Source organism: Ascaphus truei, chromosome 6 (assembly GCF_040206685.1).
Source record: "Ascaphus truei isolate aAscTru1 chromosome 6, aAscTru1.hap1, whole genome shotgun sequence".
Classification (NCBI taxonomy): domain Eukaryota; kingdom Metazoa; phylum Chordata; class Amphibia; order Anura; family Ascaphidae; genus Ascaphus; species Ascaphus truei.
The window spans coordinates 119103029-119247207 of NC_134488.1; the positions used below are offsets into that span (position 1 = coordinate 119103029).

General features: G+C 46.8%; 6 protein-coding genes across 12 annotated transcripts in view; 3 read left to right on the plus strand and 3 right to left on the minus strand.

Moving 5' to 3' along the window:
* Positions 1-2103: 2103 nt before the first annotated feature.
* EMC1 (ER membrane protein complex subunit 1) lies at positions 2104-18393 on the minus strand. The gene is made up of 23 exons (XM_075606022.1): positions 18236-18393; positions 17307-17431; positions 16171-16236; positions 15984-16077; positions 15773-15901; positions 14370-14496; positions 14133-14282; positions 13785-13955; positions 13545-13616; positions 12108-12173; positions 11754-11876; positions 11578-11674; positions 11383-11499; positions 9543-9742; positions 8837-8986; positions 8510-8671; positions 8200-8319; positions 7957-8094; positions 7427-7600; positions 7133-7343; positions 6853-6937; positions 5888-6017; positions 2104-4478 (listed from the first exon to the last, which is right to left on the minus strand). The coding sequence occupies exons 1-23, from the start codon at positions 18376-18378 to the stop codon at positions 4299-4301; spliced, it is 3030 nt and encodes a 1009-aa protein (XP_075462137.1). The 5' UTR covers positions 18379-18393; the 3' UTR covers positions 2104-4298.
* Positions 18394-18618: 225 nt separating this feature from the next.
* Positions 18619-24914, plus strand: MRTO4 (MRT4 homolog, ribosome maturation factor). The gene is made up of 8 exons (XM_075606029.1): positions 18619-18767; positions 19084-19142; positions 20006-20109; positions 21102-21183; positions 21273-21340; positions 22893-23044; positions 23424-23500; positions 24110-24914. Exons 1-8 carry the CDS (start codon positions 18740-18742, stop codon positions 24269-24271), a joined length of 732 nt encoding a protein of 243 aa, XP_075462144.1. The 5' UTR covers positions 18619-18739; the 3' UTR covers positions 24272-24914.
* A 250-nt stretch (positions 24915-25164) lies between these two features.
* On the minus strand, positions 25165-34717 carry AKR7A2 (aldo-keto reductase family 7 member A2). Its single transcript, XM_075606023.1, has 7 exons — positions 34419-34717; positions 30866-31053; positions 29217-29321; positions 28301-28397; positions 27756-27861; positions 27466-27595; positions 25165-25617 (listed from the first exon to the last, which is right to left on the minus strand). The coding sequence occupies exons 1-7, from the start codon at positions 34693-34695 to the stop codon at positions 25456-25458; spliced, it is 1065 nt and encodes a 354-aa protein (XP_075462138.1). The 5' UTR covers positions 34696-34717; the 3' UTR covers positions 25165-25455.
* Positions 34400-68720, plus strand: SLC66A1 (solute carrier family 66 member 1). Of its 4 annotated transcripts, XM_075606027.1 has the most exons (9): positions 36885-37373; positions 38028-38108; positions 44628-44834; positions 58263-58392; positions 58494-58581; positions 60767-60921; positions 65639-65731; positions 65903-66088; positions 66464-68720. In XM_075606027.1, exons 3-9 carry the CDS (start codon positions 44650-44652, stop codon positions 66566-66568), a joined length of 942 nt encoding a protein of 313 aa, XP_075462142.1. In that variant the 5' UTR covers positions 36885-37373; positions 38028-38108; positions 44628-44649; the 3' UTR covers positions 66569-68720. The 4 variants fall into 4 exon arrangements, with proteins under 4 accessions (XP_075462140.1, XP_075462142.1, XP_075462141.1 ...); XM_075606025.1 differs by lacking the exons at positions 36885-37373; positions 38028-38108 and adding an exon at positions 34400-34701; XM_075606026.1 differs by lacking the exon at positions 38028-38108.
* A 10063-nt stretch (positions 68721-78783) lies between these two features.
* Positions 78784-130167, minus strand: CAPZB (capping actin protein of muscle Z-line subunit beta). Of its 2 annotated transcripts, XM_075606030.1 has the most exons (10): positions 129997-130167; positions 100912-101001; positions 93831-93952; positions 92011-92124; positions 84548-84689; positions 83979-84095; positions 83650-83715; positions 82935-83011; positions 82398-82502; positions 78784-79055 (listed from the first exon to the last, which is right to left on the minus strand). In XM_075606030.1, the coding sequence occupies exons 1-9, from the start codon at positions 129997-129999 to the stop codon at positions 82403-82405; spliced, it is 831 nt and encodes a 276-aa protein (XP_075462145.1). In that variant the 5' UTR covers positions 130000-130167; the 3' UTR covers positions 78784-79055; positions 82398-82402. The 2 variants fall into 2 exon arrangements, with proteins under 2 accessions (XP_075462145.1, XP_075462146.1); XM_075606031.1 differs by lacking the exon at positions 82398-82502.
* Positions 130168-136132: 5965 nt separating this feature from the next.
* MICOS10 (mitochondrial contact site and cristae organizing system subunit 10) overlaps positions 136133-144179 on the plus strand; it is a 43255-nt gene continuing 35208 nt past the window's right edge. The window contains exon 1 of one of the 3 annotated variants that reach the window (XM_075606033.1): positions 136133-136288. In XM_075606033.1, the coding sequence (XP_075462148.1) occupies positions 136225-136288 (64 nt within the window). In that variant the 5' untranslated portion in view covers positions 136133-136224. The remainder of the gene's footprint in view (positions 136289-144179) is intronic. The other 2 variants (XM_075606034.1, XR_012802315.1) reach the window with 2 other exon arrangements.

Consider the following 144179-nt stretch of genomic DNA (forward strand, 5'->3'; position numbering starts at 1 on the left):
CCGATCACGGGTTTATCTGTGTACGCGCCGCCAGGTGCGTGTTCAGCAGTAAATTCTGGGGCCGTAGCCTAACAGAGCCCTGCGAGACTTGTGCTTTTTCCACGACCCATATTTCACCATAGATATTTAGCAGTGGATATTTGTCTGTTATACATATGTAGACATTCCCTGCAGCGTGGGCCATTTGGTGTACAGTACTTCCCAACCGTTTCACTGAGAACCACACAAGGATACTGTTTATTTTGGGATGATATGTATAGGATTATTTGACAACCATTGTTTGTGGGTAGCTATCATTAGGAGCAGACATCCATTATATAGTGACTCCCTACCTTTTGACATCATGATGTCTGGACCCTAACACTACCCACCCACTACTGCAAACATTGATACATATCACAGATCATATGATCCCCACCTAGTTTTGGGCAGCCCCTCCCCCCCCTGCCAAAGAGGATTTTTTTAAAACACCGTCTCTGTATATATTGCACACATTTTGTAGTTAATAAAATGTTATTGTTTTTCGTATCGTCGGTATTCTGCCAATCCTTACAGGAGGTTGTTATAGAGTTGGTGACAATCCAGGATATATCCACCTGAGAGTGGTAGAGATGCATTATGCCACTTGGACTCATATAGATACTTAACTTTATATCCACAGCGAGTGCAATCCGTAGGACCTTTTTAGAGGTGGGGTCTTACCAGTTAATACATGTTTTTCCTACTTGCACCCTGAATCAAGTATCTTGAAATTATTCTATATACATTTTATTGTGTATTCAGTTGAGCGGTGATGGTCACCTCTATTGTTTTAATTATGAATTCGCACAAATATCAGCTAAAATTACAATTACATTGAATCCAGATTATTTTTTCACTGTAAAACAGATTAAATTACTTTAATGGATGTGCGTGATGAGTGAGGGCTTCTGGATGACTGTGTGATGAGTGAGGAGGGCTTCTGGATGAGTGTGTGGGGGCTTCTGGATGAGTGTGTGATGAGTGGGGGCTTCTGGATGAGTGTGTGATGAGTAGGGGCTTCTGGATGAGTGTGTGATGAGTGAGGGCTTCTGGATGAGTGTGTGATGAGTGAGGGCTTCTGGATGAGTGTGTGATGAGTGGGGGCCTATTTTAATGCATCATCCAGGACTCTCCATCGCTTCCCCCATGTTATTCTGTATCCCCTACTATTCCTCTTTTCTGACTGATCACTCACTCAGTGTAATATATATTATACATATATATTTTTTTTTTATTGTGAAAAATTGCCACACTGGTATGGTCAAAACATGCACTTAGTGATGTCTTTTAGCTCCACTAAAGCAGAATTTACTTGCATTTACTCAATACTATGCATGGAGTTTCCTATTACAAGTATATGGATCATTTTACAAAGAGCCCTCGATTTGTGCCGATGAAGATCTTTAAAATTGGAATTGAAAGGTAAAGTACCCTTGGAACTTTCCATTCATTCAACACATCGCCAAGTCATACAGCGGGTTAATGCAGCAAAACGTGTAGCACGTGTAACGTGTTCTAATGACAGGATTGAAGCAAGGGGTCTCCGGCGCTGAACCGCATTCATTTCAGCTACGGGGCCCCCATGCTTCCGGAGAGATACTTACCTACATACGGGGTGCTGGTGTTTCTATGGAGTTTAAATGTCCAGGTCACGCGGGCAACTATGGAGTTGAGATGGATGACGTCACGGCTTCCTATTGGCCCACGCGATGCGGGACATTTAAACGCTGCCATTTTGTTAGGCACACAAGTTTCCCGAATGCTGCTACCGGCACCCCCTACAGAGGTATCTTGGGAAGCAAGGTGGTTCCCTGAAGCTGAAATTAATGCAATTCAGCTCCGGAGACCCCCTGCTTCCAGCCTGTATTAATTAATTAATTTATTTAAAATCGCGCAGTGCTATACAGTATGTTTTGCTGCTAGTTACAGCTTGGGATTCTGGATAGTGAACGGGTATATAATTGGTGTACGGCTGCAGAACCGTGTTTGTGCATCGTATATATTAGTGTAAATCCCATTTTTTTTCCCTTACACATGAAAAGCAACTCACATTCTGAAAAAAGTTGCAATTTAACCAGTACGGGTTTTTAAAAATCAATTTTGTTTATTTCATACCCTCAATAAACAGACAGAACTCACATTTTACATTAGTTAGCAGCCGAGGCAAACATTTTAACCCTGTTGCTGCCAGACGCATTGCTCGACCCCTCTGGCAACGAGAGGGTTAAGTTACAAATCATATCCATTTCTCCCATGAATGTGGAATTGCTCACATGAAAATGCAAAACTAACACAGCCCGACCTGGAAGAGGCATCAAGGAGAGAGAGCCCACGATGCCCAAACAAGAGAGAATTACAAGTTACAATAATACCCAAATAAATAAGATTCATTTAATACATTCTATAATCATTTAACAAAGATGGCAGAATGACAGTGTGTTGTTTTTAACCGGTTTCCCTGTTATGCAAAGTACTGCAGACCCTTCCTGCAGCAAGAGGGTATAAAAGCAGCAGTACTTACTAACATGCTAGTATTAAAAGGGGGCAGTAAGAACGCGCTACAGAACAAAAACAAGATTCTGGCATTACAACCCCTCAGGAAATAATGCTTCGGACCCCAGATGGCAATGTGTTAAAGACTGTGTTGGGGGGGAGGAGGAGAGGGGGGGGGGGGGGAGATGAGGAGAGGGGGGGGAGGGGGGCCTTGGGGATGTTTTACTGCAATTTTTTTTTCTTTTAAAGGTAAAACCTGCAATTTTGTAAATTCTTTACATTTTCCTTTGCGCTATAAATCTTCATGATACACCTGGCATGGAGGGAGGCCTTGGTTGCCAATGACTGCTCTAAGCCTAAGGTATCACTCTGTACACAACATGTCCAATGCAATTATGCCCTAGTTCAGCAGTTCCCAACTCTATCCTCAAGAACCCCCCAAACCGGTCACATGTTATGGATATCCCTGCTTCAGCACTGGTGGCTCAGTCAATGACTGAGGCCCCTGTGCTGAAGCAGGGATATCCATAACATGTGACCTGCTGGTGGCCCTTGAGGACCGAGTTCTCAAGAAACCCCAACAGGTCACATTTTAAAGAAATATCCCTGGTGGCTCAATCATTTTGACAACCACCTGTGCTGAAGCATGGTTATCCTTAAAACATCACCTGTTTGGGGGTTCTTTAAGACTGGAGTTGGTAACCGCTTCCCTAGAGGCGTGTGTGCAAGAGAGGGGACTAGGCCCAGATGATTAAACATTAATGACAGGAGGGTGTCAACACGATCCTGTAATAATGTACTTCGATAACTACAAGCTAAGAAAAGGGGCGCTTTATATTTTATTCTGTCATTTCACCACTTGCTTTCAAAACACAAAAGTTGTTTTTGCTTAACCCCCCCCCAAATAACACATTCACTGCGTTGGGGAACTGTCTGTCAGACGGATGTCCTTCTGGTGAGAAACGTGACTCAGTAACCGTGATACACAATGTAGTACTTTGTTCCAAAATGGTTGGCGCTGGATACTTCATTCACAGTGAACCAAAATAATAATTTATTTTTTTTTGCTTTTAAATTAAGCGTATTTTAAATGAGGGACATTAACGCCTTCATCAGGACACAGGACAGATTTGCACTGCACACAGAATACATGCATGTCACATACTTCGCTGCCAGAGCAATGCAGCAGTAGTACGACAGAGTTTAGGGTACAAGGACTTGTTTGGGTCACTCTCCTGAAAAATCAGCTATCGTGAGTACAAATACACAGCCCTAAATCCACATACCGACCACGGCCAACGCCCACAAGCTAAGAATAACATCGTTTGTTAAAGGCGCTGTGGACAGAAGTAAATGTGACGATGTACTCAGTATGGCTACGCAGTGTGGCACGTTTATATTTGGAAAGAAGGGGAAGGAATGTGACCCTCCAAACAAGCAATGTAGAGTTAGTGCCAAAAGATAATCAAAAAGGTTAAAAAGGACAGCATTTCATTAACCTACTTGGCTACTGAACATAAACCTAAGCTCTTGACATTGATTCTCTGTGTTGCAGGCCTGTCCTGTAATTACATGACTACAGGCTGTGATTTGATAGAAATTCATGTTAATCCGTCATTTCCCCCCACCCCCCCATACCCCAGGTGTGCATAAGGACGTTTCTTTCTGTGACCAACAAATTGGTTATTCCCTGCAGATCAGCAGGACGAGGCCTGCTCCCCACAGCACATGGAGGTTCTGCAGAGACATGGTAAAAAGGCATCGTCTCCTTCCTCGACATCACATTAGCGCCAAGCCCGGTTCAGCAGCTTAACCTGTGCCAGTCTCTTTGTGATCATGGTGGCAAACACCAGGCCGATCAGCACGCTGCTAATCAGGATGTAATCATAATCGTCCTTCAGCACATCAAACTGCTTGGAAGGGTAAACTCGCGTCTGGTAAATGTCTAGTCCGTAGGCAACAACCTGCCAGCAAAGAGAATCAGGTGAGTGACGGGCACAGCACACATTTCTATACGCAGAATGACACAATGCGAATAGGAAAAATAGCACAGTCCGTAGCACTCAAAAAGAACACACGAAAACAGAACATGGTTGTTGCTAATGTTAGATCCTATTAGAAATAGATTAGTGCAGGGGTTCTCCACTCCATTCCTCAAAATCCCCCCCTACAGGTCAGGTTTTCAAGATATACCAGCTTCAGCAAAGGTGACTGTGAAGATTGAGATAATGTGTGTGGCTATCATCATCTCCATTTTGGCCTAACCGTATGCTTGTATGTATGCCAATTTGTTTCATTCATGAATGAACTGTGAATGTTTGATTCTGCAGAGTATCGCTTCTAGATCTAACCCACCCTTGTGTAATTCCTACGAGTCATGTAATAAATTGAAATAGCATTCGTAAGCGATTTCTCCTGCATTAGATATTTCTGCTGACCGTAGAATTTCTTATCTAACAGCTACATTGCATACAGGGCTGGACAGAGTAACTCCCTTATGTCACAAGGTTAAGAGCCCCACATTATGGTAAATTATCGATAAGAATATAGCGTATGCAGCATATTTAGGTATCAACCAATATGTAATTTTGCATGTCATCATATTATCATTTATCTCTAAGCCAGCCCCCTTAAGGGGTGTATTACTCATTTTGAAATGTATAAAAATGTGATCCAAGCAATATGTTTTCAGAGGCTTGAGTTCTTTCTGAATTCTTGTCTCCCAATTGTGCCTTGGTACAGAAACTCATGTTGTTACTTTTTTGAACCCTTGACTCATTGATTTTATTTCTACGCTTTCACATGACTCAATCAGTGGCACAGTTGGAGGGGGGGGGGGGGGGTTCTTGAGAGCTGGAGTTGAGAACCCCTGCATTAGTGTATAAAAGCTACAATATCTCTATAGAACAACTACACACAATCCATATCATATGTACAGATCTCACAGCAGTTATAGGGCAATAATAACACAATTCTGTCCAGCAAGTTGAAATAAATAATACTTATGCACTGGTAAATCATGTGTGGAGGAATTACTAATGGAGCATATGCAAAGGGTTTCTGTCCAGAAATCCAGAGTTACTACACCTTTAATATTCCCTTAAGAAAATACTGAACACGGGTTGTAGTGGTATATTCAAACGCCCCAAGAAGAGGACTGTAGGTAATCAATAACAAGGGGGGCAACATTTGGGGACTTACCCCTTCTTCTGGCCCGTACCCACACAAAATAAAATGTGGTACTTCCCTCTCTCTCATTACCAACTACTTGCTATAATACAGAAAAAAAAAACAAGGGTGATTTTTTTTACAAACGGTTCCTCTGTACTTTACACACTGCTAATGTCCCACTCCCACTCCCACTCCCACTTACCAGACACGTGGATTCCAGGCCAGAGGGGGCAGTGTAAATTCCACGCATTCGGGAAACACTCTGGTTGTAGTTTATGAAACGTTCAGCGTGAATCTGAATGTCGGGTGTATAAGGGATCAAGTTCTCCTCCCTGCAAAAAAGGACAGACAAATGGAAATATCTTGGAGAGGGATGTAGGGGGGAGGGGGATAAAAAAATAGATGTAAAAATGTTCAGGGGTAAAACCCATCAGATCTAAATTTCTTATTAGTAGGGTGCACTTCTTCCTACAGGATATCTGCAAGGATGTTACAGAACCAGGACTCGCTGGTGATCTAGAGCAGCGGTGCTCAACTCCAATTCTCAAGACCCACCCCCCAACAGGTCAGGTGTTAAGGATATCCCTGCTTCAGCATAGGCTATCACAAGACTGAGCCACCTGTGCTGAAGCCGAGATATCCTTAAATCTGCAGTTTAAGCTGCCGTTTTTAAAAATATATATTTTGTTCCCATTCAATATGTGCACCAATACAATCTGCACACTGACAAGTGATTAGCTAAGCTGCAGATCGATCCGTTCTCCTGTAATCGATCGCTTGCTCGGGTTATTTAATTCAGTTCTTGCACAGCATTGTGGGCAATGTAGTCCAGCAATATTATGTAACTGGGTAGTTACTAGATACAATTGGTTCACTGCTAGAGAGAGGACGGGGCTCAAAAGCAAGATCCCATCAGAAGGGGAAGGGGCTTTCACTTTGGAAATGCTTCCTACATTCGAAACATTAAAAATGTCTTTAAAACATTTTTTTATTTTTTTTAATGCTACAAGTATTTTCTCATTGTACAGAACTGATTCATTAAATAAAAAAAAAAACCCACATGTAGGATATTGCTTGACCTGCTGCTTTAACACCTGACCTGTTGGGGGGAGTTGAGCATCCCTGACCTAAAGCACTCTGGTCTCACTAATTCAGTGGAGGTCTCACCTGGTATATTCTGTAGGAATCTCTGGCCGCCGGGGGTCCAGTAATGCTTTGGGGAGGGAAAGGATAGCACCAGACGGAAGTCCAACTGCAGGGATGGAAGAGGCATAGACATCGTTAGGCTCGGCTGATACAGGAATCCTGATCTAGGTGTCCCTATTCTCAGACACGTATTGAAGAGAGCTGAGTTAAGGCACGTTTCAGACATTTTGTTTTCTCCAATAACAGCCCTCAATTCCCTGCACGTTCTTCCCCGCCCACGGCTTCTGACCACGGTACTCACTGAGGATGTGCCGGCTGGTGATACCACGCTCGGTGATTGTCGCCTGCATGGCACGGATGGCCGAGGGGAAGATGTAGGATTGCTGCAAGACATGTGGAAGATGCGGCCTATCCAGGGAGCTGAAGTTAGTGCTATTATACTGCTCCGTTCCTTCATACAGCTCTAAGACAGACAGCTCATTGCGGCGAGACTTGCTGTTCCAGTACTGGTACTGTGGGGACAGGACGGGTGAGAGGGCAGCAGAAAGGAAGGAGAACGGAACATAGGAAGGGAAGAGGGGCCTTCAGATCTTACCACCACCCAGTTCTCGGAGTGCACAATCTGGACGGGTCCCCGGGCTCGTCTCTGCACAGAAGAGTGAATGATGCGCCCAGTGACGCCATCGATGAGATAGATCCCTATGAAGCAGCGCTCGGGGTGTGTGTCTGTGCTCTCTGTCACCACTACCAGCAGGTTGGGATTCAAGTACTAAAATGAGAGGGGAAGGGCAGTGAGAAAGAAGGTCCTTAAACATAACTCTTCTTCACACCTCCGTTTACAACAATGGTCTCCAACTTGTTAGTATAGAACACTGAGCCCTCCCTAATCTGTAGCAATGAGCTGTGCTTGACGATCTCTCCTCGCTTCATACACTGTGCCGCTCCTGTAATCCCCACTTGTCTTAAACAGAACTCCCTCATTACTGCCGCTGACCTTGTACAAAGTGATGCGACTATCCCCAATTATTTCATAGTTATCTGCGCTCTGAACTCCAGTTCTGTTATACTGGCCCTGGGCATCCTGACTGTTGGTACAGGACACTGCAGTCCTTGCCCCATGCGTACCTTGTACAGGACACTGCGGTCGCCCATCACACGTCCTTGGGAGTGGACATGCTCGTTGGAGCGCTTCCCCTCCACAACTGTGATCCGCTGGAGGTCGGGGGGGAGCAGAAGTTCCCAGATTTGCTCTGTGTTAAGGTCCTGTGGCGAGAGAAGGCAGTGAGGGACAAGCACACGCCTAATGCCAAGCTAACAACTCATAAGAGCATCGGGACATGGCCCCTCACATCACCCCCGGACTTGTACCTTATGGAGTCGCAGCCCAGTCAGTTTGCCTTTCTCAGCATCTACCAGGTAGAAGAAGACGGTAGGTGCCAAGTCCTGCAATTGCTGCAGCACGTACTTTGTAGATGGGAAAGTCATGATCTGCGGAGATTGAATGCGTCATGATACACTGTTCCGACATACAGTATCACACAGCTACCACCTCTCCTGTCCCAGACACACAACCCCGTTCTAAACACCCAGCTCTCCTCCATCATCTCCTGCACAACCCCCCCCACTTTCCAAACAGTTCTCCCAGCTCTACTCTTCCTTCCCGACAGCTCCCCCTCACCTTCTGCTGATCGTCCAGCAGCAGCAGCACCTTGGCATAGTCGTGGTCCATGACAGGGAGCAGCAGGGATTGCAGGATGGGGCGTTGCAGAGGTGGAGGAGCCAACTGACTCAACTTCCCAAATATTGGGTTGAACACATACAGAGTGCTCAGCCCTGTCACCTGAGAATAAACAGGAGCTGAGAACAAATGCAATACAAGTACACTGCCATTATATTCCCTTATACCTGCTTTAATGTTATTCTGCAACATCCTTCCAACCAATACATGGACTTGCAGTCATCACAACAGCTAGAAGTGGGGGAAAAAGTCACGTGGAATACCCACCTTATCTTTAACCAGCAAAGTGCACTGCGGCGGGTGTGGAAAATGAGCCGTTGTTCTCTGAACGAGCAGTTTGAAAGAAGCCCCTGGATGCACACCTTGCAGGTAAAACTTCCACACGATGCTGCCTGAGCTGCTCTCTATGCCAAAGAGCTGCACACAAACAAGAAAATAGCATGTGAAGGCAGATAAAGACTCTTCATCCCATGTTATCAAAGTATTCGAATGCCATAGACCCTATATAGGCTTGTCCTGTCTATAACTGTTCATCTCCTGCATTCCCGGGATGGCTGTTCTATGCAAGCAATAGCCCAGGGAAACTCCAGTCCTCAAGGGCCACCAACAAGTCAGGTTTTAAGGATATCCCTGCTTCAGCACAGGAGACTCAATCAGTGGCTCAGTCCATGACAGCCACCTCTGCTGAAGCAGGGATATCCTTACAACCTGACCTGTTGGTGGCCCTTGAGGACTGGAGTTGGCCACTCCTGCAATAGCCTGTCTGTAAATCACTTCCTGAGCTTGACCACTCTCCATTGTTTGGTCATTGTAGGGCTCTTCTGTTACACAACCTATTCTGAACATGACTTCCTGGGGCTCCGGATCTGTATAGGTAACACAGACACGGATGCACGTACAGAAAGGAGAAACAGGGCATGAAATGCCTCTTCCTCCTGATCTTTCCCCTCCACCCACCCACCCCATCTCTCACCTTCCCAGAAGAGGTCACTACGACCATCATTTTTTGCAGGTTGAAGTCGTCCCTCGCCAGCGTGTCGATGTTGATCTCGCTGCGGATCTGACTGCGCGGCTTCCGGGCGTCGCAGAACATTTTCCAGAGGTGAGCGCTCCAGGACTGCAGCAAGATGAGCTGTGATGACAGACGCTTGAACACCATCCCCAGCAGCCCATCTAAAGTGGGGGAATAAGATGCTTAATAGGCCCGTCCCTTCTAGGACCAAAAGAAAACTTATGGCCGTGGCATGTCCAATAAAATAGAGTTGATTGACATCTTCACCAAAACAACAAGAGAGAGAATCTAAATACTTTAATTTCTTCATAGTAACCAAATGGTACGTTTTTACTTTCTTTACCCAATCTCTTATGTGCCTGTTCGTAAACTGTGTATGCAGGCAACTTGTTATCCACTATTTTATTGTTTTGTTATCTTGTGCAAACTAATTTTGCGGCCATCATTAGGCAACTATATAAAAGTGGAAGAACAATTACATTTCAGATAAAATTAGACTTGCACAAACGCAAAAATAAAATCTTATTAAGGTTTCCAAAGGAAACACAGAAATACTTTCTTTAAGGGCGATGTAGTCGCCTTCCTGAGCACGATTCCATGTATACGTTGTCTAAAAGAAAACGTATTCTTTTTTTGCCTAAAACCTATGAATCAATGTGCTTTTACACACTCCTTACTTAGTATTTGCCTCCACATATAGAACTGTCAAGGTGCAAAGTATACATTTTCAGTCTAAATAAGTCACTGCGCCCAACAGCTTCCAGTCTAATTGCTTTTAGCATCGCATAAGGTGGGAAGCCCAAGGTCACGATGAGCAGGCACATGGTTTTGAGTGAGTTTCCCGATCATAGGAGGAGAGCCCAGAAGTAAAAGTCGCAGCCTGACATCGCGGAGAAGCCGCCAGCGCACCGGCTGCTCTGCAACAGCTGACTGGGTCACCACACTCCACTACTGGACACTTCCCCGAGACTGTCGTACAATGCCCTTGCATGGCGCTTCCCTGCAAGTTGCCATTGCCTACTACTTTTATTGTATACAATTGTGTATCTCAATATATTCGCACTACCACCTCTATTTTCATCTAAGTGGTTTATTTGCATTTGGCGTCTACTTTTCCTGACCACCTACACCAGTCACTTATAGACTGCATGTGGGACTGATTCTTTACCGGCACTTGTGTGACTATACACACACTGGAAATTGCACTCGTGATTGATATTGCACATACAGAGTTGCACTAATTTTTTCTGTGTTTTTTGTGTTTTACCGGTGTGCTGCGCTCCCTGATTCTCCTACCAAGACTATACACAGGCAATGTATACTTCAGTACCTCCAAGACTGAATGGGATAACACAGGATTTGTTCTTTGGGTGACACTTCCAAAAGGAGAAGTTTATGCTCAAAAAAAATAAATAAAAAGTATTAATGTTCCTTAAGATACAGGACAGAGGAAGAGACGTAGTCACAGATTTCCATGCATATCAGCTGAAGAGAACGGGTCATTGGAAGTAAAAACAGGGAGAGAGTAATGGGAAAAAATAATAAAGGTCTTGAGTTTTTCTCTGAGGAGTGTTAGAAAATGCTGCAGATCTCAGAGAGGGGAAGATAGATTAGTAGAAGATGTAAGAGACACACAGGTCATGCAGTGCAGTGTTACCTTGTATAGCTGGGTCCAGGCAGCAGAGAGGGGGGAAAAATAGAAGGAAAACAGAACTGAGTGAGAAAGGTGATTAGAAAATGTCCATTAAGGGATCTCACAACCACCCGCAGCCCTCTTCTTTCCCGCAGACAGGCCTTGTACCTGCTTTCTTGCCGAACTCCCCCTCCAGTTCTGCCTGGGCTCCTGTTAGAGGTAAATCCACCATTTCGATGGTGAACACATCCGCCAGGGACTCCTCCCGCAGCCAAAGCAACTTCCCTGGGAAAGGCACAGGAGGGTGAGAGAAAGACACACGCACATTGGAGCAATTGCAGAGCGTTTGGTGTCAGTAGTGACCTGGCTGCTGCAGGAACTGGAGCTGGTTGTCCTCAGTCTGCACCAGGGCTCGATACCCCACGGAGTCATCCTTCTTCAGGAAGAGCTGGAGGAAGAGCTGGAAACGAGGGATAAGCAAGGGAATTAAGAAGGTGAAACGGAGTGAAGGAAAGACAGCGATTCACCACTCCACTTACTGCATCAGGTCGCACACAGCTCTGTTCCAGCGTGAAGCTCAGGGAGGTGTCCAGCAGGCGCCGTCCGCTCTCTGCCGAGTACAGGCTGATGGTGTATGTCTGACCAGGACAGAACCAGGGTTCCTACATCATCCCAATGGATACAACAGATGTAATACCAGGTCCCAATGTCAACATTGTTATACAGTTATCACATACCATCATAGGGACATCCCTGCTTCCAAACTGTCAGCCAAACAGGTCAATGATATAAACTAGTTCAATGTCCCCATCACTTCGGGCAACACCATGCTGCAATATTGTCATGTATACAATCCTATTGTCCCACTCCCCAGAGCGCTGATCTGGCTTTACCTGTGAACAAGTCCGTTCTGTTGAGCTCTCTGTCTCACTTGAAGTTGTAGGTCCAGATTTCTGGTTCTGAAAAATGAAAAGATGCAAATGATATCAATAAGAGAAGAGCTGCCACTTTTGGAACGGTGTGCACTGGTATTCACCATGTACTGCTACTATGACATTCAGAGACCGGGTTATTCATTAAAGTGCCAGTTAACAGCTGCATTATCAGTTTCATTAATAACACACCAACTTCCAAAAAAATAAGGTCACGTTCACAGTATTAAGACAACAAGTACATACATCTCCACTTATTTATGTATGCTCTATACCAGGGCTGCACAAACTGGGGGGCGCAAGAGATTTTCTGGGGGGAGAGGGTGTGGAGGGGGAGTTTCCGCAGTTACGAAGGCCCCCGCACTTCCCTGAAGCATTTAAATTAAATGCTGGGGATCACGAGGCCTCTGCAACTTTACTTACCTTAAATTTCCAGCGTTGCGTCGCCATGGCAGCGTCATTTGACGCCGGAGCCGAGCAGAAGGGGGGACGCGAGAAGGCAGGGGGGTGCAGGGAGAAGAGTTTGCGCACCCTTGCGCTATACAATGAACATAAAGTGAATGTTTTTTTTATTTATTATTTCTTTATTAGTGCAACAAGGAAAGAAAGGGATCGACATGCATAGTAACGTAAAGTCACAGAACAAAATGTTACATGATCGACAAAGTCAGCTCGGGTTAACATCAGCCCAAACTAGCACCTTCATCATTTCTTAATTACAAGAGACCGAAACTACACTGGCATCAAAGGTGTGAGGACCTTTTCCAAGGCTCCCTGCATTTAAAATGTCTTTTTAATGCTCAAGCTATTTCTGCAGCTTGCACTTATTTACTCAAATATAATAATCTTAAAAGGAAAAAAAAAACCTGTGAACTAAAGTAGGATTTTAACGGATGGTTAGTAAATCTTCTCACAGCATATATATTATCTTGGCAGACCAACCATAGAGGCAGGTTAGGTCAGACTAACTATCACACCTCTTATGTATAAGAACACACGGGACATTCTTATCAAGACTCGTGGACAGCTTCCGCATGGGAAGGGGAGTGAAGCCAGGTGGAGATGTTTTAAGAAATAAGTTCCAGTCTTAATATTAAATGGAGTGTGCAAAATGGTTGACATGACCCCCTTAAGGAATCAGTGTCCATAACCATTGCTTATATTCAGAGAGCGTAGACATACGTCCATGTTCTACTAGCCCAGGAGTGGCCAACGCCAGTCCTCAAGGGCCAGCAACAGGTCAGGATTTCATGATAGCCCTGCCTCAGCACAGGTGGTGCATTCGAAGACTGAGCCACTGATTGAGACACCTGTGCTGAAGCAGAGATATCCTGAAAACCTGACCTGTTGGTGCCCCTTGAGGACTGGAGTTGGCCACCTCTGCACTAGTGTACTCACCGTTTCAATCTTGCACTGCATTACAGCAGCCACCGTCTTATCTCCTGTTGAAGCAAAAGTCACAAGAGTCGTCTGTAAAAGAATGGAAAGGGAATTGACATTAGAGAACATACCATCAACCTCCTAATACCAAAGTGAACTGACAGCAGTGAACACCACCTCAGTTATTCCAATTCAACAAACTTCCTAGATTGTAACCACCAACTCAGTTAAAGCCTCTCCCCACCCACAGATCTGTACCTGGGAGAAGTCACGCAGTGGGGTGAGAACTCCATCATTGTGCTGCATCAGCACGAAGCGTCGGGGGGAGATCTGAAGGAAGAACTGGGACAGCGCCCCCCCTGTAGCACCGCGAGGTGCAGTGATAACACTCAGCTGTGTAATGTCTTCAACCAGCTCCATGACCAGAGACTACGAGAGAAAAAACAGCGTTACTAGTGCACGCACAGCATTGAGGAGACGTTCACACTTCACAGACACAAAAGCATGGATAGGTCCCGTAGTTGGAGCGCAAAGCATCCTAAAGGCTGATGCTGCTCATGCTCTTGCCACAAAGAAACAACTCTGAATCCACCCACAATGACTCACCTGCAGGGGGTGCCGTGTGGTCTCCTCTCCAGACAGTAGAGAGAGAGTGTGGAGGGAGCTCGTCTCTCCATCCGCACAAACCAGAACAGCGTCCCCCACCACCCCACATGCCCCATGCAGCGTGTGAAGCCAAGGAGCGGAGATCTGAATCTGCAGAGACAGACACATGTGAATCGTTAGGACTACTTCAGATCTGTCCCTTCTCTCCGGTGACTCCAACCAGCCTCTCTAGCTTACCTGACGGCTGACGGATCCGTCTTCCACACTGAATGTGAGGATGCTGAGGTGACTCTGGGGAAGGATTCCAACCACATGGACTGACCCCTTCCATGGGGAATAGAGAAGCTGGTACCGCACAGAATCGCTTGGGGAAAGAGGAGAGATGGGGCTAAGAACACTCTGAAAATGATGAGTACAAGAGCAAACATATAATGCATACGATCCCAAGCTTCAAATCTTCGTTGAAGATCTATACCCTTTATGAAGAGTTTCTGCAGTGTATCCATGGCCGCGCTTATAGTGCCTGCGACGTCGCCACTAGCAAAAGTTGTAATTCAATTTGCAGCGACGTCGCGAGCGACAGGGTCATTGATTGGTTTACAGACAGTCACGTGGCGACAGTCTGTAAAAAAATCAAATTTAACCCGCTTCCAAATTTTTGGTTGCGACGTTGCTCCGTCGCGCTTACTATAAGCGCTGGCGACGGAGTCAATTGTTTTGTTTTGGAGCAACGTCGCCGTCATGGGCACTATAAGCGCAGCCTTATGCACCACACACTGTACAAAGTAGACTAGTACTGACCCCACCGATTCCATGGCAGTTCTCCTATACCACATTTTCTTGCACTTATTCCCATTATCTTTTCTGAACCTCCACTGCTTGTTAAACTGATGCACCCCATGCCCTGTGTGTAATACTAATTTCTGCAATGTGCTCAGCTCACATAACAAGGAGGTTGGATTTTATATTATCAGAACAATACGAGAATACAATTCAATGCTTATATGAATTCAAACAGAACTGACTCTACCGCTCCAGCAATAGCCGGCTTCCCGCTGCTCCGCAATGCGCCAAGGACTCCAGCAGCTATGGGGTAAGAAACAACCTGCAGACCACTGGGAGTGAAGTAATAACAGAACCGCTCCATCATGGGAAATGACCACCTCTTTACCTGATGTTACCCGAAGCACAGCATACATTGGGTCAAATCAGAGAACTCCAATCTAGGAAGTGACATTTCCACAGTGTTCAAAAGTTCATAAGAACCATCAGAGACCAAAGCCCCCTGGCACCAAAGGGGTTAAAATGGACCACCAAAAAAGTCAAACTGAATCTTTTGAGTGACGACAAAAAAAAAACGAACATGTTAGGGAATTCTACTCAATGTCAATATTAGGCAGCTGAACTTCTAACACAAACTAATCAAGAGTTGAGATGGGTATGGCTATCTATACTTAAGTGGAACATACAGGGGAATGGAGCGGCCGGAAGCCCTACAAATGTTTAAGTCAGGTGACAGAATGTGCAACAGTAAACACTAAACTGATAACACTTCAACACATTCTTATCAGTTGGGATATGCAGAGTTACATGTGCCGGGTTGTACTAATGATGTAGGTGGAGGGTACACTGTGACTCACCTGTCTGGGAGAGCTTCAAACCATTTCTGGTGCCCGTTGGACAGATAGTGAAGTGACAGAATAGAGTTCTTCAACACAGCCACATATCGTGCTACATCCTGACTCCCAGCAAAACTCGCTGTCTGAAAACTGAGACAAGGAGACAGGTCGAACCAGGAGAAAGGGAAGCGCCACATTTCTCAATACTGAAATCCCTGTGACGTTCTCTCACCTGCCAGGCTCTAAAACAGCCTCCCAGTTCAGTCCCCCAATGTTTGTCTCCCAGGAACGTAGCAGATGACTTCCCCCCGATACGGTGATGGCATCTGAGGAAGAGAAACATGGACTGTAGCAAAACTGCAGACAAGGGGATCATTGCAATTTTGACTCAGAGCAAGGTTTAAGAGCACAGCACTTACCCTGACCAAGCATCAGCAAAGCATCCACTGCCCCCTCAGCAGAGTCCTTATCCACATGACGCCACACTGCAAGAGACACTTTATAAGACAGCGAACAGTCCTATAGGGACACAACATCAACACAGAGCACAAATATTAAATAGAACAGCGGTGCACAAACTGGGGGGCGCGACCCGACTGCCTGCGGGGGGCGCGCGCGGTTTACAGAGGGCCCGCGCTTCCCGAGGGCACTTAAATTAAGTGCTGGGGGAGCTGCAGGGCCTCTGTAAACCTTTAATTACCTTGGCTCCACACGTGTCACCATGGCAACGCACCGTTAAATGACGCCACGTTGTCATGACACTGGAGCTGACGCCGGAGCCGAGGTAAGTGGGGGTGAGGGGGGGCGCGGGGTGAGGTGACCGCCGGCAGGGGGCGCAGGGAAAAAAGTTTGCGCCCCCCTGAAATAGAACATATATCACTAAACAATGGCTCAGAGACCTCCTTTAATTCGCCTGTTCATGTCGCGTAGTGACACTCATAGATCCCTGTAACAATTTGTTCACAAACATATCTTTACACATAATATAAAAAATACAGAGAACCCCTTAAAACGATAACACCTAAACAGATCCCCCACCTAACCATACTGCTATATTGTACATTTAAGTGAGCAATACTACCTGAACTAAGTAATATTACAATTCTCTTTAAATGATCTGAATTTCAGGAATGCTACCATCTTCCACTCTCCAGCTTTTGCTTGAAGAGACATTAACCTCTGGTGCGCTGTTACTTTTGGGAAACTCACAGGAAGCAGATAATGAGGTAATCTGTTACAGAGACCGTTGATTAACTCACTAGCAGGAGTCTGACTTAGCAGTCCTCCAAAATGTCTCTCTAACCAGTAGGTGTTCTCCCTGTATGGTCTTATATCGCTCTATTTTGGAGTGCTCTTTAGATATAGGGAGAAATATAAATGGAGATGTATTAACACAGGAACTAATGGCTATTTTTACTCCTTTGCCAAAGACAAGCATGTCAGCTTCCCTGTGAACACACAGCATCCCTGGTATTATAACAGAACACATCCCATCATCTCTCTTGCCCTGTGTCCACACCCCCCACTCCCTCTGGAATAGCAGCAGGTCACTCACAAAGATCCCCTGTCCTGGAGTTCAAAGAAACAATGACGTTTTTCTCTGTGACCGCGATCAGTTTCTTGGCTCCCTGTCCAGACTCTAGTGAGGCAAACTTCAGCCTTCCCACATACTGCTGCCGCCTGCAAACAAAACACAGGGAGGCACCGGTTAGAATAATGCATGGGAACTCGAGGACAGTCTCCCTTCATGTAAGAACAAGAGAAAGGGGAAAGGTTCTGTGAACGTCGCAAAAGATCAGAAATTGTCAGCACAATGACTTCATAACCTATATACTTGACATGTATCTCCCCGTTAGGGACCTTCAACCTATCGCTGCCACAGGGGTAATAAAAGCATTATACGTGCACTGCCCATCCGGCAGCGAACGGGTTACTCAGTCCCACTAAGCAGAAGGCGACTCTGCAAAACGTCACAAAGGCGCTCAGCCCATCATCCCCCTATTTAATAGAATTAGGACCCGAGGCTAACACACAGTTTATGCAACCTCCCTTCAGTTGAATGGAAGCGGATGCACAAATCACTCTACACTTTATAGGGACCAATGCGAGGTGACTCGCTCATCCCCAGACTCAGTGTCCTCCATGGCTTGGGAGTCGTCCCAATTAGAGGTATTTCTCTTCACTCATAATAACCCCGAGATCACCCACTGACCTGCAGGTGCCTCATTGCCCTCCCTGGGAAGTGGATACCACAATGACGTCTCATAACACCAGAATGACGTCTCATACCTCCACCTGACGTGTCATGTTTCGTCACCCCGCGGGCAGTGCCGTAATCGGTGACGTTTTTCACGTCACATTATTCCTCTCGCGTGCTCCTTTCCAGTTCCCGGGTGATATCGCGACTCTCTCCCTCCCTCTACTCTCTCTCTCCCTCTACTCTCCAGTCCGCGGGTGATATCGCGACTCTCTCCCTCCACTCACCAGTCAAACTTTCCCACTTGGTCTTCATACACCGCGCCGCTCAATGTCAGGGAGAACAGCAGCAAGACTGCAGGCAACGCCGCCATGACAGCTCCAGCCCGGTATGCACTGCGCCGGCAGCACAGCCAGGACACCATAGACATTCCACTGAGGGAGCCAGAGCGCCTCCCTGTACCATAGAGATGTGACTTGCCGGGCTAGACGTGATCTGTAAAGCCCCTACACAGGTCTGTCATAGGAGTGCCTGCAAAATGCTGCTCCTTACCGTCTACAATCAGAAAATCTGGGACTGTCTCCCTAACCGGGTGCTTTCAGGTATCCATAAAACCGGGTGCTAACTTGCCGTGGCTCCGTTCAGGCAATGCGAGGAACGCCCGTGTATCCCAGGATGCATCGCGGCAGCGGGGTCCTAAATGGCATGCTTGCTGCTGGCACCACGTGAGTGAGAAGAGGGAGTCAGCAGCGTACAGACCACCGCACATACAGCACGGGAGAGCTGCAGCCATGCCCAAATCCAAGCGGGACAAGAAGGGTGAGAGCCGCCTGCACCCCGGGCCCTGAGTACAGGGGGAGTGCACCCGGGGCGCGTAGGGCAGGGACATGTCTCATGGGGGCTGATTGGCCTTCGTGTTTAAACTCCTCACGATGTGCGGCTAATGATCTCGACACCAAGACACATTATTTATTCGTGTAACTTGTTCACGTAGCTTTGTTTGCACAGTAATTGGAGTGACGGTGCCATATAGCTACATTCCAAGGGGATCAGAGAGACATTATTAATTATTACATGCCTGAGAGATGTAACAGCCACATTAATACACACCTAATGCTGTTCTCTTTTCTTCCAGTTTCATTAACCAAGACAGCAAAGAAAGGTCTGCAGGTGAAACAGAATCTCATAGAAGAGGTGAGAACATGGGGTGATTTTGTTATTCATTTAACTCCTGCACACCCTACATGGTGTTTCTGACCTTTATTTATATACCGCCAGTAATATACATAGCGCTTCACAGCCGTAATACATGTACCAATCATATAAATAACACATAACGGGGAGAAATGCTTCACACATAAAAGTAACATTGAGGAAAAGGAGTCCCTGCTCCAAAGAGCTTACAATCTAATTGGATTGGTAGGAAGAATGTACAGACAGTTGGAGGGCGTTCTGGTAAGTGCATCTGCAAGGAGCCAAGGTTTATGTATGAGGTGTAAATTATCAGCCATGCAGCTGCTCGTATGCTTCATTAAGCAGGTGGGTCTTAAAGGTGGATAGAGAAGGTGCTAGTTTGATATTGAGGGGAAGGGCATTCCAGGGGTGTGGGGCAGTCGTTGGGAGAGGGCTTTAGATACAAAAGGGGTAGAGAGAAGACATCCTTGAGCAGAACGCAAGTGTCGGGATGGTGCATAGCGAGAAATTAGGGCTGAGATGTAAGGAGGGGCAGAAAAGTGTAAAGCTTTAAAAGTGAGGAGGATAATTGAGTGCGAGATGCAGGATTTGATAGGAAGCCAGGAGAGGGATTTCAGCAGGGGAGACGCTGAGGCAGATTTAGGAAAGAGCAGAGTGATTCTGGCAGCAACATTTAGGATAGATTGTAGGGGAGACGGGGGTTAATCTCTGGGTTTGCCCCCCATGGCTGCGGGAGCTAGCAAGGCAGAGCAGTGTGTTGGTTGCTCATGCTTAAACTGGAATGTCAGACTGGTCTCAGTTCTGTCTGAACCATGACATTGTGAAGCCAGCTCCATGCTGACCTGTACACCTCGTTCTTCCAGTTGCGGAAATGTGTGGACACCTACAAGTACCTCTTTGTGTTGTCAATTGATAACATAAGGAACAACAAGCTGAAGGATGTGAGAAATGCTTGGAAGCACAGCAGGTATTCTTTACATTACTTAGTACTTAATAATAGTAATTTGCAAGACTATACCAACGGTGAATTGATTATTACGAAGAATCACTAACTGTGACATATTTACTTGAAGATAAAAACATACATTGTGTTCACTCACCCGGCAGATAACTGTAGGTGCTGTAGACACTGATTTTGCATTATTTATCTCACTCAGTGGCCAAAGATACAAGGTAACCAGGAGTTAAAGCGAACCCCAACATTAATTTAAAACTGCTGCTGTGCATTGTCACACTATACCTAAATATAGTTGTAAATATCACTGTCAACCTTGCACAAAATATGAACATTGTAATTTCTAGGCAGTGAAGCATATACTATGGAGCACCAATGTAGCCTCAAGTGCAGCACAATGTAGGTGGATAGTGACATGCAATAGAGCCCACACAAGTTGTCATGTCATGTACATGCTCAGTAGGTGCGGATATCTGCAGAACTAGATCGCAATCACTGAGATTTATGTCAGTGGCACAGTTATTGTCTGAAAGAGGCACGATTCAGATATACTTTATTAAAGATGGGATACCTTATGTTCCTTTTTATAAATGGGTAGACATTTATGGGGCTGTAATAAAGGGCAGTTGGATGGTCTCGAAGAAGATAATGGGCACATATAAAACAAAGACAAGGACCATTAGTTTTTTGTTTAATGTAGACACAATAAGTTATGGTGAGTGAAAAAAGTGACACAAACCCTCCTCGGTACACTGTACAGTAAATAAAAAGTACCACTAGTGAGCACATTCACATGTCCACAAACTTGTTTTTACCCATTGTCACTCTGCCTACAGTGCTAACACACCAGCCAGGGATTCTGGGTAATGATATGCAAACGAGCACACAGTGTGTCCAAATACTGGACATCTCATTGTAAATGGAGCTACGGAGACCCATTTAGCACTGGAAGTGTAATTAAGAGATCATCGTCATATAACTTCCTTTTATCTTTTGCCTTTCAGGATATTTTTTGGCAAGAATAAAGTGATGACGGTGGCTTTAGGGAAAGGCCCATGCGATGAATACAAGGATAACTTGCACAAGGTGAGGCTCGGTGTGCATGTCCTCTTCCAGCGGAGAGACCGCGAACTTTCCTTCGCCATAACATTTCTGTCTGTTTTATCTCCCTGCAGATGAGCAAGTGTCTGAGGGGAGAGGTCGGACTCCTGTTCACCAATCGCCCAAAGGAAGAAGTGAACGAGTAAGACCATGGAACATAGTTCTGTCTCGCGTAGCCTACACCACCCAGATTCCCCCCCTAGGAACGTGTTCAGATTGGGCAGGGGAAGAAGGAAGCAAATGCAGTCCTGTTTAAAAATGGATTTATTGTTATTTCACCTCGCTTTGCATTTAGAAATGTAACTAATGTATGAAAAGTGTTTCATGCGTCTTCGTTATCAACACTCTATGAAAACCGTGAATGGTGGGTACAGTGGAACCCAGCAGGCAGGGTTCAGGGTGTTGATCCACAATACATTCTTGTTAAGGGCCCAGAAACTGCCTAATACAACCTCAAGCAAAAGCTCACTCTGAAATATTAATGCTATTGCTGGAGAAAAATAACTACATATCCTAGACCTCCCTCCCACAGTCTGCTAACCCCTAATTATAGACTCGTGATCGTGTCCTTTCTGTTACGTTCAGTCTGCACCACCTGCCCTTATTGTAATGACATATTAAACACATTTATGTAGTACAGATTGCTTTAACTAGTCAACTATTAAATATGAGTGCCTAATGTATCTTGCAACTCAGCCAGATACTTCATGGAAGAAGGTGCTCTATCCAATGGATAAATAAATAAGAATTTTTTTTTTTATTATTGGATTCACGATGGTGACAGTATTTGGACTGTACTGTGAGATACTATCACCCTTGCGAATCACTTGCTCACCGATCGGTCACTCTAACCAGAGCTTGTCTTCCACGTTCTTATTACTGTGATTTGTGTTCTTCGGCTGCTCTCCTTTACACTACATGCGTCGCTAAAACAGGACGACGTCACAGCTGCCCATATGCCTTCAGATATAACGTATCAAAGAAACATGGCAAGAAGGGGGATCAGTGTCGGGGTGCTCTCTAATGCAGGGATGTGCCCCCCTGAATGCTCCCTTAACTGCTCGCGCCTCCCATACCTCTTTGGTCGGCGTCAAATGACATTGCAGTGTCATGTGACCCCAGCGTTGCCATGGTGATGTTGTGCCGTCACGTTGCCATAGCGACGCGTCACACCAGCCATCAGAATCACGGTAAGTAGAGTTGCAGAGGCCTCACGCGATCCCCCCCCCGGCATTTAATTTTATTGCCGTGGAGACGATTGCGGGGCCTCTGCAACCGCTGCTCGCCCCTGCTCTAATGGACCATCTTGAAGTTTATGCACTGTTATACATATCAACAACTGTAAAACTTTGTAACATCTCTGTGCCTCAACCCCGTCCAGGAAAGCTGATCCACAATATATCTGATATAAAGATATTGTGGATATGTGTTATCTATATTCTTAATAAAATGCCTACTAATGGCATTCTACCACCAACTAGTACCATTTTAATACAACTAGTACCATTTTAATATACTCTGGTAAAATGTTATATTTTTGTTTAATAGTGGTGAAATAGAAGTTTTTTTTTCATAGTTGGGCATCCAAAAATGGAAACTAGGACTATCTCCGTTTCTCTCTTTTGATTGTCATATTAAATACATTTTGTATCCAGCCCACAGATGGGTTACTTTATGGTGTCATGTTTTTGCAGATGGTTCGGTCAGTTTAAGGAAACAGATTACGCTCGGGCTGGGAACAAAGCCACATACAGTGTGATCCTCGATGCCGGGCCTCTTGAGCAGTTCCCACATTCAATGGAACCCCAGTTACGTCAACTGGGACTTCCCACTGCACTGAAGAAAGGCGAGTATCGGGGGGATTGTTGGGGTTCATTAAACCTGTTTCAGCTGCAAGATCCCTGTGGTTCCTTGCAAAATCCAGCAGAGAAGTGCAGATAATTCACATGTATTCCGTCTGAATAATATTTCTGAGTATGAACACGCCGTTTTAATCGTTAGACCTACAGTAATTATGTATTTGTGCTCAACTGCCTGATCTTTGGGTCTCGTGGCCTCATCCAAATAGCAGTAATGAGGGAGGCCTTTTGCAGCTTGTTAATGTGGATTTCGGGGCCGTATTTTTGAATAGACAATCCTCAAAGGTTAATGTCACAGCCCTGATTTCTAATGGGGAGTTATGTATTGAGAGTTAATACGTGAGCCCTTCTCTCCCCCCCCCCCAGGAGTCATCACGCTGCTCTCAGACTATGAAGTCTGTAAGGATGGGGCTGTGCTAACACCTGAACAGGCTCGGGTTTTGGTAAGTCATCATTAAGAGATTATTATTATTATTAGCAAGGGTTTGTTGCAAGCCAATTGGGCATACAGCACATAACTGCATGGAAGGGGTGAAAGCAGCGAGGCAAAGTGGACCGTAGATGGCTCTGCATAGGTGCATATCGGGATGTACTGAGGTGCATCACCTGATAACCAGGACTTGTTCAGCTTGCTAAACCCAAACGAAGAGAAGCTTGTGCAATACAATGAATGCATTCAATATGTTATTGGGTTTATCCAGCATCAGGATACAAGTCACATTTATATAGCATCTATGGGTAGGGGGAATGGAAGTACTGGCTATAGAAATACACCCAAAAGTCGAAGCAGGGTAGCTGTAGGTGAGCCCAATGCCAACTGCTTTATGCCATGGATGCCGTAATACTTAAGTTTGCAGTGAAGGGTTTAGGAAGCCATATAACAAACTGCCGCAGCAAAGCTTTTATGCATTGGTTTGCGTAAGCAATGTATACGTAAAAGCTAAAGATTTGGGGTGTACAGAAGATTGGGAATTGGTGTTTTTTGTTAATGTATCACGTTACTTCCTATGTAATCGTACAAGGTGCAGTTCTAAATGTCTCTCGGTTTGCAGAAAATGTTTGGATTTGAAATGGCAGAGTTCAAAGTCACCATTAAATCCCTGTGGATCTCGGAGACGGGCGAATTCCAGCAATTTGTGGACGAAAAAGATGAGAAGAGCAGTGAGGAGGAGATGGATGATGATGATGAGGAGGAGGAGAATAAGGTGGCATAAACAGTCACGGGTGCACAACAGAAGACATCCGGGAGTGAGATGGGAGCAGCGCTGAGCAGACAAAACAGACTCGGCCAACCCGAGTCTCAGCCCTGCGGCTGTTTCTGTAGACAGTGGGTGAATATTTACCTCCCTGTCTTGAGGGTTGTTTTATTAACCTTTCCTATGGCGTACAGGGACACAACAAGATGATACTGTGTTTTAACAGAACCCATTTTGTACCAAAGTATATTTATAATAACCCCACTGACCAACACCAGTCTTTATCTTGACCTCTGGCCCTTTGTGTTACAAGGTCATAGCAACTTTGTATAGAAAAGTAATTTGCTCCTCATGCGGCATTTTGCAGCCGCTTTAGAGCTGTGTGTAACGAGGTGTAATTACCGTGCTTAATACAGGGTGTAGTGTTGGTGTTTTAATCCATGCCAGCAGCATAGGTTACATACTGAGGGAGTGCTCATCATTACATGATCTCTGTACATGTAAGTTCCTCATTTACTCATAATTGATGATTATGTAGAAGGAAAGTGGTATATTTTATGCCAGGCTGGTAAACTGCAAAAAAAACTTTTTTTGTTTAACTTTTCCATATTTGTTTTTAAAATGCAATAAAATCATGTGGATGCATGCAATTGAACACGAAGTGGATGACTGTTTGAGTTTTGGGTGTCAATGTGCATTTTACAATTGGGATACATAGAAAAGAATTTCCACTTGGGTACCACACTCTCTCTTCTCCTCCCCCTCCCCCCTTGAATGAGGGTTGTGGCAGGCTACCAGAAAACTAGTGTTTTAATACATCACCTTCCACATCTCCGTACCTGCTCTGTTCACAAAAGGGATTGTCTTTTTTTTTTTTTTTGCTTTGCATTAAATATCAGCAAACAAGATAATGATTTATCAATGGTTTATTCTGAAACTAGATTCCCAGCATTTAACATGTACTGAACCTTACAACCGCCCGACGTGGCCTGCAACGCATGGGTTTAGGAAGGCCTTGTCCTACTCCACTCCAGCAAGACACACTCGCTGTTCCGTGTCCGTCATCCAACCAAGGCCGGCTCTGGACAGAATCACGGGCTGCTTTCATTTTGCTGACCCGTAATAATCTCTTAATCACGGTGTGGAATTAGCACACCCCGCGGTGACTCCGGTGTGATCGGCATTCCGTTCTCAGACCGGTGCTAGCGGAAGTAGTTGGGACAGTCGTGAGCCACCAGGTCCCATGCCTCATTAAAAGCCGTCAGCACGGGAGGGAGCAGCGGCCCCTGCTCAGCCCCAGCCAGATTCTGTAGGAGCTGCTCCATGCTGGACATGCCCAGGATCACGGCGTCTCCACGGCTGCCCTGCCATGGCAAGAGGGATATTGTGATTATACAGTGCGGTACGGGTGGGACACGTTCACCTCCCAGCACCGCTGAGCTACATGTTAAAAAAAAAACAAATCATTGTCTGCTCTGTGTGGGGTTTCTACGTAGGGGCAGAGGGATTTCTTTTTGTAATCCCCGCATGATGAAAGTGGGGAAGTCGGCACAAATCCCCTCTGAGCTCTAGGACTCGGACACTGATGGCTGGTGCCCACCTCGTCCGCACTTTTTCCTATCTTGGTGTAAGACCTCATACTGTATTTGGGCCTTTGCTTTATTTCATACTTGGGATAGCCTCGTCCCGTCCTCTGTTAGGAAACGACACCGCCTTTTTCATGCATTTGTACTTTCTCACCATTCCTCTTTGCATGGGGAGGAAGATGAATTCTGTTTCATAGGACTGACTTATACATCACTCCATAGGAAAAGGAAGGAGGTTGTATTGTGACTGGAAGCCTACACCCGCTGAACCACCCCTACCCCCCCGTTACAGGGCTTTTCCACTGGTGACCTGTGGGCAAAGCATTGCCCTTGGCCTCTCTGCTTCTGCTAACTAGTTACTTAAACAGCCACCTGCAATTTATTTTACACAAACTCACTTATTAGTTTAAGCTTTTTATTTTTTTTTTAAATCAGTTCTGTACAATGAGAGAATACTTGCAGCATTTTTTTTTTAAACTGAATGAATTTTTTAATGTATTATAATGTAACAAGCCTTTTGTTTCTATAGCAACCATTTACAAAGTCACACTGCCTGCATAATACTCCTCTGCAGTCATTTAGTGAACCCCGAGCTGAATCTTTGCCGATCGAACGGCAGCTGGGCTAATTACTTATTGTGTGGGTTGTATTGATGCACATATTAAAGGGAATAATTTAACGAGCAGCTTGGACGGCTGCTTTAAGATAATGTAAATGCACATGGTACAGATGTTATAAATGCTTGCATAATGTTTCTAAAACTACATTACAAGAAGCTGGTGGCCATTTCTACTCCAAAATGTTTTCTGGCCTGGCCCCTTTGGTGAATCCACAGAAGAGCTCTGACGTACGGAGAGGCCACTATGACAAGGCTAATTGGGTTTGTGGTACAAAATGACGGCGTACATTCCGGCATTGCTTCTACATGCGAGACTCGGGACATGGAAGAACCAACATCTACATACATTTCGACAAAAGCTTCTGTACGACCCGCTCGGGCCGGCACTGTTAATTATTGGGTTACATAAAGAATCTTCAGAGCTAAGGCTGTGAGAGGAGAGGAGGTATCCAGCTAGGAAAATGAACATGAGAGACACCCTCCATCACCTCCGGTGTCCCCGCTGGGTAAAGCAGGCAATGGGAGGTACAGAAGAAAAACAACTAACAGCTACCAGACCGTTATGGTGAAAAAGTGGTGGATTTGAGAGGAGACAGTGAGTGAAAAACAACTATACAACCTTCCTTCTGAGTATAGTCAGAGCTCACACAGTAGATTGCGCGCAGACGGCTTACGGAAGCTGTTCATATACAGGCTGTCCTCGTTTATCCAACGGAATGTGTCCCACAAACCGCAGTCTTAACGGACCGTCGGATTGCGGGTCCATGCTAATCGGTGACCGTCGGATAATGCGTCCGGTGGACTGCATTATGCGGCGTCGGTAAGCGAGGAGCACCTGTACTCTGCTTGTATGAGTGCATTGTATTCTGTATACCGGTAACCAATTCTCATGACATTATTGGAGGGCTCCTGGTTTCCTTTGGGACAGTTGCCTTCTTATCCCCATTGGCAATGTTTTGACACTTAATGACACGGATACGATAAGGACAACAGGTGAACTAGTATACCTGCAGCTGAGAGTGATGGTACATCCAGCGGAGAGCAGCTGATGTCAGGCTGGGTTTCTCAGCGCCATACGCCTCCTCCAGCGCCTGCTGCACCAGATCAATAGCCTGAAAGTGATGCTGCTTCCAGTATCTGCATGAGGAGGCAACACAGTAATCCAGTCAGATCACCCCTTGCAGGCACATCAACACCAAGCCCTATCCATTGGCAAACAGCAAGCCCTGCCCTGCATCCATAACCAAGTCACCCCTTCCCAGGCCAGGCAAACCTGAGATGTGCAGCTAAAACGCACCTGTTCCTGTAGGTTTCAGCCCAGTTGTTCCCAAAGAATCTGCTGGGAGCTTGTTCCTTATCCTTCTCCTTATCTTCATATTTGTATTTTCCAGTGAGAAGGCCCCCTGTACGTAAGAGAATCAGGTACATATATACTCGGGCACATATATATATATTAACGCACATTATGTCGTTCTGTCATTTGCCACTTCATTTAAATGAGAATCAGAAGAGGCTTTTGAAGACACACATGATAATCTATGTGATGTAAAATAATATTAGTGGTCTCCGTCGAATATCGCATCTTGGAATCTTGAATTTGGGGACAACCTGTTAAACACAGTTTTTGCCATAAGCATTACAGTTTTTACTTGAAAACATTGGTTGTCGGCCACAAAATTTATCCGTCTAATGTCCCCGTATTTGGGAAAATAGAACCCCCCCCCCCTCCTTGAGCCCACCCAGAAGTGCTAGGATCTTTATATTGGGGTGATAGGAGTTATAGAAGGGCAGTAGGAAAACCCTGCGCAGAGCATCTGACAAGCTACTTGATTTCTCTCTTACCGGCCAGGGGGTTGTAGGCATAAAACCTTATTCCCAGCTGTCTCAGGCAGGGCAGCAGTTCTGTCTCCACTTGTCGCGTGGTTGCATTGTACATGCCCTGGGAAGAGGGGGAGAAAACAAAAATCATAAAGGGTTCAAAAACACCCAGGCCAGTTTATTGCATGATCCTTGACCTTGGTAGCGTTAAACTCACATACATCAGCACAATATGTGGGAATTGGTGGAGATACAAGGAGCAGCTACTGAATACGCATATGCTGGATGTCACAGAGCTCTGATAAGAGGTATCGGAGATCAACCCGGTGTGAAGGTGGGAAGCAGGGGGTCCCAGCATTAATTGCAGCTCAGAGATCCTCTCCCATGGTACCACTATATGCGCTGCCGAAATTCCGGGGTTCTTAAACCTCCCGTGGCATGCGGGCTGATAGGAAGTCGCAATGGATTTTGTTTCCCGCATCAGGGAATGGTACTGGGGGACCAAGTATCTTGGGAAGCAGGGGATCTCCGTGGCGGACCCGCTTTATTTTCAGCTACGGAGACCCCCTGCTTCCCTTGATACTTGGCCCCCAGTACCATACCCTGATGGAAAAACAGAATCCATTGCGGTTTCCTATGTAATACCCTAAGAACCCGTCGTTTCGGCAGCGCATATACAGGTATCACGAGAAGCAGGGGGCCTTGGAGCTGAAATGAATGCGGTTCAGCACGGGGGACCCCGTTTCCCACCTATGCTAAAAAAAAAAGGGGGGGGGGGCATTCACCTATCTTAACACATTTGCTGCCAGAGGGGCCAGTAATGCTTTGCAGTGGTAGCAGAGGGGTTAAACTCTTGGATTCTCCCATGAGCACTGTGAATCCAAACATCCCACAAAATGGCCGCCGCAGCCAGTTCCTTTGGCATGTGGAGAGCCGTTACCTGGTACACAGTGGGCAGCACCCAGTTCCTGTGTTTGCAGATGCAGTAAACCTCCATCACCTCCCAGGCCGCGTAGTTTGACAGGCCCAGCTCCTTAAACTTGCCCTGAAAAAAGCCAGTGAACGTGTGACTTGGCAGTTTAAAATACATGGCATGTTACATACTGAACCAAAGCATGCTAGTAATATTCTATAAACCCAATATTTAGGGTCCAGTAGCAGCCACATCAATATGGCACTGAAAATTGGATATATTTCCAATCTTACAATAAAAAATTACTTAGGCTAAGGCCCCGCTCCCAGAGTCAGCGCACCCGCACTGCTGACAGGCGGTGCGCTGAGATACACAGACCGCGATATGCGGTCTGTAGGGAGCGGGAGCCGGAGCGGGAGGTGGGCGGTTTGACAGGGAGGGGGGGCGTGGCTTGAGCGGAGGGACCCGCTACTCTCCCCCTCCCCCTCCCTCCACGGACTCGGGCTGGAGCTGGAAAGTAAGTTTAAACACACACACGCAGGCACTCATTCACACACACACACACACACACACACACACACACACACACACACGCAGGCACTCACGCACTCGGGCACACACATACACACACAGACAGGCACGCACGCACTCAGACACACACACAGACAGGCACGCACTCAGACACACACACAGACAGGCACACACACAGAGAAAGGCACTCACCTGCTTTCACTCCACACTCCTCCCCGCTCCCCGAAGCCTCTCCTCCTCCCGAAGCCTCCCCTCCCCATTGGCTCACAGCCACACACGTCACGCGTCGAAGCTAGGAAACACCATTCTGTGGTGTCTCCAGCGGCTGACGCGCGACAGCGTGTAGTCAGCTGTGCAGCCAGGGGGGACCGGGACCGGCTCGCGAGGATTCCCCTGCTGGTGGGGAACTCGCTACATTGCCGCCCGCGCCAACGAGCGCAGCGGGACCGAGGCCTTATAGTTTGTCAGGGCTAGCCAGCTCCAGTCCTCAAGGGCCACCAACAGGTTAGGTTTTATGGATATCCCTGCTTCAGCACAGTTGGCTCAATCAGTGGCTCAGTCGAAGACAGTCAAGTCTTCGACTGAGCCACTGATTGTCAACTGTGCTGAAGCAGGGATATCCCGAATACCTGGCCTGTTGGTGGCCCTTGAGGACTGGAGTTGGCTAGCCCTGGTTTAAGCATTTGGAGCACTGATACCTTATGGAATTTGCTTGCTTTATCCAGGCCAGTTTCCAAACATAATACACGTGCAATTACTCAGGCACACATTGAAGCAGCGATAGCCTTGTCAGTGCTACCTACAGGAATATGCAAAGCAGAGTCTGAGACACACTACACAACAGAGAATAATCGAGACACAAGAGCCGGGTCATCTTTTCAGTGCCAATGGTGTCTGCCAAGCAGGGTCCGAGAGATTACAAAGACAGAGAATGAAGCAGAGCCAGGTTAGCATTACACAGAGGCCGAGAATGAAGCTATTTGAGTGGCAGGTCTGCAAAGCAGGTGCTTCAAGCACATTACCCAAAGGCAGAACGTTAAGAAGACAATGTAGGGTCAGGCCCCTGACTGACACAGGAGAGGTTAGAGGAATGAACTCCTTCTGGGAGGTACCACAGAAGAGGTAGGTAGTGCACAGTGTCTAACCTCCTTATACAGCTCCTGGCAGGCAGCGAGAGTCTCTTCAACAGGGGTCTGGTGGTCGGGTGCGTGCAGGTAGAACAGGTGAACGCTGGAGGTCTTCATGCGTTTCAAAGATGTCTCCAGCTGCAGACGCACACTCTCTGCTCTCAGGGTCATCCCCTCCCAGGGGTTTGCTTTAGTGGCCAATTTTACTGCCGAAAGAATGAGGGACTCAGCAGGGGGCTTCCAGCACCCGCAACCATTGACTAACACCAACCCTTTTATCTCCTTCACTGCCACAGGGGCCTGCAACACAATGATTTGCCACCTACCTTTATTCATTGGAGCAGCAATAAAGCAAAAGAACTCACAAATCTAACACTTTCCCTGACAGGAACTCAGTTTCAGCAGCTTTCTTTTAGAGATCATGTCATACAGTGAATATGAAATGATTAGACTGGAATTGGATTCATTTTTTTTCCCCTTTTTAAATCTGTTTCCCCCCCCCCTATTTAAATCTGGGTTATTCGTTATAGTCTAGATATAAATTAACTGGAGACTGTAATGGTTTGAGCATCTTTTTCCCTAGAAACATCACTGTATAGTGCTTTAGGAGTAATTGCTACAGGACAGGCATACATACCCTAGTACAGCAGTACAGGGCTATAAGATTGCAGAGCTGTCACTGCCATAAACCAGGCCTGCACAACTCCAGTCCTTGAGGTACCGCAAACAGGCCAGGTTTCCAGGATATCCCTACGTCAGCACAGCTGGCTCAGTTTGACTGAGCCACTAATTGAGCCAGCTGTGCTGAAGTAGGGATATCTTGAAAATCTGGCCTGTTTGCGACCCTTGAGGACTGGAGTTGTGCAGGCCTGCCATAAACAGTTACAATTTGTAGACCAAAAACTGTTAGTTTAATGAATTAATAGTGTCTCCAGTGAGTGAGATTTAATTCAAGCCTATCAGTGCAGTAATGCTGGAAGGCAGACTGACAAATAAGTGAGTGACATTATCTTCAGGTGATGAGCCATAGCAGGCCTGAGTGTCACATTCTGCTCCCGAATGGCTTGGCTGCTCCTGGAGGCTTCTTGGCTAAGCCATGGAGGCTCTTGCACTTGAGCTCATTAAGGTTGGCAAAAAGCACAAAATCAGTGTGACTGCAATACATATGTATGGAATGGCCCAATTCAAAGCAGGTGTGACAGCACAATGTCCCATCCTTGCCTTCTTAGGACGGATTGCATTCGCTTTCAATGGAGTCTCTGCTTTACTGGTCTCATCTCACTGATCCCCCCTGGATAGGAGATGCACAGAGGGAGGAATGAGAAGAGTGGTGATGACAGAAAACAGTGGACAGTTGACACCTATCAGTACAAAACAAATGCTGCATTACAGTGGGTATAATGCCTTCTTCCCTTCAAACCATCTATGTGGTAACAAATTAGTTCATTTCACGAGTGGGGGCTGAAAGATTGTGTGTCCTTTTTGGAAGTTTACTAGAGTTGGCTGGGGCGTGGGGAAGCTATGTAAACAACCCTATAAAGTATGCATGAGTTGTAAGTTTTAGGGCAGACAAGTGTAAAACCAAACCTGGAAAAAATACTGCAGATCTACTGAAGCATTTTGGAATGGAAAAAAAAGCAAGCAATACAGAGCAGTTGTAATGCTCAGTAAGGCACGACTTCAAAACTGGGCAACCTAAGGTTGGTATGTGTTTGCAGAGCAGACATCCCTCTTAATCCCATGTGGAGTTTGTACCTATGGCATGCAGGGCTGTTAAAAGAAGTATGAGTGAATGAGAAGGAACGGACTTCAGCCCTGACACAGGCAGCCACATGATGAGAGAGCAAAGTACATGGAATTCTTACAAACAAGACCAAAATAGGCGCTGAGATAATTACGCAACTGTAATATCAGGGCTGGGACCAAGGAGGGTAAAGGTTAAAACACTAAACAGAGGTCTCCTATTTGCTTGTTGCACTTATTGTATTATAATTTCTTGTACCGTATTGTCTCTTTTGTAAAGCACACAGAACAGCTGTAGGAGCTATATAAATAAAGATATACATACATACTGAGAATCAGTGTCAGGCTTCTCCTGTGTATGTATGTTTTTATTAACTTATGTACTCAGAGCTATACAGACATAGGGGAAAAATTGTATACTATGGGAAAAAAAACAAAAATGCAATCACTGAACGTGTCTGTCCTGAAGAGTTTACCGTATAGATGATATTTAGGGAGATTAACTGAGACATTGGGGGTTTAATCTACAGTTTCTGTATATGGACATGCAAACGATTACACATAGTGTCACTTCTTACCCTAAATATTCCTTTTTAGCAGGGGAATCCTTAAACGTTCTGCCTGCTGCTTATACAAATCCAGGATTTGTAAAAGCAGTACAAAAAACTATGAGATAGGTAGCAAAGATAAGGAATGCCAAATCCACAAACTTTCACAGCTATTGGAGAAGGGGAAAAATGAAGGGTAATTAGAACACTGCAAAACTATGGATGGGATAACTAACAAAAAAGCCGAGGATATATATACAAACTGTAAATATGAGGGGGGGGGGGGGGAGAAGATAAGGCAAAAAAGAGAATGTAGGAATAAAGCAAAAGGAAAAACAAGAGGGCAACGCTTTGCGGAAACCCTCTTCAATAGGCTCATTACCACAGATCCCTAGTGGATCATGGTACTTCCTTTTTTAATGTCCTTTAAAGAAGTAAAGGTTGCTACAAAAGCCCTCAGTGCCTTCCCCAATCAATAGATGCAATTTGCATCAACGTATGGCACCTACTTTGCCTTATCCTCTTCCCCCCTGATTACAGTTAGTATATAACCTTTGCTTTTTTTTTTGTAACTCTTCCCATGAGTGGTTTTGCTATATTCTAATAATTATCCTCTGCTTTTGCCCTTCTCTGATAGCTGTGATATTTTATGGATTAGCATTCCTTATCTTTGCTCTCTGTCTCTTAGTTTTTTTTGTACTTATCTTGTTGCGCCTCTATTTCTACCTGTGCGAGATTTAGTTTGGGATATTTTTATATTGCATTTTGGATTAAAATGTAAATTTTGGTGCATACACACTTGTTATTTTTCATTAGTGACCTTGATCGGTTTGTGTATACCGAAACTCGCTGTGTTTTGAGTGCGGAGGATTTATTTAGCTTATTTGTGATTGTCTTTAGGAATTGAGGATTCCTTTTTGCACCTATCTTTCGTTTAAGTATTTTGCTGTACAATCTGTACTTCCATAGTGTATGTGTTTTATTATTAATCCTTTATAAAAGTATTGTGATAATAGAACAAATGCCTGAACACAGCATTAAATAACAGGTGTCACAGCTCTCTGTGGCAGAACAGTCATGGGAGGTGAACACATGTTGAACTGAAGTCACGCTGTCACTCAGTCAGCACCTGCCTGCGTATCAAACCTCGATCTAGCCCTTAGTCACGCCCATTAGAGGAAGAGGACCGTTGCTGATTGGTGGTTATAGTGCCATGGGCTGACGCTCCAACCCAGAGAGAGGCGTGAAACGCAACACCCCGGAAGTCCCCTCCCCCTCACCTTCGGGGCCGAGGCCCATGCCCCCCAGCAGGATCTCCGTCTCGCCGCCACCGTACATGAACGCGGAGTCCAGCTCCTCGTGCCCGCGCCTCGAGAACTCGCGCACCACTTCCCTGCTGGCGCGCGCGTCCATCCGCCGCCCGAACTCCATGGTGCCCAGGACAGTGCGTGGGAGCCCCGGTCCCGGCGCGGGGGGAGGAGGTGGACGTGACATGGCGAGACCTCGGAGAGATACGGACAGCGGCAGCAGCGGGGCTGTGCGGGAGATCTTCAACATAACGGGGTGCGCATGCGCGATGGCTGCGTCACGTGATCATCCGGGCACAGAGCCAGAGCACAAAGTATTATCAGCATAATGTAGAATAGCTAGCAGTATATAGTATGTGTGCTATTACCTATGTGTGCTATTACCTATACTGTATGTGCTTTTATAGTATGAAATATATCCACATACTAGTAATAATTATATGTGCTATTATAGTATGAGGTATATCCACATACTAATAATTATGTGTGCTATTATAGTATGAGGTATATCCACATAGCACATATAATTATTAGTACCAGCACTCTCTGTCTCACAGCTACAGATATAAGCGAATACCAGTGTAGGGCAAATGAATAATTTAATGACACTAATAATAAACCTCTTCCTGGTGCCTTGTCAAGAACTTAACAAGGCACCAGGAAGAGGTTTATTATTAGTGTCATTAAATTATTCATTTGCCCTACACTGGTATTCGCTTATATCTGTAGCTGTGAGACAGAGAGTGCTGGTACTATCTTTTGGTTTGTTAGTACTTCTGAAGGGAATTAGGGTCCCTTCCTGTTCCGTGCACCCTGCAACCTTGCTGAGTCATTGTGTCAGAGTGCTGTCTATCACCCCCCCCCCCTTTCTACCATATAATTATTAGTATGTGGATATACCTCATAATATAATAGCACATATAATTATTAGTATGTGTATATATATCCATACTATAATAGCAAATATAATTATTAGTATTATAGTATGAGATATATCCACATACTAATAATTATATGTGCTATTATAGTATGAGATAATTATTAGTATGTGTGTATATATATATATATATATATATATATATATATATATATATATATATAGTACTATAATAGCACATATAATTATTAGTATGTGGATACACCTCATACTATAATACTAATAATTATATGTGCTATTATAGTATGATATGTGTATATATATATATATATATATACACACACATACTAATAAATATATGTGCTATTATTGCTATAACCAAATGGAACGGCAAATTTTAAAATCATATCTGGGAGGCTGGCGCATGCGCGGCAGGTTGGAGATGGAAGTGTAACTGCACAGCTCCTCCAACCGCCGGCAAATAATAGCGAATAAACAACATTAAAACCAAACCTGGACATTCTAAAACTAGCGCCAGAAACATCTAACACACCCCAGATCATTATCGGAAACCGGAGGAGGGATGGCAGCGACTAGGCAAAAAACCCGGCACAAATCCGATGTGAGGGCCTACTTCACCGGCCAGGGCAAGACCAGAGCAGCCGAAATGTCAGCAATGTCGGACTCAGACTCGGCACAAGATATGGACGGAGCCGCGGCTGCGGCGGGCCAGTCCCGCATAATAAAAAAAGAGATCTCCCGCTTACTTGTGGACCTGAAAACATTTTTTAGGGGAGAAGTAGAGGGGCTACGAAAAGACATTCTCCAAATTGGTACAAGAACGCAGGAACTGGAGGAACAGATGGAGGATAGCTCCAAGCGGCACCAGGAGACGCACTTGCGGGTCCAGGCCCTGGAGGACAGAATAACAGACATGGAGTCCCGCCAAGAGGATAGTGAAAATAGGGACAGGAGGAATAATCTGAGGGTCCGGGGCATCCCAGAGGAAATTCTGTTGACCCGATGGATGGCATCTATTCTCCCAGGCAAGTCAGAGTCTGACCTGAGGATGGATAGGTGCCATAGGGCGCTACGATCACGTCCGCTGCCAACGAACCCCCCTAGAGACGTTATTCTGAGGCTTCATTACTTTTCAATAAAGGAGGAGGTGAGCAGGATCGCCCGGGCCACCCCACACCACATTTGAAGGCATTACACTCACAGTGTGCCAAGATATATCCCCCCTCACATTGGCAAGGAGGAGAGCGGTGGGCCACATAACTAAAGAACTCAGGGATCGGGAGATCCGATACCGGTGGGCATTCCCATTTGTCCTAGTAGCCATAAAAAATGGCCGGCCACATGTACTAAAGCACCCGTCGGAGGGGGTGAGCTTCTTGAAGAAGCTGGGGGTCAGAGGGACCTCAGACTCCTCTTCTCGGGGAGCCCAAGAGGAGCAACCAAAGGAGGTACCACCGAGACGTTCGGGATCCTCCTCCCCAAAAGAAAAAAGACAAGAGAAGGCAGGGGGGCAGGGGGGGGGGGGGGGTGGCAAAAGCCCCTGAACGTTCAAAGTTGCTAAAGTTAAGAAAGTTCTGAAAGTTTTAAGGCGCTGTAGTTTTCCCAGTTTATCCCCCTGAAACCGTCACTCAGTGTGGGCAGCATTGGAGGACAATAGAGCAAGACAAGGAGGCTCAGGAGATTGAAACTAGCCCAAAGGTCTTTTGCCACGTTTTTGCTTTGTCACCAAAAGGGCTACCCCAGGCTTACCTGCAGCAGAAGGAGCCGAAGCGCGGGGACTCCAATGGCGGCCAAGTTCTCGGTGGGAACAAATGCTCCGGGAGAGGGACCCGCCCTGGGACCCGCCTGTGGATACACCTTCCCGCGAGGAGCTGCCTCTAAGTGCGACTGCCTCGCCCAGTCTGACGACATCACTGATCTGGATCTCGCGAGAGTGGGAGCTCGTTCGGGCAGACCGGAAATAGCGGAAGTGAGGTGGAAAGGCCGGATGTCTCGTGGACCCGGAAGTGAATTAGTCCTCCCTGGCAGGGGTACGTGAATTCCGCCGCTGGGGAGAGACACGGGTTGGGGCAGCGGTCGGAAGTGGTCGGAGCACAGGACACATGGAGAGCGGTAGATATCGACATAAGAGGAGAATGGCATTGGGGAAGAGAGCAGAGGAAAGCCGGCCGATAGAGGGATATAGACGGAGCAAATATGCTAGCGCCCATACAAAGGGGAGGGGGTCCTGGCTAAGGGACTCATAGATCTAAATGAGGAGGGAGGAGGGGCGAGGACCGTAAGGGGCACTTTGAGTAGGATTAGCAGGGGTAGTTTGGGGGGGGGAGGGAGGGAGGGAGGGTGGAGATAGTCATAGATAAAGTTGGGGATAGTTTAAAAGATAGTAGTTAGGTTTTGGTTACCTTTAAATGCCGGCGGGGGGGGGCAGGTTGCCACTCTACCTGCAGGCATGTACATCGACACCAGGGAAGGGGACTTGGACTGTTTCCCTGGCAAAAACCCGGTTATTCATGGCAGAGATGGTGGGCCATGGAACTGGACCGGGAGGGAGGGAGGTCCAGAGAGAGAAGATCTTTACCGGGCAATGAACCCGAGGTCCAAAGAGACCAACACGTTTCTTTTTGTGTTTATGTGTGTTATGTATATGTGTTTTTTCCTCATGTTTTATCCCTTCCTCACCCTAGCCCCAAAAGGTGAAAGACAAGAGAAGTTCTACAGGTGCCAGCACTACGGCTCACAAGTCCGTCAAGGGATTCTAGATCTGGGTAAGCGTAAGAATGATTATAAATTACGACTCTGCACACACCACAGTATGCGATGGCGGTAACTTTTTTATCACAAAATGCCAAGGGGCTCAATAGTCCACATAAGAGGAGGGTCGCATTTGCGGAGTTTAAAAGGAGAAGAGCCGACGTGGTCTTCTTGCAGGAGACCCACTTTAGTTCTAGAAACAGTCCAAAATTCCTAGACTCACACTTTCGACAGATATACTTATCCTCAGGTGAGGGGGAAAAAAAAGGAGTAGCTATTCTGATACATAACAAGACCCCATTCCAGGTTGAAAAGATCAAACGAGATCCTAAGGGACGATTCATTGTCCTGGTGGGACTCCTCAAGCAGTCTAGAATTACACTGGCCTGTATATACGCACCCAGTGAAGGGCAACAGTACTTCTATGACACATTTTTCCAGAAGCTACAGCAGTGGGCAGAGGGACACATAGTCTTGGGGGGAGACTTCAATACAGTCATGGACCCGAGAGTTGATCGCTCATCGTCCCAGCATCTCCAGAGGAGAGAGGGCAATATCCCCTTAGTGAAGGGTCTAAAACAACTTGGGTTGGTTGGGTTGACATATGGAGAGAGCAACACCAAGGAGACCGTAGTTACTCCTTTTATTCCCATCCCCATGACAGCTACAGTAGGATTGACCACTTCTTTGTATCTGGTAGAATGGTCCCACAAATAGCCGACACAAGTATACATGATATTACATGGTCGGATCATGCATCAATAGAGCTAAGATGCAGCCAAATTGGATTTGTTAAGCCGGGAGCAAACTGGAAGCTAAACGAATCTATAATTAAAATACCGGATATACAGAAACAAGTCAAAGCCGAAATTTCAAACTATTTTCGGACAAACAAAGGCAGTGTGGAATCCCATTCTATGTTATGGGAGGCTCACAAGGCCACAATACGAGGGGTACTAATTGGTATAGCTGCGGGTAGAAAAAAAAAAAAGGAAGCCAAATTAACTCAGCTATATCAAAGGTTACACGAGCTCTCTATACTACATAACCGGACAGGTAGAGATGACACATTGAAGGAGTTGAAGGATGTTAGGATTGAACTAAATCCCCTCCTTACCTCCAGAGCTGAGAAAGACATGAGTTGGACACAGAGGAAGTTTTATGAGAAAGCTAATAAACCGGATACTATGCTAGCCACCAGACTCCGCAATCGGAAACCAAATTTTAATATTCATTCTATTAAGACAGCAGAGGGACAGATCTCCTCTAACCCTAAAGTTATTGTGGGGGAGTTTGCGAAATTCTACGCACAGCTATACAATGGGGAGAAGGTGGTTCATAACGCTAAGACAAGTAGTAAACTGCGGAAATTCTTAGCGAATGCAGCCCTACCACAATTGACCAGATTAGAGCGAGAGGCAATTCAAAGCGACTTCACAGGGGAGGAATTGGCAGCGGTAGTAAAAAACCTAAAGGCGTCAAAAGCCCCAGTCCCAGACAGGTTCTCCAATCTGTATTATAAAAAAATTATCGGAGTCTTAGCTCCGCACATGCTCCAGCTGTTTAATGGAGTACTAGCAGGAGAGCCGTTCACGGAACAGATGCTCCAGGCGTCGATCTCGGTAATTCATAAAGGGGATAAAGATCCCACAAATTGCCAGAGCTATCGGCCAATATCACTAATTAATACAGATGTTAAAATCTACTCTAAATTACTGGCCAACAGATTGAGTGTCATCCTGCTGAGGCTAATCCATCCGGATCAAGTTGGCTTCATTACTAATAGACAAGCGGCCGACAATACTAGGAGGATTTTGGACATAATAGACTTTATAGGAACCAACGAGATCCGAAGCGTAGCCTTAAGCCTAGATGCGGAGAAGGCCTTTGACAGGATTGACTGGCCATACCTAGAGTCCACGCTTGGAGCATTTGGGTTTGGAGGCATATTTCGGCAGGCAGTCAAAGCATTATATTCCGCACCAGCAGCTAAGGTGGTCCACCAGGGGTTCCCCTCGGATTTATTCCCAATTAAAAGTGGCACGAGACAGGGGTGCCCGCTTTCGCCCCTGTTATTCGCCCTATGCATCGAGCCACTTGCAGCACAAATCCGGAACAACGCTGATATCTCTGGAGTACAAATTCACTCCCAGGAACACAAAGTGGCTTTGTACGCAGATGACATAATTCTAACTCTTACTAAGCCGCTCATCTCGCTACCTAATCTGTTCGAGCTTCTAGAGCGTTTTGCCCAGATCTCTGGATTTAAAATAAACCAGACTAAATCAGAGGCTTTAAGCTTTAACTTACCCAGAGAGATGGAGAAGCTGATAGAACTCAATTTTGAGTTTAAGTGGCGTCCTACATCCATGAAATACTTAGGAGTGCACATCACGAAAAAAGTAGGCTCTCTATATCAGGCTAATTATCCCAGTCTGCTGAGGACTCTCAAAAAAGAGCTGCAGGAGTGGATGGCATATGGTATTTCTTGGTTGGGGAGAATATACAGCGTCAAGATGAATATCCTTCCCCGAATTCTATATCTGTTCCAAACTCTCCCGATAGCCGTGGTACGAGCGGACATTACAGGGCTTCAAAAATCAATCTCACATTTTATTTGGAATGGTAAAAAAACACGGATTAAGGTAAAATTGCTGCAGAAAGCTAAGGAAGCTGGTGGTCTGGCGGTTCCGAGCGTCATATCCTACTACAAAGCGGCGCAGTTGTGCCAGCTTACGCAGTGGCATGGAGATCCGGAGCTCAGGCGGTGGGTGGCGCTGGAGAGGGAGATGTGTGCCCCGCTTGAGCTCAAGGACCTGATCTGGTACCCGAGGACACGGGTGAGGGATGTTCTCGTTCCACTGACCTCTGTTCTCAACTCACTCTCGGTTTGGGAGGCTACTAAAGGTAATCGCTCGATAACCTCCAAATACACACTTATGGCTCCCTTATATGGCAATCCAGATTTTGCTCCAGGTTTGGCAAACAAGAGCTTTCTGAAATGGCGCAAATTGGGGATTAGACGATTGAAGGACCTGGAGGGTAGTGGCAAGATTAAATCCTTTGAGCAATTACAGTCGGAAACAGACATACCTAATACTGAATTTTTGAGATACCTCCAGGTTCGGGCATACTACAACACACACCCCGTGAGACCACCGTTAACGAATTTTGAACAGCTCTGCGTGCGCGGTGCAGACATGCGGGGACTGATCTCTGCCTTATACAGAGGGGTGGTTAGTACTGACTCGAACAGGACAGACAAACCCCGTTTTATGGTACAGTGGGAGTAGGATTTGCAGGACACATTAGAGGACGAGGACTGGTCTGCAGTGTTTAAAGCTGCAGCTAGTTGCTCCATTTGTACGACATTAAAGGAGAACTCATATAAGGTATTGTTACGTTGGTACCTCACCCCAGTTAGATTAGCAAAATTCATCCCGGGCTCTTCCCCGTTCTGCCCTAGGCAGTGCGGGGAACAGGGGGATTTGGTTCACATGCTGTGGTTTTGCCCGAAAATAGTGCCTGTCTGGACCCAGATCCGTGATTGGCTGCAGCGGATCTTTTTGGGGCTCAAAATTCAGCTGGACCCGTGGCTATTTCTATTAGGCAAACCAACAAATGATGTATCTAGATCGGGTAACAAGCTGATAGCACACTTTGCCACAGCTATGACGTGTGAGACCGCAGCATTGTGGAATCAGAATGCGATTCCTTCTATAGATAAAATCAGAAACAGAATTTGGTTCATATGCCGAATGGAGAAGTTAACGAGTTTAGTTAACGATTCGGGCGATAAATTCGAAAAGGTCTGGTCATTATGGTTGGCCCAGACTGATATTCAGGGGGTGAATGGTGCCACAATATGGCTTTAATAGATTTAGGTGAGTTCTCCTTGGATGGGTGGCTGGGAGCTAGTTATGACGGACAGACGGAAGGGACCCCCCCGGGGCTGTGTGATACACTAAATAAATCCGAACAGGATGTGGCAGTGGAGTTATCCCGAAGACCTTTGTAAGGTAGAGACGGGCAAAGCGCTAGCAGCAAAGATGCATAGCACCCGAAGACAAGCTAAGGGTGGTTATTCTTCACCGATCCCTTCCCTCCCTGCCCACCCTCCTCGCCTTCCCCCCCCCCCCCTTTTTTTTCTCCCGTGTCGTCATTGGTATGTTGTTGTCTTGTCCTGTTGTCTCCCCATCGTGTGTTTGTTTTATGTAGTTTGTCCTAGACAGTTTGGTGTATACTACGAATAATTTACAACATCCTGTACGTCCATGCTTGTATGCACAAAAAATTAATAAAGACAAAGTTGAAAAAAAAAAAATTATATCTGGGAAAGAGCATGGGAACATTGGATTACAATGAAAAAGATTACATTTTAAAATTCTTCACAAATATTATCCAACCAATCACCGGCACAATACATATTTGGATGGTGTTTCCCCTGTACGCAGTTTTTATCATTTTTAAAATCGAGCTTATTGACAAAAGTTGTGGGGTTTTTTTGTGTGTAATTTAGTTCAGATGTTTTGTATTGATATCTCTAAAATGTTTAACTAACTGGCAGTGATGTAACTACAGCGTAAGGGGCTCCCCGGGTATTTCACTTAGCTGCCGGCGTCATGATGTCACTGCCTCATGTGAGGGCGCGTTGTCATGGTAACATGCCACCACAACGTCACAAAGGAGGTCTGCTCTGTTACAGTGGCCCCACACCCGGCTATCCATTTCGTTGCTGTGGGGGAGAGAGTGGGGTCTCTGTAACCGCTTGGGGGGTGGGTTCATCACAAGTCGGGATGGAGGGTCCTGACTCCCTTTGGGGGCCCTCCCCTGATCTGGGGCCCCTGGACATGCCCGGGCATCCAGGGCGGTAGTTACACCGCTGCTAACCTGAAATGGCATGCTATTGAAGTTAGTTTAAATGATGTTGTTTGAGATTACCTATGATAAACTCCTGCATATTGTAATCAAGCTGTCTATTTTGCTGGTTAATTGCAAATTGGGCAACCATAAAGCTTTACTTAAACTCTACATTGCGGAGATCGTGGATCACATGAAATAGTGAAACCTCTTAAAGAAGCAATCCAAGCAGCTTAAAGAAAAGGGAAAAAAATGTGTTTTTGTTTTAATATATGCAGCAATCCTCATTCCCAGGGTTCACTAAATGGCTGCCTTTCCGTTTCAAATCAATCCTTCAGTTAGTGTAACTCAGCAGCTACAATGTATCCTTATAGTACTACCGTAACATTATCTATTGTTACAGTTTGCAGCTCAAACTGCTGGGAACATTGGCAACAAATTATAACAAACAGGGAAGTGTTGCAAAGCTCTTACACTGCTGGGGACATGGGCTAAAACCTGCTATAGAAATAAAAAGATGCTCAGTATATTAAAACTCATAAAAAATGGCATTGAATAAAATAAGGTAGTGTTATCTAATTCTACAGAACTGATTTATTTAAAAAAATAACACGTAGGATATTGCTGGGATTGGTACGTTAAAAAAAGAAGAAAGTGTGACACAACATCCACTGCCCAGCCTTAGTCAGGAGTCACATGACATGCTGAGTCACATGTTAGTCTGTCATGTGACCTGACAGTAGCAGTGAGGAAGAGAGGAGCGCAGGGGAAAGAGAGACACAGAGAGAGAGAGAGAGAGACACACACTCACACACACACAGAGAGAGAAAGAGACATAGATACAGATACTAATGCAGGGAGGGACATACAAACATACTCATATACATATATATGCTGCTCTCTGAATGATGCATAGACCCTAACACAGTGGGAGATCTAAAGGGACATATACAGATGTAAATAGATAATGGCACAGAAGCAAATCTAAAGGGACACATACAAAGACGCTAGAAAAGAAGCCGTACAGATACATATGAAGGGATTCAATCAAATAGGAAACTGTAAATTAAAAGAGAGGCCCTGACGACTAAGACAAAGTGACCGGTGAGGAGAGGCAGGCGCAGAAACCCGAGCCCCTGACCTCCAGCTTCAGATCGTCAGAGAGGTAAGACCCTCTGGTGCCTGGCACAGAGGGGGACGTGGCAGCGGACAGCCTGAGATTGGGGTGTGTGGGGGAAGGAGTTTGTATGAAATGATGAACGAACCCCTCGTCCACATTTAGCAATGAGCTGGGTTTAAACCTAAAGCTGCTTGCCTTTCTAGGAGTCTCACCGCGGACGGACAGGTTTGTGCGAGCCCGCCACCAATCGGAGAAAGAGAAGGGAAGCTTTTCCAAAAATATCGTGTCAGATGCTTTTATTTAACCCTATAGGGGTTTAAAACAGCATTTTGCAAAGCCGGGACATGGGTGTATGTTTATTTTAACCTCTTCACCACCAGAGATCCCAGAACCTATTTGATAGCAATGCATTGCTGGCACCTCTTGCCAAAGGGTTCAACGTGGGCATCTTCCCTTTGCGGAATGGGGGGGAACACTGTGACCCCGTCTGACCTGTGATCTTCTACTGAGCACTAAACCCTGACCTGTCTCTTTACCCCCCTCCCCCCCCCAGAGTTTCGTAGGGCACAAGCAGTATGGACGTCCGGCTCTCCCGCTGGACTGCGGACTCAGCGTCTCGTCCATGGAATTTCTCAGACTGTCCCAATGGATCAAAGTGGATCTGGAATGTGTTTAACGAGTGTGCGGAGGACGGCCGGGACGTGGCCAGCGTGGCTCTGGCGCTCTTCTCCATCCTTTGCTTTGTAGCTGCTTCTTTCCCGTGAGTATTTGTGGATCTTTCACTAGGACATGCGAGTCATCTGCCTCTTCAACTAAAGCTGCCTTAAGAACTTGAAGTGATGGATCAGTTCCGGGCTGCAAAATGAGGCCAGCATTTACCTGTGACATATATGTGACAGGAGTCAAGCCTCTTAGCACTGCCACTGCCCAGAACATTTTAATTGGATCCCTTTTATTGAATCACCACGACATACATTTAGACACTTGTTCAGTCTCCAGGACGCGGCTCTAAATTACGAGGCTAGGTTATTTGTGTCTGGTAGGGGCCGAGTTACTTTGTTCGTGCTGCTGTCTGTAGGGGTGTCATGATCTGCGAAACAACCGAGTGTCCCCTCTACGTTTGACAGAAATCTGTGGGGATTCCTTCTGTTCTTGGTGCCTCTTCCTCTTGTCTCGTGTGTAAGTTAGGCTAAGTCCCCGCTGGCGCTGAGCGCGCTCATGCTTGGAGAGCGCTCCAAGCATGATCGCCGGGTGTCCTGCTTGTACGCGCTCACGGGGGATGGTGGCATTGCGGGTAGTTGAGCGCGCGGTTAAGAATAGTTTTTTTGTTTACCTAATCGCCGATCGCGGATGAGTGTGTGTGCACGCGAACGAGCACCGCATGGACTTACATATAGCTATATATGTAAGTCCGCGCCGAAGCGCCGCCCTCTCAGCCCGATCAGCGCTAGCAGGGACTTAGCCTTATGTATCATTTATTTATTTATTTTTTATTTATAAAATATTTTACCAGGAAGTAATACATTGAGAGTTACCTCTCGTTTTCAAGTATGTCCTGGGCACAGAGTAAAACAAATAATACATGGTTACAAATACAGTTACATAAATGAACAAGGTATACATTTATATACAAGACATTGCATGCACAGTTAAAGAAAATATATATTATGAGCTTATGAAACAGTTACAGACCAGATTAAAGTGTGAGACAGCCTTAGATTTGAAAGAACTTAAGCTGGTGGTGGATATGAGAGTCTCTGGTAGGTTGTTCCAGTTTTGGGGTGCACGGAAGGAGAAGGAGGAACGTCCGGATACTTTGTTGAGTCTTGGGACCATGAATAGTCTTTTGGAGTCTGATCTCAGGTGATAGGTACTGCATGTGGTAGGGGTGAGGAGCTTGTTCAGGTAGCTGGGTAGCTTGCCCAGAAAGTATTTGAGGGTGAGACAGGAAAGGTGAACTTTGCGCCTAGACTCTAGTGATGACCAATCTAGTTCTTTGAGCATTTCGCAGTGATGTGTGTTGTAGTTGCATTGGAGAACAAAACGACAAATTGAATTGTAGAGGGTGTCAAGTTTGCTAAGGTGGGTTTGAGGAGCCGAGCCATATACTATGTCTCCATAGTCAATAATTGGCATTAGCATCTGCTGTGCAATACGCTTTCTGACCAGGAGACTTAGGGAGGATTTGTTCCTGTAAAGTACCCCTAGTTTGGCATAGGTCTTGGTTGTCAGGGTATCAATGTGCATCCCGAATGTTAAGTGGGAGTCAAACCATAAGCCCAGGTATTTAAAACTAGTGACAGGTGTTAGGGTGGTTTTAGCGTTGGTTCTAATCAGGAGCTCAGTCACTGGAAGCTTTACAAATTTAGTCTTGGTCCCAAATACCATTGTTACAGTCTTGTCAGTGTTTAAAAACAGTTTGTTTTGGGAAATCCAGTTTTCGAGTCTCAAAAAGTCAGACTGAAGTATGTGTTGAAGGTCAGAGAGGCTATGGCTGTGTGCATACAGGATTGTGTCATCTGCATACATGTGTATTGAGGCTTCCGTACAAGCTGTGGGAAGATCATTAATGAACACTGAGAAGAGTAGGGGCCCCAGAACAGAGCCTTGCGGGACACCACAGGTAATATCCAGGGGGTTGGAGTTAGAGCCTGAGATGGACACATGTTGGGATCTTCCTGATAGGTAGGACTGAAACCAGTTTAAAGCATGTTTCCCTATTCCAGAGCTCTGGAGTTTGTTAAGCAGGATAGCATGATCAACTGTGTCAAAAGCCTTTGCAAAATCTAGGAATACTGCACCAGTGAGTTGTCCCCGTTCCATTCCACACTGGATTTCATTGCAAACTTTTAGCAGGGTAGTTACGGTGGAGTGTTTGGGACGAAACCCAGACTGGAATTGGCTAGGGAAATTTGTCTTGGTGTAGAACTCGCTTAATTGGGAGTGGACACATTTTTCCATAACTTTGGATAGAATTGGGAGAAGTGAGATTGGCCTGTAGTTTGAGACAGTGTTTTTGTCCCCACTTTTGAAGATTGGGACAACTCTGGCAGTTTTCCAGGTCTTAGGGATATGGCCTGCAGACAGGATAGAGTTGACTATGGACGCAATTGGTTTGGCAATGGCTGGGGCACCAAGTCGTAGGAACCTAGATTGTAGTAAGTCGGGTCCACATTGGCTGCTTAGTTTTAGTTTGAGGAGCGCTTGTGTAATCTCCTCTTCAGATACTGGGCTAAATTGAAAATTGTGGGCAGTGTTGGGAGGGGGTGGGACTATAGGGGTACTCCCAGGATGAGATTCAGGTTTGGGGTTTGTGCTGCGTTTCGCTAATAGGTTAGTGGCACACCCCACAAAGTAATCATTGAATGCATTTGCAATGTCAGTGGGGTTTGTCAGAGTAATATCCCCCTTAGTGATATTACTTGGTTGTTGATGGTTAGGAGGCTGGAATATATTGTTGATAACCTTCCAGAAATTAGCTGGGTTTGATGTATTCTGGAGGAGATTGTCAGAGTAATATTGTGCTTTTGCATGCCTTGTTTGCCTTGTGCACACGTTCCGCAGGCATCTGTAGTGATTGAGATCCTTGGTAGTGCCAGTTACTTTGTAGCTTTTCCACAAGGCATCCCTGAACTGGTAGAGTGCTATAAGGTCAGGTGTAACCCATGGAAGGTGGGCCCCCCGTACCCTTATTTTGCGTAGTGGAGCATGGGTATCGCAGAGTTTTAAGAACTCGGATTGGAAATAGTCGAGCGCAGAATCAGGGTCGGGAATTAAATCGATTCTGTGCCATGGGCAGTTGGTAAGGTCATCCAGAAACTGTTGTGGGTTAAAGTTTTTAAATGTTCTAGTGAGGAGAACTATAGGGCTTGAATGGGGCGGTTTAATTTTCCTTACACAGTACACTATTGCATGGTCACTGAAAATGTCAGGAAGGATGCCAGAGGATTGGATTCTGCTGGGGTTTGAGGAGAGAATCCAGTCTAGCAAGGAATGGTTATGCGACTTCAGGTTTATTCGTGTGGGTTGGGAAATGAGTTGCGATAGGTTAAGTGACTTGAGTTGTATCTGGATTTTGTGGTTTTTAGGGTCAAGCCAATTGAAGTTGAAATCCCCAAGAACTAGCAGCTCACTCTTCTCATTCAGAGAGGAAATGGAGGCAAGAAATTGGGTGATATCAGTCAAGGATTGTAGAAGGGCTTTAGGGGGGCGGTAGATGCCAGCAAGCAAGATGGGCTTAGAAAAGGGGAGGCAGATTTTGCCAACTAGAGTTTCAAAAGAGGGTGGACTTGGTGGGCAATGTAGCAGTGTAAATTGTAAGGTGTCTGCAATATAAAATAACACCCCTCCTCCTCTCTTTGACCTATCTCTCCTAAAAATGGAGTATCCCTGAATGGCGATATTTGCATCAGGGGTTTTAGGGGATAGCCATGTTTCTGTAAGAACGATGGCTTTGGGTTTATGCATAAGGCACCATGCCCTTAGTTCGTCTAGTTTGGGCAGCAGGCTCCGGATGTTTATATGGGCGACAGATAGCCCTTTTTGGAATTTAAAGGTGGAATTCTCAGGGGCATGGGACAGAGCTGAAATGGGAGGACCTGGGTTAGTTTCAATATCACCTGCTAGAGAGAGTAATAGTATGAGAAGAAATTTGGGTATTTGTTTGCAAGTTGTAAATTTGAGGTGTTTTCCATTAGAGTGAGCAGTGGTTGGTGTGCTGGTTTTTAGAGTTCTCCACCAACATTCAGTAGATAGTGCAAGGCTTTTGAGTAGTCCAGGGTGTATGGTGATGTTGGGTGTGGGCAAGGATGGAGGAGTTTGTAGTGGATAGAGGGAGTAACATCTCCATGAGGCCAGGAGAAAGAAAAAAGTTAGAAGACATAGCAGGTTCATGATGCCAGAGGTAGGCAGTGTTGCATGGAGCTGTTATGAGCAGAGTGAGTGTGTGCAGACTAAACAGCAGGGGTGGGCCTGTACCTTTTCAAGTGTTTTGCTGCATTGCAATGCTAGGGTCAATTCAGGGTTTCAGTGTTTTGTGCAGTCAGTTTTGGGAGAGGCTGCAGTGAAAGAAGTTGTAAAGGGGTGGGGGGTTAAACTATGCAGGCTAACAAGCATGGGATCATAGTGTGATCTGAATAGCTTACCATTTGTTGTCTTGAGTGAAAGAGTTTGCAGAAAGAAGCAGTCCCCAGTCACCTCTAGTCAAACTGTAGTCTAACTGTATCACTTAAAAACCTCACTTTAAATGCCTCACTGCCTAATGCAGTTCCTGCCCAATGCAGCTGAGCTGTTAGTATTATACACAAAAAAAAAGGTCACATGACCCTCCCCCTCCCCAATCAGTCACCTTGTTCCATTTGTTCAATTAACAGCACAGAGTTAAGAGGAAAAAAAAAAAAAACTTTTTACATTCAAACATACTAACTTATATATCAATTCAACAAGGCCAGATTCAGTCTTATACAGAGAGTTTCAACATCAGGAACATACTTATATATCAATTCAACAAGGCCAGATTCAGTCTTATACAGAGAGTTTCAACATCAGGAACATACTTATATATCAATTCAACAAGGCCAGATTCAGTCTTATACAGAGAGTTTCAACATCAGGAACATACTTATATATCAATTCAACAAGGCCAGATTCAGTCTTATACAGAGAGTTTCAACATCAGGAACATACCTGTGAAGAGAATGCAATTAGATCCATGTCATATCAGCTGAGGTTATTGGTTATTGGTCTTGCATGAAGAAGGTGAGTATATTAACTATATATATATATTAACTGTAGTCTAACTGTATCACTTAAAAACCTCACTTTAAATGCCTCACTGCCTAATGCATCAGTGTGGCAGATGCACAGAGCTTGTGGTGGGGTTGTCTGTCCGTGAAATGAATATTTGGTTTCTTCCGCCACTAGTCTTTTTCTCCTCTCTTGTGATAGGGAGCTTTCCCAGCTCTGTGCAGCAGTTCCAGGACTGGTGGTCATTTTCTGCTTCCTCACTGAGAAACTCGCTGAAACGGCAAATCTAGTCCTGTTTCTGCTGTGTGGGGTAGAAATGCTGTGGTAACGGGGATGTGTCACTGTATGACGGGGAAAAGTGTCTATGAAGCACTTCTCTTGCATGCTGACATATGAGCCTGATTCTGATCTTTGTAGGCCAAGGAGCAAATGGATACCATGTAATAGACCTCTAGAGGCTTAACCTGATGTATAATAGCAGGAAACCTGCAGATGTAGAATAGAATAAATAGATCGTTGATCAGTCTCTTCACTGCCAGCAACACATTGCCGAGCCCTCTCCTAACACATTGCCGGGCCCTCTCCTAACACATTGCAGGGCCCTCTCCTCCTAACACATTGCAGGGCCCTCTCCTAACACATTGCAGAGCCCTCTCCTAACACATTGCCGGGCCCTCTCCTAACACATTGCCGGGCCCTCTCCTAACACATTGCCGGGCCCTCTCCTAACACATTGCAGAGCCCTCTCCTAACACATTGCCGGGCCCTCTCCTAACACATTGCCGGGCCCTCTCCTAACACATTGCCGGGCCCTCTCCTAACACATTGCCAGGCCCTCTCCTAACACATTGCAGAGCCCTCTCCTCCTAACACATTGCAGGGCCCTCTCCTAACACATTGCAGAGCCCTCTCCTAACACATTGCCGGGCCCTCTCCTAACACATTGCAGAGCCCTCTCCTAACACATTGCCGGGCCCTCTCCTAACACATTGCCGGGCCCTCTCCTAACACATTGCAGGGCCCTCTCCTCCTAACACATTGCCGGGCCCTCTCCTAACACATTGCAGAGCCCTCTCCTCCTAACACATTGCCGGGCCCTCTCCTAACACATTGCCGGGCCCTCTCCTAACACATTGCCGGGCCCTCTCCTCCTAACACATTGCCGGGCCCTCTCCTCCTAACACATTGCAGGGCCCTCTCCTCCTAACACATTGCAGGGCCCTCTCCTAACACATTGCAGAGCCCTCTCCTAACACATTGCAGAGCCCTCTCCTAACACATTGCAGAGCCCTCTCCTAACACATTGCAGAGCCCTCTCCTAACACATTGCCGGGCCCTCTCCTAACACATTGCCGGGCCCTCTCCTCCTAACACATTGCAGGGCCCTCTCCTAACACATTGCAGAGCCCTCTCCTAACACATTGCAGAGCCCTCTCCTAACACATTGCAGAGCCCTCTCCTAACACATTGCCAGGCCCTCTCCTAACACATTGCAGGGCCCTCTCCTAACACATTGCAGAGCCCTCTCCTAACACATTGCCGGGCCCTCTCCTAACACATTGCCGGGCCCTCTCCTAACACATTGCCGGGCCCTCTCCTAACACATTGCCGGGCCCTCTCCTAACACATTGCCGGGCCCTCTCCTAACACATTGCCGGGCCCTCTCCTAACACATTGCCAGGCCCTCTCCTAACACATTGCCGGGCCCTCTCCTAACACATTGCAGAGCCCTCTCCTCCTAACACATTGCAGGGCCCTCTCCTAACACATTGCAGAGCCCTCTCCTAACACATTGCCGGGCCCTCTCCTAACACATTGCAGAGCCCTCTCCTAACACATTGCCGGGCCCTCTCCTAACACATTGCCGGGCCCTCTCCTAACACATTGCAGGGCCCTCTCCTCCTAACACATTGCCGGGCCCTCTCCTAACACATTGCAGAGCCCTCTCCTCCTAACACATTGCCGGGCCCTCTCCTAACACATTGCCGGGCCCTCTCCTAACACATTGCCGGGCCCTCTCCTCCTAACACATTGCCGGGCCCTCTCCTCCTAACACATTGCAGGGCCCTCTCCTCCTAACACATTGCAGGGCCCTCTCCTAACACATTGCAGAGCCCTCTCCTAACACATTGCAGAGCCCTCTCCTAACACATTGCAGAGCCCTCTCCTAACACATTGCAGAGCCCTCTCCTAACACATTGCCGGGCCCTCTCCTAACACATTGCCGGGCCCTCTCCTCCTAACACATTGCAGGGCCCTCTCCTAACACATTGCAGAGCCCTCTCCTAACACATTGCAGAGCCCTCTCCTAACACATTGCAGAGCCCTCTCCTAACACATTGCCGGGCCCTCTCCTAACACATTGCCGAGCCCTCTCCTCCTAACACATCGCCGAGCCCTCTCCTCCTAACACATCGCAGGGCCCTCTCTTCCTAACACATTGCCGGGCCCTCTCCTCCTAACACATTGCAGGGCCCTCTCCTCCTAACACATTGCAGGGCCCTCTCCTCCTAACACATTGCAGCGCCCTCTCCTCCTAACACAATGCAGCGCCCTCTCCTCCTAACCCAATGCAGCGCCCTCTCCTCCTAACACATTGCCGGGCCCTCTCCTAACACATTGCAGGGCCCTCTCCTCCTAACACATTGCAGTGCCCTCTCCTCCTAACACAATGCAGCGCCCTCTCCTCCTAACCCAATGCAGCGCCCTCTCCTCCTAACACAATGCAGCGCCCTCTCCTCCTAACACAATGCAGCGCCCTCTCCTCCTAACACATTGCAGCGCCCTCTCCTCCTAACACATTGCAGGGCCCTCTCCTCCTAACACATTGCAGCGCCCTCTCCTCCTAACACATTGCAGCGCCCTCTCCTCCTAACACATTGCAGCGCCCTCTCCTCCTAACACATTGCAGTGCCCTCTCCTCCTAACACATTGCAGCGCCCTCTCCTCCTAACATATTTCAGAGCAATGTTATGATGGCCCCTCTGGCCATGGAGGGGGAATATCAGACAGAAGATGGGAGGGGGGGGGCATTGAAATAGGAGGAAGCCCCTCATGAGTAAGAGACCTGCCAGATATATGTGATATAGTGACTGACCACCCCCAGAGGGCATGTTATTTGGGGAGTGCGCTTTTCTGCTCGGGGTGCCAAAGAGCACTTATATTCCCCCTACAAGGGATTTCTAATGGTAACTCTTGAAAATGGTCAGATGTCCCCGTGAGAGCCAAGCGTCTATACACACAAACACACAAACACACACACACACACACACACACACACACCTTCTGATTTGGGTCCTTTAGAAGTTGACATGTCTGCTTCCTGCTGGCTTTATCCTAAACCCATTCAGTGCTGAAGGGCAGAAAAGTGCACATTACTGCGTTGCGGACCCCTCCAGCACTGCAGGTAAAAAACAAATGTAAGCGTATTTTGATTGACTGAACGAAGCCTAGAAATTCCTTTCTGTTGCTGTAAACGTGACGCTTTTTCAAGATCAAAAAAACAAAACCACATGGAGATGTACAGTACAACCTGGTAATGTTTGTCCCGGATCACATTACTTAGACAAACATCTCAAATCGACAATAACAATGACTGCCCTGCTACGTGCGATGAGTCCCCTTCTCTTAGTAGAAAGTGGAACTATAGTCATATACTGAGCACCCCTTTCATATGCCACCATCCCCACCAGTCCTGCTGCTCGCTGCCCGTCGGGTCAAATCCAACTCACCCACAGTGCTAGGACCCACTTTTCTGGCAGAGGGCCCTGCTTGTCTGCAGGGATTAGTGCTAAAGCAGGGGTGGGCAATTCCAGTCCTCAAGGGCCACCCATGGGTCAAGTTTTAAGGATATCCCTGCTTCAGCATAAGTGGCTCAGTCGAAGATTGAAGCAGGGATGCCCTTAAAACGTGGCCCTTGAGGACTGGAGTTGCCCACCCCTGCGCTAAAGCAACATGGCAGATACAGGTAAAAGGAATACTGCCGTCTCTAACGTGAAAGCGAGAGATAACGCTGTTCTCCAGTAACACTGGAGTCCAACAGGTAATGTGATCTCTCTTTGTAGTTTTAAATGAAATGGGGATTTCCTTCATATGATCTTGGTGCCTGTTTGTCCGGCTAAGTCACAATTCTACATCAAAGGTCACACACCCTGCTAGCATTCCTATGAAAAGTGAGGCGGGGTGGCAGACCTGTCGGGGACATGTTGATGAGCTGATAAGTGGTATTTTTATTTGATGTACAGTGGGAGGGGGTTTGGTCACTTTTTTAAAGTTAATTTGTCTTTGGTTTTGTCCGCTACAGCATTGTAGTCACATTGCATAGCCAGCAACTAACCTCACACAGGTCAAAGAAGCGCTCTGTGAGCAGGGTTCTTGGCCATGCACGTGCACCCAGGCTGTGCTGTAAAAGCTGTGTGATACGGCAGGCATACGCTTATAGGGATCCACGTTAAAATGGACAGGAAGCAACAAGTGACGCACTGCGAGTGCTCCTTTACCTGTCCTTACCCAGAATCCCTTGCTGCAGTGGAAGCATTAAGAGGTAATGGGGAAAGACAGGGTTGCAGACCTCTCTGAGACGCGGGAATGTGCTGTATTTTGTATTTGCTGTACACTGTACAGTGGAGGGTTTTTGTCACTTTTTTTTTACTATATATTTACTGGTGCTTTATGCTCCCCTCTGGGTATCCTCCGTTTCTAATAAAAACAATATCCCATAACACATTATATACAGTTGCAACTCACAATAAACAAGGAAGCTGCGCAATTGTCCGTTTTATTATCCGTATCGGACACTGTTACTGCCTTTAAGCTAATATTATTGTCCGCACTGCGTGTGAACTCTTATCTCACTTATCGGCGTGTAGTAGCGTAGCAGGCCTGTTGAGGGTTAAATATTTGTGAGGTGCGTGTGTAATTGGTAAAGGATACTCCAGTGGCAGGAAAATGGCCTCCGGACTCGCTCTTATCCCGTCGCTCTTTAATAGCCCAGCAAGTGTCTGGATCTCTCTTACTGTGGACTCTTCTCTTTATAACACACTTGTCTTTGTGTGTAGGAGATGTTTCTGCAGCTGTGTCTCTTTCTCTCTCCGTGGCTAGCAGTCATGTATAAACCTCTTTCATCTTCGAGTGTCAGGCTGTCTCTTAAGCCCTTGTCACTGTCGCCTGGGCTGTCTCTGTGTGTGTGTGTGTGTGTGTGTGTGTGTGTGACGCTCCCTATCTCTGTGTTTGGTCTCAGACCGGCAGTTGGACTCTCTGTGTCTCTCAAATTTACAATTTTTTTCAACATTCTATATGGTTTTCTTGTTATACAATCCCATCTGTCCTGTCGTGTGTTGCCAGGCAGATCAGGGACAGTGTCTCTTATTCCTTATCCCATCAAGTTGAGGATTACCCACAAAGTTCTCCCCCTTACCTTCAAGGCTCTCCACTCATCTGTTCCTCCGTGCATCTCCGCTCTGATTGTCGTGCCCTTGTTCGTCTCCTGCACTCTGCCCACAACTGTCTCCTTCCCACCCCTTTCACCTCTACTGCTCTCTCTCGCCTTGAACCTTTCTCCCTCGCTGCCCCTTACCCGTGGAGCTCGCTCACACTCAGTATACACCAAGCACCTTCTCTACGCACCTTTAAGACTAATCTTAAAACTCGCCTCTTAAATGAAGCTTTTCACCAGTCACTCCTTCCAGTGACCTGCCATCTACTGCACTTCTTCCCTCGTCTGCTGTCTCTGTAAGTCTCCCATCATACCACTTAGATTGTAAGCTCTCCGGGGCAGGGATTTCCTTTCCTATTGTCTGATATTATTTGTTGAACTTATGGTATTATAATTCCCTGTACTGTATCGTCTCTTGTAAAGAACCGAGTACAGCTGTGGGCGCTGTATAAATAAAGACACCACACACACACACACACACACACACACGATTAATGCTGTATTGTTCACCGTATACATATATATATGTAACCAGGGATATCTAATATCTATCCCCTCTATTTCCAGTCTATACTAACCTGGCGACCTATACACTTAAAGATAACACAAATAACACACTATACTTGATGTACAATAATATATATACATGTACATAAACAATAATAGAGACGTATGGAATTCTGGAACTGCCAATCCCACAGGAAATGAGACCGGAGCAGCTGCATTCTTGGGACAGAATTGCGGTTTGTAGCTCCCCCTGAGGTTTTTGTGGCATTACAGGGAGAGCTGAGCTCTGAGATCATCTAATAGCCGGGTTCATGCATCTTCCTAATAAGTGATCAGAGGCAACAAGCACCAGTTATTCAAAGGCCTATTACTTAAATGGTGATTGTCTTGTATAAAGGCCAAGATTTCCGCCAGGCCTCTGAGGAAGGCCCCTCCTAGGGACCTGAAACATTGTCCTTTTATATCTATCTATCTATCCTATCTATCCTATCCTATCTATCCTATCTAATCTATCCTATCTAATCTATCCTATCTAATCTATCCGATCTAATCTATCCTATCTAATCTATCGATCTAATCTATCTAATCTATCTATCTAATCTATCTATCCATCCATTGCATTGTGGAATAATGACGTGGGCTTGTGATATGGACACGTTTCTGTTCTGCATACAAGTGCCTCTGTCGCTAGCATTATATGACATAGTAATATGGAGGATGTCACTGCGCGGTGACAGTGGGGAAGCTGCAGGACACCTCTCTGTCTGAGCTATGGGAATACGGTCTCGCCCAGGGTGAGAGCGCGCTCGAGCGCCGTGATGTCGGGTGCTCATGTTGCCTGGGCGATTCCTGGCCAGCGCGTTGGGGGGGGGAGGTGCCAGGGCGTGCCCGTGATGTCACGTGAGCGGTTTTCCCTCATTGGCTGATCCGTGCATGTGACCAGGGCAAGCGCAACAAATACAAAAATATTGTCTTTGCCAGCAGCTGAGCGCTCACGGGCGCACGCACTCTGGGCCAACACATTGTCGCAATGTGTTTGATCGCGCAGAGCACGGGCACACGCGCTCAGCTTCACCAAGTTTGTGGCCTTAGGGAAACAGAATTTGCCGGCAGATAAGAAGCACTCGGCCCACCGCGTCTGCCCATTCACCTGTCGGCTGTATTCATGTCCTGTAGTCTTTCCTGGTCAGTTTCATGCTGCAGACCCCGCACCTTCTTAGTAATCCCCTTTTGTTGCACAATCTTCAATTTATTTACGTCCTTCCGGAGATCTGGTCTCCAGAGTGGAACACCGCGCTCTAGATGAGGTCTCGCCAGTGATCTATAAAGTGTCGTCATCCCCAAATCTCTTTCTGCTGCTAATACCTCTCCCTACACAACCTAACATCCTGCCGGCCTTCCCCAGGGCTTCGTTACATAGTTCGCCTACTTTTAAGTCTGCTGAAATAATGACTCTCAGGTCCCTTTCCCCTGTAGTAGTCTTGTGGATAAAGTCGCATTGATTCGTAGTTGTAGGAGACCTGTCTTACATTGTGATGCTCTTCCAGTTGTCGGGGGTTTCCTGAGGTAGGGCTGTTAGTGGTTCACTTTATTTATTTCAATCATACCCCATATTTTTCGTTCTGGTTGCATGTCTGTTCCTGACCTTGCATTGGGATTGCTTGCTAGGAGATGGTGTCTCTCTGTCCTGGCATGCTGCTCTTGGATGTGTTTGTGCAAGTTTGGAGTCACCTGGCACGCGACATGTTACCATAGCTAAGAAATAAAACACCAGCGCTTGCATCAAGATTGACTTACAACCGTGGGAAACCAGTGGAAGATCTCCCCTTCCTTCCGGGTGCTCTGAGTCACGGCTAAAGATCCATGTAATATCACTGTCCCCTAGAACAGGGGGGCTCAACTCCAGTCCTCAAGACCCCCCCCCCCCCAACAGGTCGGCTTTTAAGGATATTTGACTCAATCTGATTGAGCCACCTGTGCTGAAGCTGCGATATCCTTAAAACCTGCCCTTTTGGAAGGACTGGAGTTGAGCACCATTGGGGCACCTCTGCCCTAGAAGGATATGAACGGCACATGGCTCTCGGACCTCCGTCTACTAAATATTCATTCAACGGCTCAGCTCGTAGAAGGGTCATGGCTCAAATAGGTGATTGTGGTGCCATATTCGGGGCAGTTCGACCGGATTCAGCATCTGAGTACAAAGGAAAGCTATTAACCGCACTCACACATACATTAACGCCACTATGTTCTCTAACATCGGGGTGGAGTCGCCAGCTTCATATACGGCTTCGCGCACCGCCATATCGTTTTTAATTAAGTCAATTGTGGGTCAACGTGGGCACATGGTGTGGTAACACGCATCGGAGGCTGGTGAACCCCGGAGACTGAAAGGTGTGAGAGGAGCTAACCCAACCATCCATTTGTCACTTTAGTCCTAAACTGCATAGCCAATATGTAGAGCATTATATGTCATCTTCACTAATCCCATGGCTCTCTTCTTAGACAGTACTATAAGTCCTGTAAGACTGGCAATATGGACAAGGCTATATCCATCTGGTTTCTGCTGGGATGGATGTGCGGAGACTCCTGTAATTGTGTGGGGGCTTTCCTTGCCCACCAACTTCCCCTGCAGGTACGGCTTTCCTTAAACTTCCCCCCACCCCACGCTCATGTAACCGTGGGAGAGCTGGGAGTCCCACCTCTCACTGCCCTGTCTCCATCTCGTTCCTCCAGACATACACCGCTGTCTATTATGTGCTGGCGGATCTGGTGATGCTGTCACTGTATTTTTATTACAAGTGTCGGAACCAAGAACGTAGCCGTGAGTATTTATATCCTCTGTGTCTCTGTGTGTGTATTGATAGACATGTCGTCTCTACCCTCAATATAATCACTAAATGGAGGGGTTAATTGAAACGGCCCGGTATGCAATTAAACCCCCTTTAGTATATTGGTTACAATGTAATCAACTAGAAAAGTAAACTTAAGCTATCGGCATAAAGAGAGCTAATCTATTGCTACTAAGGGGCCTATGCAGAGAGCAGCGAATTTTAAAATTGGCGAGTTTAATAAAAAGTAGCTTTTTTGGAGAGTTTTATTCTCCATATGCAGAAATGTGCGAATTCTGCTATGTTTAACATGAATGCGTGTGGCGAGTTTAAATTGGCGAGATGCGCGCTGCAGAAATGTGTTAAAAAAAAATTGCGCCTTTTTTTTCCCTTTCCTATGGCCGCGAGCGGCAGCTTCTTGCCAACTTTTCCTGGCGAGGCAAAAAGGAGACAATCGCGCCATTTTATTGGCGCGAACAGCCGCTAGATGCCGTTCGCGCCTCTCTGCATAAGGATATTTTTAAAACTGGCGAGATGGAGGTTCTCGCCAGCCGCGAGGCGAGTTTTAGAAATAGAAAAAAAAAATTGGCGCGTTTTTCGTAACTCGCCATTTTCTGCTGTTTTCTGCGCGAATTTCTCCAAAAAATGGCGAGTTTTGAAATAGCGCTGCTCTCTGCATAGGCCCCATAGTCTGTATTTTCAGCATAACTCCCGATTCCCCGACCATTGCTAGAGTTTACGTAGTAACAGAGTGGTGCAGAAAATGGGGGCTTTTAGGAATTGGGGTACCCGGGAGTAAATTGCCAGATGAGTGAGAGCGGTAGAGAAACATAGTTGAAAGCAGCAGTTCTGTATCTGTTTTTTCTCCTTTAACATGTGCATCAATATAATCCACACAAGAAGTAATTAGCTAAGTTGCCGATCGATCCGTTCTTTTGTGATCCATCGGCAAAGATTCTCCTCGGGGGTTCACTAAATGGCTGCAGAGGCGTATTTTGCAATCAGTGGAACGCATATGCATATTAATATGACAAAGTTCTGTGGGGAAGTTCATGTGACTAGATATAATTGGTGCTAGAGAGAGGGCAGGGCTCAAAAAGGGGTGTGCCAGAGCCTGTTTCAGGAGAGGAAGGGGATGTGACTTTGTAAATGATATAGAAACAAAAAAGGCTTGTTACATTGTAATACATTAAAAATGTAATTCAGAGTTGTTTAAAAAAGAAAATGCTACAAGTATTTTCTCAAAGTACAGAACCGATTTATTTTAAAAATAAATAAATAAATAAAAACCCATGTAGGATATTGCTTGGTCTGCAGCTTTAAATGAAGACCCCCTCCCTCCCCCCCCCCAAGCAGCTATCAATGACATTGCAATCACAGGGTAAAATAACCCATAAACATGCATTTGCAAAGGGCAGCGGAGCAGTGAGAGGGTGCGGCCGCGAGGCAGGTGACATTTGCAGGCATTCGCGTTCCTCCTGTTCTCCACCCCTTGGTATTACAGGCATACCCCGGTTTAAGGACACTCACTTTAAGTACACTCGCGAGTAAGTACATCTCGCTCAATAGGCAAACGGCAGCTCACGCATGCGCCTGTCAGCACGTCCTGAACAGAGATACCGGCTCCCTACCTGTACCGAAGCTGTGCGCAAGTGGGGAGAATATAGAGCTTGTTACACATGCGTTATTTACATCAGTTATGCACGTATATGACGATTGCAGTACAGTACATGCATCGATAAGTGGGGAAAAGGCAGTGCTTCACTTTAAGTACCTTTTTGCTTTACATACATGCTCCGGTCCCATTGCGTACATAAATGCGGGGTATCCCTGTACTTGCTGAGTGATTATGGGGCGAGGGGTAAGGAGAGAGGTGTAAACGCCTGGCCTTTATCGTACACGGCCCATCGCGTTCTCTCTTCCAGCCCCAAAAACAAACTGCTGGCATAAAACCTCCTGTTGGTCAAGATGTGCTTTTCCTATCGGTTCCGTCATCATGTACAAGGTGATTTGGAATGGCACGACCATGCCTCTGTGTAGGAGCGCGAGCAAATCTCCCTTCCATATATTACGCACATTCTAGGTAATGGGTTTACTATTAGCATAGTCAATTTGGAAAACCAAGCCAAAGCTGCAGACTATTTGGAAAAGTATCACGTTTTTTCCCCCCTTCTCCAGAGTTCACTCCAATAAACGCTGTGTGTGGATTTGTCCTGTTTGGCTCCTCCGTGGCAGCTGTCTCCCTCCTCCGGGAACCAAGACCTCCGGGGCTGGACTCTACAGTGGTACTGAGGAGAAGACACCTGCTCTCAGCCGATGAGCTGGGATCCGAGGTACCCAATGTCCGGAGCTACAGGGCTAGTACTGAAAGTGTAGCGACGGGCACCCACAGCCAATGAGAGGGCAGTGCTACCGTAGGGCCTTTCCCAGAGTTGCAATCCAGAAGGCTTGTTTTACATTGAGACAAATCGTAGTATATTAGGACCGCGTTCTTCAACGAAATGATCGGATGTTACGTTTAGAATTCGAAGGGCCAGCAACATTATATTATACTTCTCTAAAAAGTTCAATTCCAAAGTGCGGGGGGAACCGTTTCAGGCGAGGAGACTCCTGCTGGTGCAGCCAACGCAACATAGACACAGAAATTCTCCTCTAGGACAGAGGCACAAAGTACATCTCTACTCGCAAGTTCATCATGCAATTCTCCATTTAATGTGATAGCCAAGAACAGAGGAGGGACATCGTTTCAGGCCCCACATGGACCGTTTCTTTAGGTGAAAGGTCCATATGGGACCTGAAATGTTATTCCACTGTTGGATGTCACGCACATTAAATGGAGCATTGCATTATGAACTTGTGAGTATGGATCTACGTTGTATCTCTGTCCTAGAGGAGACCCGCACTGTGTATCTCTGTCCTAGAGGAGACCCGCACTGTGTATCTCTGTCCTAGAGGAGACCCGCGCTGTGTATCTCTGTTCTAGAGGAGACCCGCGCTGTGTATCTCTGTCCTAGAGGAGACCCGCGCTGTGTATCTCTGTCCTAGAAGAGACCCGCGCTGTGTATCTCTGTCCTAGAGGAGACCCGCACTGTGTATCTCTGTCCTAGAGGAGACCCGCACTGTGTATCTCTGTCCTAGAGGAGACCCGCACTGTGTATCTCTGTCCTAGAGGAGACCCGCACTGTGTATCTCTGTCCTAGAGGAGACCCGCACTGTGTATCTCTGTCCTAGAGGAGACCCGCACTGTGTATCTCTGTCCTAGAGGAGACCCGCACTGTGTATCTCTGTCCTAGAGGAGACCCGCACTGTGTATCTCTGTCCTAGAGGAGACCCGCACTGTGTATCTCTGTCCTAGAGGAGACCCGCACTGTGTATCTCTGTCCTAGAGGAGACCCGCACTGTGTATCTCTGTCCTAGAGGAGACCCGCACTGTGTATCTCTGTCCTAGAGGAGACCCGCACTGTGTTTCTCTGTCCTAGAGGAGACCCGCACTGTGTATCTCTGTCCTAGAGGAGACCCGCACTGTGTATCTCTGTCCTAGAGGAGACCCGCACTGTGTATCTCTGTCCCAGAGGAGACCCGCACTGTGTATCTCTGTCCCAGAGGAGACCCGCACTGTGTATCTCTGTCCCAGAGGAGACCCGCACTGTGTATCTCTGTCCTAGAGGAGACCCGCACTGTGTATCTCTGTCCTAGAGGAGACCCGCACTGTGTATCTCTGTCCTAGAGGAGACACGCACTGTGTATCTCTGTCCTAGAGGAGACCCGCACTGTGTATCTCTGTCCTAGAGGAGACCCGCACTGTGTATCTCTGTCCTAGAGGAGACCCGCACTGTGTATCTCTGTCCTAGAGGAGACCCGCACTGTGTATCTCTGTCCTAGAGGAGACCCGCACTGTGTATCTCTGTCCTAGAGGAGACACGCACTGTGTATCTCTGTCCTAGAGGAGACCCGCACTGTGTATCTCTGTCCTAGAGGAGACCCGCACTGTGTATCTCTGTCCTAGAGGAGACCCGCACTGTGTATCTCTGTCCTAGAGGAGACCCGCACTGTGTATCTCTGTCCTAGAGGAGACCCGCACTGTGTATCTCTGTCCTAGAGGAGACCCGCACTGTGTATCTCTGTCCTAGAGGAGACCCGCACTGTGTATCTCTGTCCTAGAGGAGACCCGCACTGTGTATCTCTGTCCTAGAGGAGACCCGCACTGTGTATCTCTGTCCTAGAGGAGACCCGCACTGTGCATCTCTGTCCTAGAGGAGACCCGCACTGTGTATCTCTGTCCTAGAGGAGACCCGCACTGTGTATCTCTGTCATAGAGGAGACCCGCACTGTGTATCTCTGTCCTAGAGGAGACCCGCACTGTGTATCTCTGTCCTAGAGGAGACCCGCACTGTGTATCTCTGTCCTAGAGGAGACCCGCACTGTGTATCTCTGTCCTAGAGGAGACCCGCACTGTGTATCTCTGTCCTAGAGGAGACCCGCACTGTGTATCTCTGTCCTAGAGGAGACCCGCACTGTGTATCTCTGTCCTAGAAGAGACCCGCACTGTGTATCTCTGTCCTAGAGGAGACCCGCACTGTGTATCTCTGTCCTAGAGGAGACCCGCACTGTGTATCTCTGTCCTAGAGGAGACCCGCACTGTTTATCTCTGTCCTAGAGGAGACATGCACTGTGTATCTCTGTCCTAGAGGAGACCCGCACTGTGTATCTCTGTCCTAGAGGAGACCCGCACTGTGTATCTCTGTCCTAGAGGAGACCCGCACTGTGTATCTCTGTCCTAGAGGAGACCCGCACTGTGTATCTCTGTCCTTGAGGAGACCCGCACTGTGTATCTCTGTCCTAGAGGAGACCCGCACTGTGTATCTCTGTCCTAGAGGAGACCCGCACTGTGTATCTCTGTCCTAGAGGAGACCCGCACTGTGTATCTCTGTCCTAGAGGAGACCCGCACTGTGTATCTCTGTCCTAGAGGAGACCCGCACTGTGTATCTCTGTCCTAGAGGAGACCCGCACTGTGTATCTCTGTCCTAGAGGAGACCCGCACTGTGTATCTCTGTCCTAGAGGAGACCCGCACTTTGAAGAAATTGTTGTACTTTTCTGAAAAGACATAAAGATGCCATTCTGAGTACGTTGTAGTCCCAAAAACCCAGCGCAGTTTTTGTCTGAAATAATGTACATGTGAGAAAATATAGTGCATGCTATCATTCTGACTGAGCCATCTGTGCAGAAGCAGGGATATCCTGAAAACCTGACCTGTTGGTGGCCCTTGAGGAATGGAGTTGGTCACCCCTGGTGTAGTACTGTATGTCGAAATAAAAAAATGCAAAAATCTCCAGCCCCGCTTTGTGCACACGCCTTCTATCCACATAACGGTCCGTCCCGTCTCACGCTCTGGGGCCTAGGATAAAGGTCTGTGTTGCAGTCTTTGCTTTACCCTGAAAAGGGAGATGTAAGAGGAGCCCAAATGGAGTGAGTGTGAGTGTAAACCCATTAGTGTAAGGAGAAACTGAACTCATTTTTTGGTATCACACTACTTGGGCTCCTCTTATGTCAACATACAGTACAGGCACTACACTATATTATCTACTGTTCCCTTTTATTCTCTCCGTCTCACTCAGGCTTATTCTTTGCTCACTCGGGCTTATTCTTTGCTCACTCGGGCTTATTCTTTGCTCACTCGGGCTTATTCTTTGCTCACTCGGGCTTATTCTTTGCTCACTCGGGCTTATTCTTTGCTCACTCGGGCTTATTCTTTGCTCACTCGGGCTTATTCTTTGCTCACTCGGGCTTATTCTTTGCTCACTCGGGCTTATTCTTTGCTCACTCGGGCTTATTCTTTGCTCACTCGGGCTTATTCTTTGCTCACTCGGGCTTATTCTTTGCTCACTCGGGCTTATTCTTTGCTCACTCGGGCTTATTCTTTGCTCACTCGGGCTTATTCTTTGCTCACTCGGGCTTATTCTTTGCTCACTCGCGCTTATTCTTTGCTCACTCACTTATTTGAGGCTGAATCTGCAGTGGATTTTTGGGACTAACATGTGGTCTCTATCACAGCTGTAGTCAGGATTATTTATTTAATTGTGTGTGTGTGTGTGTGTGTGTGTGTGTGTGTGTGTGTGTGTGTGTGTGTGTGTGTGTGTGTGTGTGTGTGTGTGTGTGTGTGTGTGTGTGTGTGTGTGTGTGTGTGTGATATGTAATGGTATAATCCTAATAAAATAATATTTTTATAATGGTAGTTTCATATAATTGATAGAGAATCGGTCACAGAGGAATTGTGTGTATTTATTGCACTTCATGAAATAGCACACAGATAATTGATTTTTTTTATTACACTTAATAGATATTCTTATTTTTCTATTGCCTTTTGTTGTATTTCTTTTTGACAGTCCAAGGGCCACTCTAAATTCCTTGGGGGGGGGGGATATGTATTGGGATTATATTAGAGGGACACTGGGATAGCAGGGACTCCCCGCCTCAGTGTAGCATATTATAATAATTACATTAACCCTTTACCTGCAGAGGGACATCATGCATTGTGTGTCTCTGGCAGTGAAAGGGTTTAACAACCTTGTTAAAAGGCAATGTTCACATACACTATAAAGGGATTGAGATGTGACTGTGTGGGATTTGTGATGTACTTTACTGGCTGAGTTAGGCTGCACGGTATTGAGATTCTTCACTGAGCGTCTCCGTGCCGTGCGAGTTCTGCTCCTATAAGAACAGCACGACCCCGCCTCCTGCTTCTTCACTGCTTGGTGTTCAGTGCTTCTGAAGATGAGGACAGGATTGGGCTATGCTAGAAGAAGGAGCGTCTGAGAGATAAGGGAGGCATTTTAGTGCACGTCAGCCATTGGTTGAAAGGAACCCCGTACAAAACAGAACCGGGTTTGGTAAGGCAGCAATTGTGTTATACACCCAAAATTAGGGCAATAGACCCAGTCACAATCTCTTCCGTAGTGTGTGCGTACATGCGTGTGTGTGTCATTAGATGTTGTCTCTTTTTAACACTGCTCTGTGTACTGATGGTGTTCTCCATGTGCTTCTCTGTCAGCCATTCACCACACAGGAGATTATTGGATTGACTATTGGTTCGTTCTCCTCGGTGCTGTACCTGATCTCCAGGCTTCCTCAGATTATTACCAATGTAAGGAGTCCACCATTGTCCTAAGGGCCTATGATACAATGTATGTGCATCTTCTGCTGTGTCCTGTGTCGTGCTCTTGCTGCCTGCGGGCATGTGCGTATAGCTTCTGCTGTCTAAGGTAGGGAGGCAGCAGCAGGGATCTTGTGACGTTTGTTCTCTTCTGCTCTGCAGTTCAGGAGAAGATCGACAGAGGGCCTGTCTCTGTCTCTGTTTGCTCTGGTGATTCTAGGAAACCTGACCTACGGACTCGGCATTCTCCTGAAGAATCCAGACCACGGCCAGTCTGAAGTCAACTACATGCTGCATCACTTGCCCTGGCTGATTGGGAGTCTGGGGGTGGTGAGCTTTGACCTCCTTGTATCCTTTATTCTGGTGGTGCTATCTTTCTGCACCACAACACGTCCTTGCAGTGAGACTGTGCCCACGCGTGTGTGCATGATCCCAAGGTAGCATGTACAAATAGAAGGTGAGCATTGTCTACTTGTATAATGTATGGCCGCACACGCATGGACGTGTTTCCATGGACAGGTGAGTGTATCACGAATGCTTAATCGGATTGATACACCTATGGGTGTGTGGGTGTGTGGGCACAAGGTTTTAAGAGCGTGCTACAGTGGGAGTAGAATTTGTAGTGCAATGCGGGAAGCCTTTCTCGGCCCTTCCAGTAGACATTGGCTGGTGGCTCATGCTCTCTCTAGCTTTGAAGGGTTTCCCTTTACTCCTCCTGCACAGATTACATTTCAGTTTTTCGCCTTCCGTAAGAGAAGTTCTCACCTGAGCACTCCCGATGAGAGAGACCCCCTCCTTCACCAGCCCAAGAGCGCCACCTACGCCTGATTAGCCGAATCGCAGCCTCTTCAAGAACGGACACAGAGCCCAAAGCAATCCAGCCAGGTTTTCAGACAAAACGCCCTAAATCACATTCCTCGGTCTCTGGCGAGGTCCCAACTCTCTCTCTCTATTTCCCGAATCTGGGACACGGGGGCAGGCGGTGAAGGAATCGCTCCGTGTTGGACGTGATCACTCTACACAGGTGTCTACCAAAGTCCCGAGACCTCTCTTCCGAATTTATACTGCAGTGCAGGCGGCTGAACCCAGATCCTCCGCCCCAGCAAGAGACCTATTTATACACTTTCAGGCGCTGTTTAACCCCTTCACTGCGAGATGTTACAGTGCCGGCCCCCCTGTCTTAGCGATGAAGAAAAAATGAATCAGCGCAAAGCCAAACGGAGACCAGGGCACCAAAAACTAAAAAGTACACATTTAATTTAGGGTATTCTGTAAGGTGGTGGAGCACAAAAGAAAAAGGTGAAAATAGTGAAAATTGGATCAAAGTTCCAGTGGTAGAAAAATACATTTCAATGAGGGTCTATACCCTCCCATAAAGTAACGTTTTCACCCTCGTGGCAGGTGTTTTGGAAGGATCCCCACTCAGATGTCTTATTTCCCGTCTGTGGCAAAATATCGTGTAGCCCGTAAACTTTCTGTATAGTGCAAATACTAAAATATAACCATCTCACTCACATTTTGTAAGATGCAAAAAGAGCATTTGGAGTAGCAAAGCACACAGCAGGAACACAGCAACCAGTGTCCAACTCCGAGCTCGGGCGTGTGACGTCACTTCTGGTGGGCGTGTTCTTTTCCGCAGGCAGCTGTATCTCTGTCTCCACACAGCCACAGGGCAGTCTGGATGCACTGCGAACTCGGTACTCTACGCGTTTCGCCTTCTATGGCTTCCTCAGGAGTCATTGAACAACAAAATGTGAGTGAGGTGGTAATATTTTAGTACTTGCACTATACAGAATGTTTACGGGCTACATGGTATTTTGCCTCCATTTTATTTTGAGTTCGACGCAAGACCCCTACACAGACAGGAAATAAGACATCTGAGTGGAGATCCTTTCAAAACAGCTGCCACGAGGGTAAAAACGTTACTTTATGGGAGTGCACAGACCTCCAGTGAAATGTATTTTTCTACCACTGGAGCTTTGATCTAATTTTCACTATTTTTCACTTTTTTTCTTTTCTTTTGCGTTCCACCATCCTATAGAATCCCAACTTTATTACAGACTGTACACACGCTTTTAAGGGTTGGAGCTGCATCTTTTATTCACTATTCACATACTTCACTTGATTTATTATTGTTAGAAGGTGGTTGTTTTGGGGTGGTGCACTGCAGCGAACTCAGTGCTGGGCTGCCGGTGTTTCAAACACACAAAGTTTAATGACATGTTCATACAAAGAGACCCACTCTAACGCGTTTCGCGCTTTGAAAAAGCACGTTGTATCAGCATTCACAGTGCAGAGACATTGTAATATAGCCTATACAGTTCTCAACAACATTTTTTTCACTTACCTTTTTGTCTTGATGCGTTTCTTGATTTATTATTGTCGCCACCACTTGTCACTAAGAGTGCTTGTCTGCCTGTGTTTATATATTTTGTTTATGCTGTGTATAAAAAAAGGCAAACCTCCAACGCGTTTCACACCAATCGGTGTTTTATCAAGCAGAATGGTTTACCTGACATTGCAGGTTGTATCCCTTCTGTTCCCTCTCCAATCCTGTGCAGTGTGCGCACTGAAATCGTCTCGTGCACAGAATAACGCAGAGGGGAAAATAAATGCGACCCTTTTTTGCCTGGGTCTAAAGAAGGGGAATAAGATATTGTTAACATTCGTGTTTACTGATGTCGCAAGTTTACAAAGCTATTGTAGCATAGAGACCAACATACTGTAATAATCAATGATGCCACATATCAAAGGCAGGACACACATGTACATTCAGTTTTGCACAATAAATGCAGAAGGGAAACTGCTCTCCTTTTTTATGAGGCATATGGTGTTTAATGTACCCACAAATCCTCCGAACAGATTCTAATTTAGCAAGAGCTGCTGCTAGTTCTATGCAATATATTTGTACCAGGTGCGTGTATATATATTTTATTTTATTTAAGGAATTGAACCATATTAAAAGTGAGAGAACATTGAATTGTGTCTGGCTGATTTCATTGGCACTTGTATCGTGTTTCCACTCGTAAACGTAGGTATAAAAATGTCTTTGAAGTAGAAATTCCTGAAAGCGCCCAGTTTGAGCCACTGGATGAATTCGCCTGTGCCGGCTGCTCTCAATGTGAACACAAGGGGGCAGCAAAATGCGGAACTTGGGAATGGGCCTTTTTTTTATTTGAAGTGGTTTGTAAATTGCAGGAACAAATGGACATGGAAATTGTGCACACACTGCAGACTGGACGTGTGTTTCTGAGAGAACCTTGTGGGTCCGCATCTGATGGGTTAATGCAGGGGGCTTAACTCCAGTCCTCAAGCCCCGCCCCCTCCCCCCCCCCCCAACAGGTAAGGTTTTCAGGATATCCCAATCAGAGGCTCAGGCTTCGATTGAGCCACCTGTGCTGAAGCTGGGATATCCTGGAAAACCTGACCTGTTTGGGGGGCGCTAGAGGACTGGAGTTGAGCCCCCATGGGTTAATTGCACCTCAGCCTTGGTTGTATTACATTGGTGAAAACAAAAAGAAAATAATTTAAAAAAAACCTGCCCCACGTCCCATTGGATCCGTGGCAGTGAGAAGCCACGTGAGGTTGGGCTCTTTGTGAGTACATCTATATGGGAGAAGACAGGCTTGGCAGCAGCTGAACTGCAAATGAGTAATTTGCAACACTTGACACAACGATCATGGACGTCCGCATCACAAAGGGCCTTTACGGCTGCAATGCGCGCTGATTTTTTACATTTTATTTAAAAAAACAACAAAATTTCAACATGATTGAAGCAGGGGGTCTCCTGAGCTAAGCCCCATTCATCTCGGCTCCGGGGACCCCCTGCTTCCCGAGACACCTACGTAGGCGGTGCCGGCATCTCTGCAAAGTTTAACACTCCCGTGTTACGTGGGCCAATAGGAAGCGGAACCTGATGATGTCACGGCTTCCTATTGGCCGACGGTGCAGAAGCTTTGAAACTCAACACACCCCAGCCCCCCTCCCCAATGGAGGTGTGTATCTACGGAAGCGGGTGCCTGGCGCTGAACCTGCAATAAATAAAAAGGAGGTGGGTTCGGTAAGGGGTGTTTGCGGTGTACGCTGTATATTTTATTCCTAAATAACCCAAAACCTAAATGAATATGGCTGCTGGTCCCTTCACTTAGTAACATTAGTAAACTTCAAAAAAGACCCTTGAGATTAAGATCCGTTTTTTTTCTTCCTGGTAAGGCCCTTCATAGTCTGGATGCTCTGTGCCGCCTGCAGTGGAGAAAGGGAATACACGGCAGTAGTTGCCATGTGGACACTGTACTGCCGGCTTTGGGCCTTTTATAAATAAAATGGAAAAACCTGGTGTTGTTAATCTGACAGGGAATCATACGGAGCGCACTTTCAAATCAGGTCATACATTGGGAGAACTGGAAGCCACGGTGGCCTGCGCCACAAAAGGTGCCACAGTTCATAAGAACGGGAGTAAACGTGTGCTGCCGCTTTCGTGGATCTGGCCCTAGGGGAGCGAAGCATCGCGGCAGAGGTCAGCGCAGCAACGGAAGTGCGGTGGCATTTTATCTTGTTCAAGCCGGGAGCTTCCTCTTTTATATCCGGTGTGGTTCTGGTTGTAAGACATTGCCGGTGTATGACACGGATTAGGGATATCTCGTGGCTTTGGGGGGAAGGAGAGATCAGCTTCAGTAGAACATGAAAAAAAAGGACACGTCTGTCGAATTCAGCCTGATAAATTCCAATGGGACAAGTTATTCGTTCTGTATTTATCGTTGTGATCTGGCCAAGGGGTGGGGGACCCCAGTACAACCTTTATCATGAATGTCTCATAAGGCAGGAGTACTCAAGCCCCCAAATCAGAACAGTATTCCAGGATATCCCTGCTTCAGCACAGGTGGCTCAATCAGAGGCTCAGTCTTTGACTGAGCCTCTGATTGAGTCACCTGTGCTGAAGCTGGGATATCCTGAAAAGCTGACCGTTTGGGGGTGAGCTTGAGGACTGGCGTTGAGCACCCCTGTTAATAAGAGACAGACATATATATCACAGCAGTCACTGTTCAGTGCTTCAGTGAAAATGATTGCTGGTATGCATGGAAGTAAACAAATCACCAGAAATAATAAGGGTGATCACAGCAACTGTTAAGTCCCACTTTTGTTTTTATAAAAGATATCTTCGAGTGGGTTTCTTTTTTTAAGTGGTAGCGAGTCATATAATATCTGTGTTGGAAATGAGCCGCTCCACACTGCTGCGAGCGCTTTTACACTCCAGGGTAACCGCCTACTGAGGGTAAGGGAATAATCGTACTCCCGGGCCGGCGCCCGCGTCTCGCCGTCCCCGGGCGTCGGAGAACCCACCCTCCGATAATCAGCGTTAGGAGTGAGCACGTCGCTGTCGTAATAAGTCAGTTCTCAAACAACATAATAATGGTGAAGTACTGACAAAGGCCAGACCAGAGGTGCTCAACTCCAGTCCTCAAGACCCCCCCAACAGCTTCAGTTTTAAGGATATCCCTGCTTCAGCACAGGTGGCTCAGTTTTCAATTGAACTACCTGTGCTGAAGTTGAGATAACATTAAAAGCTGACCTGTTGGGGGGGGGGGGGGGCTGGAGTTGCACCCCTGGAATAGACCACAAGAAACTTCATGTGTGTATATTCCCGATGATGAACGAACAAGGAGATGCAGAACATTCACAGCCAGACTGTAGGTAGCAATAAAAATGATTTATTTGGCAAATGCCATGGTGTAAAAACACAAAATTCCTGACGCGTTTCGCACCGACACCGGCGCTTTGTCAGAGTCTGGCTATGACTTCTCTGCCATGCACTGCTTCATCTCCATGTCTCTAAAGTGAGGAAATAAAATCCCGACTCCAGTAATGGCAACCAGGTTTCTCCGTGGATCAACGCTCTTTGTGTTGAACTTATTTGCTATATCCTTGCATACCTTTCCTTCACCTTTCCTTCTAAAAATATGTCTAACCTTTTCCTAAGAGATATTAACTGGCAATGTAATAATTGCTGAAATTGGCATCACTGGCTTAAGGTGCAGGTTGGTAGTAGCAGGTGAGATTTCTGGCATTGGGGATGATGTTCTGCTCAGCCAGCACCCGACGGGCGAGCAGCGAGATGAGGTTGAGTGACTGTCTGCGTTCATGTCCCATGAGGCAGACTGTGCTTTCGTTCACCACTTTCCATCAGTCTCCGTGGGGAATACATCCCACGTTTACACGGTAAAGAAACATCTCCTGCGCGTGAAATCTCCTCTCCTCCAATCACGGGACAGCCCCCTTTGTACTGCGCTTGGGATGAAATGTTCCCTACAACGTGCTTTGTATTAATTTAGGATTTATTTGTTAGTAGTAATTATGGCCCCTTTTAGATGTCTACTTTTTTCATGGAACCAGTCCTAATTTGGATAGTCTTTCCTTATAAATCATTTAATAATTTGATGGCTCTTCTCTGTACTTGTTCCATGTCTCTGTATTTTTTTATTAAGGTGCCCAAAACAACACTTTATATTTTAGGTGTGGTCTTTAAGTATGATTTATTATTTGTGTCCCATTTAGTTTGTCATTAGCCAACAAGGAGACTTTCCTCTATGCCCTTACACACAATCTGAATAGATGTCATTTATTATCTCCTACCCCATAACCAGTTTTCAATCCTGGTGCAGCCTTTGGCACTTAATGCAATTTCCTTTATATTATACATTAACCTGCTGTTTGGAGATGTATCAAAAGCCTTCGCGAAATCTAAACAGTTGACATCCACTGCAACTCTCCAGCGGGAGCAGGCGCCATTGTAATGGCATGTGCGCACAAAAGGGGCGGAGCTAACACACCTGCAAAGTGTGACACCATCTGCTGCATCTGCATATATTCTTACTTACGTCTTCATTTATTTATTTATTTATAAAATATTTTACCAGGAAGTAATACATTGAGAGTTACCTCTCGTTTTCAAGTATGTCCTGGGCACAGAGTAAAACAAATAATACATGGTTACAAATACAGTTACATAAATGAACAGGGTATACATTATATACAAGACATTGCGTGCACAGTTAAAGAAAATATATATTATGAGCGTATGAAACAGTTACAGACCAGATTAAAGTGTGAGGCAGCCTTAGTTTTGAAAGAACTTAAGCTGGTGGTGGATATGAGAGTCTCTGGTAGGTTGTTCCAGTTTTGGGGTGCACGGAAGGAGAAGGAGGAACGGCCGCATACTTTGTTGAGCCTTGGGACCATGAATAGTCTTTTGGAGTCTGATCTCAGGTGATAGGTGCTGCAAGTGGTAGGGGTGAGGAGCTTGTTCAGGTAGCTGGGTAGCTTGCCCAGAAAGTATTTGACGGTGAGACAGGAAAGGTGAACTTTACGCCTAGACTCCAGTGATGACCAATCTAGTTCTTTGAGCATTTCGCAGTGATGTGTGTTGTAGTTGCATTGGAGAACAAAACGACAAATTGAATTGTAGAGGGTGTCAAGTTTGCTAAGGTGGGTTTGAGGAGCCGAGCCATATACTATGTCTCCATAGTCAATAATTGGCATTAGCATCTGCTGTGCGAAACGTTTTCTGACCAGGAGACTTAGGGAGGATTTGTTCCTGTAAAGTACCCCTAGTTTGGCATAAGTCTTGGTTGTCAGGGTATCAATGTGCATCCCGAATGTTAAGTGGGAGTCAAACCATAAGCCCAGGTATTTAAAACTAGTGACAGGTGATAGGGTGGTGTTAGCGTTGGTTCTAATCAGGAGCTCAGTCACTGGAAGCTTTACAAATTTAGTCTTGGTCCCAAATACCATTGTTACAGTCTTGTCAGTGTTTAAAAACAGTTTGTTTTGGGAAATCCAGTTTTCGTGTCTCAAAAAGTCAGACTGAAGTATGTGTTGAAGGTCAGAGAGGCTATGGCTGTGTGCATATAGGATTGTGTCATCTGCATACATGTGTATTGAGGCTTCCTTACAAGCTGTGGGAAGATCATTAATGAACACTGAGAAGAGTAGGGGCCCCAGAACAGAGCCTTGCGGGACACCACAGGTGATATCCAGGGGGTTGGAGTTAGAGCCTGAGATGGACACATGTTGGGATCTTCCTGATAGGTAGGACTGAAACCAGTTTAAAGCATGTTTCCCTATTCCAGAGATCTGGAGTTTGTTAAGCAGGATAACATGATCAACTGTGTCAAAAGCCTTTGCAAAATCTAGGAATACTGCACCAGTGAGTTGTCCCCGTTCCATTCCACACTGGATTTCATTGCAAACTTTTAGCAGGGTAGTTACGGTGGAGTGTTTGGGACGAAACCCAGACTGGAATTGGCTAGGGAAATTTGTCTTGGTGTAGAAATCGCTTAATTGGGAGTGGACACATTTTTCCATTACTTTGGATAGAATTGGGAGAAGTGAGATTGGCCTGTAGTTTGAGACAGTGTTTTTGTCACCACTTTTGAAGATTGGGACAACTCTGGCAGTTTTCCAGGTCTTAGGGATATGGCCTGCAGACAGGATAGAGTTGACTATGGACGCAATTGGTTTGGCAATGGCTGGGGCACCAAGTCGTAGGAACCTAGATTGTAGTAAGTCAGGTCCACATTGGCTGCTTAGTTTTAGTTTGAGGAGCGCTTGTGTAATCTCCTCTTCAGATACTGGGCTAAATTGAAACTTGTGGGCAGTGTTGGGAGGAGGTGGAGCTATGTGGGCACTCCCAGGATGAGATTCATGTTTGGGGTTTGTGCTGCGTTTTGCTAATAAGTTAGTGGCACACCCCACAAAGTAATCATTGAATGCATTTGCAATGTCAGTGGGGTTTGTCAGAGTAATATCCGCCTTAGTGATATTACTTGGTTGTTGATGGCTAGAAGGCTGGAATATATTGTTGATAACCTTCCAGAAGTTAGCTGAGTTTGATGTATTTTGGTGGAGATTGTCAGAGTAATATTGTGCTTTTGCGTGCCTTGTTTGCCTTGTGCACATGTTCCGCAGGCATCTATAGTGATTGTAGTGAAATGTCAGTCCAGTGCGGGTGTCATGGCGGTACTGTTGGTGTCACGGCACTGAGCCCCGCAGTTAGAGGCCACGTGCTCTCCCCCACGACATTTAAACGGATTGCCGGCGCCTCTGTAACTCTTACCTTCTGCATCTCTTCCAGCAGGGTCCCTCGTCATAGTGCCATGACGTCCCGTTGTCACAGCAACGTGACACAGTTTGACGTCGCGGCGCCATGATGAGGGACCCTGCAGGAGGAGGTAAAAGGATCCCCGCTCCACGTCCTTTCCGAGCCCCACAATATTCCCAGCCGGCCTGATGTCAACACAGCCATTTTTATGATACATTTTAATGAACTAACACAATGTTACATTTACAAGCTTTTGGGAGCTAACCTCAGGTTACCTCTGATAAAAATTAAAAAGGTTCGTTCCTGAAACCGCCTCAATTTAAAAACGGTTAGTCCAGTTAAAAAGTCATCACAAACATAGCGGTGTTAATACATTTTCGTTTCTCTTGGTTTAGGGGTACAAGTTAAAGTTGCCAACACTCTACATTGGTCTTTTTCCAATGACTTTACTAGACAAGCCCGAGTCTGTATTTATTGCAGACTAGCAAACTGCTGGCCCCTCACTAACCGGAGGGATTAAACTATCCACACGAGTTTATTTCACTCTTAAAGTTTGCTTCGCAGTTGAAAAATGTGCTGGTTCAGCATTCTCTCACCTCTTGTGCGCGGGGCGAGAGCTGACGGGCGCATACTGCCAAGAGTTCAGCATCTCCCCTGGCTGACTCCTTGCAGTTGCCCGTTTTAGAATCTCACGCCTATCTTTATCATGAGCTTGCAGCATACACCTTATTATCAACCTCTTCACTGCCGATGTGGAGGGGTAAATAGCAGAGACGCCACTGTTTATTGTAGAACGCAAACATGACCAAAAAAAATAAAAAAGTCTTGGCGTGCGATTCATGAAGCTCCGAATACTGGGAGCAGAGCTCGATCTGCGTTTACGGTCATCCAAATTCATGGGCGGCACGCAGACAGTGGGGGCCCGTGTGTGTGTAATAATATATATATACTAGCTGATATACTCGGCGTTGCCCGTGATTTACCCCCCTTCACAGCTGGCTGGCCCCCACGTTCACAACTCTGTTCCCCTTCACAGCTCCGCCGCCCCCCCCTCCTTCACATCTGCGGTCTCCCCTCCCTGCACCCCACATCACTCTCCACCCCCTTGCACCTCACATTACTGCCCCCCCCCCCCTGCATCACCCCCGGCCCCCACCACATCACCCCCCGGCCCCCACCACAGACTGACACACACACACACACACACACACACACACGCACACACGCACACACGCACACACACCTCCTTCCGGCCGCCGCCATGTTAGTTACTCCCTCGTGAGGGAGGAAGGGGGTCCTTCCGGGCGCCGCCATCTTAGGCGCCCCGCGTGGCATCTGCAGGCTGCCTGCCCACTGCCTGTCAGAGCACCGGGGGGGAGGTGAGTGGAGCACCAGGGGGGAGGTGAGCGAAGCACCGGGGGGGAGGTGAGCGAAGCACCGGGGGGGAGGTGAGCGGGGAGCTGAGCGGAGCACCGGGGGGGAGGTGAGCGGAGCACCGGGGGGGAGCTGAGCGGGGAGCTGAGCGGAGCACCGGGGGGGAGGTGAGTGTGATGGGGGGTGGGAGAGGACAGAGAGAGGTGTGTGTGTGTGTGTGTGTGTGACACTGTGTGTGTGTGTCGTCACTCTACCTCAGGCCAATCAGAGGTGCAGGGGCGGGCGGGCCAAGGGACCAATGAGATTTCCCCTAGGGACACAGGAAGATGCAGACAGGCATACAGTGCTTTCATTTTTATTATATAGGATAGGATGGGACAGACTTACCTAGACCAGCAGCGTCATGTGACATCACGTTGCCATGGCAGCCGGTTCTGGGGCCCCACGCTCCAGCTCCCCCCACCGGTTCAGTGAACGTTGGATCCCGGCGGCACCAGGAGTGAGAGGAGGAAGCACGGGGTCCGCGGCAGCCACCATGCCCTGCGTTAATGCTGACCAAACGATACTATACATCTCGTATGCACCGCCCTTGCATGACACCACGGCACACACTTATCATACCCGCCGACAGTCTCCACGTTCTCCCTACTTACCACTTAGATTGTAAGCCGTTAGGGACACGGACTCCTCATATTGTTACTTTTATGTCTGAAGTGCTTATTCCCATGTGTTATACGTCCCATGTATTACTGCGGTGAAGCCCTATGTACATGGATGGTGCTATAGAAATATATACATACCCATTATCTGAGCATTGCAAATCTCCTCCCCGCCCTCCCCCTAACTCCTTGTAACGGTTAGCAAGACAGTCAATCTAGGTATGCTTCATGTAACTAAATTAGATTGTAAGCTCTTCAGGGCAGGGACTTGGTGTGCCTATAAAAGACTATACCCAGCACTGAATAAATAAAAGTATGTCAACACTATAACCTAGTAAAAAGAGACAGACATGGCTGTTCCACCACCCTCACCACCTCAGAAATCTGCAAGCAGAAGATGACCGAGAAGCCCTGTAATACTGCCAAGTGACATGGTCACCAGAGTTTCAGTGGCAGGCGCTGTGGGCATTCTGGCAACCCAAGGGATGAAACGTGTAGCCACAACCGTGTCCATTTTCAAGATTAGCTGTGTACATAATACGTGAAATGCACACCGGCTGGTGCCTGTCTACCAAATCCCTGGTCTTACCGCTGAGGTGTAACTAACTTGCACAGTTCTGGATTTTTCCCATGGCTCAAGGAGGTTGGTGTTTATATGTAATTTTTTTTATTTTTTATTCTGCTTTGGTTTTTCTTACTGGATGAATAAAGTGAAAAAAATTTGGACAACTGGTGCACCATTTTTATTTGCATTATATGAAGGGTTTATCTGATGGTTGATGCACAAAAGTGGGATTTTCTTTCCTTAAAATATTTGGACATTCATTTTTTTTTTTCTAATACGATGTGATTTTTGGTGCCCCAAATGACATGTTCTGGTTCTTCGCATAACTGCGGTGTGCGCTGGTACTGATGGTGTCCGGCAGTGTTCCTTACTAACTGAACAGACTCCCTTGTATAGGTTCCAAATTATTACAGAGGAAAAACAACTTCACGATCCTTTACATTTATTTGCTCTGCAGAAGCAGCAACGAGGTGTGGGAAGTGGATCAGCAGTGTTGTTGCACAGCATGGTGTCAGCGTGGGTGGGTACAACATCCCCTCCCCAATTAAGGAAAGGCTGCTTTGTACACTAATCCATGGGAACCTGGGACTCATTAACTCTGCAAGTTAAAATCTAACCATTTGTTACGTGCTGTAACACCCGGGATAAGGCGCCTATAAAGTGGGCCTCCCAGCTATAAACTGCGCACACAGCCCGCTGCAGGTATTTAGAATCATTTTATTGTTAGTACAGGAAGGCTCATATAGAAGACTTAAAGCTTTACAAAAAATATATATATAAACAAAACAAAAACAAAAATATATACCCTAAGCATTCCCTAGAAAGTCACCAGGAAAAAGGTGAAGATGCACAGAGGCGGAGAGAGAGGAGAGAGGGGACGGGTCACTTAGCAGAAAATCAAGTCTTCTTATTCATCTTCCACGTCAAAGTAAATCGGCTGTCTTTTTATGCCCTAAAAGGAGGTAACCCTGTTGGGGCCGTCAAAGTTTGCACAGGCCCTCTGGCACTGCAGGTGTTAATCAGTATGTGCAGTAGAGTACAGAGTAAGGCAGGGGTTCTCAAGGCCAGGCTTCAAGACGCCCCCAACTGGTCAGGTTTTCAGGATATCCCTGCTTCAGCACAGGTGGCTTCAATCTTCAACTGAGCCACCTGTGCTGAAGCAGGGATATCCTGAAAACTTGACCTGTTGTGGGGGGGATGGGGGTGTCACTCGGGGGGCCTTGAAAACCCCCGGGGTAAGGGAAGGAAGGGGGGTGGGGTAGGGTTTTGGGAGGGGGCGATTAGCACAAAAAAAAAAAAAAAGGTGAGGCTAGAGGAGAAGGGGGAAAAAAGCAACCCCAAGACTGCAAAAGATTCATACAGCTTTATTCAATAGGAGCGAACGGTGTCGAGTGGCTAAGTGATGCAGACAGACCAACAAAAATAAAAAAAAGGAGGGCCGTGACCAATTGGGGGTGTGGGGGGGGGGGCAGACCTTGTAAGAAAAGAAAAGGGGGTGTGCGGGTTTGGGGGGACGACGACGACGACGACATTTAACTCTGCTGCTTTTTCTTCAGGGCCTCCACTAAGTCATTCTTCAAAGCTTCCTGTTTTGATTTGTCTGCAAATGTCTGGACGGACCTGTAACGAGAGGGAACAGAGTGAGGCAGAGCGCGGTGGGGCCGCCCAGGGACGGACCTGTAACGAGAGGGAACAGAGTGAGGCAGAGCGCGGCGGGGCCGCTCAGGGACGGACCTGTAACGAGAGGGAACAGAGTGAAGCAGAGCGCGGCGGGGCCGCTCAGGGACGGCCCGGTTCTAGGGATCGGAGTCACATGAATACTGTATATATATTTATGTGCGGCTGGCATGTTACTGGGAGCACTGCAAAACATTGGCACATTGTCCACCATCACTTTACAGATGTTAGAATAAACTTGCAAAGTCTTTAATCCATTTGGGAGCGCTGCTACCTACACATCTAATCTTTAGGTGCTCAGAGCACTAGGGAACCGGCCATAATGTCCTCTTATTTCTACGCTTCTGGATCTCTTTTGAACACATCGAATGTCATTTGATATTTTTTCAGAAGTACCAGAAAGAGACTTCAAACCATCTCAACATTTAAAAGATCGTGCCAAAATGGTTGATACTTGTGCGTTATGGAACACAATCTTTTATGCTGTGAATCGGAGTACAGATCAAATCAAAAACGGATTTCGTAAAGGAGGATTGTTAGATAACATGTATGAATTAGAAGATCGCATTTTGGCTTCTACATATTACTGTGCTGCCGAGACGACTACAAGTACCAGGAAAACGTCAACATTTCCCCTATTCCCGAGGGAGAGGTTCTGCGTAGTCCCGAGGGAGAGGTTCTGCGTGGTTGGCGAGGTGCTGTGTCTGCCCCGGTTAAATGTACGTACTCTCTACCAGTGAGAGAGAACGGTGAGGAGCACAAGTTTATACATTCCAGTGTAGACTCCTGGCAGAGAAGGGTGGGTAGCCATCTTGGCCCTTTCTTCCATGTAGGAAGAGCGAGGCCGTGATATGATACCTTTTATTGGACCAACAAGAAGTTGATCTGTTACAAGCTTTCAAACCGCTCTAGCTCAGGGTAACCCGATGGACCCCGAGAGGTTTGAAAGCTTTTATTATATCAACTTCTTGTTGGTCCAATAAAAAGGTATCATACCACCTGCTCCCCTCTGCCTCCTTACTACTATAGACTCCTGGAAGTATCTTGGCAGCCATTTTATGTACCCGATAAAGTGGACGGCGTTATTGAAACTAAGCACCAAATGACTCAGGATGGTCACTTTATCCTTCGATTAAGGAAAAAGTACCCGTGTAGGTTAATTAGATCCTAATCCCAAAGGACATTTATTTTACACCCATTACATACCTCATCTGTTTCATTGAATACATTTTATTCCGAGTAGTTATAACAGTTTTGTGCGGTTATTTTATATTTGCATGTAGCTTGTATCTATACTAGGATGGGATACATTGTAAGTAAGAAATTACATGTATGTGGACTTCACAGGTCAGTGCTGTGTCATTTTTATGCACTCTACATAACCCAGTTATTTTATTCAGGTTATCTTCTATCCTGTTCCTGTTAACAGCTGTTCCCCTTCCTATGGTGCACGAGATATGTGCCTTGTACTTACATGGCTACAACCACCATATAATATTACTGAACGCTTCTGGCACCGTACAGGAATTTCCAGAGCAGAGCCATAGAACGATTAGCATAGCACAGCCTGAACCAGCTTTACTAGGAACACGCTCATGGAGACTTCAAAATGTAATTTCAAAACCAACTCCAGCTCTCTCTCTCACTTTAACTCTTCAGACTATTGAATCTAACAACTAAATGGAAGTACAGCATACTGTGTCACTATTCTACCAGGATACATTATGATTACATGTACTGGTCGGGTAGTGGCCAACTCCAGTCCTCAAGGGCCACCTACAGGTCAGGTTTTAAGGATATCCCTGCGTCAGCACAGGTGGCTCAATCAGTGCTGTGTGCTGAAGCCGGGATACCCTGAAAACCTGACCTGTTGGTGGCTCTTGAGGACTGGAGTTGGCCAGCCCTATACTTCGGTCACGATGATTAACCAAGCCATGTTATTCTAGATGAGAAATGCAAAACTCCTACATCTTTTAGGCCTGGGCCATGGTACAGAATACAGCGCTGAGCCGCGCTGAGCCAGCAAACTTACCTCCTGCATGTGGGAGGCTTTGGTAGACGCTTCCGCAGGTGTGCGGAGGCGTGTGGAATTGCAGCCGACGGATCATTTAATTTTTCGCGCTGAGGGAAGCGGAGGGCCGGTCACGTGACCCGCAAAAGCCAATGGCACTCCGTGACGTCGGCGCCGTGACATGGCGCGCTAGCCCCGCCTCCCAAGCGTGCTCGCTGACGCTCATGCCAGGACACAAAAAGGCTCCTGCTTGAGCAGGAGAGCATGAGCGTCAGCGTGTATTACGTACCATGGCCCCGGCCTTAGTTCGCAACAATAAATGTATTTGAAATGAAGGGAGTAAAAAAAAATAATCAAAACTGGGACCCTCACAATGCTGCTTAGAAACAATGGTATGATCCCTTTGGGAATGTATTGCAATATTTTATTTTACAAGACTATTTCATTGCATAGAACGAGTGCATAATATGTATGTCGGTGTGTTTCAGTCCTCTTGCTTTCCTTGCAGGAGATACGATTTGTTTCCCCAGTAGTAACGCCTGTGTTAGATCTGCCCTGCCATACACATGCTCCCCAACACACAAGTGCTAAGTGCTAATGCGGCAGAGTGCTGGGTTAGTTCGTCACTCCATGCATCCGAACACTGCACAGTCGGGGCTGTGGTCACATTTCCCAACCCCCTCCCCCTTTCTCCTTGAATGCAATGAGATAATGCACATAAAATTAGTGTCTATCACCTGCCAGAACACAGAAGCTGGACGATGCCAGATATAAAACCCTGCTGCTACGTTCCCCCTCGCTGGCTAGAAATGTCTCCATAATGTGTAGCAGATCCCCTCCGGCAGCAAAGCCGTAAATACAGACAGTAAATCTGTGCGTGGAGCAGTTAACCGCAACTTTGGTTTCCATGGGCCTCTGACTGTAGAGGTAAACATGGCAACCAAGCAAGAGGACTCACTTGTGCATATGACCCAGTACATTCATCATCCCATCCCAGATACCCCCTCCCATAGGTTCACAAACATGCCAAAGTGTACTCTTAATCTCTCGCTTTAGCCCAAGACTGTCTTTTCAGCTGGTCCGGTGAAAAGTTGCATGCACCAAAACATCAAGGTGGTGCTGCTGGTTTTGATAACACAAACTCATTGAGCCATGCAAAACGCAGTGGTGTGTGTGTGTGTAAGGGGCTTGCCACACACCATGCCGAGCTGTGCCCGCCTGCATCAGGATGCCAGTTTAGTGGTGATGGGCTCACACGCACAGGCAGAGGGTACCTGGACTAGTTATCTGGCTGCAGGATCTGGCGTTGTGTCAGCACCTGAGAGAGCTCTCTCTGGAGTTGTCTAAACTTAACGTTGTCAGGGATTGCATCTATTGATCTACAGAGATGAGTTTAGAAGTGAGGGAAACAAGCAAAGAGATGAGAAGTGCCTGGCATCATAGGGGCTACATCATATAGTCCCCCTGCTTGATACCACGGCTAGAGGATGGAGCGGTGAAAGGCTAGAACAGGGGCGGGCCACGCCACTCCAAGGGCCACCAACAGGTCAGTTTTTCAGAATATCTATGGCACAGTCGATTGAGCCACCTATGCTGAAGCAGGCATATTCTGAAAACCAGACCTGGGCTAGACGGTCAAGGTGCCTGGGTGGGGAACAGAAAGGAGGGCGTGGTCAGTCTGGATTACAGAATAAGATGTCCTGCATGGCTCCTGGTCCGCAGCCAAACCGGCACTCCTGGCCAGGAATGGACCTGGCATGTGTCTGTCAGAGAGAGGAATGGGATGGGAGAGCATGCAGTGCCTAGATTACCTCAGCCCGTTGACTATATCCTTGGTTTTTCCGAAGTAGATCTCGTTGAGCGTGCTTCTGATTTTGTTCTCCATGTCCTAGGGAATGGGAAATGGGCGAGAGGTTACAGGCAGAAAGAGACCAAACGGACAGAGAAGACTCCTCCCACTGAGGGCACAGTTAGGGGGGCAGTGGGTAACGATTCAGAGAGGTAGCAGCGCCTTAAAAAAGCAGCGACACTGTGCCCAATTTCCGGACATTATAAAGCATTGAGGTAAAGCTCTTTGGAGCTAATTTTAGAAAGTTTTTATAATGGTCTAAAACAGAAAAAGAAGAAAACCTTCTAAAAAGAAGAAAGTAGGTTGGTAATAAAAGTACTGGGTTTGCATGCCCTCTCCTACTACAACACTGAAGTCGTTAAGCCTTTGTAGCATTGTGTATGCATTAAATGAGTTATATGTTGCCTGTTATTTCTTCCATATACCCACATGGTAGAGGTAGAACCATGTAAGACAGGATCGTGTAAACAATCAGAAGTTGGGGGGGGGGGGGAGATTATTGATGCAGAGCAAGTGATTGGGAAGGTCTCTTTGGTGTCCAATAGTTGCTTACGGTCTATACGCTCTTCAGCTTCCAGAGCAAGTCTACTAATTGTAGTCAGAGCTATGTGCAGTATCAGCTGGGTACACCAGGGGCCCCGCATTCTTCTGCTCTGCCTCATACAACGGACACTTACCTCCACCAGCCGCCCGATATTAGCTATGTGCGGGGAAGAGTCGCTCACAGTCTCATCCTTCTCCATCTGGAAAAGAGAAGAGACGCCAATAAAAACAGGAGAAAGGATGTGTGGGAAGGAATGAGAGGATGAAACACGTGATGCGTGAATTATTAGAGCAAGAGTAGGCCTGAAATATGGCAATAAGCTCTGTAACTGCACAAATATCACCAACAATCAATCACGTCTGCCACTGCTGGATTGGAGGTGCCTGCAGTACATTGCTTTGGTTAAAGAGAACAGTGTGAGAGGTGCTAGTGCACTGTGCTTCATGTGGGGTCCAAGGATACCTGTCGGGTCAGGCTCCCCCCTAGGTTCATGGTACCAGAGCCAGTCTTGTTTGTTTGCAGCCATAGCATCACAGTGGAGGTCAGTTTGTAATGGGCAGTGCGACCGCTGGACTTCTCCTGAAACAGCAGAGAGAAGGAAACACTGTTAGAAACCAGCACACACAGGGGAGATATTCAGAACCCCATGGCCCAAATACAATAACCCTTCCCAGTTTCGCAGCTGAAGGGAGCCTTCCCTTATCCCCTCCCCCCTTCCAAAATCTGCTTCTACCTAACCTCCCCGGGCCATTGCTTTCCCTGCCTAATTAGCAGAGCATCCCCACAGCCCCTAAATAAGGAACAGACACGCACGGGGCACAGGAACAGCCTTTTCCATCCCTCCGGGGGGCGGGGGGAGGGAACAGTCTGATTACAACTCCCACTAATCTTCAGCCAAATAGCCGGGGGAGGGTGCAAGAATGTTCTCCCTTGCACACACGTTGCTTTGTGCAAAGAACACCTGGGAGACGGGCCCTCCCGGCTCAGGGAGTAAAGGGGGGGAGGGGGGGGGGTCGGGCCTGAGCTGCTACCTGAACTTCCACCACATGGATGGAGTCCCAGCATCCCTTGATCTTCTTGGAGCCATCTCCGGCTTTCTTGATGAGGATCACTCCTGCAAAGCCGTGGTCCAGATCCCAGAGGTACACAGAGGACACGCCTCCTTCAAAGTACCTGTGGGAAGAGGCTGCAGTCAGGCATGGGAGACGGGTACCAAGACAAACAGAAACCCCGGGAGGCTGCAGCCCCCCTGTACCAGCGGCGTGGAAAGAGCTCGGTGCGACGCCCTTACAAGCACATTACCAACATTATTATTATTATTAGTGTTTTTCCTCGACGGTTATTATCTTTATTGAAAGCCTGTGATAGATGTCAGCTCCTGCTGTTTATTCCCACTTCTCCAAGCAAGCACTGAGCAGCATTTCATGCAGACTACAAAGGATCTCATCATAAAAAATTAAAAAACGACAAATTCTTACCCCATCTCCTATATATGGTGTCACCCATTTTTTTTGTATAGGATGGGTACAGGAGATCTGCACCATTGTCGCTCGGGGACCACCCAGTTCCCGAGATACCAGGTTTAAATCTTCCTCCGGGAAAATCCTCAGGGCCAACAGGAAACTATATAATCTCCTGCAGCTTCCTATTGGAAGGCCTATATAATCTCCTGCAGCTTCCTATTGGAAGGCCTATATAATCTCCTGCAGCTTCCTATTGGATGGCCTGTATAATCTCAGGCAGCTTTCTATTGGATGGCTTGTATAATCTCCTGCAACTTTCTATTGGATGGCCTGTATAATCTCCTGCAGCTTCCTATTGGATGGCCTGTATAATCTCCTGCAGCTTCCTATTGGATGGCCTGAATAATCTCCGGCAGCTTTCTATTGGATGGCCGGTATAATCTCAGGCACCTTTCTATTGGATGGCCTGTATAATGTCCTGCAGCTTTCTATTGGATGGCCTGTATAAGCTCCTGCATCTTTCTATTGGATGGCCTGTATAATCTGCTGCAGCTTCCTATTGGATGTCCTGTATAATCTGCTGCAGCTTCCTATTGGATGGCCTGTATAATCTGCTGCAGCTTCCTATTGGATGTCCTGTATAATCTGCTGCAGCTTCCTATTGGACAGCTATTTAAACCGCCTTCAAAAAACAGGAAGTAATACTGGGAAATTCACCAGTACGTATCTCGGGAAAATAGCCCGGTACAGCTCCGGAGGAAAATAGCGCAATTCCAATCCTGTAAAGAAAGGGGGTATCGTTAAGGGGAATGGATACTCCAATCCTCTAGGATAAGGTTCCTTGAGGTCTTATGTCACCGAGTGAGAGGAGATTCACAGCCATATTCATTTACGTACAACTAAAGAATAAAAGTTTTAAAAAAAAAGAATCATTGAGCAGGAAAAACACAAGCTGAATTCCGGCTTCCTACTGTACAGTGCTCCGAATAAACCTGGAAACAACACATGCAGTGGGAACGGCCCTACGTGTTATGTCACGCAAAGGTTTAGCAAAGTCAGATCCAGCCGCAGAGAAGGAAAAGGCCAAAAACACACGTAAGCAACAGGGAGCAAGGACAAAAGGCATAAATACACTCAACCCATTCAACACACAAACTGTAATAGACAACGAAAGAGAGCTTTTTAGTGATAACCGCCCGACTCCCATCACCCTGGCAGCCTCAGTCTCGTGTCTGACTAGTAAAGGGTGGCCAGCTCCAGTCCTCAAAGGCCACCAACAGGTCAGGTTTTAAGGTTATCCCTGCTTCAGCACAGGTGGCACAGTCACAGACTGAACCCACCTGCGCGGAAGCAGGGATATCCTCAAAACCTGACCTGTTTTTGTCCCTTGAGGCCTGGAGTTGCCCACCTCTGGTCTAGTCACATACTAGGAAAAGTTGCATTAACTTGCTCCTGAACACCCAATGTCCTATACCACGTTCTCTCTCTGCCTCAGCTCTAAGTTTCCATGGCAATGAAATGAAAGCACTTGCCCATGGAACACTGTCTTTGACTTGTTTAACATCTCTGAACTATTAGGAAAGCCTGACCATGACAGCAGATAATTAACAAAGCCGTGTTCCCTGAAAAATGCATTTCCTTAAAGACATACAGAGATTTCTACCGGTCAGAAAAAAAATCAATTATATCAGAAAAATCCTACAAATAAAGAAAGCCACCATCATTATTTGTGTTTCCTCCAAAACACAAACCTACTTGTGAGTTTTGAACACGTATGTAATGAGGATTGCATATAGATTTATGACGTGTGCGCACGAAAACAAATTAGAACACAGCAAGTTCATGATCTGAAATAGTGTACGAACACACACACACACACACACACACACACACACACACACACACACACACACACAACACACACACACACAACACACACACACAACACACACACCTTTGGCTACTGGTTTTCTAGTTTGGAGAAAGATTGATATAAGAAATAGTTTCAACCTCTTCCAAAATAAGCCGGCTGCTGAAGCTGTGGGACTCGGTATAACCCAGTCCTAACCACTGCACCTCTGGAATCGCTGCAGTGTGACTTCCATAGCTCGGCCAAAGTTCATGAGCAGAGACGTATGCATTGTAAAAAATAGATTGCGAGCTCTACGGGGCAGGGACTCTTGCCTGCTGCATACACGGTCAGCTCTATATAACAGTTATTGTGTACTGTGCAGTGTATACTGCCCTGTGATTCAATTCTTCAACTGTATTTTTAAAAATATGAGAGCGAAAATGGTAGAAGAACTCAAAATACACACATTTTGTATTTCCCTGTGTAACGTGCATATTACATTGCAGCGGCACCTTTCGGTACCTGCTGTGACGTGGTGTTGTGGAAGCGAATGGGTGTAAGGGGCCCAGTACCTGCATGTTTATAAAGTTCTCAGGAGGGCTATAACAGAACAGCCAGAGAAGAGACTAATACGGACCCCGCGACACTGCTCTCCTTTAATCCCTTTGCTGCCAGGCGGACCCCCTGACAAAGGAGAGGCCAACTCCAGTCCTCAAGGGCCACCAACGGGTCAGGTTTTCAGGCTACCAAAGACTGAACCACTGACTGAGCCACCTGCGCTGAAACTAGGACCTATTCAGCCACCTGTGCTGAAGCAGGGATATCCTGAAAACATGACCTGTTGGTGGCCCTTGAGCACTGCAAGTCCCAGTGAAGCAGGCTTGCCATTAATTGATCAAAGGATGCAACCAAAAGTCTCCTTTGTCTTACAGACTTAGGATTCACTATGAATATTTCCCCCCCGTTATTGTTCGCCAAATGGGAGCAGCGCAGGGATTCACCTTCTGTTTTCACGCAGGGCGTGACCCCGCTCTCCCGTCTCCCCCTGCCTGCCAAAAGATGCGCTGCACGCGCCCACACCAGAACAGCAGTGGAAAGTTCCTCATACCTACAATGGCTGCTTTTGCTCGTTAAAAACAACATGAAAGGAACAGGCAGAGGGGAGGGGGTCTCGGTTTTTGATGTGGTTGAGCCTGATGAGTTTTTACGTAACGGCTTTGGTGGGTATTTGAAGAATGTGCTAAAATGATGTTTGAAACCACATGAAGCCCCTGGAGAGGAGCAGCGCGGCCAGACCTAACAGCAAACACATGCCAGGAGCTGCCCTCATGCTTATTACTGCCTGTCAGGCCGCGAGCAGCGCACTGCTGGCATCCCCAGCCACCGAGAGGTTAATGAATCAAAGCATTCACCTGGATTATTTAACTCGGGGGGGTAGCCAACTCCAGTCCTCAAGGGCCACCAACAGGTCAGGTTTGCATGATATCCCTGCTTCAGCACAGGAAACTCAATCAGTGGCTCAGTCACCACCTGTGCTGAAGCAGGGATATCCTGAAAACCTGACCTGCCGGTCGGTGGCCCAGTGAGGACTGGAGTCTGCCACTCCTGGGTGAACCCCATAGAATTGACTTTGCAATGCATTACAGAGCTCTCTGGCAACAGAGGGGTTAACCCCCCCCCCCCCCCCCCCCACATTACAGTCTCTTTCTGCCGCTGGTTGCAACCCGATCACAGCTTGTGTAGTGAGGGGGGGGGAGGTTAGATTGTAAAAAATGAGTAACTGGGGGGTGTTTTGACGAAACGTTCGTGGATTTCATTTCAGGGAATTTTGCAACATGGGCTACGTAACTCGCTCTGATCACAGACATTGCACAATTGCTGCAGCATTTTCCTGCTCTGTTCGGCCCCTCAGGGGATTTTAGTTTGATGTTATTTGTTGTGGTTCTAAAAATTAATCAACCATGAACCCATACGTTGAAACGAACGTCAGAACGTATATAGAACTAAAGCAGCAATGCAGGTTATTTTATTTTTTTGAAATTACAGGGTTAATCAGGGGGTGTCCGGAGCTGAACGGTGTTCATTTCAGTTCTGGGGACCCCCTGCTTCCCGAGATACTTACCTCCGCAGTGGGTGCCGGTATCTCTATAGTTAGAGAACTGTGTGCCTAATGAAATGGCGGCCGGTCCAATAGGAAGCCGTGATGACATACAGTGCATGAGACCAGGACATTTAAACTCCGCAGAGATGCCGGCACCCTCTACGGAGGCAAGTATCTCGGAAAGCAGGGGGTACCCAGAGCTGAAAGTAATGGGGTCCAACTCCAAAGACCCCCTACTTCAATCCAGGGGGGGGGGGGTAAGAATTAAATGGCATGCGAGATCTATATCTATCTGGGACTTGCACCTTTAACGTACCACTCCTTTAAACATTTAAATTATATTTCATTGCGAGCATTCAACTTACATAAAGCCTTTGCTAATATTTCAATGTATCTATATCTTTTTCACATATAAATCCCCGAACGGTGCAAAGATCAATACCAAGAAATAGGAAATCCCACTTCTGGGATGCACCAGAACCACAGAAAGTCTAAAGAGACATCCAAATATAATTTTCCGTTAAGGTTTCACCACCACAGAGACCTACCAATGAGAGAGCATGCAGTCAAAGGGATTTTTAGATTGGTGCTTTAACGCCAAAAGGTGCCGTGTTGCTATTCCCTCTGCATCGTTTCTACTGCCTAACAGGAATACAGCAGCTGCCATCAAATTCAATGTCAGTCTGTACTCGGCACAGCTGCTTCTCACCGCAGTATAATTAGCATGTCCCAAAATGGCGCCAGCAGGCTGCTAACAGGTATCGGAGGGGAAATTCTATCCAGGCTACACAGGTGCAGCTTCCCAGAACCGGCATGCCAATGCTCCCATGTAAGAAAGGGTCCCACACCAGCTGCTCAGAGACCAGCAAACATCTGCACATCTGAGCATAGCTGGGAACCTCTGGCAGAAACATGATCAGGATACAACGTGTCCCCGGCTCACACGGAGTTCAATCCCCCCATCTCTGCACTGTCTGCTCTTCTTCACAAACACAACTCCTAGCCTGGGCATTATCTTTCTGGGAACACGTTACATACAGTCGAAGAGGAGATATCCAGAGATTCTATTAAATACATTATACACACATCGCTCTCTCACTCCAGGCTCACACTGCTCAGTACACAATGTAGCAACGAATCAATTAGTTAGGAAAATGTAGGTTTGAATACATAAAAAACATTTCTAATTATAAACTGTATTGTTATATACACACACGTTATAGCTGGGGGTGCGCAACATTTTTAAAGGGGGGTGCCAGGAGAGGATGGCAGGAGCGGATCAGGGCAGTGGCAGAAGAGGATGTCGGTGGTTGAAGAGCACAGAGGACCGCCAGAGTGGAGCAGGGCAGTGGCAGAGGAGTCGGACGGCGGGAGCAAAGCAGGACGACCAGGGAGGAACGCAGCTCAGCAGTCCGACCCGGAAGCTTTCACTGAATTCCGGTGTCTGCCGCTGCAACAGCGCAGCTCCTCACCAGTCGCCAGTCTCCGCCGCTGCCCAACTCCTCTGTCCTATTCTCATGCTGCCCTCCTGCTCCACTCTCGCAGGCCTCCTCCATCGAAGCCAGGTAGGCATTGAGGAGAGGGGGTGGAGAGAGTGGAAGAGGAGATGAGGGGGGAGAAGAGACGACAGTGGGGGGGGGGGGGGGGGAAGAGAGAAAGGAGAAGAGGGGGAGAAAGGAGAAAAGATGAGGGGGAGAAAGAAGATGCTTTAGGAGTTCAAATACATTTTTTTTAATGCAGTCAGTATTTTTATTACACTATTCCTACACGGATTTAAAAAACCTATATAAAATGTCATGTTTTGCTGTTTAAAAATGTTAAAATAAAAATAAATAAGTTAAAATTTGCAAGTATTTTTACGTATTTGTATTCACATTGATATTGTATACCAATTAATAAAGTTGTTTTTTCCCCATGTGATTTGGATTACATCAGGCAGGCGGCCTGACTAATATCACGGATGAAAAGGGGGAGGGGGGGCCACCTCGACATAAAAAGTTTGCTCACCCCTGCACTATAGCATACCCAAGTGTTTCTGTCCCTCCTTTCTTACTGACCCGCATGGAATAAGCTACATAATCAAATACTCCTTCCCGACATCTCATTACTGTATTGCAGAATTGAATGCCAATGCCATAATATTGTTACCCCCTATTTCACGAAGCGTCCTAAATCACAGAACATCTCCCCACTTCTATTACTTCTGCTATATAACAGCCTCATCCGGTCACGCCAAGGTCGCCACGAGCACGCCAAGGTCGCCACGAGCACGCCAATGCATCACCGGAACCAAAAACAGACGTCTTTTATGGTGTTATACAGGGAATGCAGAAAACATTAGACTAAAATATAAGGAATACACTTAAGTGTTTCTAACACATCACTATAGGAAATATAAAACAAAAACATACACATCCTTTCCATCTCACAGCCCACAGGAAACACTATACCGTTTATCCATAATATAGAGCTATATTTCACCCCTCTCACTGTATCCCAACGCAGAACATACTCGGGGTAGATTTACCTATCCTGCATCATCATTCTACCACAAAGTACTGGGGGAGTGTAGAATACAGCCTGTGTTTCTAACCCTCTCCGCACAAACGTATTTTCTGTTTTATTCATTTTCAGTTTCCCGTGGGCTGACTCCTAACCGCAGGTTGTGTTGATGTCTCCCTGGGAAACAAGAACACAAACCAGTCGCTGACCCAGGACTTCTCCCCGGGGCTGAACACTCGGCTTTCACACTTTATTCTGGCAGCTGGAGAAACGCTTGTCCAATGTTATGGGGATAAAAGCAGAGTGTGAGCCTAAGACCGCACTAATTGACGACCCTGTGGCAAGCTGCGCCATGACTTCATCATGACATCACACTGTCTGTGCCGTGTCCAGGCCCATCTTTCCATGTTGCCCTGGTGCTGAAGCCCAAAACAAAAGGAATCTGGATTTTATCAGAATCCCACACACAATGCGGATCTTTCGAACACACAGGCCAAGCAGCTGCACCCCGAGCACCCCCCACCCCCCTCCCTGCTGTACCCCAGCCCGGGACAGGGAAATTGGAGGATAACCTACAGGTCTCGGTACTGATCGAAGGCATTGTTGGCTTCCACCTCTAGCTTTCGCAGGCGTGCGGACGGCATGGCTCCGTCTTCCAAGGGCGGGTCATACTTATTACTCCACGGTGACCTGGTAAGGAGAGCAGAGTGGTCAGAGAGGATTCAAGGTCGCATCCGAAGCACAGAGGTTCGCATGAACATAACAGGTCATAGAATGAACCGGTTCCCATGAGAGAAGAACGTAATGTCCCAACACACACAGCCATGTCAACTCTGCCATGTGGTTTTTGTGTTGACAAAACACGTAGTGTTGTTTTAATTTGTCTTTGGAGAAGGTTGGAGGACAGACAGGATACAGTAGTCTCCTGGGGTCTTGTTGTTGATTCCCTTCTTGGAGGCTTGATGTAAATTATAAATGAGTTGGAAATCAGGAACAAAGATGGAGGAACGTAAGAATGTAGGGATCGGTGCAACAGCAGAGAGGGTATAAATCACAACCAGTTGTATGCTCAATCCAGATAAAAGAATAGTCATCTAGATGGGTTTGCAGACTGATATTAAAGCACCATGGCAGTCAGTACTACAATATTAACCTACAGTTTCTCTCCCCGAGGGAAAAACCTGTATTCTAACATTGGTATTTTTCTTTCAGATATTTTAGCGGGATAGTGGTTATATTGTGCTTAAATCCTGGAGGGCATAATATTGTTACTTAAAAAAAAAAAAAAAAAACTAAAATCCCAAAATATTCATACTTTCTCTTAAATAAATCTTTGAGTAAATTCGTTAATCTAAGGCTAAGGCCCCGCTCCCAGAGTCAGCGCACCCGCACTGCAGACAGGCGGTGCGCTGACATACACAGACCGCGATATGCGGTCTGTAGGGAGCGGGAGCCGGAGCGGGAGGTGGGCGGGAGTGGGAGGATTGACAGGGAGGAGGGGCGTGGCTTGAGCGGAGGGACCCGCTACTCTCCCCCCCCCCCCCCTCCCTCCCTCCACGGACTCGGGCTGGAGCTGCTGAGGGTAAGTTTAAACACACATGCAGGCACTCATACATACATACATACACACACACACACACACACACACACACACACACACACAGGCACTCACGCACTCATACACACACACACACACACACACACAGGCAGACACACACAGGCAGACACACACAGGCAGACACACACAGGCAGACACACACAGGCAGACACACACACACACACACACACACACACACGCGCGCGCACACACGCGCGCGCACACACAGGCAGGCACTCACGCACTCATACACACACACACACACAGACAGACAGACAGAGGCAGGCACTCACGCACTCGGGCACACACATACACACACACACACACACAGGCACGCACGCACGCACTCAGACACACACACAGACAGGCACTCACCTGCTTTCACTCCACACTCCTCCCCGCTCCCCGAAGCCTCTCCTCCTCGCGAAGCCTCCCCTCCCCATTGGCTCACAGCCACACCACGTGACGTGTCAACGCTAGGAAACACCATTCTCTTGTGTCTCCTAGCGGCTGACGCGCCACAGCGTGTAGTCAGCTGTGCCGCCAGGGGGGACCGGGACCGGCTCGCGAGGATTCCCCTGCTGGTGGGGAACTCGGGACATGGCCGCCCGCGCCAACGAGCGCAGCGGGACCGAGTTCTAAGAAATAGCGATGAAAGGTCATACTCTGAGGACATTGTCAGACCTGCTCTTTAACTCTGCCCTGACCCCGGCCACTTGGGAATCTGCTCGGCATGGACTTTGTCCTGGTCAAACTGTAGACCTTCTACTGCACTTTAGTGAAGTCCCTTGTTAATCACCTGTAGGAGTCACCATCTCTGTTGTAATCACACAGCAAGTAGTCCTTCCCCACCACCTTGTCTCGAGCGATCTTGAGAGGCTGATCCACAGAGGACAGGAGGTCTTCACATAGGCTGGGCACCTAAACAAACAAATATGCAGCAAAACCAGTTAAAGGAGAAAACTCCATGCAATAACCTGAGAGTAAGTCGCCAGGCCTCACACCGGACCGTCACTAAACTGTATGCTCACAGGTTTTCCAGGATCTCCTTACTCCAATTAGTCTATCCCCTCAGCTCTACTACAACCCTCCAATTGCACGGTCATTTGAAAACAAGGTAAATTAACCCCTTGGATGCCATTGCAAAGCAAAAGGCAGCAGAATGTGTTCATGGCGCAGTTTCAAGTGTCAATGAAACAACATGTTTGCCTTCTCTTCCCATAAAAATCTGCACAAATATGCCAAGGTTTTCCATCTACTCCCACCCTGCCAAACCCAATCCTCCTTAGCAGATAGAACTGGAATAGGCCCAAATAACCCAGCCCTACTAGATCTGCCACGTGGAGTTGACGTGCTGTTTGCACCAGCTAACCACGTGCTAGTAGTGATTTGTAGTTGACATACTTGAGGAAAAGGGGCAGTGATTTCTCATCATGAAGGATTGCAAGCCGGTAACGGTGTAGAAAATGTAAATAATAGAGGCGGGGAGGTGTCAAGTGAATACTGGAAGGGTTGGCGTTTCAGTTGCGTCTTATATTTCATGAAGCATTAGACCAGCTTTAAGTCGTCTGCTACAATAATATTTTGTGGGTTCCGTCGTCCATGTCATTTTTAGCTGGTTGCCTTTAACGGTGCTCTCCCAACATACACACTACTGGTATACGTAAACACAAAGGGAGGTGCAGGTTTACTTATAATCCCGGTACTGGCAGCAAAACCAGAGAGCAAGTATATCAAAGACATACACCTCGACCCACTAACTTCCTCCAGCTCCCAATAAAAGAGGAATGCAGAGTGTTTAGCAAGAGCCAATAGACCTGCTTTGTTCACATTCCTGCAGACTCCATCCAGTCCAGCACAGATTGCCTAATTAGCAGGGATTGGAAGAAAGGAGGAGAGGGAGTTAAGGACGGAGATGGAGGGGGGGGGGGGGGGGGAGGAGAGGGAGTTAAGGACAGATGGGGGGGGGGGGGGGGGGGGTTTAAGAGAAAAGTGGAAGAATACTTGAAAAGGAGAGATCTGATCTAAGAATAATTGTGAAGTCCAGCAAAATTCTAGTTCCTATACAGATCCTAGGAGAAGTGTAAAACATTTGCCTGTTCATTCAAATGTTTCACTTTACAATTTAAAAAGAATATACCCGCTTTCAAAACCTCAAAAGTCTCCTCTTCAGGAGGACATTTTACATTTAACAGAATACAGGCGGGCCCTGCTAATACGGCAGGTTCTGTTCTATGGCCTTGCCGCAAAGCGAAAATCGCCGGAAAGCGGAAACGACGATGTTCGGCGTCTCCTGCAAGTCTGCACATGCAATCCTCCCTTCTGCGCATGCGACCTCCGCAGCCCCTGTTCTGCGCATGCGCAGACACGACGGCCCCCTTCTCGGTACCGCTGTGTGAGCAAAACGCCAAGAAGCAGGGCACCGAAAAGCGGGGCCCTACTGTACACCAAATAGGGAACCCACATAATTCAGGGGAACAGCGGCAGAAAAGTCACATTTATAAAATGGTGGATGTTGTAGGATGGGAAGCCAACCAAGGTAATTATAAAAGGAACAGAGAAGCCCTCAGTGTCTGTTGTAAAGAGAACAGCTCTCAGCTCTCCGAGGGTGCTACAGAGCAGAGGTGCTCAACTCCAGTCCTCAAGAACCCCCCCCCCCCCCCCCCAATCCTAACCAGTCAGGTTTTAAGGATATCCCTGCTTCAGCACAGGTGTCTCGATTCACTCCTTGCCAGGAGTTATTGACAGGGAGTACAACACTCTGCTTCGTATGGTTATAGGGGAGCAAATGTTATTGGATTGATATGGAAGACATACGGGCGACTCTCAGCCAGAGCCGAGTGCTACAGTAACAAATGTGCAGTGTTTTTAACCAAGGTGAGAAGCGTCAAGGATTACAGCTCAGACTTCATATCTCAGAGAGGGTTAAAAGGAAGGGAACCCGCTTACTTCACAATGTCGCCTGTTAGAGGGAGTCGCGTATCTTTGTGATGCGTTATGGACAAGGGAGCAGTTCTCTTCTCTGGTGGCCGTTACAGGGATCGAGACAGAGCAGCTCTTATGCCAGGGTGGGCAACACAGGGTGCAAGTGTCAGCCACTGGGGTTTGGCTTTAGTTTAGGTATGAATGGGGCGGCTTTCAGAGCACGTTTGCAGAGAGATCGGCTATCAGCCCTTACTGGGTGGGTGGTATGGAGACGGAAGCCTTTGATGGGGGGAATGTCCTAATGAAAGCTTAAGACAGTCTTCTAGGGACATTCGAGGAGGGAGAACACAAAGAAAAGACAAATTGAAAGAAGTTAATGAGATTCTGATAGCAGTCTGAGGAACAAGGTTGCTCTTGTCATGCCTGTCACCATAACGTGCCCCCCTTCTCAGCCTGGTATCTGTACAAACTTAATTAAAGTTCACCACTTCCATACCCCCGTCGTACAAGACTATATGTCTTTGTCTGACCAGAAACCAGATACCAGCAGAGGTGGCCAGCTGGGCTACAACCCAGGAGGGGAAAGAAGTCACCCAACAGGTCACGGGGCTGACAGGTGGGAAGTGGAGAAGAGTTCAAAATACAACTTCATGTATCACCTTACAACGTACTCCTAGTGATCCCTTTCCTCCTCCTCCAACATCTACTACAGTATCCGGAGCAGGTGTAACCTGCTAACCCCCTCCTCCAAAACGCAGAATACCAGAGAACACGAGCCCACACACACGAACCCACACACACGAACCCACACACACGAACCCACACACACGAACCCATACACACACACGAACCCCCCCCCACACACACACACAAACACCCCCCCACACACACACACAAACACCCCCCCACACACACACACACAAACACCCCCCCACACACACACACACAAACACCCCCCCACACACACACAAACACCCCCCCACACACACACAAACACCCCCCCACACACACACAAACACCCCCCCACACACACACACAAACACCCCCCCACACACACACACAAACACCCCCCCACACACACACACAAACACCCCCCCACACACACACAAACACCCCCCCACACACACACACAAACACCCCCCCACACACACACACAAACACCCCCCCACACACACACAAACACCCCCCCACACACACACAAACACCCCCCCACACACACACACAAACACCCCCACACACACACGAACCCCCCCCACACACACGAACCCCCCCACACACACACGAACCCCCCCACACACACACGAACCCCCCCACACACACACGAACCCCCCCACACACACACGAACCCCCCCACACACACACGAACCCCCCCACACACACACGAACCCCCCCACACACACGAACCCCCCCACACACACACGAACCCCCCCCACACACACACGAACCCCCCCCCACACACACACGAACCCCCCCCACACACACACGAACCCCCCCACACACACACGAACCCCCCACACACGAACCCCCCCACACACACACGAACCCCCCCACACACACACGAACCCCCCCACACACACACGAACCCCCCCACACACACACGAACCCCCCCACACACACACGAACCCACACACCCCCCCCCCCACACACACACACACACGAACCCACACACACACACACACGAACCCACACACACACACACACACACACACGAACCCACACACACACACGAACCCACACACACACACACACGAACCCACACACACGAACCCACACACACGAACCCACACACACGAACCCACACACACACACACGAACCCACACACACACACACACACACACAAACCCACACACACGAACCCACACACACACACACGAACCCACACACACACACACACGAACCCACACACACACACACGAACCCACACACACACACACGAACCCACACACACACACACGAACCCACACACACACACACACACGAACCCACACACGAACCCACACACGAACCCACACACACAAACCCACACACGAACCCACACACACACACGAACCCACACACACACACGAACCCACACACACACACACACGAACCCACACACACACACACGAACCCACACACACACACACGAACCCACACACACACACACGAACCCACACACACACACACGAACCCACACACACACACACACACGAACCCACACACGAACCCACACACACAAACCCACACACGAACCCACACACACACACGAACCCACACACACACACGAACCCACACACACACACACACGAACCCACACACACACACACGAACCCACACACACACACACGAACCCACACACACGAACCCACACACACACACACGAACCCACACACACACACGAACCCACACACACACACGAACCCACACACACACACGAACCCACACACACACACGAACCCACACACACACACACGAACCCACACACACACACACCCACACGAACCCACACACACACGAACCCACACACACACACACGAACCCACACACACGAACCCACACACACGAACCCACACACACGAACCCACACACACGAACCCACACACACGAACCCACACACACCCACACGAACCCACACACACACACACGAACCCACACACACACACACGAACCCACACACACACACACACGAACCCACACACACACACACGAACCCACACACACACACACGAACCCACACACACACACACACGAACCCACACACACACACACGAACACACACGAACCCACACGAACCCACACGAACCCACACACGAACCCACACACACACACGAACACACACACGAACCCACACACACACACGAACCCACACGCACACACACGAACCAACACACACACACACGAACCAACACACACACACACTAACCCACACACACACACGAACCCACACACACACACGAACCCACACACACACACGAACCCACACACACACACGAACCCACACACACACACGAACCCACACACACACACGAACCCACACACGAACCCACACACACGAACCCACACACACGAACCCACACACACACACACGAACCCACACACAAACACACGAACCCACACACACACACACACACACGAACCCACACACACACACGAACCCACACACACACACGAACCCACACACACACACGAACCCACACACACACACGAACCCACACACACACACGAACCCACACACACACACGAACCCACACACACACACGAACCCACACACACACACGAACCCACACACACACACGAACCCACACACACACACACAAACCCCCACACACACACACAAACCCCCACACACACACACGAACCCCCACACACACACACGAACCCCCACACACACACACGAACCCCCACACACACACACGAACCCCCACACACACACACGAACCCCCACACACACACACGAACCCCCACACACACACACGAACCCCCACACACACACACGAACCCCCACACACACACACGAACCCCCACACACACACACGAACCCCCACACACACACACGAACCCCCACACACACACACGAACCCCCACACACACACGCACACACACACGAACCCCCACACACACACACGAACCCCCACACACACACACGAACCCCACCCCACACACACACACACACACACACGAACCCACACACACACACGAACGAACCCACACACACACACGAACGAACCCACACACACACGAACCCACACGAACCCACACACACGAACCCACACACACACACACACACACACACACGAACCCACACACGAACCCACACACACACACACAAGCTTCTGATGTGTTATTACTGTGGATTACATGTGGGTTAGAGGGTAGCAGCATAGGCATAGCCTAAAATCAAATCCGCAGGGCTTGAAATAAGTAACAATAATAATGATATTCGAACTTTTAGAGGAAGCTTTGACGGACCGAAAGTTTAAGGAAATACTTTGTACACCAAGATATGCGGCAAAGGAGACTTGTACCAGGCATGAGGTAGAAAAGAGCTGAACACTGACACAACCTGTCTGGTAGAGTTAGGCAGTCACGTCAGTGTCGGTCTAGGACAGGGGTGGTCAACTCCAGTCCTCAAGGGCCACCAACAGGTCAGGTTTTCAGGATATCCCAGGTTCAGCACAGGTGGCTCAATCAGAGGCTCAGTTGAAGACTGAGCCTCTGATTGAGCCACCTGTGCTGAAGCAGGGACATCCTGAAAACCTGACCTGCTGTGGCCCTTGAAGACTGGAGTTGGCTAACCCCATGTCTAGGTCAACAGGACAATGTTAGCCAGCTTCACTACTAAAGGATAAGAGTAAGTAATGGATAGGGTTAAAGTCTGTTGGGGGGGCTTTACATTTGGGCAACCTTGTTCAGACCAGGTAAATGGCTGACCCCGCAGGAATAAAGGCCTTCCGAGTTCTCTTCAACCCTTGAGCTCTGAACACAAAACCCTCTGTTTATTGTCAGATTTTCTGGCTTCACAAACGTCTGCGCCATTATTCCTATTAAGATGTTATGAATGAGTGACTTGGCATAGCCTCCTCGCACTGTTCTACCCGCCCCTGTCTCACTCCGGTCACGCTCTCTCTCCATGCGACTCACTGGACCAGTGACTGACGGGACTCGTAATGTGCTCTAATTAGCAGCTTGGCAGTTCCAAGAACACAACAACAGACGTGACACAGGGGAGGGGTGGGGGGCCGGGGGCCACCGGCCACTTTGCTAATGAGGTCAACGAGACCGAGATTACCAGACGTAACAAGGCGTAGAACGCTGTCCCCCTCAAGTCTTTGCTTCCCCTAATTGCTCTTTAGTTTCCTTCCAGAATGGCTCGTAAACAAAAGAAACTCCACAACTGCTAATCGCCAACTCAATATGTTGCAGGGTCCTCCAGTGGCAAAGGGGGTCACGTGCAAACTACTGGGAGGTCACTTACCAAGTCAATAAGGTCGCTGAGGTTCTTCTCGATCTGTTGCGGAGGGAGACGCCTCATCAAATCCAAGGCACAGTCCAGCTGCTGGTCACTCTGTGATAAAGAGAGTGAATACAGTGAATACAATGTGTCTGACCACCATACAACCAACAAGTCAATGTGCCGTCCAACGCAACAACCCATGTTGATGTTGCAATACAGGGAGTCTTGTATAATATCTGCAAACAACTGGCACTGCACAAATACCAATACAGGCATACCCCGCATTAACGTACGCAATGGGACCAGGGCATGTATGTAACACAGGCATACCCCGCATTAACGTACGCAATAAGACCGGAGCATGTATGTAAAGCGAAAATGTACTTAAAGTGAAGCACTGCCTTTTCCCTACTTATCGATGCATGTACTGTACTGCAATCGTCATATACGTGGATAACTGATGTAAATAGCGCATGTGTAACAGGCTCTATAGTCACCCCGCTTGCGCACAGCTTCGGTACAGGTAGGGAGCCGGTATTGCTGTTCAAGACGTGCTGACAGGTGCATGCGTGAGCTGCCGTTTGCCTATTGGACGATATGTCCTTACTCGCGATCTTAAAGTGAGTGTCCTTAAACCGGGGTATGCCTGTACTGTAGAAACTTTTCTACCAAGCTGAGCAGTTGTTTGTTAATTTAACGTTCTGCTCAATAGCGTTTCAAAAAAGCGTTTTTTTTTAAAGCACATAATATACAACGCAAATTAAATGTGTCATGGGCTCAATAAGAGCACCAAACCCTCTCACAGGAAAGCATGCACAATATCCAATATCGCAATGACAGCAGCCCCACAAACATTACTTTATTGGAATATGTCTTCAAAATAGAAAAATACTGAAGGTTTTCACAACAACGTATGTGATCAAGAAGATTTATAGAATAAAAAAATTAAAAAAAAGTGAGGGAAAGGAAGAGACCTCAACGGAAATTGTAAAATAAACAGAATTAAAACACAGCATATTGTGAACTAATAAGTTTCGTCACGTAACCAATGTGCATGAACGAGCGATTCAAATGTAATCAAATTAGGAATGGAATGATAATCCCCGAAAACACAATACTTGTGATTTATTTATGAGTAATTTGAGATATATGACACACACACACACACACACACACACACACACACACACACACACACACACACACACACAATGACAATGTATACAGACACATGGTAGTAAATAGAAGCGCGCTCCTACTCCTGCTATGTTGCCAACAAGCAGCTTCCTAAATTTGGTGGCAACGAGAGAAAAATATTCTACACTGAATTCTACACGGAACAGAGCTGCTTTCCCCCCGAGAAACAGCGGTTTAGTAAAGCGGCCTTCCTGGTGCCGGGGTGTCAGCTGCCACCAGGGGGAGCTCCCTCAGGGGTTAATAAAGTCACGTTGTTTCCCGGTGGGCTCAGACACTAAAGCAAAGATAAGATAGCATGTTCTTTAGAGCAGACATTCATTGTGCGGCAATATACACATTGGCAGCACTGAGCCATAAGACTGCCAAATGCACTCCCATATCTACTCAACTATCCTCATGGAATTGAATGGCGCAGTTTCATCGCCATTGAACTCGTTTCTTTAAAAATATACCAAAGTTTGTTTCTCCTTTTGGAAAACTAACGTCTTCTAGGATTTTATAAAGGCGGGGTTTTTATAAAGGCGGGGTTTTTATAAAGGCGGGGTTTTTTATAAAGGCGGGGGTTTTATAAAGGCTTATAAAGGCGGGGGTTTTATAAAGGCTTATAAAGGCGGGGGTTTTATAAAGGCGGGGGTTTTATAAAGGCGGGGGGTTTATAAAGGCGGGGGGTTTATAAAGGCGGGGGGTTTATAAAGGCGGGGGGTTTATAAAGGCGGTGGTTTTATAAAGGCGGTGGTTATATAAAGGCGGGGGTTTTATAAAGGCGGGGGTTTTATAAAGGCGGGGGTTTTATAAAGGCGGGGGTTTTATAAAGGCGGGGGTTTTATAAAGGCGGGGGTTTTATAAAGGCGGGGGTTTTATAAAGGCGGGGGTTTTTTTTTTTAGAACACATCTCTATTTGGTTTATTTAGTCTCTTTGCAGCCTTCACACAAGCCAGCGACCCCACGGGTCACATGAACCGGGCAGTCTGTGTGGGTCCCATCACTAAGGCTGCGTCCCCGCTGCCGTTGAGCACGTTCATGCTCGAGTGGTGTTGTCACCAACTCTCCAAGCATGAGCACAGGCTGTCCTGCATATTATTGCAAGCGCGAGCTGAGGGGGGGGGGGGGGGGGGGGGGGTCGTGTCATTGGGTGGATCGAGGCTATTTCTGTGTAGTGGCTGTGTGTGTGTGTGTAGTGGCTGTGTAGTGTGTGTGTGTGTGTAGTGTGTAGTGTGTGTGTGTGTAGTGTGTGGTGTGTGTGTGTGTGTGTGTGTGTAGTGTGTGTGTGTGTGTGTGTGTAGTGGCTGTGTGTGTGTAGTGGCTGTGTGTGTGTAGTGGCTGTGTGTGTGTGTAGTGGCTGTGTGTGTGTGTAGTGGCTGTGTGTGTGTGTAGTGGCTGTGTGTGTGTGTAGTGGCTGTGTGTGTGTGTAGTGGCTGTGTGTGTGTGTGTAGTGGCTGTGTGTGTGTGTGTAGTGGCTGTGTGTGTGTGTGTAGTGGCTGTGTGTGTGTGTAGTGGCTGTGTGTGTGTGTGTAGTGGCTGTGTGTGTGTGTGTAGTGGCTGTGTGTGTGTGTGTAGTGGCTGTGTGTGTGTGTGTAGTGGCTGTGTGTGTGTGTAGTGGCTGTGTGTGTGTGTAGTGGCTGTGTGTGTGTGTAGTGGCTGTGTGTGTGTGTAGTGGCTGTGTGTGTGTGTAGTGGCTGTGTGTGTGTGTAGTGGCTGTGTGTGTGTGTAGTGGCTGTGTGTGTGTGTAGTGGCTGTGTGTGTGTGTGTGTGTAGTGGCTGTGTGTGTGTGTGTGTGTAGTGGCTGTGTGTGTGTGTGTGTGTAGTGGCTGTGTGTGTGTGTAGTGGCTGTGTGTGTGTGTAGTGGCTGTGTGTGTGTGTAGTGGCTGTGTGTGTGTGTAGTGGCTGTGTGTGTGTGTAGTGGCTGTGTGTGTGTGTAGTGGCTGTGTGTGTGTGTAGTGGCTGTGTGTGTGTGTAGTGGCTGTGTGTGTGTGTAGTGGCTGTGTGTGTGTGTAGTGGCTGTGTGTGTGTGTAGTGGCTGTGTGTGTGTGTAGTGGCTGTGTGTGTGTGTAGTGGCTGTGTGTGTGTAGTGGCTGTGTGTGTGTAGTGGCTGTGTGTGTGTAGTGGCTGTGTGTGTGTAGTGGCTGTGTGTGTGTGTGTGGCTGTGTGTGTGTGTGTGGCTGTGTGTGTGTAGTGGCTGTGTGTGTGTGTGTGGCTGTGTAGTGGTTGTGTAGTGTGTGTGTGTGTGTGTGGCTGTGTAGTGGCTGTGTAGTGGTTGTGTGTGTGTAGTGGTTGTGTGTGTGTAGTGGCTGTGTGTGTGTGTAGTGGCTGTGTGTGTGTGTAGTGGCTGTGTGTGTGTGTAGTGGCTGTGTGTGTGTGTAGTGGCTGTGTGTGTGTGTAGTGGCTGTGTGTGTGTGTAGTGGCTGTGTGTGTGTGTAGTGGCTGTGTGTGTGTGTAGTGGCTGTGTGTGTGTGTAGTGGCTGTGTGTGTGTGTAGTGGCTGTGTAGTGGCTGTGTGTGTGTAGTGGCTGTGTGTGTGTAGTGGCTGTGTGTGTGTAGTGGCTGTGTGTGTGTAGTGGCTGTGTGTGTGTAGTGGCTGTGTGTGTGTAGTGGCTGTGTGTGTGTAGTGGCTGTGTGTGTGTAGTGGCTGTGTGTGTGTAGTGGCTGTGTGTGTGTAGTGGCTGTGTGTGTGTAGTGGCTGTGTGTGTGTGTGGCTGTGTAGTGGCTGTGTAGTGGCTGTGTGTGTGTGTGGCTGTGTAGTGGCTGTGTAGTGGCTGTGTGTGTGTGTCTTGACTGCTGCTGAGCGCGCTTCAAAATCAATTTTATCTGTCAGCCCAAGCGCCGAGCTTGGGAGAGTGTATGTGCCCGTGCAGATTTACATTCACTGAAGTAAAGGCACCAAGCGCACTCAGCAGCAGCATGGACACAGCCTAAGGCCTGGGACATAGTGTCTTTAACAGTGCTGAGGCGCGCTGAGGCTCAGGGAAAGCGGTGCTTTCCCTGGCCTTACACAGCGCGCCGTCAGGGGGCGGGCCGGGGGCGGGCCAGTGACGTCACGGAGCTGGTTCGCCCTCATTGGGTGAACCGCTCACGTGACCGGCCCTGCGCTCCGGCAAGCAGGAAAATCTCAAGACTCGGTGAGACACATGCTTCCGCACGCTTGCGCGAGCCCCTGCTAAAGCCGCTCTCATTGCGGCTGCAGGGGCTCAGTGCCGAGCAGCACCGCGCCTCAGCACGGGTCAGCGCATAAGCGCTGAGCATGCCCGAGGTCCAAGAGCTCCCAGGTTCAGGCAGTCAAACAAGTCCAGGAAATAAAAACCAAAGAGCGGACTACATCAGCCAACAATGGGGGAAGCATCGCATCATAATCCTCTTCATATGGAGCATTAGCCGTGATAGTGCTGTTGGCCATTTTAAATTCCCAAACACAAAATTGGAACATAAGCAGCTAAATGCTGCGGAGTGGGAATCCCCAGGTCAGTTCTCTCTCATACAGGTTTCTGCTTCAGTAATAGCCCAGCCCTGCTGTATTGGTTTATATTCTCCCTTACATAGTGAGATATATGCACTACATGGCAGTGTAGACAAGGGGTAGGTAACTCCAGTCCTCAAGGGCCACCAACAGGTCAGGTTTTTAAGATCTCTCTGCTTCAGTCAATGACTGAGCCACCTGCGCGGACGCAGGGATATCCTGAAAACCTGACCTGTTGATGGCCCTTTAGGACTGGAGTTAGCCACTCCTGGTGTAAACCTACCCAATATTACAACTCGAGACCAAGAAAGGAGGACGACGGGAGGGAGTGGTGCTGGAGATTGGGGATCACCTGGGAGCCCCTGAATGTGGATGTGAAAAGCCGACTCCGGTTCTCGGAGCCGCAGTGCCGGCCCAACCGCTTTTGGAAGTGCAAGAGAAAAATCGTTCTTTTTCTATCCTCAGCGTCTCCGGAGATACGGAGAGGTCGTGCGAAGCTAATCTGTAGTGAAGCCGAGAGGGAGACTGTAGTGCCTCTGCCGGGGAAGGTGAGTGTGGGAACGTGGGCTCCCCACTTGGGCTCTGGATTGGGGACAAAACTGCCATGCAAAGAGTCAGACACAATGGGACAGCCCTGCTCTTCCCAGCAGCAGCCTCACAAGCTCAGAGGAGGCTTAAATCAACAAGAATTCCCTCCCCGGAGAGGCCGAGACCAATTCCCATGTACTGGTTTCATTTAGTTGTACTGGGTCTCTTTTTAATGAAGACGATCTGTACAGTTAGCATCGCAGAACTTAACCATGTCACTGCTTGAGGAACGTATGGAGTTGCTGGATCTATATTAAAATAATAATTTGGCGGAGCCTCCAGCAGTTAAGTGGTTAGATGTGCAGCTCCATTTAAGCCGTCCTAATAAAAAATTAATAATAATTGTTTCCATTATGTTCTCTTTGCCCTACTTACATAATTCATTGTAGCTCGATAATCTAGATAAACATGGAGTAAGAACGTGTGTGTGTGTGTGTGTGTGTGTAACCTCATGAACATGGAGTGACCCAATCGTGATAACGCTACTAGCGTCACCTGCCCAAGTGCACCCGCTTTATGGCAACTCAAATATAGGGTAACTGGGACTCCCCCGTTAAAGCAACATGTTTGATTTCCCCAAATATTAAGAAACCGGAGCATAATTCATTACAGAGTAGGTAGGGCCATCTCCTCCAAACCACCAACAGCATCTGTATAAATAGCCAGGCTCACAGAGCCTCTCCTCCATCAACACAGCGTGTGTAAAAACACCAAAACAAAGGAAACTGCAGCTCTGACATCCTTATCGTGTGCAGGGCCAACCCCGCTCCCCCCCTTTCCCTAACCAATACTAATAACCAAACAGGAGAGCTCCGTTTCCAGAGAAGGGGTTATATGTTGCTGTTTGAGATACATGACATAAGGATACGATACTCGGAGTCAGCAGCTGTATTTATTGGAGGGTTCCCATAATGGTCTCCTTTTCCAAGCGAAACAATTTATAGCAGTTGGATGAGTATAATCACACTACGTATTGCAACATTTTTATTTTAGTTTTCCCAAATAGACTGCCAAACATGGGGTCATCAACTCTTCTGTCCATGAGGCAAGCATTAAAGAACTTAAATAACCTGTGTATACTGGTTCTTGAACCCTGCAGATCTTAACACCTTCGTTAAGACACTGAAAGACACTCACTTTGAAAGTAGTTTGCACCATCTGCTGCAAAACCAGAGAGGTCACAGAGTATTTCCAATGCAGAGCGTCTAACACACACTACAGTATATTGCAGGCTCCAGTTAGGTACTCTATATGTGCTGTCTGTGTCTGTTGAACCCGACTAGAACTCCCCATGTACAGTATATCAGACACAGAGCGTTACCCTCCCTTCAAATTGTCTTGATCACATGGTTTGTGCAATACACTCAAGATGATACATTGCTACACGTAGTAAGCTAGAGTTATAGATGCCTTTCCAGATCCATATGCTAAAGACAGCAGCAGTGGGTGTCATTCACAGAGTGCACCGATTCTGCCTGCTGTCCTCACACACATCAGCAATTCAAGGATACTTTATAAATCACAGGGACTTTGTAGCAAATCCCTTGCAGCTGCCAAAATTAAGGCACCTTGGGGAAAAGTAACCAATTATTAAGAAGGGGGCACACGTGGATGTGTTAGCCATCTGGGGGCCTGGACTTCGGGCTCATAATCTCTGCTCCAGTTATTTCCTGAGCAAAGTCGGGGCTCCAGTTGCTAAACGGTCCCAGAAAATCCCTGAACTGGCCCAGTAGAAAGGCAGAGTTGCCAAACACCAATGACCAAAATGACAGATTTCAGATCAAAAAACAATTGTGGAATTAAATTGCAACCTCTTTAGGGCAGGAACTTATTTGTGGTTCTTCTTGGGTCCGAAGCCTTTGTACGTTATACAATCTGCAAGCTCCCATAAGTAAGGCACACACAGTCGGAGCTATAGAAGAACACAATTATTCTACTTGGATAAAATACCTGCTGAAATCTATAATGCAACTGAAGCCAAGAATAAACGGCACGGTTTTCCAATCACTGGTCACAGACAAACAGCGGCACGTTAAGAAATATTTCCTCATTCTTCCAGCTAGAACTAAAATATACCAAATTGTTTACCATGAGCATCTTCTACGCACGGCACCATTCATTTCTGATGCACTCGGACCAATGCGCAAAGTGACATTCCCTATGAAAGAGGGGAGGAGTGCGCAAAGTTCTGTGAGAAAGTTTTCCCAAGAATGAAATGGAGCAGTGGAAGAGTGGCTGAGTGGGGTGCAAAAAGGATACATAGAAGTAGCCTAAATCGGGGTTGCTAACCTCTAGCCCTCAAGACACCCCCCCCCCCCCCCCAACAGGTCAGGTTTTAAGGATATCCCAGTTTCAGCACAGGTGGCTCAATCAGTGGCTGTGTCTTAAAAATCATTATATGCTGGTCAGGGACCACAGCAATATGTGTCAAAGCCCCCAGTTTAACAGGGGCATACAAAGGTCCATCCCATTACAAACAGGGAGGTGGGGGGGGGGGGGGTACAAACCTAATGCATGTCCCACGTGCACATCCTCAAGTGATTACTGCACCAGTGTTTATCTTACTGACGGGATGTTTACATCTCCAAAGCATCATTTCTCTCCCCTTGTTAAAGGCAGAGAGGAAATCTGATTTCCTTTTATCTAGTGCCAACAATCCCATCCGTGATGAGGTCGGCTGGACGCCTTGCTGCGAGCAATATGCATCTTGGAAGGGAGGTGGATGTTCGTTGCATGCCGGCTGGCTGCGTTCTTCTCTGCACATTGTCAGCAGCTGGGATCCATTCGCTGGTGACGTCCAACAATTCCATCTTCCCTCACGCACAGGGCCAGCACCAACGCTGCGGTCACAGAAGGCAGAGCCGTGCATAGAGGTGCAGTGATAACAAGAGCGGACACTCTGCTGCAGTACACTACAGCAAAATCATTTATATGGGTCAACATAATTAACAAGATCGATATTCATGGACAAAAAGTCTTCTTTCAGTATCTCACTACGCAAAGCACCCTTTGCCAACAGTCAGACTATCCGACCAGTAAGCGGTGCTATATATGTGCACAGTTGTGTTCTACAAGCCAGATGTAAGAAGAATCACACATTCAGTGCAGAATTTCTGCCTCCAAAGGCCTGTAATATAGAGGGCGTGCGCGCGCGGCAGTTATAGTTGGCTGTGGTTAGCCAGCCATTGCATGCTAGGGACGCGAACATGGCAGTGAGCTTGGAGCCGGGCGATAGCGGAGAAGACTCCGAAAAGTAAGTATTCGCGCGGCTACCGCAATGTATATGTATACATGTGTATGTATGTGTGTGTGTATATGTATGTGTGTGTGTATGTGTGTGTGTATGTGTGTGTGTATGTGTGTGTGTATGTGTGTGTGTATGTGTGTATGTATGTGTGTGTGTATGTATGTGTATGTATGTATGTATGTATGTATGTATGTATGTATGTATGTATGTATGTGTGTGTATGTGTGTGTGTGTGTGTGTGTATGTATGTGTGTGTGTGTGTATGTATGTGTATGTGTATGTGTATGTGTATGAATGTAATATTAATAAATAATTTATTCTCACAGCATGTATTTGTTTAAATTTTTAATACACACACACAGTGACACACACAGTACCTTCCAAGCCTGTCGCTCAGAGCAGTACGGACCGTACACACAAAAAGTGTGCAACACATGCACGAGTGTTCGCACAGTCACGCGTGCACGCCCACTATATTACGGGCCTAAGGCTACGGCCCCAGTCAGTGCGCGTTGGAGCGCGTCCACCCGTTTCTGAAGCGATCAGTGTACTACTGATTGCTCGCGACGTGGGGGGGAGGGGGGAGAGGGGGAGAAGGGGAGAGGGGGGGGAGGAGGGGAAAGGGGGTGCCATGACGTCACGCTGCTGATTCGCCCTCATTGGCTGAACCGCCGCCGTGACGTAGCCATCGCAGAAAGGATCACGTCCCAGCATATACTGGGGAAAATACCCAGCCTCCTGTGTGCACTGAGGTCACTATGTACGGCTATTATAAAGGTACAGGCTGAGTTACCATACACTAGTTTCAATAAAGTGGTTGCATTTAGACATGCAAAACCCTTCTGTATCATTAACATAGTATGTTTCAGCGTTTAAAAGGTGCATAGGAGAAACTAGTATATCTAATAGGTTACAAATATGTAACGGATGTCATTGATATATATATCTAATCTATTAGCAGAATTTCCTGGCAATGTTTGAAAACATCATTTGTAGTTTGCACTGCGCTTATCTCAGCGTTATTCATTTCCTTAACCTGTCCCTTCCCTAACTGGTGCTCAAGACAGCTAGTTAGCAGGAGTAAACCAAACTACGTGATCATAAGGGTGAAGGAAACAAAATAGACCACCCAACATGCAAAGTCCCCACCCTAAATGCAAAAGAAACATTTGCAAAACATACCCATCGTCTTTTAATTGAATGTATTAAACAAGTCACTGCAATTAATTCAATGTGGTCTTATGTGGCACTGCATCTTCTATTGTCTTTGCAAATATAGACATAAAAGTATTACACATGCTTCAATTCTTCGGGAATAGTTACAAGTTTATACATACTACACAGAGTACAGACATCAGCAGTGATCAGAAATGAAGAGGGGGGAAAAAACAACTTGTGTTTTATTTTTTCTGATCTATATGTCCCATCTTCAGAAGAAATGGGACTGTGACTTGAACTCCTTTTTGCTGGAGACTTGGGGATGGATGGATGTCAGCTGGTTCCTGTTAAGGTTTTGGAAGACGGACAAGAGAGTTCTGGCAGAAGCATCTGCATGAGGCGAAGAGCCCCCAAATATCTGGCTAACAGGAACCCAGGCGAAAGCCGAGCTTTCTCTCTTTGTGGGGGAGATGGGGCAGGTACAGGGGGGAGGAGAAGAAATGGGATAGAGAGATTTGAACAGCTGCTGAGGCATGTTATGGGAACTTTGCTGCTACAGGACTGTATTGCTGTGAGAGCCATGTGCATCAAGAACAAATGGTCACTACAGTGGCCCTAGGATACAGAGCCTTTGCCAGGTCTGCTGCTGTGTTGATTACCTACTGTTCCACATGACTCAGATTAAAGCCGCAAGCCCCTGCCCCCAGAAGCCTGTATGAGGTTAACACAATTAGAAGCATAGACCTTAAGGCTGCGGCCAGGCAGGGAACGGGCACGCTGGCGCTCGTGCGCTGCGCCCTGCGATTCGTGGCCGGCTAGGTGCGCGCTCACCTGGGGGCACGACCACAACGTCACGGAGCTGGTTCACCCTCATTGGGCGAACCGCTCACGTGACGCGCTTGCGAGCGGCAAATTCAAATTTGCTTGCTCTGAGCGCAGAGCGGGCGTAGGTGCTTACTCATGCTGGCCACACACATTGCCGCAATGTGTTTCATCACGGCCAGCGTGAGTCTGCGTGTCCGCCCGCTCAGCGCCACCCTGGACGAGGCCTTGGAGGCACTGGGCTCTAGTATAGAGCAAGGTTGGCCACCTCCAGTCCTCAAGGGCCAACAACAGGTCAGGTGTTCAGGATATCCACGCTTCAGCACAGGTGCTCAATCAGTGGCTTAGTCCAAGACTGAGCCTCTGATTGAGCCACCTGTGCTGAATCAGGGACCGATTGAACCACCTGTTCTGAAGCAGGGATAACCGTAACACCGAACCTATTGGTGGCCCTTGAGGACTGGGAGTTGGCCACTCCTGTGATAGAGCTTTTCACTTTCACCTCAAGACATTTAATATTACAAATGCTTATACTGTATATCAGGAACAGTGCACCCGACTGAACACAAAAGCAGCGTCGGAAAGGACAAAGAAAATTTCTCTTAAAATAAGCAAAAAAAAAACAAATGAACTGCAGAAATAATATGGTTATCAGTGCAGATTGCTGCTTCAATAGGACGGCCATTTCAACACCGGCTCAATAGTGGAGTTGAACCCTTTCGCTGACAGAGGCCTGCAGTTCACCTTTCCTGTCTTACCTTCAAATTCTTTATGGGCAAGCTACCCAGCTACCTGAACAAGCTCCTCACCCCTACCACTTGCAGCACCTATCACCTGAGATCAGACTCCAAAAGACTGTTCATGGTCCCAAGGCTCAACAAAGTATCCGGCCGTTCCTCCTTCTCTTACCGTGCACCCCAAAACTGGAACAACCTACTAGAGACTCTCACATCCACCACCAGTTTAAGTTCATTCAAATCTAAGGCTGTCTCACATTTTAATCTGGTGTGTAACTGTTACATACACCCATAATATATATTATCTTTAACTGTGCATGCAATGTCTTGTATATAATGAATACCCTGCTCATTATGTAACTGTATTTGTAAACATGTATTATTTGTCTTAACTCTGTGCCCAGGACATACTTGAAAACGAGAGGTAACTCTCAATGTATTACTTCCTGGTAAAAATTTTTTATAAACAAATAAATAAGTTTGCTCATGGCTTTATAATGCATTGCAGACCCCTGTGGCAATAAAGTATGTTGTTAAACAATATATCTGTTTAAACTAAAAAAGATTTAAGCCCCCAAAAGTACAGCCCCATCAAAGCTTCCTTTTGTAAGCAGGGGGTTCCCCTCACTGCCTACATACGGTAAATATCCCTCCCTCCCGCACTCGCAGAAAGTAAGCTGACAAGTGGAATGAGGCCTGTTGGACATACACTGGACATTCCCAGAGAAAGCGGTTCGTTTGCGCTCTCCTGTGTTGCAGAAGGCAATAAGAACAGCCATTCCTCACGGTTATAAGGTTTTCACTTGATGTTTACCAATAAATACTTTTCTTGCTTTATGTCTTCCTTATGTTCTGTGTACAAATTCAGAGATTAACTTTTAGACTCCGCTTAACTGGATGTGCGAGCCTCCCAGCGTCACCTAATGGGTTTATCTTTCTGTGCAAATCGTTATTGCCGCTTTCTCACCCCGACCACTTACTGCAGTGTTGCCTCCCGTAGAGAATAATGAGCTGTACTGTAAGAGATTTCTTTGCAGGGATTCTGCATGACGGCCACTGTGGGGTCTAAAAACAGCTCTAGATCTCAGCCTCACTGCCTCTGTGGGACAGTTCTCTCTCAATCAGGTACGAGAGCCCACCGCATAACCCAAGCAGTATGTATTAAATATTCTGTAATATTTGGTATTTTTGCCTGCGGCCTTTCATGGCTACATTTTTCCAGCTATTAACCCTTTGAATAGTGGAATATCTGCCACCACAGGCCATATGATGGTTACTAGAGCAGGGATAACATACCACAATCTACCACGTGACACCAGGAATCGAAAATAAAAAGTCTCCTCCTCCGTTATCATCGCAGCTTTTGGGGAGAGGGGGGGGGGGAGAAATTAAACTGTAATGGTGTTGATAAAGGGACAATCGTGCCGGACCCCAACACTTACTCAGTGATACAGGGCTGTGAGACAAATGGAAAACCATCCATTACATCAGCAGTGGGCAACTCAGTCCTCAAAGCCAACAAAAGTTCAGGTTTTCAGGATGTTCCCGATTCAGCACAGGTGGCTCAATCAGTGGCTCAGTCCTGGAACCATTACGAGACTCTCAAATGGCTAATCCCGTCTAAACAAATACTTGTGAAGATGTTACACATTTTTCCCTCGGTTACAACCTGTGCCGACGCCTGCCCAATTATATTGCAGTGAGAGGTTCCCTGCATTGTTGCTGGCGCACCAGCAGAATCCTACTGGCAATACGCTGCAGATCATTGTGACAGGATTACATAAGTGCCCATATAAAGGGCCGGTGCGCAGGCCCAAATATCTGTCTGTAGCCCTCGGAGCAGGTAATGCAATAAATAATCGTTGTATGGAGTGCAGAACCTATGTATAGTGTGCTATATTGATGTTGGCGAATAGGAGCTCTCTCCTATAAGCTGGAGGCCACACCTGCTATAACTTTATTGTAGCCTATATAGTTTTTATGTTTTCATTTTTTTGTGCTCAGTCATACCAGTTTCCCCCCCTTTTTTTAATGAGCAATAAAGTCACGTTAATACTATGTTTTAGGTACACGGTTCACAATATGATTTGTTAATGATTTTTTTTTACACCGTGTATAACTAAAAACTATTGTATTTGTTTCCATGACACCAATGAGCCAGATGGAGGCACCTTACATGTGCCAGCTCTTGGAAAGTTGATTTCCCATCTCCTCCCCCCAGCAATCCTGTGTCAATGTCAAGCATACCAATAACACCAGCAAGAAGCGTTTCACATGGGTAATCAGGAGAGATTAACCCTCTGCAGGAGAGCAGATGGGAAAGACAGCGGGAGACTGGACACAACTTCCTGTCTATAATCATGTCAGAGGAATACGCAGGGATAGGTAGTAACGCACTTCTAAAGACGCTCCTACAAACACCCTCCAGTACGTATGCAATGTCAGGCCAGTAATCCCTCCTCAGGGACTACAACATAACCCTCTCATTTCTAAAGGGTTTTAGGGTTGCTAACCCATCTGGCACTGCAAGGGTTAAAGACACGGGTTCAAGGCCCGTGTTTTCATTGTTCACAGTGCCGTCCACTAAAAAACAGACCGGTAATCTTTGTCCTGGGGAGATTGTAATCCGGGGTACAATAGGAAAAAGTGACCTTGGTAAGGAGCTGGAAACGTGTTCTTGAACCCGTCTCCCAGTTGAGATGCAAAGTACACTTAGGCCAGACTGAGGCAGAGTGGTTTCTAATGGCTTTATCAATGCAAAGCACATCACACTTTGCCAAAGAAAACATTATGATTGCCACAAGCCGCGATATCTTTCAGAGCACATTCTTTAAAGCGGCAATCCAAGCCGGCAAATGTAAAAAGTTATTTTTTTTTACATAGGTTTGAAGCAGGGAGTCTCGGGAGCGGCACCCCTTTAATTTCCGCTACGAGGACCCCCTTCCGGAGATACTCACCTCTGTAGTAGGTGCAGGTAGTAGCTCTCCTTGGCTGCTAGGGATCAGGTAATGGCCGCTGTTTTTAAGATCTCACGCCATGCGGGCCAATGGGAAGCCGTGATGTTACTGGTGCGGCTTGCTATTGGCCCATGTGACGCGGGAGCCTTAAACTTTAAAGCCCAGCGTGCTCAGCCGAAGTAGCTACCGGCACCTACTCCGAAGGTAGGGATCCCCCGAACGTACGGGGGCTGAAAGGAATGGGATTCAGCTTCGGAGAACTTCTGCTTCAATGCTGTGTAAAAAATACAATTTGCAAAAATATTGTCCGGCTTGGGTGGCTCCTTCAAAGTTATACAAAAAAGTGGGGTTCAGAGTTTCAAAAAGACAGAACCAAGTCCATTAAAAAAATGTTTTAAGTTTTAAAGAGATTGGTAAAAGTGGATTACAAAAGTCAAAGCCCCCTCAGACAGTTTTACTTATTTTTGTCCTCTGAAAAATAAACACATTTTTATTTTTGCTGTGTCCAATGATATTCATTCTGCTCATACGTAGTATCTCCTCTTTCAGATTTTTGTATTATGGCATAATTTCCCATACAAATAAATAAATAAAGCTGTAGTGATGACAGTTTGCCTATACATATGATGACTCATCACAGAGGAGACTGGGTCAAGATTGTAGCATTTGGCTACCGCTATCAATTCACATCAAGAACTAAAGTGTCATGATATCAAGTAATGGTCATCGCGGTTTTGTTCTATGCTCTGCTGTGTTCACTAAACCAGGGATGCTCAACTTCACTCTTCAATACTCCCCAACAGGACAGGTTTTCAGGATAGCACAGGTGGCTCAATCAGTGGTGCAGTCTTAGACAGTCACCGATTGAGCCACCTTTGCTGAAGCAGGGATATCCTGAAAACCTGACCTGTTGAGGACTGGATTGGGCACCACTGCACTAGTCTGCCAGTGCCCTTGTCTGTGTGTTACATACCCACTTGCCCCCCTGACTTCAGGGAAAAGTCCTATTTATTTCTTACCACTCCTGCAGCTCTCAGAGAGGCTTGTATGTGACTTGTATGTTAATAGCCCTCCTAGACATGACCAAAATGACATGCAATCTTTTTTTGCTCCCTGTTCTATCCCAATCACTGTGAAATTCTACAATAGTTTTCTGTATCGATGAAAAATATCGGATGTAAAAACAATGGCTTTGCAGGTCTCAAAAAACAAAAAACCCACTTGTTTAGCCGAACAGCTGTGTAATGCGGCAGGCATAGGCTCATAGGGGTCCATGTTAAAATGGACATGGAAAGGTGACACAGTGTGCTCATGTGCATGTCATTACCCAGAATCCCTTGCTGCAGTGGAAGCACTGTATGGTAAGAGAATGGGGAAAGACAGGGTTGCAGACATGTGAAGGTGCTCACAAGTGGTATTTTTATTTCCTGTACACTGTACAATGGAGGGTGTCCTTTTTTTACCCACCATAACTTATACCAGGGGGCGCAATTCTTTCCCCCTCTCCTCACGCCCCCCCCCCCTTACCTTGATTCAGACGTCCTGGCGGCATGACGTCCCGTTGTCATGGCAACATGACGCCACGGCATCATTTCACGCCGCGTTGCCATGGCGACGCGTCACCAGGGGCATCTGAATCAAAGTAAGGTTTTCAGAGGCCATGCAGCTCACCCGGCATTAATTTAAATGCCTTCGGGAAGCGCGCGGGGGTCTCTGTAATCCCCGCGCCCTTGGAAGTAATGCAGCCTTTTTCACCAAGGTAAGTGACACTTTACAAAGCAGTTGAGGTATAAATTTGAATATAAGACAAAAAAAAAGCGCAAAACGCAAATGGTGAAGTATATCAAAGTTAATTTTTTAATGAAGGAGAGGTAAGTATTCTGCGTACATCATAAATGAACTTAAATCCCATTCACGTGTGTTATTACACGAAGTTACCGCACAGTTGTCATCAGACTTGGTGGTCTCAGAGATATAGCCCCAATGGATCGTCTCCTGCTGCTATTCAGACGTCATCTGCATCTCACACGACGGCGTCCTGTAGTCAGCATCTAAGGTGCTCCAGAAATCTGAATCGACACACCACTGTAACATCCTTTCTGTACTGTGTACACGTCAAAGAGTCTCTAATGTAAGGCCAGAGTCTATGTAGCTGATAACACGCACTCGTGAAGATGTGCACTCACTGTGGGGAAGCGACCGGCACACAGCGGTAGTGTTCCGCCTTGATGGTCGCGCGCTCCAGTGCCTCTCGCACCGCGGGTGACATCACTGGAGCGCGCGACCATCAAGGCGGAACACTACCACTGTGTGCCGGTCGCTTCCCCACAGTGAGTGCACATCTTCACGAGTGCGTGTTATCAGCTACATAGACTCTGGCCTTACATTAGAGACCCTTTGACGTGTACACAGTACAGAAAGGATGTTACAGTGGTGTCGATTCAGATTTCTGGAGCACCTTAGATGCTGACTACAGGACGCCGTCGTGTGAGATGCAGATGACGTCTGAATAGCAGCAGGAGACGATCCATTGGGGCTATATCTCTGAGACCACCAAGTCTGATGACAACTGTGCGGTAACTTCGTGTAATAACACACGTGAATGGGATTTAAGTTCATTTATGATGTACGCAGAATACTTACCTCTCCTTCACTAAAAAATTAACTTTGATATACTTCACCATTTGCGTTTTGCGCTTTTTTTGTCTTTTATTTCTTAGTGCGTGAGAGTGCTGAGCCACTCTTTAACTATAGCTGCATACGCTGATACCAACGGTTTTGTATGGTTTACATATCTTTTATCACTTCCACAGTAGGGTAGTGCCTTAGGCCTCGGCCATGTTAGTTGCTTGCTGGCGGTAGCGCGGCGCTCCCGCTCAGCACTAAGCCCATACAGCCGCAATTAGAGCGGCTTTAGTAGGGGCTCACCTGCGCTTCCGCGCGCTTGCATAAGCGCAGGTCTTAGGGGAATTTTAAATTCCCCCGCTTGCCGGCGAGACAGGCCGGTCACGTGAGCGGTTCACCCAATGAGGGCGAACCAGCTCCATGACGTCACAGGCCCGCCCCCGGCCAGTGACGCGCCCGCCCCCTGCAGGCCCGCTGACGGCGCGTGCGGTAAGCAACCGCAAGGCCAGGGAAAGCACCCGCTTTCCCTGAGCCTCAGCGCGCCTCAGCACGCCAGCAGGGAGCATGGACTCAGCCTTATATAGCACGTTTTTTGTCATTTACACTAATACTGTTAAAGGATTAAATTGTATGGTGCACTGTTAGTTATTGTTCTAACACGGTTAAGTTGTGTTTCGGGTTGCGCACTTTATTTCTTTTTATATAAATTTGAAAATGTAGGAAATGATGAAGCAGCCCCTAACGAATGACAGTTCCCTGGGTGAGTGCATTTCAGAAGCTGCTGAATGGAACTGTACCTTTAAACAAGGCACTATATATACAGGCTGGAATGCACCGACGCAAAAAATAACCAGCCCCGGCAGGTATCGGGTTCAATCTCCCACCCCAGTCAGCAGTGAAAACCGAGAAGGCACAGCAGATGCCTGGTACTGTACAGAGTCCTTCCTCCTCAAGTCAGGCCCCACAAAACCCACACCACAGACCAAGCGTAACTCACCCACACCACCGAAACTGCACCATTTATCCCGCTCCGTGGCACGCAGGCGGCTTTTCTTCCCCACCCATTTGCCAACAGTAAAACCCGAGTTAATCAACATATTGTTTGTTGGAAGTCCCACTCCAGAACCATTAGACACCTGTGTGTGTTTCCTTGTAACACCTCACATTACAACACATACTACAACAGGGGGGGGGGCAGCTCCAGGTATTGGGGCTATCCATACTTCAGCACAGGTGGCTCAATCAGTGGCTCAGTCGAAATCCTGACCTGTTGGTAGCCCATGAGGACTGGACTTGGCCATCCCTGAACTAGAACATACCTTCACAGAAAATAGGAAGCGTGTCACAAAATCACAACACAGACAGAAGAATGTCACTGTACAGAGGTAAGAGCAGCCAACATAAAAAGCCACGAGTGGCCCTTTAATCCCAAAGTGTGACATGTAGGAGAAAAATGCAATTCTAGTAATACAGAACATAGCGAAGTGACTTTGGCAAAGGCAACTAGGATAGATTGTTCGATTAACACTGCGTGTGCCAGGACTGGCACTATATCATGGGGACTGGCTCCCCACGACATTAACTACGTCATGCTCAAAAGGTGGGTTTTTTCGGGTTAGCTCACGCCCTGCGTTCCTGTGGACCACATGGCGCGATCCAATCAGTGAGGAAACAGAGGAGGACCCTGGGCGGTCATGGTTTTGCACGCCTCTTATACGATCCCTTCTTTAACGTGGCCACCTGCTTCTTTGTGGAATCTTTTCCTTTGGGTGAAATAGAGAAGGCCACATTATTTTTCAGTGACTAGAGAAAACGTGGCCACACACTGGCTGCCTAGAACTTGCTTCATCACTCAGACTTAATCATTGCAACTGTGAGAACGCCTGCTGCAGTTTCATACAATGCATGAAACAACTTAAATACGGCAAGCAATGCTTTCAGGCCCAAAGTGTAATGCAATTAAAGGCTAAAACGCGAAATTATTAAATAACTGCAAATAAGTAAAACTTGTCATTTCACTATAAGCCTCTAAGTGAGACAATCTATAAAGCAGCATTTCCAGTTTTGCCCTTTCCGCTTAAGCCGAACAAGCCGCAATATACAGCAATTCAAGTATCGGTGCACATTTTTTAGGCGATTCACTAAGCTCCCTCACTGGGTAACACTCCCAATCCAGTATAATTGGCATGAGTCCCCCTTGGGGCTTTCTTGTACTTACAGACCAAAGACACCAAAACATTACAAGTCCCCAATATTTTCTAAAATGTGCTACTCCACAAGAAAGCTCCAAGCGCCAGCAGATACATTACAGCCCATCCAGGTCAGTGGGCTTGAGGTGGACATCCATCACCATTAAAACAGTGCTGAATGGTCGTGCCTTATGAAAAATGGTTGGAATTACAAGATATGATCAATATAAATAAATAAAAAATACACGATATTGACAATGTCCTTTAGGCTGCTGTCAAACACAAGCAATGCTATTGTCGTGCATGGACCCACGGACTCCATGTTTGTGCAGCCCCAGGAATACATTGGTATGAGAGTGATGTCCAGGCTCAAAAGAGTGAGTGCCCAAAGCAGAGCAGCGGGAGGCAATGATTAACAGATACAGGTAGTTACAAAATACTCAGGAAGCTAAAATCACATGTAATACTGTGGCATGTATTTCCTTGTGGCTGAATAATTGTAGTAACAGGGAGATAAGGGTATGATAAGAAAACAAAAAACTTTTCTAGGTGGGAGTACGATAACCGCAGCTGATGAGCAAAGATTTCTGGGAAAGGTCAGAGGTTAAAGTGAATAACAAGCACAGAGGTGGGCAACTCCAGTCCTCAAGGGCAACCAACAGACCAGGTTTTCAGGATATCCATGCTTCAGCACAGGTGGCTCAGTCGATGACAGCCACCTGTGCTGAAGCAGGGATATCCTCAAAACCTGACACGTTGGTGGAGGACTGGAGATGCACACCCCTGGTTTAATCTCATGAGACACCCTAAATGCCACACCTATTTACAGATGATATAATTACAATGAAGCCGTATGACATCCTCAGGACATTATAATGGCGGATACGCGACTGCCTTATGTTCAGAGAATGTCACTGTGTTTTTGCTCGTTTCCATGGAAGACCATGTTCAGCCATCTCTGGGGGCCATGTATATAAAGAAAGCAGGATTCACAGGAAGTACACAACCTCAGAGGTTATTTCCCTTTCGAAAGTTAGCTATGCTTTTTTTTGCTTTGCTTTGTACCCCAGGTCCTACTTGAAAATGAAACTTACATCGCAGCATATAATTCATGATAAAATATTGTGTGTACATACATATATACATATATATATATATATATATATATATATATATATATATTTTTTAAGTTTTCTTTCCACATGTCCGCTCACCCTGAATAGCAATGTTACCTACCCCTCCACTTTCCTCATCGTGAATATAAATGCTACCTACCCTCACCCTGAATAGCAAAGCTACCTCCTCTGCCCTCTCACCCTGAATAGCAAAGCTACCTACCCCTCCTCTGCCCTCTCACCCTGAATAGCAAAGCTACCTACCCCTCCTCTACCCTCTCACCCTGAATAGCAAAGCTACCTACCCCTTCTCTGCCCTCTCACCCTGAATAGCAAAGCTACCTACCCCTTCTCTGCCCTCTCACCCTGAATAGCAAAGCTACCTACCCCTCCTCTGCCCTCTCACCCTGAATAGCAAAGCTACCTACCCCTCCTCTGCCCTCTCACCCTGAATAGCAAAGCTACCTACCCCTCCTCTGCCCTCTCACCCTGAATAGCAAAGCTACCTCCTCTGCCCTCTCACCTAAATAGCAAAGCTGCCTACCCGTCCCCTGCCCTCTCACCCGGAATAGCAATGTTATGGTCACACTGCAAACACAGACGTTGCCATTGCATACATGATTGTGGTGGTGCCCGGCAGGTCTTGCTGTTTGCCTGAGGGATTCAATCGTTTTAGAGCCATACAGTGATGTTCTTAACAGCAAATATTTGGTACGATTATATATATGAATTAGAGCAGTTCATTCACAGTGATACTGGCTTATATGAACGCATTGTATCACAAATTGGAAAACTCAGCATTCAATGAACCAACTGCTGCTAGTGTATACAAACACTGAAATTTACTGTATGTAAAACCTCTGAAACTCTCCGACATGGACACTATGTAAACCAAGCAAGAGCCACAATAGTTCAGCCAGGCAATAAAAAGCTATTAAGCCAATACTTAAAACCGCAATCTGCATTACTTCTGTTTAAAAAAAAAAAAAAAAAACTTTTTTAAGCTGAATTGGAGGGTCCCCACAGGAGCGGATCTGTGATCCCCCGAGCTTTGAGGGAACCTCCTGGTTTTCAAGCACCGATCAGGTTTGTCCACAACAAAATGGCAGCATGAGGCCAACCTCCCTCCAGCACTCAATTGGAAGTTGCTGTCAAAAACAGCACAAAACAAAAAACATACAAATATCTTGGGACCAGAGGAGTCATCAAAGGTCGAGGGACCACAGCTCAGCTTCAAGAAACCCCCCAGGTGACAGATATATAGATATATAAAAATAAACATTATGGGCAGAATTGCTGCTTTAATGTCGTTACCACCACATTTTAACCAAAATGTTATTAGAAGCTAAACTCAAAAACCAACCAATAACAAAATGGGACTAGGTCAAGAGAAAATTAAAAAAGAAATTCACTTGGAATTAGGCTTGGGAAAAGCATACGCATAGGCACAGGCCTAAAGAGGAACAGACAGTACAGCTATATCCAAAGAGGGGTATTTGTATGAAACTGTCAACTGGAATAAAAGTAGCTGCAAAAAGTCTGCAAATTCATCAAATGCACTTACAGTATATGCAATGCCAAGAAAGCACCCTTTTCATTTTTTTTTACTTCACCGCTTTACAAAATGTATGTAGGCTCATTAGAGCAAAATGAACTATATGCTGCTGCCTTCAAAAGTTAAGTGTACAGAGAGGAAAGATTCCAACGATAAAGTAATGGGAAAGGCGTTTTCCAATATGTGCAAGAAAATGCCTTTAACTGGCTTGTGTAGGAAGCCCCTCAAACAAGTTTCCCTGAATTCCTGCTAAGCAGAGAGAATGACGGAGTCATTTCACAACACAGCAAGTGATTAGAATGAGGAAGGAAAAGTAACTACCTATAGAAATGGAATCAACGCTCTCCCATTAAACTAAAAGAGGTACTAGGGTGCAAGGGAATAAAATGCATATGGTAGAGACAGAAGTTAGCCTAAAGCTAACACAAGAACCACAATTGCTGCACTCTGTGTGATATGAATACCGTAATGATAGGGGTATACATACAATAACCCACTAAAGGAGTAGTTTATTTCTCCTTAAATCGACACATCAGGGCGAGTATTGTTCTCACGATTAAACTAAAATAACAAAATGTTATTTCTATAATATACAACAATAACGTTTAAAAATCTACACATAAAATAGATACGATCCCCGGGTAGGCGGTAGATTAGGGTGTATTGCCTATACATGCCTTGTATAATTATTACCTAGTATTGCTACACCCTAATCTACCGCCTACCCGGGGATCTTATCTATTTTATGTGTAGATTTTTAAACGTTATTGTTGTGTATTATAGAAATAGCATTTTGTTATTTTAGTTTAATCGTGAGAACAATACTCGCCCTGATGTGTCGATTTAAGGAGAAATAAACTACTCCTTTAGTGGGTTATTGTATACCCCTATCATTACGGTATTCATATCACACCGAGTGCAGCAATTGGCGTTCTTGTGTTAGCTTAAGGCCGGGGCCATAGAGGGGGGGAGCCGTGCTGCACCGCGCTGACGCTGAGGCTCGCCTGCAGAAGCTGTGCGATTCCATGCACATACAGGCGAGCCAGCGTCCGCGATCGGAGGTGGGGGGAGACTGAGGGAGGCGGGGCAGTGACGTCGCTGGGCCAATCGCCCGCGACGCACTGACGTCGACGTCACGACGCCGTGACGTTGACGCAGCCCCGCTCTCATTGGAGGTTTTCAGCCGACAGCGCGCTGAAAAACAGCTTGGCGCTCGGCTGAAAACTCCAAAGCCTGAGCACGCCTGCGGACGCTCGCGTGAGCCCCCTATCAAGGCATCCTCATTGAGGATGCAGGGGCTCAGCGCTGAGCGTCCGCACGCCTCAGCACGGCCTGTCCTTCTATGTACTCGGCCTTAGGCTAACTTCTGTCCCTACCGGAAGGAAAAAGTAAAACCGACGTGTGAAAGTTCCCACCAGTGGCGATTTAAAGGAAAAAAAAAACTGCCGCCCTACACAGCCCTTCAAAACTGCATGGAACAGATTTGTAATGGAACACACACAGTGAATTAAACTAGTGGGATCTGGACAAGAGTTAATTACTATGTCATATGTCTACAGTAGGGGTGGCTAACACCCCTCCTCAAGGGCCACCAAGAGGTCAGGTTTTCAGGATATCCCTGCTTCAGCACAAGTGGCTCAATCAGTGGCTCAGTCTTTGACTGATTGAGCCACCTGTGCTAAAACAAGGATATCCTGGGGGAGGGGCACGGGCGCTTGCAGAGGCCCTGCGCTCTTCCCCAAGGAATGAAAATGAAATGCTGGGGGATCACGTGAGGCCTCTGCAGCTTCAACTTACCGAGATTCAGCCGGCGCCTGGAAGTGTCTTCTTGGGAACGCGGCGTCAAGCATTGGGGCGTCACATGCGCGTTACCACAGCACGTGATGTCACACGACGCCGCACTAAGCGAAGGGGGGCGGCGCGTGCGATCACCGGGAACCCCAAGGCAGGGAGGGCGCAGGAGGAAAAGTTTGCACACCCCTGTCTTATATGACAGTATAGATGTTATGCAATACAAGTTATTTATATGTATAAACTTTAAGTACGTAATATTGTGTCCACACTGCTTCTTTTCCCTGTGTCTCGCCATGTGTTTTTCAACAGGGGTTCCTAGGAAGCCTTGGGTTCCCCCGACATCCCTAAAGGGTCACCCCTATTTTTCAGGTCATTTGAAAATTGGACCAAACACAGAAGAATTTACAATGCATCTGATCTCAGACACAATATTAGGGAGTGCTGGGGTTCCTAATAATGCACCTTAGGCCTCAGACATGGTGCCGCAGACCGAACAGACTGCCTTAAGGCAGTGTTCGTGTCCATGCGGTGTGCGGAAGCGGGCGCGCGTTGCGTGAAAAATCAGTTAAACTGATTTCTCAGCGCGACAGACAGGTCACGTGAGCGGTTCGCCCAATGAGGGGGAACCAGCTCCATGACGTCACTAGGAACGCCCCCCACGGTCTGTCTAGCATGGCCAGGGAAAGCACCAGCTTTCCCTCAGCCTCCGCACGGGAGATGGTACCATGGCCCCAGCCTTAGAGAGGGTTGAGGTTCCTTGCACTGCATCTGATCTCAGACGCGTTATAAGAGAGGGTTGGAATTCCTCAGAATTTTACATTATAAATATAGGGCTCCTTAACAAAACAAAAAAAAAATGTTGAAAACCATTGGTCTAGCCAATAGCAATCTTCCAGACACAAACCTCTTGCCAGTATAGACCTGATCAAAAGTTGCAATTACACTTCCTGTGGTGAAAATACCTTTTTGAACATTATACTGAACGCACGTCTTAATATTGTAGATTATGTCCTGTTTGGAATAATAAAGCTGAAGCCACTTACAGAAAAAACATGCATGTTCTGCAGATCGCATTTAAAGCACAAGTCCCACTTAGCAATATATATTAAAGCGTGAAATCATTATCCTCCTCCACTGTGTTTAACGATTAATCAATTGTTCCATTAATAATTAAGGTTAACAGCTTTGTAAATCTAGGCCCGAAAGCCTAACTGCAAAAAAGCACAGGACAATTATCACGGATTACACAATATCTACTGCTTTTATTAGAGGTTAGACAGCCACTCCCAGTCGCCGTATTAAGAGCAGCTTTTAGAAAGAAACAATTTAAAATGTATTTTTACATCAGCATTTCTCCAAACGCAAAAACAAAGTGTTGGAGGAATTAAAAATGAAATGTGGTCAGAATTAAAAAGTCAAAGCAATTCAGTATTACATTGAACGCTTACAAAGCATGAGGCAAACAGAGTTGGTGCAAAGGTTGTGAAAAGGATATGAAATCAGTATTTATTTGAAATAAGGTCCTGCTAGATAGCACACACTACATACCCGGCATCGTGTATAGTGAAATTTACAGGCGGAATTACCGACTTGGATTTTTAGCAATGGAAGCTGACTTTTCACTGACATTTCCAAGAGCCAAGATGTTACCCTGGTGCTGCCTATTACCACAATACTACTATGTTATGGTAGGAGAAAGGGGAAGGACAGGCTAGCTCTGTTTAGAAAGGAAACTGAGCAGTAAATACCACGTCCGTGCCATGATTAGGCTGCGTCCTCTGTGCCGCTGACCGCGCTCATACTTGAGAGCGGTGACATCAGCAACTCTCCAAGCATGAGCGCAGGCTGCATGGCATATATTTTTTTACGCGCGAGTGGGAGGGCCGTGGCCGAGCAGTGACTGGCACTGATTGGTTGAGGAGGTCATGTGACACTTCAGCGCACCCGAAACAAATTAATCTGTCTCGGCAAGCGCCCGCGAGTGTTTGGGCACATGCCGCATGAGCGTGGCCGGACAGCGGCACAGTGGACTAAGGCCTGGGACATAGTGGTGTGAGCAAGGCTGAGCCGCGCTCACACTCGGCACTAAGCACCTGCAGCCGCAATGAGAGCGGCTTTAGCAGGGGCTCGCGCATGCGTCCGCACGCTTGGGGAAGCGTGTCTCAAGAAGTTTTCAAATTTGGCGCTCGCCGGAGTGCAGGGCCGGTCACGTGAACGGTTCGCCCAATGAGGGCGAACCAGCTCCGTGACGTCACTGGCCCGCCCCCAGATGGCGCGCTGTGTAAGGAACGCTTTCCCTGAGCCTCAGCGCGCCTCCGCACTGATTAAATCACTATGTCCCAGGCCTTAGCCTTAAGCAATAAGGTACATCATGGTGTGCAAAAAACTTGCTGCAACACACACCTTATAGGCGCAATCCATGCAATATCCTACAGGTGTGTTTTTTTTAATATAAATAAATCACTTCTGCAGTATTAGAGAATACTTACTAAAACTATTTTTTTAAATTCAACTTTTAATACCATATTTAATGACTTAAAACAGGGGTGCGCAAACTTTCTGTGCTCCTGCGCTCCCCTGCCTGCTCTCCCCAGTGTCGCGCCTCCCCTTACCTTTAATCTGGTGTCAAATGCCGCTGCGGGGGTCATGTGACGTCACGTGACCCTGCGGCGTCATTTGCCGCCTCGTTGGCATGACAACGGGCATCAAATGACACAGCGGGGTCACGCGATCCCGGGTTGCCATGGAGACGCGTCGCCGGAAGCCGGCTGAATTTAGGTAAGTGAGTTACAGCCTCGCGCTTAAGAGCTCAGGGCCTCTGTAACCGCCACGCCCCTTCAAAAAAATCTCGCGCCCCCAAGTTTACGCACCCCTGACTTAATATACTGAGCAACCTTTGATGTCTATAGCAAGCTTTAGCACACCTCCCCAGCAGTGCAAGATATTTGCAACACTTTTCTGTTTGGGATAATTTGATGCCAAAATTCCCAGCAGATTGAGCTGCAAACTTTAACAATAGATCAATTTGCCTCAGTAATATAAGGATACATTGTAGCTGCTGAGTTACATTGACTGAAGGATTAAATTGAAACTGAAAGGCAGCCATTTAGTGAACCCTGGGAAACAGGATTTTTGCGGATCGACCACGGGAAAACGAATCGATTGGCAGCTTAGGTAGTTTTCAATAAAAAGGTAATCAAATGCTGCATAAATTAAAAAAAAAAAAAAAAAAACTTTTTTTTGTTAAGTGCTATGTGGGACGGCCTCTTTAAAATTGCTTCACTGCCATTGTAATCCATATGAACATAAACAGCTGGCCGGTTCATATTTGTACTTTGCATGTGCAACAAAAAGTGTATATTCATCTATTTTTGGTTTAAACTGAAAGTAGTAAAGCACTTTGTGATTTTACCAAGTCGTGTAAAAACGTCTGTGCTGTTGGTTGGTACCTGATGACTCACTTAGCTAATGGTGCTGGGTTGGAATTATTGCTAGCCAATCACGGAGGTTGCTAAACATGCATAATTTCTTTTAAGACACACAAAACGAACATGTGTTACCTTCCCCATGACAAGTTCTCCTCGCCCTTATATGCTACAGCTCAAACTGTTATATGATGCCACTGAACGCATGTCCATATTTCCCGTTCCTCATGAAAATCACTAAATAAACACACAGTTGGGGGGGGGACCAGAACCACACTGCCATCCCCTTCTTTCAGGACACTGGCAGAGAAGGGGTTAACATTAGCAATACCTAGGTCCTTTCACTGCTGTATGATTGTAATATTCAAAACGTTATTGTGAACACAGTAACACGATGAACAGTTGAACTGCTTGCCCTGCTAGGACATAAACCTACCCCGTCACTAGAGCTCTAAACAGGTCACCAATCCCCGTTCATAGCGGCAAAAGAAATCAGATAGCGACATCATCCAGAGTTTTGAATTACATCAATACTGCAACAAGTGACATCACAGTACACTTCCTGTGACAAATCACAAACCGTACTGAGATGATAGCAATAATATGGCACTTATGCATTGCTGCGAATTCAGCAAAGAGGTTAAAAATAAATAAACTATATATACACATACACACAAAATCATTGAGGCCTTCTTCAGGCAGTGGATCGGCAAGGGCTGAAGATGATATATACAGCTACACGTCACCAAAAGCCACACGACTTTTGAAGAAGAAACGTACATCTAGGTAAGTGATCAAAAAACATGCATTATTCATAGAAGAAAAAACAAGATCCCAACGTGCCGGTTCTGCTATGGAACCTTCATCTGGGTATTCATTTCTCTGATAGTTTGACTGGTTTCTACACAATGGAGGTAAGAAATAAACCTTTATTTCCCTAATGGTTCATTATAGAGCTCAGGTTTGTCTGGGCCAAAAATAGAGCCCACCGATTCCTTATAGAGTATCTTTCCTGCATCTGTGTCCTTCCCAGAACCGAAACGCTGGAATCTTGTTTTCTGTTCTTTGAACAATATACGATTTTTTGGAACACTTACCTGGACGTGCCATCTTCTCAATTCATTTGGCTTTTGGTGAACTATACCTTTGTTTTCTACCTACAATGCGTGCACTTGCCAATACATCCCATATTCATCTTATTTAGGTGTGCAGGCTGGTGTGTGTGTGTGTACACACACCCCTTATATGTAGAAAGAGAACCGCTACTGACAAGTGACATGGAAAAGTCAGATGTACAGGCAATAAGTATGCTTAGCTGTTACCATGGTGTGGAGTTTCCTCAGCTCTGGCCCTCTCACTTCTGGCTGAAAAGCTGCCAAAGACTCTGAATGAAATGACAGTGACCTCACATGGCCATTGTGACACCCAGCATTGGCCTGAGGGCCATCATAATGCAGGAGCTTTTGTCACTGCCACACCTGACCACTTCATATTACCCCTATAAAACACACCATATACCCCCGTCTTCACCACACGCTACCCTGTCACACCAAATCAGCACCCCTATTACCTTTCATACCGATACATTCCTGGTAACATTACCTTTCATACAGAAGCATAGGGAAGAGGGGCTCAGAAAATGACAAATAACCCTCAGGATTTCCCCATATCATGATACACATCTCATTAGAATACCACACTAACACATCCGGAGCTGTCATACATACTTCCTAGTAACCCTCTTGCATCCTATATTACCTTGTCTAGCACCCTGGATCCCACCTAAAACACCCTATTTTAGCTCTTCACACCCCTAAAACAGTCTCCAAACACTACTTAGCATTCACACGTGGAGAACCAGTGCAGCTTTCTCCTAATGCAACTACATTTAAATTACACTCAAACAACTCAGCACCCTACCGCCTCCAAACAACACCGTATGTAACTTTATGCACACCCCAAACACTCTATATGGGCCTGTCACCACTGAACAGTTATTATCCCCTCCAAACTACACCCCCCCAAAAAAACAGCCCTATTACGTCATCCTATACCCATGTATGACGTCATCCCATACCCATGTGTGACGTCACAGCCACGCGCCCCTTCTATGAAAGCCCCGTGTTAGGATAAGAACCCCCTCAGGGAGAATCCCTTTCACAGACCTGGCCCAGGCACACCCCTCCCAGGCCCCCCGCAGAACAGATTCCCCCCCGGGTGGCGGTGACAGGGTCCCCCTTCCGTTACCATGGCTGCGATCGGTGTGAGGCCCGGCTGCGGTGGGCGCGGTCTCTCCGGTGCGGGCTGGGGGGCGGCGCTCCGGTGTGGCTCCGGTTTCGGTGTCGCTCTGCCCCGTAGGCCCGGCGGCGCCTCCACTTCCTCTCGGGTCTTTAGGAGTGAACATCCGGGTCAGCGAGCGCCCGCCCCCGGAGCTGGGGACACGCCCACCGCCTCGGAGAAGCCACCAATCGGAGCGCCGCTCGCTAGCCATCACCAAGTATGGAGCGCGCGACGCACACACTAAAAGGGGAGGAGCTAAGAAGTGGCAGCAGCAGAGCAGAAGCATGCAGTGTGTGCATGTGTATAGGGGCTCATGTGATACAGTGTTTGGATGTGTGTACACACTTACACACATATTTTAAATGTGTTTAGAAAGATATATATATATATTCATGAAGGCATAAATGCATATACAATAAACTCATATAGGACCCACACCTCCTTCCTACTCCTACAATTGACTCCTTTCCCCCAAAGAAGTGCCCCAGGTGCTCTGCTCCAGCTCTACCACATGCAACCTGAACCCCACTCCCTCTCATCTCCTTAAACCTCTCGCTTCTACCCTGTGTCCCATTCTCACTCATATGTTTAACTCATCTATTTGCTCTGGCACATTTCCTTCTCTTTTTAGGCAAGCTCAAGAACAACACCCTTGACCTCGCCTTCTAACTATCGCCCTGTCTCCCTTTGGCTTCTAAACCTCTGAATCGTCTTGTTTCTTTATACACTTAATTTTCTCATCTTCCAAAACCTACTTCAGGGGTGAACAAACTGGGGGGCACGGCGGTTACAGGGGACCCGCTCTCTTCCCTAAAGCCATTATTTTAAATGCCGGGGAGTGTGTGAGGCCTCTAACTTACTTACCTTGGCTTCGGGCAACGCAGCGTCAAATGAAGACGGGGTTATGTGACGCCGCGTCGCCACGGGGTCACGTGACGTCATATGACCCCGCTGTGTCATTTGACACCGGTTCCTAGGTAAGGGGGGGGCCGTGAGCACTGGGCTGAGCAGGCAGGGTGGCACATCGCAGACATTTTGCGCACCCCAGCACACCCTCTGCAGTCAGGCATCCCGCGCAACATACTCAAGTGAACCCACATCCACCAAGGGAGCTAATGACCTCCAAGTTGTCAAGTCTCGAGGAAATGACTCCATTCTGATTTTTCTTCACCTCTGCTTTCGATACTGTTGGCCACCGTCTTCTACGCATTCTTCACTCTCTTTGCATTTGTAGCATTGCTCTCGTGGTTTTCCTTCTACCACAATGCTTCTTCTGTGTTTCCTTTGTCAACCCATCTAGTATCTCTAGGGATAGGGTGATCAGACGCCCCGTTTTAGCCCATGTGCAACATTTGTCTTGGTGAAAATATGGTCACCCTCTATGGATCTCTCTGTAGGCATATCTGCAGTCTCTGCAGACTCTTCTCATTATATATTCTCTTGCTGGGTAACCTCATTAACTCCTTTGGATTCAGCTATCATCTCTATGCTGACGACACACAACTATAATTATCTGCACCAGACCTTACACCTGCAGTCCAGTCACATTTTACGGATTACCTATCAGTAATCTCTGCCTTGCATGCTCTTCCTCGCTTCAAATTTAACATGACCGAGCTCCTCCCAAACCAGGCCCAGTTGTTCCCTTCCCATTACAATCAATAATACCATTATCCACCCAGTCTCGCAAGCATGCTGTTTAGTGGTATGATTCCTCCAGTTCTTCCCTCCTATAAACGCTTCTTCCTCCACAACATTGCTAAGATACACCCTTCCAATGTTGCACTACCACTAAAACACTAATGCATGCCCTCATTCTCTCCCGTACTGATTATTGCAACATTCTTGTATCTTGCCTCCTTACATCACGCCTCTCTCCCTTACAATCTATTCAAAATGCTGCTACTATGCGCTGGACTCATATCCTCTTCTGACTCCCTGAATTCTCTGCTGGCATCCTATTAATCTTTGTGTAAACTACAAAAGACTCGTCTTTTCCTTTAAGTCTCTGTACCTCCATATATTTCAACTCTGATCTCTCGTTACACCCCTACTCGTCGTTTACGCCCGGTCTGAGGATGTCTCATCTTCGCATGTTTTACCCCTGCAGCCCTCTAACATCTTAAAACTTTTTCACTCTTCTCTCCCTACCTAAGGAACTCTCTTCCGCTTAGTATTTGTCAAGCACCTTCTCTTTACATTTTCATATCTCAGCTGAAAATGTGCCTTTTAAAAGAAGCATATCATTGAATTATTGACACTATTGATACTATATGCACTTTACCTCCCTGAGTTACTCTTTTATCCTATGTCTGTAAGTCTACCAATATACCACTTAGATTGTAAGCTCTTTGGGGCAGCCCTTTGCCTTATGTACTTGCTGCTCTTATAGCCATTGTTTGTGGAAAGGAGACAACAGTTTCACAGTTGACGGAGTAGAGGCCTAAATACCCATCCATTTCTGCCTCAGGACTAGCTCATAGAATCTATACCAGGGAAACCTGTTTTGCTTAGCGCACAAGGTGTTATTGGGATGACAAGGGTAAAGCACAGTAGGAATGGGGTATAGTGTCAGACTCAACAGGATCAGAAGTTGAACACACACAACCTCTGTTATTCAGGACATCACCTCTAGTAGTGATGGCTAACACCCCTGTCACAGCATACAGTACTGCGTTTTGAACTCTACTTCTCGTTGAGTACTCATACCTATACAACTCTTCTGGGATAGAGAAGTATATCTTAAAAGCAGTCTTCTGCCACGAGACATTGTCTGGCACAGGAAGACACCATACAGTCCATTTATTTGAATAGACTGTAATGTATTCCAACACTGAAGGTGTCTCATAGCAGCACACTGCTTTGTAAATATGAACAACTGCCTTTATCCTTTTAAAGTTTAGAAGAACTACGGTTACTCAAGTCACCAGCTCACTTTGTTATATTATTTTATCTCTGCATCTGCTCTATTTGCTGTGCTTCAGCTTGTTTTTTTTTTTACTTGTGTGCGTCAGAAAACCTGTGTTTTATTTAATCTCGGTTTAACAGAGAGGGTTCAGAAAGAACCCCCAAAAAGATCCTATATCAAGCACTCGCTGTGGAAAGGTGGGTGATTACTCCATGAGATACAAAATATCTCTACAAATGGTCTACTGACCAGAGGCTAACCATCTGCTGACATATATAATTCATATATGGCCACATAAGAAAGTGAAAAAAATAAATAAAGTTTTAATAAACATATTAAATAAACAATTGAACATATAATGTGTGGTGTGCTAAAAATTCTCATAGGAGGCAAGCGCTATGTTTAAATGTGGTTGATACATACCTCATATTCTAAAGAGTATAATCGCCTATACAGAAAATAGGTGATAGATGTAGACAGTAGATATACCAACATCATATCAAGGAAAAATGGTGCAGCAGCAAACAGGTATGTATGGTATATATACCTCAAAGGGAACCTAACTGCACACTGAGAAACAATAATCCATATGTCTCTACATAAGTAGGATATTTCTCATATACAAAACACAGAGAGCTTTACGGAGGGATCATCCTATGTATACACGAACAAGGCAATAATGATATTAGTACTCTATCATTCTAATATATAAGTGTGTAAGTAGAGTGTATGCCAAATGGTGTAACAATAAAACAATTACAGTCTCTGGATAATCACGGAAAGGTGAACCCTGCAGTGCTGTGCTATAAGGTTTGCGTATATATATCTCTCTCATAAACAATACTAGCAGTCTTAGGGCCGTTCTATACAGCATGCGGCCGTGCGGGCGTGCGGGCGTGCGTGCCTATGCGAAAGCGCGTGTACGTGCCGCATACTTTTTGTATGTATAGTGTGTTGAGTGTATGCAGTGTTGAGTGTGTTTATGTGTGTTTGTGTGTGTTTATGTGTATATGTATGTGTGTGTATGTATATGGGTGTGCGTGTGTGTTTATGTGTAATTTATTATTTATTAATAAAAAAAAAACATTAATAAATTTTTTATTTTTACCACACTTGTGTAGACACACAAATACATACACACACACATACATACACATGCATACATATACACACACACACACACACACACATATACATACATTCAGAGCCGGTAGCGGCGCAGCATGCGCCCGGCACTATAAAACGTGCCTTAGGAGATCTAACACAAGTATAAGGGGCAGACACAATATAACACAACAATCTCAGGTAAACTAGCCAATATAGTCTGATCGTAGTGGGTGTACCGTGTGTGTAATGTGTCAAAGTGTATTCCTTGTGCCCAGTAATAGCCGCGATACAAGCCGTATATAAGTTTGTCGCTGCTGCGCCAAGACGGCGGCACCTCACTTCAGGACATCACCGTTGTGATGTCATCAGTCCCCAATGCGCGTTTCACGTGACACGGCACACTTCATCCTCTCCCTGTTGAAGCGTGCTGTGTCACGTGAAATGTGCATCGGGGACTGATGACGTCACGACGGTGATGTCCTGAAGCGAGTCACCGCCATCTTGGTGCAGCAGCGACAAACTCATATACGGCTTGTCTCGTGACTATTACTGGGCACAAGGAATACACTTTGACACATTACACACACACGGTACACCCACTACGATCAGACTATATTGGCTAGTGTACCTGAGATTGTTTACCTGAGATTGTGTACCTGAGATTGCAGTGGAGACACAGTATTGTGTCTGCTCAGTCGAAGACTGAGCCACTGATTGAGCCACCTGTGCTGAAGCAGGGTATATCCTGAAAACCTGACCTGTTGGTGGCCCTTGAGGACTGGAGTTGCCCACCCCTGCCCTAAATTGTCCCCCTTCTCCCGGTGGAGTGTTGAATTCACATGGGGGGCATTGAAAAGGGGGTGTCTGGCCTCGTTTTACATGGGGGGCTGTGTAATGCAAGGTTTTCAGGGGTTAAATCCAGGGACAGGTGGGGTGAGCACACGGGGGACAACTTCTAAGCGTCTATAGGTCTGTGTATATAACACACCCACATTTTGATGACATACGGTATACATGAACATCATAACCCGTATCTGGTCCTGGAAGAGTGTATTAGTTATACGATGTGGAATGCTTTAATAACATCAAGAGAATTATTCATAAAGATAAGTTTAATGAGCTTTGATAAACCTCACAGGCCTTGTCTCCATTGTACATGAAAAAAGGGAGTTGGAACTCGGGGGGAAAAGTAGATATTTTTTTAGGCACATTTAATTGAGCAGAAAATGAAATGTGCAGACATGCCAAGATATAAACATACATACACACAAGGGAGATCTAAAAACCTTTATTAGACAAGCATTTGGGAGAAGGAACTTTTATCAGGGGGGAAGTAGACAAACTGATTGGGGGGGGGGGGTGTTAATATTATGAAGTCTTCCTGATCATGATGGAGATTGGGGGGGGGGGGGGGGTGTTAATATTATGAAGTCTTCCTGATAATGAAGGAGTATTGGGGGGGGGGGTCAATATTATGAAGTCTTCCTGATAATGGTGGAGATTTGGGGGGGGGGGGGTTAATATTATTAAGTCTTCCTGATAATGAAGGAATTTTTTTTTTGGGGGGGGTGTTAATATTATGAAGTCTCCCTGATAATTATGGAGATTTGTTGGGGGGGGGGGGGGATATTATAAAGTATCCCTGATAATGATGGCGATTGGGGGGGGAGGGGTGGGTGTAATATTAAGTCTTCATGATAGTAATGGAGATTTGGGAGGGGGGGGTTAAAATTATGAAGTCTTCCTGATAATGATGGAGATTTGGGGGTGTTAATATTATGAAGTCTCCCTGATGATGGAGATTTGGGGGGGGGGGTGTTAATATTATGAAGTCTTCCTGATAATGATGGAGATTTGGGATGGGGGGAGATAATATTATGAAGTCTTCCTTATAATGATGGAGAGTGGGGGAGGGGTGGTGTGCATGACTTTAGAATCTTATGTCATTTATTTTTGTCACTTTAAATAAAGTTATTTGAACAGTAGCTCCCAAGGTCGAGACCACGTGGTGGAGGAGACAGGGCTCACGGGGTAACCTTGACTACCACAGACCGGCGTCCGCCCCCTGTCCCTTCTCGCGAGACCTTGCTGCGCTCCTGCACGGCGCCCGTCCTGTCGTCTCGCGAGATTTGGCCGGTGCCCTCCCTGCTACCGCTGCTGCTGCGCTAGGTCAACCCAAGATGTCGGAGTCGGAGCACGGCAGGAAGTGGGACCGGTGTCTGGCGGACTCCGCCGTCAAATTCGGTAACGTGGAGCTGTGTGTGTGTGTGTGTGTGTGTGTGTGTGTTAACAGAGAGGTTATAGGTGTGTGTGGGGGAGGCTGCAATGTCAGTGCAGTGTCAGACATGTCACCTCACAGCCTCTTATAAAGCTGAACCTTAGACTGCGCTTATTGTGCCGGTGACGCGACGTCGCGTCAAGACAAATGCATTGTCGCCGTCATCGGCGCTTATAGTGCACCCGAATGCGACGGAGCGACAGCGCTACCAAAAATCTGGTATTCACTGATATTTTATTTTTTTCGGCAACGGTCTCCCCTTGCGGCCAATCAGGAGCTTCTCCTTCCCTCTACCCTCCCCCTTTTCTGACGTCACTGGCCTTGTATCCAGCGACGTCGCCTACATTTGAAATGCAACTTTCGCGACGTCATCGGTCGCGCTGCCGGAGACGGCACTAAGGCCGCGCTTATAGCATCGGCAACACGACGTTGTGTCAAAACAAATGTATTGCCGTCGTCGCGTACGCTTATAGTAAGCACGACGACTTGGTCGCGATCGCTACAAGTCATCTCAATTTAATTTTTCCAGCGACCGCAGCCTGACGTCACCGGCACTATAAGTGTAGCCTTATACTCACACATTGGTTCCTACCCTAAGGCCTCCCCAGGCTTTGTAATACCTAGATAGTGGTAATATATAGCGCAGGCAATCTACTCGGCGCTATACCTAGAATTTGTTCTGGCACGGTGAGTCTGGCCTGTAGAGCTTGCAATCCAATATCGGTGCCTGGGACACAGAGAGATAAGTGACTTGGCCCAAGGTAATGAGAAGATTGGAACAAGGTTCGCAAGGCAGTGATGCTGGTGCTGAGCCGTTCCTTCAGCTACTTACATTACATCTTGGACAAATAAGGAAAGTAACTACCGAGGGCATGTTAACAACGCAAGATCAGTTTGTATAATCGGTTGTCAGAGTAAGCAGTGCGGACTGACCTGTAAATAAATAACTGGGGCACGAGGTTGCCGGTCACGGCGGTGACTGAGAGGTCAGCACCATGCAGCAGAGTAGGTGCTACAGGTTAAATTTTGGACTCCTGGGTCGACCATGCCTTAATCATCGGCTCAATTATGTTGCCAAATGTACTCAGGGAAAGGCTGGGGTGGGGGAAGGAAAGAAAGTCCTCCCTCGCTACAGCTCAGTAAACCTAGGTTAAGATAAGTGCTACAATCAGGGGTGTGGGTTAATCATGGACGCAAAAGAGAAAAGGAATCCCTATCTGAAAGCACTCTGAGAAGTCTGGATAGGCTATGAGACACCTCCATATGGTGGACACAATGATTGCGATTTGATGTATAAAGCTGCGTCCATAGATAGGCAGACCGCGCGGACGTGTCCACACACAGAGCGATCAGACTGCCTAAAGCCAGTGATCTATATGGCGCACGGAAGCGGGAGAGAAATCAGTTAAAACTGATTTCTTGCACGATAGGGCGGTCACGTGAGCCTTGCACCCAATGAGGGCAACCAGCTCCGTGACGTCACTGGCCCGCCCATAGACACGCCCCCGGACAGCGCGCGTACGAAGGCCAGGGAAAGCACCCGCTTTCCCTCAGCCTCCGCACGGCTGCACTCTATGGACGTAGCCTAAGTTAAAATATGAACTTTAATGTGAGCTGTGCTCAAAATTAAAATACATGTAGGCCAAAAAATATATATTAGTAAGCCCCACAGAATATAGAGTAGCCTTGGGCACAGCTCACATTAAAGTTCGTGTTTTATCTTCTACATCGCAGTCATTGTGTCCACCATATGGAGGTATCTCATAGCCTATCCAGACTTCTCAGAGTGCTCTCACATAAAGGTTCTTTTTCTCTTTTGCGTCCACAATTATGTTGCTAGCAGCCATTTTTGTATCTGAAGATACTAAGACCTAAGATCAGGTCAGTTGCGCTGCAGTGTTTATCTGCCCTGTTTTGGTAAATTTGTACAAAATAAAAGGTTTGGTAGCCAGATTCCTGGTTTACGGCTGCATTAGATTACGTTGGAAGGCTCAACATCAAAATTGTCCATTCTGGCCTTTTTATATTGATTCTTTTAACAATTTAGACAAATGTTTCTTTTTTTTATTTTAATATAGTTAATTATGCATTACATATTGGCCCATCACATATGAGAGGCTCAACCACAGATTGTCTGTCTGTATATTCATTTTAATGGGCTCAGATACTGGAACTGGTTGCTGGCAATGGACAACTTCAGGGTCCCATACCTTCCCTTTTAAAAATTTTTTTTTAATCAGTTTTCATCAGAAACTGAAATATATTTGTAGTAAGTGATGGAAATATAATGTAAACCAGTCTCAATTAGTAGCATATATTATAGAAATAGAGAGCCTGTCTGTCAGGGTCACAGCTCTACGATTATGAAACTTGGACACCTGAAACTTTGCAGCCATACTAAGGGGACCCTAGGGACGTGCACCTCAGTTTTTTATTTTAATGCATTAATTCTATGAGTGATTTAACATTTCTCTGAAAAGCAAGTCAGCCAGTGGTTGTACCTGGTAGGCTATGTATCTGGCATGTGACATCATAATGCACATAGCCTGGTGGCAGATAAGGAGAGTCAGATAGCTATAAAGTTTACACAGAAATCAGACTACGGCCACGTCCAGGGTGTCACTCACGAGCTGCGCGATCAAAACAATGCAACTCAATTGTAGCGTCCATACTGCGCGCGTAGGTAGACGCGATGCGTGCTGAGACGAAAACAAATTTATTTGACGCACGATGCCCTGGTCACTGACGCGGTTCAGCAAATGAGGGCGAACCGCTCATATGACGTCCCCGGCACGTCCTCACCACGCCCCCCCATCGCGCAACCATGCAGGCCAGGAATCACCCCAGCTACATCCGAGCGTGACATCACGGGGCTCAAGCACGCGCACTATCACCCTGGACGCGGCCTAAGAGGAAGTCAGTTGACACGTGAGGAGAAAGCAAGAATGCTGGAGGAGGGAAGAGAGGCGAAAGAATTTGGGGACCTCATCTATTAAACGAAAGGGATGGGGGCGAGACAATTTATTATTGGTAAGTTTGAGATTTTACATCCCGTGCGAAGCCGTGCTTTAACCTTCTAGTAGTGCAATAAAGTGCATAAACACCTGTAGCATATTTAACATTGGCTTTATTGTTTAAAATGGGGCATTAAGTTTAGGTCACAATCCTAACTCTGGAAAGCATAGCAGGTAATGCACAATAGACACACTGCTTTATGTAAGGGATTTTATCTCGGGGATTTTGGTGTTGAACAATGGCCATAGCCATATGCCATATTTAGGCTACGATTTATACCAGGTGCCGTTGAGCGGCAGCGCGATCCGGTGACATCACGCTACCGCCGAGCGGCATCTTGGTCAAGGAGACGAGGCAGTGAGGAGGCGTGGCCGTGAGCGGTCGCCCTCATTGGCTGAACCACTCACGTGACGCGGCCGTCGCCTGCCAGAATCAATTTTGAAAATCTCCTCAGGAGTATGCCGCCCTGCATCTCCGAGCGGCACGCACGTCGCTACAGATGTGTACATGAATTGGTTTTTTTTTGTATCTTGTTTTGTGAGCTGCGCAGCACCCTTGCCGCCGGCGTTTTTAGGTATAATCACAGCCTTAAGAGGAACAGGCAAAAATATTTTGCATCAATTTTTCCTTACAAACTGAAAACTGCTGGAGGGTTTCACAGTAAAGAATATTATATACATATACAGAAAATGGAAGGTCTGCAGCACTCTCAATGAAAAAATAGCAATTTATTATCAGTAATTCATCTGCTCCAGAGCAACGTACGTTTCAGACCACAAAGGTCTTTTTTCAAGCTCTGTCAGAGCATGTTGACTGCCTGATGAATTACTGATAATAAATTGCTATTTTTTTCGTTGAGTGCTGTATCTATTGGATTGGCTGGTGTTCCCTGTCCATCTGCAAGCGTGTGTGTGCGCGTGTGCGCGTGTGCGCGTGTGTGTGTGTGTGTGTGTAAACAAATTTCAGCTTGCACTCAATGTACTAAAAAACATCAACAGGTGCCAGTCTCTAATAATAATAGAACAACATTACCATTCTCACATCCGGTGAAGGAAGACTGCACTCAGATCAGTATAGGCAAAAAAGTCTGTATTAGGCATCAATACAAAATGAACAGGCCGCCCTATCCGACGTTTGGGTTCCGGAGTGGAACCCCCCTTGAGAAAGTTTCCACTCCGGAACCGAAACGTCGGATTGGGCGGCCTGTTCATTTTGTATTGATGCCTAATACAGACTTTTTTTTGCCTATACTGATCTGAGTGCAGTCTTCCTTTACCGGACGTGAGAATGGTAATGTTGAGGTGTGTGTGTGTGTGTGTGTGTGTGTGTGTGTGTGTGTGTGTGTATACACACGTAAAAAAATGCTCTGTGCACACAGAGATAAAACCTAAAAAAAAAAAAATGAACTTTTATATATACAGTATGTGCACCGAGCATTTTTATACACACACACACACACACACACACACACACACACACACACACACACACACACACACACACACACACCTATTTTGGGGCAGTGATCCTGTATGAACATATTGCCTTATATCTCTGGCTTACCTGGGGATGCTGAAAGGTCACAAACATTTGCCATTTTGTCCTTCCTTCCGTGGCCACCGGAGACTCGGCCTTAGGCTGCGGCCCCGCTGCCTGCACTGCACGCGAGGCTGGCGGCGTGTGAAGCTGAGTTCCCCGGTCTGCAGTCAGCTGTGGTGGAGGCGTGACGGGGGCACGACCGTGACGTCACCCGGCAGGTTCGCCTTCATTGGCTGAACCGCCGGGGCTTCGCCTAGAGCTCTGTCGCGAGTCCTGATCTCGATTCTCTTGAGAGCAAGAGAAACTGGTGGCACCCCCCCTCCCTCGCAGCGGGCCTGGCCCCATTGTGGGGCGCTCTTGTCCCAGTAGCCAGCGGGGACCTGGCCTTATGGTTGGCTGCTACAAGGTTGACCTGACCTAGTAAAGAGACTGCAGTAGAAATGTTGCAGGTGCCCTTTTATGGTGATGAGTCCGAGAGGGCATAGTCTATACCAGCGGCCTGCAACGTCTCAGGGAAGAAGAGCTATTTTATATTAAAAAAAGTCATTCTCGAAAATATTCAGAGAGCCGCAACGCATGCATGAATATTACACCCCCACAAACACATACATATACTGTACACACACTAATAGGTATATACTGTATAAGCATTAACATACGACACAATATGTGGGGGGATAAAATTTAATAAGTCCCTTTTATTTAGTTTTTTTTCATTGTTCTGAGCAAAACAGTGTCATTTACAAATACACAATACATACATACACTCTACTTCCCCCCCCCCCCCCCCTCCCACAAATACAAACACCCGCAGAGAGCTGCAAGTAGGAGCTGAAAGAACCGCGGGTTGCCGACCCAATGGCCCATACACTGCCAGCTTTGCATTGACATTTCTGGAATTGTGTATTTTGTAGTTTTCTTTCCATCTTTTTTAAATGTAGTACCTATTATATATTATTTTCATAATTCGGGTGGATTAAAGCGTCTGTGGACTTTGTTCACTTTGGTTTCTTTGGGCTGTGGTCGGGGTTCTTTAACTGTTGGCTAAGAAGTATCACTTCCACAGAATTGAGCAATTTCCCATAAAGCAGCAATCATCCCCCAAAAATATGTATGTCATATTTTTTTCCTTTACACCAAAAAAAGAAATACAGTCACAAATGGAAGGTCACAAGGTCATGTCCCAATGGCTTTTCAACTCGTTTTAATGGACACGGTTGCCAGTCCTGACTCGGTGGCCATTTTGTCTCCACCCGTTAATCCAGAACCAGAGGGTGCCCATAGTTCAGTGGACCATGTGTCCGCTCTGAGGACCCCCAGTGCAGGTAAGCTAAAGAAAAAACAATTGCGAGTTGTGTGGACTGCTGGTTTAAACCAGCAATACTCTTTTCAAACTAAAAGTTTGACTTCAGATACAGCCTTTCTGCTTTAAATAGTCCCCTCCCTCCCCCCTGATAAGTAGGTCCAATTGAGAATTTAGAAAACATAGTCCAGAAAGGGTATGTTGCTCAGAGAGAGAATGTGTAATGTTCCACACATCCAATGTGTAGACGTGTAATGAATTTACTGATCTCTCAGCAAGAAGTTCCTTTGAGGAAGTAAAAGGGAAGCCAACGCCTGCCTGGAGCCATCCAATTAGGAATTACAATGAAGGCTAACACATCCAGTGTCCAGGAATAGCAGCGTTTAGGACTTACTCAATCATCCACGTCTTCCACCAGCCTTCTAATTAGAACGGGTAAATAGTGGAATGATCACAATAAAATCACATGTTGATGAGTCTGACCATCCGTTCAGCACATCCTCAGGTATTCCGTGTGCAAGTTCACCAGAAGAAGCAAGAAACAGGTGAAAATGCGGTGCACTACCAATGCAGAAATCCAAAAAATTAACAGAGAAGTGCGCTCCAGTTGAAAAATGACAATTTAATGGACCATAATTAAAAGTGGAGGTTACAGTCCACATACACGTTTCACACCGTAGTGCTTAAGGGTAAAACGCGCAAGGGGACTGTAACTTCCGCTTTTAATTTAATCCCATTAAATAGTCATTTTTTTTATTGGAGCGCACTTCTCTGTTCATGTTTTGGATTTCGGCATTGGTAGTGGACCGCATTTTCACATCAATTTACTATTGAGAATTTAGTATGGTGCTAATCCACATGAAAAGTAACCATTTCACAGTTGGTAGTAGAAAAAAGTTTAAGACCGTGTGGCCTGTGGTTTGCCTACCTATTGTAATGCGGCACACTTTAGCGGCCTGTGAGGCATCAGAATCTGTGCATAGTAAGTGTATCCACAAAGATGTCTCATAGTGACGCTCTAAAAGATAACACACAATGTATAATGAACCCACAATTGTTTCTTTCCAAAGCGCTAAGGTTCCTTTGTGTCTGCCGCACATTTGTTATTTTGAGCTATGTTACTGGGTGTTTTCTGCACACACCAGGAGGCTGCTTATCCACCAACCTGGTTTTTTCTTCACTTATCCCCTTAGCCACCACCCTTTTGCATAATCTCTCTTGGAACTTCTCTCATATGAAGTGTCTATTAGCAGGACTCAAAAAAGCCTTTCGGCCAGTGCTCCCCTATTAAATGACAATGTAGTCTCACTTTTCATACGGATCTAGCCCCACTGACCCGTGCCCTCTGTATAGGGTATCGGGGAAGAACTGCCTTTTGTATGAAGGCCGCATTGGTGGCGGAGGTAATAATCGCCTCCCTTTCTGAAGTTGCGGCCAACAATGCTTTGCATAGATAGCACCAGGCAAGGCATTATGCGGATTGATTGCAGGCATCTGCTTTCATTACATGGCATCATTTGCTATCTTGGGGTCTCCCTTCTGCAGAAGGTTGCATTTGATTGGTTGCCCTGGAGCAGAGCATTGCGTTGCAGGCCTCTGGCAGCTAAAGAGTCAACACTCCTCACCTTTATTTTTCAGTGTCTGTGTGGGGAAGAGTTTAGATCCGGATGAAACTGGGAATCTTTGTAAGGATTCCAGGTATAATTTACTTTCCAAAGTTTCATTAAATCTGGTTCACTATTTTTGGAAATAAATAGTCATGAAAAGCTGAAGGTTTTGCCAGAATTAAGACCTTTCTTTGTGCGTAGATTCCGGAAAAACAGCTGCATGGAATTTGACAGAATTGGCAGTTTTATAGCTCAGAAAACTTTTCAACCTGCGTGGTTTTAGCTTGAAGTGGTTTTGAAATGTTTAAAGTGGGACTACGGTTATGACACCTTATGAAATAAATGACTAATAAGTCCTTTAACTTTATGAGATTTGGCTCATATTTGCTGTTT

What these genes read in the sequence shown, in the direction of transcription:
- EMC1 (XM_075606022.1), bottom strand. Translation starts at nt 18,378, where the DNA reads ATGTCTATGGTGTCCTGGCTGTGCTGCCGGCGCAGTGCATACCGGGCT. An exon ending in TTTGAAGCTCTCCCAGACAG is followed by an intron (nt 14,497 to 15,772) that starts GTGAGTCACAGT and finishes TCTTTCCCCAAG; the next exon opens with CGATTCTGTGCGGTACCAGC. An exon ending in CACTGCGTGACTTCTCCCAG is followed by an intron (nt 13,617 to 13,784) that starts GTACAGATCTGT and finishes ATTCTTTTACAG; the next exon opens with ACGACTCTTGTGACTTTTGC.
- MRTO4 (XM_075606029.1), top strand. Translation starts at nt 18,740, where the DNA reads ATGCCCAAATCCAAGCGGGACAAGAAGG. An exon ending in AACAGAATCTCATAGAAGAG is followed by an intron (nt 19,143 to 20,005) that starts GTGAGAACATGG and finishes TCGTTCTTCCAG; the next exon opens with TTGCGGAAATGTGTGGACAC. An exon ending in AATGCTTGGAAGCACAGCAG is followed by an intron (nt 20,110 to 21,101) that starts GTATTCTTTACA and finishes TTTGCCTTTCAG; the next exon opens with GATATTTTTTGGCAAGAATA.
- AKR7A2 (XM_075606023.1), bottom strand. Translation starts at nt 34,695, where the DNA reads ATGTTGAAGATCTCCCGCACAGCCCCGCTGCTGCCGCTGTCCGTATCT. An exon ending in TGCTGCCCACTGTGTACCAG is followed by an intron (nt 28,398 to 29,216) that starts GTAACGGCTCTC and finishes CCCTCTTCCCAG; the next exon opens with GGCATGTACAATGCAACCAC. An exon ending in TGCCTACAACCCCCTGGCCG is followed by an intron (nt 27,862 to 28,300) that starts GTAAGAGAGAAA and finishes TCTTACGTACAG; the next exon opens with GGGGCCTTCTCACTGGAAAA.
- SLC66A1 (XM_075606025.1), top strand. Translation starts at nt 44,650, where the DNA reads ATGGACGTCCGGCTCTCCCGCTGGACTGCGGACTCAGCGTCTCGTCCA. An exon ending in TTTGTAGCTGCTTCTTTCCC is followed by an intron (nt 44,835 to 58,262) that starts GTGAGTATTTGT and finishes CTCTCTTCTTAG; the next exon opens with ACAGTACTATAAGTCCTGTA. An exon ending in TTCCTCAGATTATTACCAAT is followed by an intron (nt 65,732 to 65,902) that starts GTAAGGAGTCCA and finishes TCTGCTCTGCAG; the next exon opens with TTCAGGAGAAGATCGACAGA.
- CAPZB (XM_075606030.1), bottom strand. An exon ending in GGGGGAGCCTGACCCGACAG is followed by an intron (nt 83,716 to 83,978) that starts GTATCCTTGGAC and finishes TCTCTTTTCCAG; the next exon opens with ATGGAGAAGGATGAGACTGT. An exon ending in GATATAGTCAACGGGCTGAG is followed by an intron (nt 82,503 to 82,934) that starts GTAATCTAGGCA and finishes TCATCTCTGTAG; the next exon opens with ATCAATAGATGCAATCCCTG.